The following is a 144,179-nucleotide window of genomic DNA, read 5'->3' on the forward strand; positions in this document are numbered from 1 at the left end:
CCTAACCACCCACACCGGGAACACTACCCATTGATTGGCACAGTGTTAAAGCATGCCCATATAATATTAGCTAGCCGCTAAGGTAATGAAGCTGCTTTAATGCAATTTTCACTAATAGTGTGTGGGAGCAGGGGGTCTCCTGAGCTGAACCACTTTGATTTATGCTTCAGGGACCCCCTGCTTCCCAAGTTACAAGCCCTGGAATGGGGCATCGGGTGCCGGTATCGCCGCCATTTTTAAATCGGCCGCATCACGTGACCGGGGGATTTAAATAATGGAGGAGATGCTGGCACCCCATACCAGGGCCTGTAACTCGGGAAGCAGGGGGTCCCAGAGGCCAAAATCAATGCGGTTCATCTCAGGAGACCCCCTGCTCCCGCACACATCTAATACAAATGACACTAAAGCAGCTTCATTACCATAGCGGATAGCCGCTACGGTAACATTTATTTTTTATGGGGTTTTGATACAAGTGTACATGAGCCAGGGGGTATTCTGAGGTGAACCGTGTTGATTTCAGCCTCGGGGCCCCCCTACTTCCCGAGATACAGGTCCCGTTATGGGGTGCCGGTATCTCAGTGCAGGATTTCAATCCCACGGTCGCGTGACACAGGAGATTTAAAAGTACAGGGGATACCGGTACCCCATAACGGGATCTGTACCTCGGGAAGTAGAGGGTCCCCGAGGCTGTAATCAATGCAGTTCAGCTAAGAAGACCCCCTACTCCCACACACTATTATCAAAATCAAATTTTTTTTTTGGCATGATCGCCTGTAAGAGCCGTGCATAGAGACGCAGCGTCTCAATGCAGCTCTCCCAGGCTGCAAGTTTTTCTATCATTTATCTCGCTATAGGATTTATAACGCGATAGCCCTTATACAAAAAACAGGTTGGACGATTGTAACAGGGGCTTCCCCCTGTTAAGAAACTTGCCTCTAATCCAGCAGTGTGCTGGTTAATTGCTGGTGTGCAATTAACAAACTCCACCTGGCTGATTAGAGTTCTCTCAGAAATAGCCTGTTCTGAGACAGGAAGGAGGATTCCTGAGCTCACAATTGGAGCTGACCTAGGAAAGACAGACCAGAGGATTTCCTTAGTGGACACTGGACTGACCAGAGGACAGAGGTCTTGAGCTACAAAGAGACTGCAGGCTGCCAGCAAGACAAGGGGGAGCAGACTATACCTGGACAGACATTGCCTTAGCACACAAAGGTGCTCACCCAGGAGAGCAGATAGGCTTCCCCTACAGCTACAAGAAACAGATGAGACTTTCTTATGGAACTGTTATATATCTGTACTGTATATATGTTTATGTATTTGGGGCTGGTAAATAGCTTAGCTTACCACCCAGTTAGAGAGGGCTGGACTATATGTGTAGATATTCTCCAAAACGGAGCAGATTTTTATTTGGCTTATTTTGAATGTTCTGCTGTGTTAAAGGGAGAGGCGCAATAAAGCCTAATTTTAGTTTCACTTTAAACGGTCTCCATTGCATACCTCTGAAAACGTCTCTTACAACGATAGTGCATTTTTTTTATCGGCCTTAAGAAAAATGGCTTTCATTCTTAGTGAATACCATTTTTGGCCTCATGTCTTAGTGCACGATAAATAAATGCATAGTCGGGAGCAAATGCACTGATTTTATCACTGCTTTGTGAATCGCCCCTATTGTGAAAATTGGAAAAAATGTATGTGATGTAATTTAACGGGGGAAGTGCAACAATGATCAGATGAATCCCCTCTTCATGTTATAACATAATCTAGGAAGGGTCAAAGTAAATGAAGGTATTTTGGGCTTGTCACAGGCGACCAGGTTATTTACACCTTTTTACCAGGATCATTCATTGAGCAAAACAAGGTAATGAAATAAATTGTAATTTATTCTTCATTCACTTACACACAATGGAACACAAAATACAGACAAAAAGACACACTTATTTTGGGGCTGGGGTTGAAAACGAGACTTTCCTAGGTGCAGGGAACTGTATGAGAGAGTTTTACCCTGACCGGGACTTAGCGCGGAATCTCCTGGATCCCAAATCGGCATAAAATTCCATACGCCACCACTACGTTCTCTTCTGAGAACTTGGTCCCTCCTGACCGCGAGTTAGTCCAAATCTCCTGGAACACAAATCGGCATAAAATCCCAGCCGTGACTGCTATGTTTGATTCTGAGAACTTGGGCACAACATGCTGGACTTAGCCTGAAAAGCCTGCCTGCCAGAGACTACTACAAAGAAAGCATATTTGAAAAGCCTGCCCAGGCTCTTTCGGCTCTGACTCAAGGGGAAACACCATCTGACTGGCTCATGGCCTCTTATAGTATTTGTGGCTTCATTAACAAAATAGAAGCAGACTGAACAACCAATCAGCGCGTGGGAACTTTTCCAAGCAGCCAATCGGAGCCGAGCCGGGTCAGCGGGAAATTCGAAACAGCTAAGGGGCAAGCCTGCAACATACCCCATCAGCCATCCCAATGCCACCCACTGGGCAGGCTCCACTAGGTCTGGCAGAACAAGTGGCATCCTGGGGGACTGCCATTGATACCCGGAGCTAGTTCTCCACCTTTCCCCGCGGATCAAATGCTGTTCACACCTCTGGGCATCATCTTGCTGCTTTCAACTCCGATGTCCAGCAGACATACCGGCGCCTATGGGTTTGCACGGGCTGCATGTTTTGACACCGGTTCCGAATATTTAAACACATTGCAATACATTAAAGTATATTTCAATACACTGAGTCTTGGGGTACAGGGAACAGAAAAGGAAGAATGTTATCTCTTTATTTCTGCCTGCCTTATTCCCCACGCACTTCCCTTGTGACTCAGTTTGGACTCTCAGAGCCCCCCCAACCTTTATATACGGTTGGGCACCCACAAACCCTACACTCATTGTTGGACACCTTGGCCCTAGATGGGATACCCCCCTTAACCTAGGGATTCCCTCAGCTACAGGAATACATGTTTATTACCTATGCCTCATTCACCTTTCTGGGCTGTGCTGAAGCAGGGTACCCTAGTGGTGAGCCGCGCTTACGTTTTCAAGGGGAAATATTGCTGGGACAATGTGCCTACAAGTATCCGAGAATCAGCCATGTTTCCCGGGTACATTTATTGGGGACTCTGTAACTCCGAACCCCAACTTCCTTGGCACATTCTGCCAATGATTCCTCTGCAAACCCCCCTTGAAACTTATACACTATCAATCCCTGCTTGGAAAGGGAAAAACACAAAAAATGGGTTTTTTTCATCAACAGTATAATGCAGGAATGCAATGTTACTGGGCCCAAGAGCTAACTCTCTTATACACGGAGCAGGGGTAACCAAAATGGGCTTGACCTTTATTATAGAGCCTGGTTACCCCCTCCTGTCACAGGGCTATTTTGGTGGGGGAGTTTACAAGAAGTAAAAAAATCCTCATAATCGTGGTTAGGAAATAGAAATAGTGCTTAAATAATTACTTGTATGCTAACTCTCTTCTCTTGCCACCATTTTGTGTTTGAAGAGGGATTATTTCCTTTAATTTAAATGTAAATTCGTTTTTATTTGCTTCAGTTTCCTGCACCGTGTTTTCCCTATAAAAACATCACAGCTGGCGACCTGCCGCAAATCTCCGTCTGATACATGGATTTTAAGATACTAAGACTCGGATACATCAAACTGCATTCAAGTGGAGTTATTGTCAAATCTGGTAAAAAATTAAAAAAAATGTAAAAAATGGCTGGGGCGTTATTACTGCAATTTTAAGGTGTTATTCTTAAAAATTGTGGTTATAATTTACCGGGTGCAATATTCAGGCCAAAATCGCGGTTCAGGAATTAACGCGACCATTAATAATAATAATAATAATAATAATAATAATACCGGTACTATAACGGTACTATAATAATACTAATCGGGATCATATTTCTGTATCAGACTTCTGTAATATCTATTAGTAAAGAAGCCTATAATAGAAATAACATTTAACCTGTTTGATGCATGTAGTTACCAAGGTATACCATAGCACCAAAGGGGTTAATATATTAAAAAAAACAGTACCTTACCCTGTTGACTACCTTAGTGCCATGCAAGTTTTTACTAACCACCAAGGTAATGAAGGGGTTAACCCTTCCTATCACCCCCCCCCCCCCTACCCTGGGGAGTCCTACCCCCTTTCCCCCGGGGCAACTACTCCCATCACCTCTACCTCAACAAGTGTACTCTCCCCCCCCCACACACACAGTAATGGGCCTATTAAATGTGCTGTTTAATTAAACAAATCCCTGCCGTTAGGTCACTTTGGCATAGCGCCTTGAAAGTGACTGTTGCTTTAAATCCTTAAGCGTTTCAATAGCTCTTTGTCCCAGCTCTTTCGGGTGTCCAGCATGCTCCTGTGCATTACTAACCTTTAAACTACTGAGAAATCACGCTTGTAGTACAAAGTGTGCTATTATTGCTCTTGTGTTTAAATAGCCTTAGCTTGCATGGGCACTAACCGAAAGGATTACTCATCAGGGAAATGGGGTCTTTTTACCACTTCCCCCATGGAGAGAGAGAGAGATGGAGAATGGCTTTGCTGCTGCTAAATAGGCAGGACGACCAGAATTAATGATGAGCGTTCTACAGGGCAGCGTAAAGTATTTCTAAGCCATAGAATTACCAGAGGACCTGAGGGTATCAGTGCAGAATAGGCCACACAAGGAGTAGACAATTAGAATGCAGGAAATAAGAGGAGTTCTTTTCTTTTACATCTACAGTATATACGGGATGCAGTATGTTGTTGGTTGAGATATATACAGAAAACATTTGAACTTGTAACAATATGCATTTTGACACTAAAACAAGAGGACTCAGTGCTGAAATATGGTTTCTTACACTATCAGAATTTTTTGTAATGTTTCTCCCTAAAAAGCTCCTTAAAGTAGAAGTCTAAGCTGCTGTTTTATTTACACTTTATTTCCCCCACTTTAATAGGTGCATCAATGCATTCCACACACTGATGGGTAATTAGCTAAGTTGCTAATCGATCCGTTTTCCTGTGATCGATCTGCAAAGATTCGGCTTGGGGTTCACTAAATGGCTGTCAGTGCAGCAGAATAAGACCAAAGATGCAAAGGTCTGTGGGGAAGGTCATGTGACCAGGCAGTCACTAGATACAATTGGTGCACTGCTAGAGAGAGGGCAGGGCTCAGAAAGGGGTGTGCCAGAGCCTGTTTCTGAAGAGGAAGGGGAAGTGACTTTGTAAATGGTTGCTACAGAAACAAAAAATACTTGTTACATTATATAATACATTAAACATTTAATTCAGAGTTGATGCCAGGATTAAAGATATCGCCAGGAAGATTGAGACCAGAAAAAATGTTCCTATGTGACATATACGATTACCAGATTCTATCGATGGTGTTAGAGAGGTGACAGATCGGAGAATGTCGACTCGCCTAGTAGTCGATATTTCAGATGTTGAGATATCCACGGAATAAAGGGATGTCCTTAATATGGATTTTTCGTTTATTCCAACCTATGACTTGGATACTTGCATTTGACCAAAAATGGACCATATTTTTTGGTCTCTTGGACTTGAGGCCTTTTTTCCAGAGGATATACCCTGTAGGCTCGCTGCTTCTACCACAGGAGAGATTAATTCTGATTCACCATTTCAGCTCTTGATTACAGATTTTTAACCTAAGAGCACATTTAGGTACCTATGCTATAAGCCTCGATAAGCCATTTATTTCAATCGCTTTGGATTGACAGATAAAGAAAGAAGATTAAAGAACAGAAGAAAATAATGACAGATGAAGAAAGAAGACCGTGATAGAAGATAAAAGATTTTTTATTTTTCCTGACGCTGGTCTTCAAGGTGGATGGCGTTAGATTGCGGGTGATGGCGTCGCGGTACGAGAGCTTGCAGATACAACGGGATTCGGAGGATGAAGACTTCTAAAGGTAAGAGAAATATTGAATGTATGTAAATGTCTTTTTTTCTTTTGCAGAGCGATGCTGCCCTTAGCAACTCTTAGAATTATAACATTCCCTTACTGAGAATTTGGCGCGGATGCAAGTTATTGAGCAAATCGAGGGTTCCAGGTCATTGCGGGTATGTGCAAACCATGCGGAGGTGGAGACTGGCCCACCGGATTGTAACGATTGAATACCATGGTGCCACATGGCATGAATAAAGACCTGGACTTGGGTTCCTTCCTATGAGGGTGTATTTGCATCTGCAGAAGGGCAGGTGCACATTATCCCCATGGGAACCTCTTATTGCCATTGACCCCAAATCAACCTGGGCCTTTTTGACTTTGGGAACACTTTGGTATTTCATGTACTTACATCTGTTGCCTTTCTTTCCCGCAGATCTGTACCTTGTGTTGTTGATTTGGAGCCGTTGCACTCTGTTGGTGGGATATCACCCTTCCCTGTATACCTGTCCCCCGTGTCTGCATCCTGTCTGTTTCCTTGTTCATATTGTCTTACCTGTGAGGAAATGTGTCACACATTTTCTACTCTAATTCCTATCCACTGTTGGGTCTGTTATGCATTCCCATGTGTCACTCTTTATACTGGAGTAGACTATTGTCTATTTTCATATGTCTTTTGTGTTTACATTATGCCTACATTTGTTCACTAAGTTTGACATTAGGGGTGGGGGTGGGAGGGGGGTGTATGATTACACTGCCTTATGATATACTGTAGCTTTAAACATTGGAAGGATAGAGAAAGTATCTATACTCTCTCTCATTACCTTATACAAACATAGGCTATACTTCTCCTATTTTTTTTTTCAAGCTTTGGCTAACTCCAGGGCCACGAACAGATATCTTGGGGCCCAGGACAAATTAAAGTAGCAGGCCGCAGCCTTAATTCCTCCCGGCACCCTTGGGGGTCCCTGGGGGGGGGGGGGTAGAATGAGATATGGGCCCAGCTGTTCCCCCCCTGTCGACAGCACTGGCTGACACTATAGATTTAGATGGTTACCAAGTGGACCTCATTGTACCACCACATTGAACCACCTCATTGTACCACTATTATGCTATATGTCCCAGATACTTCTTCAACCATGTTAGGAATCTTTAGGATGGAACTTTAACCCCTTTTAATTGAATTAGATCAGTCTCTTAATATAGTCCCCGTGTAATTTTGCCAGATTGTATACATTCCAACTTGTGACCCCTAACTGGTGATGCCCTCATCCCACACACTTATGGGGTATCCTTTTATTATGCCCGGGTAATGACAGTGTTTCCCCCCCCCCCCACTCCCCCCAGTTTATATCATGATTTATTGCTCTTGGTATATACCTCTATTAAAAATAGCTTTTAATGTATAAGCATTTATACCTTATACATACTGTAGGTCTCACTAGTACAGTCACCATTAAGTATCTAAGATGATGCAACTATTTTGTATTTCTGCTTTCTCCTTATTGTGACTGCTACTGATGTGCTGATATACACTAGCTTGATGCAGTGATCTCTTTAATATTGTCGCTCAGTAAGAGAGTAGAGGGCTGTGTAACTATGACATTAGAGCGTGTGTCTGTGCATCATTGATGGATGAAGTTTGGAGGAAGTAGGTCATGCGCATCAAAAGTACAATACAAATTAACAAGGTTACCGGGTGCTGAAAACAAGGTTACCGGGTGCTGAAAGGTGACGACAAACAGCCACCTGTCCATATTAGAACAACGAATAAAGTATCGGCCACTCGGGGCACTCCAAAACAGTTGAAAAGCTTCTAGAATGTTTTTTGGCTTTGGTCTAAAAGATTATATTTTTAAAGAATCTTTTCAACTATTTTGGAGCCCGTTCACTGGAGCGCCCGTTCACTGGAGCGCCCGTTCACTGGAGCGCCCGTTCACTGGAGCGCCCGTTCACTGGAGCGCCCGTTCACTGGAGCGCCCGTTCACTGGAGCGCCCGTTCACTGGAGCGCCCGTTCACTGGAGCGCCCGTTCACTGGAGCGCCCGTTCACTGGAGCGCCCGTTCACTGGAGCGCCCGTTCACTGGAGCGCCCGTTCACTGGAGCGCCCGTTCACTGGAGCGCCCGTTCACTGGAGCGCCCGATCACTGGAGCGCCCGATCACTGGAGCGCCCGATCACTGGAGCGCCCGATCACTGGAGCGCCCGATCACTGGAGCGCCCGATCACTGGAGCGCCCGATCGTTGTTGATGCCCACATATGGTGTAGACTTCAATGTTGGATATGTGATGATATTGCATGTTTATGGGGTTTTTTCTTCCCATACCTTTTTTTGTATACATTATGATTTTACTATTCTGATTGCACACTTTCATATGCAGTAATGTTTTGGACACTTCCCCCCCATTATCAGCAAACCATTCTTTCTATGATTGCGCTGGAGTAGACACATCTTTTCTTAGTCACATACGGGCTTGTTGGCGGTCTCACCGCTTTGTGCACATAATCATCCAATCTAGTTGTATTTCTCCATTATTTTGGCTGTCCAGGCATCATTTTTTTCTTGTAATTACAGTTTTATATATATTAGGCTTGAACTTGGCAGTGCCTTTAAAAATACCATACGAGTATTTTTAAATACGTTTTTAGAATCTGAACATTTTCCTTTGGTTTCATTTAAAGGAGCAATCCAATTTTTTTCAAATATAGAATTGAAGCAGGGGGTCTCCGGAGCTGAACCCCGTTGATTTCAGCTCCGTGACCCCTTACCGGAGATACTTACCTCCAAACTAGGTGTCGGTAGCCGCTCCGGCTCAGCAAGCAAGGCTTGAAAATGTATTTGTTTCCTTTGACGCCCCCGTGTCACATGGACCAATAGGAAACCGCACAGATGACATCATGTCTTCCTATTGGCCCGTAGGGCGGGAAATATCTGGAGTGGACATACTGTGAATCCTGGTAGCCGAGGAGAGCTGCTGCCGGCACCTAATTCGCAGGTAAGTATCTCTGGAAGTAGGGGGTCCCCGGAGCTGAAATGAATGGGGTTCAGCTCCAGAGACCCCTTGATTCAACCCTATATAGTAGATGAAATAATAAATCTGCCAAAAAATCTGCCACCTTGGATTGTCTCTTTAAAAATGGATCATGTGAATTGAGTAGATTATTGGTCAATCTGGTTTCTCCTAACCCAGTGATAAATTAATTAGATTAATGTCCTTATTGTTTGTAAACACAAATTAGATAAGGGTTTAGGACAAGACACATACAAAGGCAGTAAATCATATGCTAATCCTTGGTAACAATCTTTACATTAAAAAAAAAACATACTAGTCTGATTGAATTTTATTTTAAGCATCAACTTCCTAATTTAGCCTTTTACATATATTTCTGCTATTAGTTTGGTTTGGTCCTCCGTGACGCGCGCCTTTACGTACAGTCACAAATTCCGTTGTTGTCTGTAGGTTGGAAAATATAACGATATAAGGTTTAAAACTTGGGAGGCTAATCCTGGAATTTTGTCTTCTATGGAACTCCAGCAAAGTGGTGGGGAAGTACATGTGAAGTGGCTGACAGTTCAAGTGTAAAGAGGATTGAGGGGAAAACGAAATTAGCTATCACAAGTCATTGCAAAAACGAATTGTGATGGGCACAGTGCTGGTATCACAGGAAGAACAAGAAGTTAGCTTATGCAAGAAAACACTACCAGGCATCATGGGACAGATTTATGAAGAAGTGCTATTCGATAAGACAGCTTCTGGTGCCAAAAGAGGCCATATGACCATTCAAGTGAATGGGTCATCCGATGTCTTCCGGTGTCTGAAGCTGTCTAATTGAGTAGCATTGCTTGGTGAATATTTCCTGTATGGCTCAATAGAACCTACAAGGTACACTCCCATTTAGGAACAAATTAATTATTAGCGGAGCTAGTTTTATGCTGTTCAGTCTTGGTGACTGACACCATAATAAAATTAGCCGCGCATAGCTATTTTAAAATAATTTCTGAAGTTTTGAAAATGTATTTGTTTTCATTTAGAACAGTGGCAGTGAATGGGATAATTGTGTCAATATTGTCTCCTCCACCCCAGTACCAAGATAATCAGATGTATGCACAACACCTGCCTGTTTCAAGGCCAATTAGGAAAGAGAACAGGTCAAGGGCAAACTTGCTGAAAACGTAATTTTACCAAGTTTGGTTGTTTTTTTTTTAGAATAAATGTTCAAAAATAATTTTGAGAAAAATTAGATTTTTTTTTAATACTTTTTCCTTTTACTTATTTGTAAATGACAGTATTAAACAAATATCACTATCATCAAATCAATTTGGCCTTATGTGGCTAGCTGAGTAAAGACACGGACGAAACAGTGACGCTGAGTTTGAATCAGGGGAACCAGGTTCAATGTTGAAATGTGAAATTCTAAATTATTGAAACGTGAATAAACCAACACACTTAAGAAAAATGATGCATCCACTGGAAATTACACTTCTCCTTCAAACAAAACATTCCAAGTATCTCTGTAAGGGAGTGAAGGAGTTGACTCCCTCTACAAGGATCAGGAAACCACACACTGGTGTCAGGTTTCTTACCTGAGCTGCATGAGGTGTGTGAAATTAACTGAGTTAAACAGGGTTTAAAAGGCGGGAAGTTCCGGTTCCTGGCCTGCAAGAGAGGAGGGTCACAGACCTGTGACCCATCTGGGATTTATATCCAGCAACAATGGAGCTCCAGCCTGCAGGGATCCAGGCTTCTTGTTCACCAGAGGGATTTGCCTGGGAACAGTGGGTTACCCAAAGCCCCACATTGCAGAGAAGCCTGCACAGAAATAGGGCAAGAGACTTCCTAGGAGCAGCAGGACTGCAACACCGGCATCTGAAGCTGGCCTGGAGACGCCGGATCAGCATACTACGATAAGACTTTCATGTATATTGTTCCCTGATAGTATGTTATGTGTTTTTTACTGGGAACTGGACTATCCAGCCAGTCAGATAGTTAGGGCCTGTACTGTTTATTTCGTCTCCAAAATGGAGTAAGCTTTCTTTTTATGCTTTGTGTTTTGCCTTAAAGCGACAGTGTGCCCAATGTTTTGTTGTTGTTGTTTGTGGAGAAATAAACCACTCAACGTTTTGGTTCCCCCTAAAATGCATGTCTGGACTCTTAACTGACATCACCTACATGCCGCTCTGTCACAATCTCATATCACATAAAGAGAACTTCAGAGTGCAATGATTCCCAGGGTATAAAAGACAAGAAGAGAGAAAATATACAGGTATAGTTGCCGACCATCGAGACTGCTGACTGGCCAGACTGTGTAAACTAAGAAAAACCCGCCGCCCCCTCAGGAAATCATGTCAGTATCCCGGAAGTGATGTCACCAATGGCACAGAGAGAGGCAGGTGTTGGCGTTCCCTCGGTGTAGAGCGGCATCGTCCTGATATGATCTTTATGATATGGTCCATGCACACGATATTTCATACTGTTTGTGAGTTTGTATTGACTCTATTTCCCTTCTTTTACCAGTGAAAACATTAATATACCATCTATGTTACCTTTTTCTTCTTTCAATTCTGAAGCTCAAAACGATTTATCTTCATGGAATACCTGGTATCTTTTTGAAGAACTTGAGTACAGCAATTGTTGTGTGTGTGGGAGTCGCGTATCTTGCCACACTTTCCATTCGATATATTTCTCTCTCTGATTCTCTTTTACACCCTGGGAACCATTGCGCTCTTTATACGTTAAAGGACAGACAGTACTTGAATATAAGAGGTAACTCGCAATTAATTTTTTTCCTGGTAAAATATTTCAGAAATAAATAAAAGTTTTCGGACCTTTTTGTTATTAAAAAAAAAAAAGGGGGGGGGAACAGAGTTAGATTTCTAAATTTCTCATGATTTCCAAAACTGTCCTTGAGTTTTGGAATATTACATCCTAAGCATTTTATTAATAATGTATTCCAATGAAGACATACAGTAACAGCAAACTTAAGTTTTTTGGCAATGAACATTTCTGGCTACTAAGCTTGGTTTTCTGTTGTCCGTTTTCCCGTCTTGCATTGGTAACAGTAAGAGCGGGCACTTTAAATCCCGTCACGTTCCAAATGGAAGCGCTTCGAATAAGCGGCACCTGACGCCCAAGAAAAAGGTTTACCGTGTTCCCATTGCCTTTGGTAGTTTGGGATCATGGAGTACTGCAAAGGGGTCAGTGGTCCTTGGTACCAGAAAAGATACATTGAGCAGCTTCCTCAATTCCAGCAGGAAGCCGGGAGTGCATCATGCTGGCGAGTATCATGTTCCTTGCAAAACTTCAGAAAGGCTGGGACATTACTAGGGAAGCAGAGGTGAGAATAAGCAGGGGGGTAATAGAGAGCCAGACACACTGGGAGAGATAACAGAGGAGGATGCCTGCCCCTGGAGGACTATTTGGCCACAAGAAGTGAAAAGTATCAGAGTTCCAAGGCTGTGTGTCGCCAGGCATGGGACCGGTCGAGGAATACATTAGCCAGGTGAGTGGGACATATGATAGCATGAATGGACAAGCAATGTGACCGACCCACCCCCGGAGAATGATTGTACCCCTAGATTGTTTTTGTTTTTTGCTTAGTCTTGTCCTCCAAAAGTATGTTCAGTTGCAGGAGAATCATCACAGCGGTGGAACTGGCAGGCTAGCCAGAGCCAGGGATACAGCAAAGAGCGAAGAACGGGAAGCGCCAACTGTACGGTTGGACTGCAAGAAGATATGTTATGAACAGTCAGGCCGGCTCTGCCCAAAGCAAGAGAATTGCAGACATTGGGCACCAGCTCTACAGTTGGGCCTAGACAACCACATGGGGATGAATGCATCCAAGGTGAAAGGGGGGCTTAGCTAGTTGGAGAGCAGGCCAAATCTCCTCCTCCCCCATATGTGTTTTCCAGTTTGTTTTGCTTTGTTAATAAAGCTGTGACCCATTTAACTCCCACTAATGCAGTATCAGACTCTTATTTAAGAAAGCTGCTTGCCTGGGAATGCCCGATTTAATTGAATTGCTTGGGTTATTCCAATCTGAAGAATACAGTAAATAGTAGCAAAGGTAAAAACAGACCGGCTTTCTAAGTCACTGTCTACTGCAACTACCTTCAATAAAGTAATTAGACCATAAAAATAATACTGTGCGAGTTAATGTTACACTAGGAATATATTTCCCTCCAGCAAACATGCAATTTATTGCTTTGAGTGTTACAGTTCTCGACATGAGGTTTTAACATCTTCATGCCCAAGTTCAACTTGGGTGGAAGAATTTGCACAGAATGAGTGATTTTAGCATTTATAACACTTTGATAGAAATACTTGTTAATAAAAATAAAACGGTATCATTTCTATAGGGCAATGTGTGGGAAGAATTAATAATTGTAAGATAATTGTACTGTAATACAAAGGAGATTATAGGTGGCACACCACTGTTTTAAAGATTTTTTTTTTAAGGAGTTTACATTTGGTGCTCACCTTCCGTTGATCCTGGCGTCCCAAAGCTGGATCCAAAGTAACAGCAAGATAGGAGAAAGGAAGAGGCACACAAATTGTAGTGGAATCAAATGATTTCAAATGTATTGATGCATCAGAGCTAACAATAGTAACGTTTCAGGACAAGCAGTCCCTTCCTCAGACCAAACACCGTAATTGTACTGTAACACAAATTGCCATGTATTTAAAAGCTAGACACACTAAACCCTAATGTATTGATGTACTTTTACTTGTGATAGAAGAAAAGGCTGCATTCATCCATTTATGTTCTTTAATTCTGCACAAATAGCTTGGGAAATGTATATATCTTCGTTCAAGTGGAGGTAAAATAATTGGGGGGGGGGGGCAATTCAAGATATACAGATTTTGATACATCCCTTTATGATATATGAATCACTCCTCCTTAACTCTTATTAACACTCCTCAAATGTTAGGCTGATATATAGCGGGAGCAGTATGTTGATGCATTCATTTTTTTGACACTAGATGAGAATACAGCTCCATGTTGCTTGCTTTGCTTGATACATCTTCTGTATAGGCTTGAGTTGACTGATGCAATCCAATGAACTCTAAGGGCTGGGGAAGTGGCTCAGTGAGTAAAAATACTGGCTCTGTAAACAAAGACACTCTGTGTGAATTAGGGAACCTGATTCAATTCTCAGTGTCAGCTCCTTGTGACCTTGGCAAGTCACCTTATCTCCCTGTGCCTCAGCCACCAGAAACATAGATCGTAAGCTCATCTGGCAGGGGCTGTGTCGGTAACACTCCTATGTGCTGCGTACTGCGCGCTATACAGTATTTGTGGAGCGCTATGAGTGTCTTTGTGAACTAGCGCTATATGAAAGTTACTATTAGAAAGGGAGGCTATTTACGTCTCACACTGAACCATGGCATCTCAGTAGATTGGCTATCATTGAAGCTAAAACCAGAATACAGATTTAGACTAAGCTAACTATTAGCATATTTTTTTCTTGAGACTATCTGTGTATTATAGTTTTTTCTTTGCAGTTACTGTATTTTAGAACCTGTATCCGTAAACAAAGTTATATATTTTACTTTTACAATTGCTATTACATCCTTTGTCACATTTTAACTTTAAACCTGAATCCAGCCGTACGATGCAAAAATCTACAAATCAGATGTGAAACTGCTCACCTTGGATAGGCCTCAGACTTTGCTCTTTTTAACCGTTACGAGAGCTTGATACAGTACTTAATGCAGCTGGCTAAATCTTCTCTGGTAATGGGTGGAAGACACATTACATGTGCTAACTTTCTTATATTCAAAATATTAATATCCTCAACTTAAATACAGCGTGGCATTTGGATAACGGCAACAGGCTGCTGTCCCACATTTAATAAGACCATTTCTTTGGTGCACTATATAGAAAGAGCTTTATATTTGAACAGATCTAGTGTTTATATTGTGTGCTTATTTTTTATGTTTAAAGAGCCAAACACACTAAGCTTTTGGTCTTCTTTTCCATTTGATTTTTGCAAAGTGCCATTTGACAAGATGAGACTTCCTAACCTCTTGTGATTTTCTCCCTCTGTATCCTTTTAACATCTTGAATCTCCATTTAATTAACTGTGTTCTCAGTTGGGGGACAGCTTTTAAGTTCCTCTAGTAGGAGTGCTGTAAACAGATACAGTAGTTCATTGAGAACATTAAAGTAATTAGTGTACGATCAAAGCAGAGTTGGAGGGAATCTCTCTGAGCCCCCCCACTGAGACACAAATGGTACCACAGGAGGGAGTCTCTATAATACAGCAGAGGAATGGCAAAAAAACTCATTTGCACCTTGCTGGTTAACCTCAAGCACAACTACAGTATGAAGCATTTTTACAATATATCTCCTATTGATTCAGGTTCCTGAACTCTCTCACTTCGTTCTCCCCCTCCAGCTGACTCGTAACTCGCCGTTGGAAGTATTCCTGATCTTCCTGACAGTGCCATCCCAAGCGTTGTTAGCACGAGCCTTAAATGGTACTCTGATTGGGAAATTAGGCCACAATAAGTGAATATGAATTAAGCCTTCTATTCACTTTTGTGGTTATCCATGACAAGAATGCCGAATGTAAAGAGGTCATTAGCTGTCAGATACTGCCGGATGGGTGACGAACCGCTGCAGGTTTGAGATTTACTCGGAGTAACCGGTTTGGTTTCCTTTATAAATCTGCTGTTGTTTCTTCTTCTTGAAAGCAGAAGCAAAACTTTGATAAATTGCTCCCTCTGCGTCTTTATTAGACTATCATGACCATAATTACTCGGTCATCATGATATATATAATTTTTAATAAATATACTCATTCCTTAGAGCAGTAAAATGTCATTAACGGAGTATGAGAAACTTGTATTTTTAAGTAAATTAATTTGCGCAGTGTTTTGACACACAGTATAACACGTAGACAGCCAGGCATAGTTCACAACTTGAGTGGTGCAATTTTCTGTGCTTGCCTGTTCAGGTCACTGTAAGAGCACTGTGTGACGCTTCAATTATTTAAAAGTTTCGTTTCTCTGTGCATGCTAAATTAAGCTTACAGGATAATGTCATTCTAATAAAATCTGTCACAACAAACTCATAAAAACATCTGACGTAAAAGGCATCCAGTGCAAGCTCGGGGTTATAGTAATTTCTTTACTAAGTGAATATTTTTCATAGGTACGGTATTGCACCAATGACAAGACCAGGAAGAATTTCCATTGGGAGAGAGGAGCAAATACAAATATATCTCTTGTGAGCACATTCACATGTCTCAGACAGGTCTGCAACCCTGCCTTTCCCCATTATCTCCCAGCATACAGTGCTTCCACCTCAGCCAGGGATTCTGGGAAATGAGATGCAAATTGGGAGAAAGAAGTGTAAAGCTCTGTACCTTTACTCCCGTCGAGTCTGTTTCCTATAAAGAAACTTTTGCTCAGTGATCAATGTACAATGTATTGATCCACTGGGCTCCACATTAGGATGTACATTCCAAAGCTGATTAAACAAACTCTTGTTAAGAGTTGTTATCATTAATGGGACTCAAAGGGTGAGCCAATATCCCGGATGTGTTCTGTGGCATGATTGCCCCTTCATCACTATGCGAAGCAGCTTCTTCTGTTTCACGTGATGTGTTGTGTGGGGCGTGAAACTGTAGAGGTACTGTGCTTGATTTCACACCACAAAAAATCAATGGTTAATAAATATTGATAAATTTAAAACAAATATGTATCCCATAAAAACAGGAATTGAGAAAAAAAAATGAATAACGTCATCACGTTTCCTTAAAAAACAAAGTAGAATTATCTGTATGTTAATCAAAAAGTAGTGGTACTCTCGGTGTGTAGACAAAAAGTACAGGTACTCTCTACATACCTACGAGCACCATCATACTTCAAGCACATAGTGTAGTGTGTTCATTTACACATACCCTAATCAATCTGACTATAAATACATACATATTTGTCAAAACAAATTGAAGCCGCCATCTTAAAACACAACCACAGAAAAGTATAGTTTTTCTTTGTTCCAGATTCCAGAACAGCACTAAAGAAATTAGATATTTAACATCCTTCCCTTTTTCTTTTCCCTCCTATTTATTCTGTATTTATAAGGAATCTCAAGGTGAAGCCCTCATTCTTTGCATGGATTGGATTCAGCTAATCAGTGGCAATTCTACTGAGAGATTCACTAGATCCGTTTAACAACAAAAAAAACAGCTAGATGTGAGCAGGGAGGCTTATATTTCCTTTCCTAAACCAGCACGCCTTGTAATAATGTTCTAGTCGTTTACCCGGCAGCATGTTCATATCTGCTACTCTTTGAAACTGGGACAATTACAACCTACAGGAAAATTCTGGAGATTTCACCTTCAAAACGGAAGCACTGAAACATTCTTTCAAAATCGTGTTGTCTTACAGCGTGGAGCATATTATAGGTCTCACATTCGCCATCATTTTCAGCATTAACAGTGCTGACCAGAAATTAAGAGCTACCTTCTCATGTGGTTGACAAACATTTTTTTTCCCCGTCTTTTATAAATAGCAGCCGGTCGAAAAAAAAAGACTAGAACGGTTTCAGTGTCTACAATAAACATTTCTGCTTCATGTATTTTACCTGTAGATTGTGATGATGTTGATTGGATCCACATGAATACTCCTGATAAAGGGGTGGAGGGAAATTTCAGCTACGCAGGAGTTTGGAAGCTTTAAAGTTGCACTTTTAGGGGCTTATGTATCAAGGCAATAAACCTCAAAGGTGCAAATCTTGCATCTGTTATCGTAAATTTCTCAAGGTATGTTCTTTCAATTTAGCCCTGTGTGAAGCCCTAGAGACTTAGTTGAGAGGCAACTCGCTGTCCAGTGTTCGCTCCCCTTAATCTACCCTCAAATTGTAGTTATTGTTGTGCTGCGATAGTGGTATAGGGTCTCTGGAATGGGTTAAGAGGTCAGCTGCTGATTGGGACAGCGGTCGTCGGTTGATTCGTCCACCTGTTACTGGATACCTGTGGGCTAGGCACTTATTGGTGGCTGGTGTGGGACACGAGGTTACCTGGGTTTTAGCGAGAGGCTGGGGAGGTATTTAAAGGTGCAACCTCACATAGCCAGCTGAATTGTCTTGGGACCTATGGATAGGGAAGTGTTTATCAATTAAGTGGTTTTTCTTACCCTTATCCCACCCTGTCCTTATCCCAGGACCAATAAATTGAAAGGTAGGTGGGGAGAGGAACTCTTGCTGTACAAGCACAGAAGATGACGCCACGGCGGTCCCAACTGAGCACAAGTAGAGAGGCATGAAGCAGCCCTGTCATTATCGGTGGCACATGGCAAAAAGGGGGACCGCGTCTTCAGCATCTGCTTCCCGACAGCGAACATATCACGAGAGGTCTTAAGTGAGGCCTCATGTCATCACTCCAGATGCATCTTCAGCAGCGAGCACCCAGCCAGTTGACAATCCAGAACTTCAGGCACTGGACCATCCTCAACCTCGCCTGTTACTGGGGCACCTATGGACACCAGCATCAGATGGCAGTGCAGCAGAAGGAGCCGCGACTAGGCATCCTCGCCAGGCTCTTGGTGAGAAGTCTGCTTTTCCTCCTGACACTGCTTTCAATTTGTTTGAGGACGTGTTGGGATAGTTGTTACTGTAAATGGTTGATAGATTATCTGAGGTTTCTAAGGTACACCAGCAAATTCCTGCAGCCACTACCTCAGTCCCCTCTGCGGTCGTCAGGGTTAGTTAAACCAGCAAGGGGGTAATGTGTCAGGAGTTCTTGCGGTAAGTGGTTTTGGTGGCCCAGTCTCTCCTTCTGTTATTTGAAAGGTTTCGTTTGGAGGCCATGGTTTTTGTGGGTTTGCCTTTAGATCTTCACCTGTCAGTGTCAGTCAAGGAGAAGAGATGGGAGGTGATAATTGGGCCCTGTTGTCACAATGTCTGTCTTCAAAGATATTTTTGCAAAAAGTTGAGAAAAGGGTGAGGGCAGGAATGAAGAGGACACAAATTCAATTTGTTCAAAAATTCTATTTTTTCTTTATTTTTGTGGTGCTCACAGATAACTAGTTTTTACTATACTGTATTTCTAAGTGTGAGTCTTCACATTGTGTTGTAATTTCGATGCCCCCATATATGTTATCTCGCTCTGTGTTACTGTACGTACTATGTGCGAATACAAATACTGTTGGCTTTATCAAACAAATGTTGGCTTCTATGTAGTCATTTTCTATATGAGTGCGGGTTACCTATTTTTTGGGGGTTATCTCTGTGACTTTAATGGCTCGAGGGGTCACTTTGGTTGCCCTGCACCAATTCTTCATTACTGTAGTGTTATATTCATAGATAGGAGTGCTGATTCTAATTGTATATATAAAGATGGATACTGGTTTAAGGGCTTATCCCAATAAATAAAATGCAAATCTATTAAGGGAAGATTTCAGTGGAGATTTTGGATTTAATCAATAGAGGTATAAGGGTGGATAATTTGAATGTGTTGAAGGACCACCTTCAGGTAGGAATACATTGAATAAAGAGTTGTCTAGGATAGTGGGACCCTATCCTTCCCCACCTTTTGAGATTTGGGGAGGGGGGGTGGGTGAGTGGGGTGTTGGAGAAGTTTGGATGTCATTTTAGTCATTTCTGAATGTTCCTAATAAAATAAAATACAAAACTGAGCAAGATGGAAGTGGGTCACGGCTTACCTTGTATGAGCTGTGGTTTGTCGTTTTACAAATCGGGCAGTTTTTCGAGGTAAGACCTAGGGTTTGTGCGCATTTTTTTTTGCATGCTTCTGGTTTGCCTTTAACTAATGCTGGGATAAGTTGGCTTTTAACTCTAAGGATTTCTGTTCTCGTTTATTTCACATACAGTAGATGCGGCAACTGAGACAACACGTCTTGATTTAAGCAAAACCGTGAGTAATAGGTGTGGGCATCGGGCTTTACATGTTCACCTTTTATCTGGGGCACTCCTTTGTCCACTGGGCAGCATACCGACTCCTGTAAGGTAGGCAGTTGGACTTGAAGTGATAAGATTAGTATTAATTGGCTTGGCTGCAGGGACTTGCATTGAGAAGAAATTCTTTCTGAGTTGTAATCATATCGATCAAAATTAGGGGTATTGACTATCGATATATATCAAGGGGTGGGCATGATTCAGGGAATGTGCAAGCTTAACTAAAGTTAATTCAAAGAATTAAAAGGAATTTAGGGGTGGGACCGGCGGAGTAGAGGCGACCAGCCGACCGCCTGCAGAAGTCGGACCCGATTTCTGGCGTTGCGTCCCGCTCCTCTGCAGGACTCCAACACCTTCACCTTCCCCGGTCTCTCCCTCTCGCCCCCAAACACCCCTGCTTGACAGATGCAGACCATCCCCTCTTAACTCTTGGGGACCTAGGTCAAGACTAGTGCGAAAACACAGTGACATCATCACACAGTGATATCACACAATGACATCACACAAAAGGGAGCAGACAGAAAAAAAAATCAAAGGTTAATAACTAAAAAAAATAATAAATTAAAAATACTGGGTGTCAGATTTTGGTGCAAATGGTATCAATTACCCAGATGATACCCCTTAAACATGTCAATGGAGTTTGTTAATGCTGGTTCTTAAAGGGATTGCCCCCCTTTAAATGAGGAGTGGTTGAGACCAGCATTTCATAGTCTGGGATCCTTAGCTAGGATGATGCTCGCATTGATGATATATATAGAAAAGTTATCCCTCAAAGGGTCACAGGTGTGAGAGCTTCTAAAACAAATGTTTGTTCTTTTTATCTCTGAGGAGCAGAGTATTTATCATAGAAAGAAGACCTTGTAATGTTGAGATGAATGTGAGACTTGAGCGTGGACCCTTGACACACGGTGTGAGAATAACCAGGTATTTTCTTTCTGATGCCAAAGATAAAGTAGAAACTATTGAAGCTTCTGGAGATGAGTATTGCTTAGGAGATGAAATAAAGAGAATTATGCTACAATGAAAATGTATTTGATTACACTGTTGGCAGTAGGTTTAACTTAATAAAAATGGGTTGGCGTTGAACACTGAAGGTTCATAAAATAATTCGAGTTGGAACACGTTTATCTTTGGGTATCTCTGTAAAGGTTAATGACTTATGCTTTTGTAAGTGTTAAAACCCACTGCAGGTATAAGTTATACGAGAAGAGTTGTATATGTATAGCCAGGTCACCTGATGGCTACTATTCTGCCCTTGGGCTGACAGTAAACCCTGGTACAATCAGGTTGCCAGTAGTTGATGTGGGGTTTTCCCCCTACGAGGAGCTGTGACAGCGGGAGGTGGTGACATCAGGCCTGGGCATGACCAATCATGAGACAGACCTGGTGCCCTCCTCCTGGCTCTACTGAAGGGCAGTGCCACCCACCCCAAATTCGGGAGTGCCCCTACCTGAGAGGGGCAGGTCAAAGAGCCAAGAGCCTGACTATTGGGCCTATTCTGGTCCTCTTCCCTCTGGGGGAGAGGGAGTGTGTACCATACCTCTGCTGGAGGGGCAGGGAAAAGCTGGGACTGCTGTGGGTGCCCTTGGCCTGCAGTGAAAGTCCAGGGACCATCCTTCAGTGATAGCTGAGAGACTGCATCGGGCAGAACTCTGCCTTGTTAATGTGCTGTACAGTGAAGACCATAAACTGTTCCTTTTGTTATACCTCCTGCCTGGTGTGTGACCTTGGGGGGAGAGGTAATCGTTCTACCGTGAGAGATCACTTTCAGTTTCCTGGAGCCAACAGCAGATGGAGGCGCTGCACTGCTAATGAATATGTAGGGTATGAATACCAGAAGCCTAGTCCTGTGTCCCCACTACCATCGGCAGATAACTCAGCCATCCTGCTGCCAGCAGGTATCATGCACCACATACGTAGTAATGACGGAATCTCCCACCGGGTGGGGGAAACACCGTTGCATATGAAAATATGAAGACGATGTAATGTTAACAAAAAATGATGCTGTAATTAAGATTATTTTAGCCCTAGTGAATATATTAAATATAGATGGGTGAATCTTTTTGCGGATTTGGATCAGCCAGGGATCGGGCGGTTCTCTTGGTACACGGATTTCCACAAATCAGTCTCAAAAAGGGCGATTTGTCGTTCCGGATTTTTTTAATTTTCCAATCCGCGGATTCTGTAATCCTTTGGAGGGTTTTTAAAAATTGAATTCTTAAAATCCGGAACGAATGACAGAATCCGCAGATTGGATTCTTAAAAATCTGTGCGGATTGTATCCAACGGCGGTTTTTGATTCACCCGCACAGGTTGAAACTGGAACAATCCGTCGACGGATTTGACACCGCGGAACGGATTTTGAATGGGAAGCTTGGGAAATTCCGGGAAACGGATTTTGACCGTTTCGCCCGGCTTTAGTATTAAACTGCATGACATCAATTATAGCAACTTGCAATGTAGAGATTGGTTAAATGGAAGTGGGCATAGTAATTCATACCACTAGGTCTGAGTTGATGTCAACCTTTTATTATTATTATTATTATTATTATTGGAATATTTAGGCCCATAGTGATGGAATGCCATGACACCGGAAGAACCGTTATGGTTCATTTAGGTGAACGGGCTATAAGGTGTCTTCCCTGGCCAGTAGGTATCTTATGGAAAAGCAGCCCTTTTACATATTGCCCAAGATACTAACTGTATAACAAATGCAAGGGTAAACTGTAAAAAGACCCTTGCGTGTCATGAATATGAGAGTGCACAAACTTAGAACACGCCATATAAAAGGCCATTAACCCAAAGACTATTCTTATTCTGTAAAGTGCGAATGGCGCTGATCCGACTCTAACACATGGAAAACGTATTAAAGTCAATGGGGCTTTCCATGTGATGGCAAACGGATTGGCGCTACCACAGTTTACAGAATAAGGGCCAATGTCTTGTGGGTTTAGCCAACATTATAAGATGTCATTGAGCTCATTCAATTGAATTAGTCATATTGAGCCTAAATCTAGTCACAAAAGTGAAACTTCACACGTTATGCACATGGTTGTTAGCGCATTAAACCGTGAACTCCATAACCAGTGGCTGCTATCAATCTTGGAAGTGATATCCCGTAGAGAGAAGAGCAAACGGTGCATGTTGAACCGGAGAAAAAAACGGAGAAAAAAGACGACGGTGGCTGGATCAGGATTTGATAAAAATTTGCTCTTTTATTAGGTCATCCAAACAAACCACTCACAAAGCACTGCGAGAGGAAACTCTGACGCGTTTCAAGCTGCTGCCCTTTGTCAACTAGCAAGACTTTATTTGGAAGATACCTGTTCTCGTCGTTGACATTTGCTACATCATGGATATATGATATGCTTTATGATGCCTTATGCTCACTTTTGAGCACGGATCCGGAGCAATGCTCTCTTTTTTCTTCTGCTATCAATCTTGACTATGACCGGGTGTAATATATTGTAAGGTTTCATTTATATACACACTTTCAGTTATGATGTCACACCTGTGAAATAATTTTTTTCAACAGGATTCATTTAACATTTTAGGAAACACCCAAACCTGAGCTGGAATTCCACCGATGATTTCCTACTGCACCTTAACCTGATGCTGTCCCTCCCGGGACAAAAGGGAACGAAGGACAATGACATGTTTAATAGGTGAAATGGAAAAAAAAACCAGACCAGTATACATCTATATATTTCTTTAAATACATGTTTACCATTATCACTGTAAACACAAATTTTGGAGGATTTTACAAGCTTCAGCTAATTTGTTTTGATGATAATGCGGCCTGGTAATCCTCAAAGCCACAGGTAAATTGTTCTGTGTTTTGTTCTTTGCTTGGAAATGAGTTATAATTCCATCATTAGTCAGAGCGGTAAACATAAGTAGCTGATATGAAACCGGTATTCCTGGAGAAAAGCAAGACATGTTAATCGCAAGATACAAAGTGATACAGATTCTTTGCGGGTAATTTAATCTTTCTAAGAAATCCAATGACTGATGAGTCATTTAGCTTGTTTCTTTGACTCGGTGTGTTGAATTTGCTAACATAGTGTGTGTACAGCCCATAGAGACTTTCTGATGGATGTCTATCTTTATCTATACAGCACCAACCTGGTACATAGCGCGTCACAGCAGTAATACACATGACCTATAATAACACATAATGGGAATAAGTGCTTGTGACATAAAAGTAACATTAGGAAAAGGAGACCCTGCCTGAAGAGCTTACGATCTAAGTCAAATACATGTTGAATTACACCAAGAAACTTCCACTGTTTATTACCCATTGAAAACTCCAATTATTGTTTCAGAAATCTTACACATTCATTTGAAACTATGCTGTGTGGGGCCATTAGGAAATAAAAACCTTTGGTGTGAGTTGTGTTGCTGCTTCTTGAAAGAAGCACAGTTTTAACAGCACAGGTGTTGGGGGAGATTTGCCAAAACCCTGTGGCAGTATAAAAACAATCAGGAGTCCCAGGTAGCTGGATGGGAAACTGTCGCAGAGCTAATGAATGGAAAGTAACACAGGGATCACTCCTCCAGCGAATCTCCCGTATAGTAAAAATGAAGCACCCCCTACTGCATTTAATTAAGACTGTAATTGCATCTTGTCTTCCGGTGACATTTTACACAGTGCTCAACCTTTCGTCTCGTGATTTATGATGTCACCCGAAGGCTCTAGACAATTATAGCCTTTTTATAGACGGCAGGGTGTACTTAATTCAGTTTATCAATAACACCATTCACGGCCTTGTTCTTTTCCTATCTCCAAAACACCTCATTATCTGGAAAGACTTATTGTTTATCTCTTTTATATTCTCTTTCACTTTGAAAGCTACTGTAGTTTATTCTCAGTAGTTGGATGGGAAATGAATACCCCTTGCTTAAATACTAATCAATATAACTCTATAAATCAGGAAATTGGAAAGGCAAGGCCTATTCAGCATACAGCAGGCTGAACGTGTAGCCACAGCTTACAATAGCGGTGTGGCAAGACTCCCGCAGCTTTAAAATAAGAGCTATGATTGCTCCACAGTGCTAACAGGCGAAGACAATCGCTGATGGACAGTGTCACATTCTAAGTAGGGTGTAATGGGATGGAGAGGGAAATAATCTAAATTACAAATATTTTTGCTCTGCTATTTGTCTGGGACAGAAAAGACTTATGTACGTGTTAGATCAGGGGTGGCCAACTCCAGTCCTCATGGTCCACCAGCAGGCCAGGTTTTAGGGATATCCCCGCTTCAGCACAGGGAGGCTCAATTATTGTCCCACTGCCATGGCAACGCGTCACCAAGTGACATCGGGACGCTGAAAGAGGAGGCGGCAAAAAGGGAAGTGCAACATTCTAGATCTTTGGCCGTGCGCGCTCCAACACCATCTATAAATGTCCGAGTCCTGCGCAGCCTCAACAATGTTCAAGTACATTTAAAGATGGAGCGGCGGCGGAAGGAGCAAGGGACAGTGACAATGGCGCTCAGCCACGTGGGATATTGACAGAGCGGGTGAGAGTGTGGCAGAGCGACATCGTCAATGTCCCTTGCTGCTGCCGCCGCTTCTCCGAGTCCCTCGCCCGCCGCTCCAGCACGCCATCTTTAAATGTCCCTTGACATTGACGAGGCTGCGCAGGGCTGAGAGATTTAAAGATGGTGCCGGAGCGCGCGCGGCAAAAGATCTAGAATGTTGCACTTACCTTTTTGCCGCCTCTTTCAGCGCCCCGATGTCACGTGGTGACGTATTTCCATGCCAAAGGGACATCCTACGACAACACTTTGCCACGTGCTGTCACAGCATCATTGGACGCTGCAGGAGGAGGAGCGGCACATTTTTAGGCTGCCTGGGGTGTGGTACTGTGTCGGTCCGGCCCTTCTGGGGGTTATCTGATTTGTTACAGTATAAAGTCTATATAAATGCACAGAAAATGTAGCTTGGACTCACCGCCCCATTTTCTGCTTGTGTATCACCCTTTCCCGATCCCTAAGGGAAATGGTGGTAATTACGGTCACTGGTGCTACCTGTTAGACTTACAGAAGGCCTGAAATATGTTATTAGTAACACCAATCGAAAGCCCTGAATACAGGGGGTGATAATTTCATGTGCGTGACGCATTGAACAGGCTGCAATGCTGCTTTAATAGCTTTCAGTACCTTATGAGGAAACGGGTTACTTTGGACTACACCAATGATTCCCAAGTCAACTTCTAGTACAAATACCATCAGTGATACAGAAGGTCCTGTTCAGGTGGAGCACCAAACGTGTCTCTGGTGACTATGAGAGTGGCAAAGAGAATATGAGCACAATATCCACTCAGAGTATTTTACAACTGAATCGCCTTATTCAACCTGTACGGTGCCAGAGGTCCGACAGCACCAGAATCCCCCTTCATAATGTGACCAGTCCAGCCGATCTGCCCCTAGAAAACCAGCAAGTGCCCATGCTCTACCAGGTACATCCCAAGGGCACTCTGAAGGTTGACTGATGGAAAAGGTATTGAACATGCAGACAATACAGGTATACATTTTCTGACACCAGAAACCGTTTTTTAAATGCAAATTAAGATCGGGGGATGGTTGCTTCATATAGTTCATAGTTTCTATATTAACATGTACAGTGAATAAAAATCATATAAATTATTTATGTGCAATGGTCAAAGCACCATTAAAAAATAGCGGGGCTATACTTGAATGAAATAGTCCAATAATACTGAACAGTTAAGGTTTATGGAATATTTAATGTGTACAATAAAAAAGCAGTTATCACTGAAAAATTCCCTTTATTAAACAAAACAAAAAAAAATAAGATGAGTAGTTCTGGCTTGCAAATGTAGTGGCACTTTGTAACTCCTTATGCCTGTTTATTTGCAGTGTAAAATTGTAATACTCATAACTCCGAACTTAGGAATAACAACCCCATCCAGTACACGAGCATCACTAGCTCGGCAGGACAGGGGAAGAGTTGGCATAGCGTCAAAGGCGAATTTTCCAAAGTAATGATTGAATTCTACCTCCGGGGGGAGGTGCATTTTTTCATAATTTAGCCCAGTATGATATTTTTTATGCTACGTATATAAGCAACGTGAGGGCTGATGCCATGTCTAATTAGAGAAAACATCAATAGAATTGCGGGTAAGCAAACATACTTGGCGGGAGTAAAATCAATATTAAAAAAGACTGACATTTTTCTTAATTGATTTAAAATATGAATAATTTTAATTACAAATATACAGAGACAACAATTGCCCTTTTTAACTGCGTTGCTAATGGCACCTAAGTGGTTAGGGCATCACTTAAAAACCCCACTGACTGTTCTATACTTAAATATGTTTTACTCTTTGCTTATATTATGAATGGGCATGTATGAAAAAAAATAAAAAATTGAATACATTTTCGGGAATTTGGCAAAAACAAATGTGACTTTGCAAATTGATAAAGGCGAAATGTGTTGGGTTGTTTATAAACACCAGTCCTCAAGAGCTGCCAACAGGTCAGGTATGCAGGCTATCCCTGCTTCAGCACAGGTGGTGCAGTCGTTGACTGAGCCACCTGTGCTGAAGCAGGGATCTCCTGAAATCCTGACCTTGTTGTTGCCCTGGAGGACTGAAGTTCTCCACCCATGTCTTCCTCACTTAAGAATTCAGGGACATTGATTTGGAGGTCTTACTTATTTTAACAAGGTTGCCATGATTTAAGTCATGCTAAGACACGTAGAGGTGTATTCGATATGCTGTGTGTTTCTAATGCTCGTTTTGACCTGCTTTAAAGGTGCAGTATACCTCACACCTAAAAGACACATGTCCAAGTCTCCTTTTTTTATAAAATTAGACGCCTACAGATAAATATTCTAAAAAATAAAAAGCTTTTAAACATTGAAAGCACAGGGGGATATTCTATTAGCTGTGAGCCTGTCCCCTCCTCCCATCAGGGATTAGCCTGATCAAACTTGCTTTGTGATATCGTCCCTATCAGACGTATCATTGTATTAATGCAGGGTGCTCAACTCCAGTCCGCAAGCCCCCTCAACGGGTCAGGTTTTTCAGGATATCCCAGCTTCAGCACAGGTGGCTGAATCAGTCCCTGCTTCAGCACAGGTGGCTCAGTCACCAATTTATCTTTCCCTAGATAAATATAAGTATCAATGTACTATTTTCTTTACTAATCAACTCACGTTTAGAATCAAAGCGGCAAAACGTGAAATCTTGTGTTTAAGAAAAATTAATAAAAAAATCAGGAGTATTAGATACGTAAATTAATGCCGTTCTTTATGAGTTTTAATAAACTGAGCAGCCTTTGATTTCTATAGCAGGCTTTAGCCCCGTTCCCCAGCAGTGCAAGATCTTTGCAACACTTTCCAATTTGTGATAATTTGTTGCCAATACTCCCAGCCGTTTGAGATATAAACTGTAACAATAGATAATGTTACCTTAGTAATATAAGGATACATTGTAGCTGCTTAGTAGCACTGCTTGAAGGATTGATTGAAAATGAAAGGCGGACATTTTGTTAGGCACACAATCCGGATTTTGTCAGATTTATAACAGGAGCAGCAAACGATTGCCAGCCTAGATAAAGAATGTAGAATTCTATATATATATATATATATATATATATATATATATTGTATGCAGACTTGACTGTGTGTAGTTTATTAGGTAGAGGTAACATATATTCTGCAGCCCTGTAGTGTGGGTAGGGCAGACTGAGAAGTACTGTATAGCATGAAAATACAGTAGGAAACTGACAGCCACAATTGATACAAAGATCAGAGAAGCTAATGTAAGATTTATATTGATAATCACTATAATTCTAATTAATATTGATAATCATTCGAATGAAAGTGGGAAGGGGAGTGGAACCCATTTTTTTAATCATTACAATGAATACATATTTTCAAGGATGGTCTCGGTAACCCTACTCATTTAGTCCTTGGCTGTGAAACCTTAGCTACAGTATCATTAGTATTTTACAGTGAGCATCGCTTGGGGCTAACATCAAAAGTCCTTTTTTTTTTTTTTTTTTTTTTTTTAAACTACATACATCTCTCTCCCGGGTCAGACCTCTGTTTTTGTAGCTAAAGAGACCTCATTGTACATTCCACCTCGTTGTACATTCCCAAGCACACAGAGATAAAACAGCACTCCAATGTATTTCAAAGAGAACTCAGGTCTTCCTCTGGTCGTCTTTGAAGTTTTCCGCAAGCAAATCATAAAGAAAACCGTAGCGAAGGTGATACAAACGGAAAATTCCCTTACTGCAAGTTGGCTGTACAAATGTCTCTTTACACGTTCTTACAAATCCCAACAGAAAGTAGCCTCAGATAAGTGTTCCTGTAGATACTAATTGGTATTATACCATACAGCTAAATGTAACTTGCTATGTATGCATGGCGCGTGCCTACATGTACAGCAAACCAACGGGAAGCATCAAAAAACTATATATCACTGAACTCTATCCTCAGGGCAATTTAATCCCAGAGCACTGTAGTCCTGCTGAACACACACACTCAAATTCAAAAAGTAAATGCAATATACAATATAATTGTATCAGTGAATATATAATATATAACAATATATAGTTACAAGTGTGTGTATAAAGTACATGCCACGTTAAAGGCATGTATATAAAAGCATGTATATAAAGGCATGTATAGGGAAGCTGACACCTGCCTGGAGCCATCCAATTATGAAATAAAATGAAGGCTAACACATCCCGTGTCCAGAAATAGCAGCGTTTAGGACTTACTCAATCATCCAAGTCTTCCCCAGCCTTATAATAAGAATGGGGAATAGTGTAATATTCACAAAAAACTCACTCACATATTGTTGAGTCTGTCCATTCATTCAGCAAATCCTCGGGTCTTTTGTGTGAGAGAGGGTTGGGGTTCCTTACAATGCATCTGATCTGTGATGCGCTATTAGAGAGGGTTGGGGTTCCTTACAATGCATCTGATCTCAGACGCGCTATTAGAGGGGGTTGTGATTCCTTACAATGCATCTGATCTCTGACGCGCTATTAGAGAGGGTTGGGGTTCCTTACAATGCAGCTGATCTCAGACGCGCTATTAGAGATGGTTGGGGTTCCTTACAATGCATCTGATCTCAGACGCGCTATTAGAGAGGGTTGGGGTTCTGCATAATTTCCCAATATAATTATTGGGTTCATTAACCAAAAAAAGCTTGAAACCCACTGGGTTAGCTCCTATACCATACAGTTCAACAACTAGTCTACACCCAGGGCTACCACCCCAAACCTAGACTAATGTGCATATTTACTAAGCCATGTTATCACAAGATACCTTCTGGTGTTCCTTTAGGTAAATCAGCTGTATAGTGTCTTGTGAAAGAGCACTGCTTAGTAAATCTGTCCCTAATGCTTTGATCCAATGAATCTACTACTTCTAGGTACCCAGGTATCTATTGTAATAACGTCTAGTAGAGATGAAATATGCATTATGGAGACTGACCAGTAATGGAAATAATAGCATAAGACCAAGCAATAGAGCAGAAGAGACGTGACAAATATATCAGAAAGAACAAAGCGAACAGTGATACACAGATATGTTTATTTGTCTGTACTAATGAAAAGGGGCAATGATAACATCACAACAGGGCAACAGCTTAGCACACTGATATACAGGGCCTGTTCTGCCTTTGTATTTCCTCATAATGTAGATCCTGACACATTTGCAGTTAATATTGGAAACAATACTGCACTTGCACATAAGTTGAAATATCACATTAACACATCAGTATTCATACGGTTTCTGTCTGTGAAAAAAATCGTTCCGTGTAAACAACCTGACTTAGAATAACTTAAGGCTACAGTAATTCTTGGGGGAGATATTTGATATGAAAATTACAATTGCCTAAAAGTACTTAACCATATAACATGTTCACAGCAAGTTCACTAATGAAAGTGAAAATATATTAAGCATAATATAAAATATCACAAGACATACAATGCATACTGACCATTTAGAGCCGTGCAAACATTTGAAGGAAGAATTCTGCAATGATTGCAAATCTCTATTTGTTAAAGTTGAGAGAGTTTCTGGTAAAAGGGTCCACTTTTACTCCTAAAAAAAATCGACCGTGAATATATATACACACCAATAATTAATTAATGTGTAAATGTGACAAATAAACAATAACAAACACGAAATAAGGAAGAATATAAGAACCAGTCCTTATGTATAGTACATCCAATATTAGATATTATATTCCAGTAAGGGGGTATATATTGCAGCTCTCTGGAGGATCAACCAAATCCAATCAGAACCTAGGGGAAAACAAGGAGACAGCGCACGCCCCATAGCATAATAAAGTAAGTTTAATGATGGGGAAGGAACAAGGGGGGGTGGGGGGGGGAAGAATGTCACTCACAAGGGTAATATTAAAATAGGCAATTGTGAATCAAATTTCACCACCAGTTTGATGTCTCCACGAAACCTCCGTAGTTAGAATCTCACTTCGTGGGTTCAACGAGCCACCATGATCCACTGGAGGGCTGGGAGCAGCTGGATGTCCTCAAGACGTCAGTCTGGAGCCTCAGTATAGCTTCCAAGGTAATACAGCCACAGATCTGCTCCGCGGGTGATCCGGCTTGATCGCACGCTGCGGGATGACGCTCCCTGGCATCCAACAGACAATTTTACTTGACTTTGAGAAACAGTAGGCAACACACGTTTTAAGGTAACGGCTCTATGACAAAATCCCCCAGAATATTATAATTGAAAATAAGTAAGTAATCGGATGATCACAATAAGACAGTAAACCAGGCCTGCACAACTCCAGTCCTCGAGGGCTGCAAACAGGCCAGGTTTTCAGGATATCCCTACTTCAGCACAGCTGGCTTAATTAGTGGCTCAGTATGACTGAGCCACTAATTGAGCCAGCTGTGCTGAAGTAGGGATATCCTGAAAACCTGGCCTGTTAGCGGCCCTCGAGGACTGGAGTTGTGCAGGCCTGCGAGTAAACAATGAAACCATAAGGAAAATAGTATTGCAGACGTCCAGCACAAAAGGCAAGGAAAAGCATGAAATAAAGCTTTTGGTTTGCGTTTAAAGTGTGTTTATTATTCGGCAGAAACCAGACTTGTTTCATAGCAACCACAAAGAAGCAAAAGGACATCTATTATCCTGCTAACGGCTTCCTCCAGCGTGATTTTCATGCATGGTATATATCTCAAATCGAAAGCAACTTGACTGCATACAGTAGTGTGCCATGATACAAATTGATATTTTCTTAGGTAATATTTATTTCTGGATATATGGAGGCGAGAGGGAATATGTTTTATTTATTTGTAGTTTGCGGTATGGCATCGCTCTGGGATACAGTCAATATGTAGAATGGAGAGTACGGTAAGTACAAAGAAGCAAAATATGATGACAATGGAAGCAAAGACTTGCTCTCTGCTTGGCACAAATCTAAACGGGAGCAATGTTAAAGCAGCAAAACGTGAAATGTCAAAAGGTGTTTTTTTTTTTTTTTTTTTTTTAAATCAGTTCTCTATTATTAGATAATAGTGATTCGTTTGTTTTTAATTATTCAACTCTAAATGCCATTTGTAATGAGTTTTAAAGCATAATTTGATTTCCACAGCAGGTTTTATCACACCTCCGCAGCAGTGCATGATGTTTGCAACACTTTCCTCTTTGGGATAATTTGTTGCCAATGTTCCCAGCAGTTTGAGCTGCAAACTGTCACAATAGATAATGTTACCTTAGTAATAATATAGCTGCTGAGTTACACTGACTGAAGGATTGATTTAAACTGTAAGGCTGCCATTATGTTAGGCACACAATCTGATTTTTACAGATCTATAATAGAAGCACAAAACGATTGCCAACGTAGGTAGTAATGTAGAATTACACACTGTCACATGCTTTACATATACAAATAACCAAAAAAAGCCGCTATGTGACGCGTCGCCATGGCAACGTGGCATCAAATGATGCCGCAGTGCCACGTGACGTCACACAGGTCAAATGACGTCGCGGGTCACATGACGTTATGTCACGTGACCCCGTAGCGTCATCTGACGCGGACGAAGGTAGGCGGGGGCGCGAGAGACGGGGGCACAGCATTACGACAGACAGACAGAGACAGGGTGGCGCCACGCCCCAGTGAAAGATCTTTGCAACAGTTTCCAATTTGTGATAACGTTTTCTTCCCAATTTTATGTCTTGAACAATTTTTCAAGTGTTGCTGTGAAACCCTTTGGTGACATGACGTCTCCCGGATGCACCCTTTTGCCTATCCTTATCTTGCTGGTATCTTCATACAGCAAATAAAAATACCACTTGTGAGCACATTCACGTCTCAGACAGGTCTGCAACACTGCCTTTCCCCGTTATCTCTTAGCAGCAAGGGATTCTGGGAAATGAGCACACCGTGTATCTTCATGTAATCTAATCGATGATGTGGAATTCTCGCTAATGTTCCTTATATTATCAATGTGAGCTTCTTTAACACTTTGTCTTCTTAATGCATTTCGAACCGCTGCGGTGTAGACAGAATCAAATGCTTTTTCGTAACCAACGAATCCTAAACTGAGTGGGAGATCGTATTCATTACTTCAGGAAACCACTTCTTGTACGACTTGGATGTGGTCAATAGCGTTGTATACACTGCAAAATCCCGCCTGTTCTCCTGGCTGGCCAAAGTCCAGAGTCTGTTGCAGCCGATTAGTGAGTGTCTTCGGTAACATCTTCTAAGCGATTGGAAGTATTCTGATCGATCTGTAGTTTTTGAGGTCTCCTTTGCCTCCTTTCTTGTGGACGAGGATAACGATGGCATTGCTCCATAGTTCTGGAATTCTCCTGTTCTTCAAGCAAAATGTAAAGAGCTTGACAAAGATTTTCTCTACTTCTTCCCCAGCTTCTTTTACAATTTCAGTTGTCATTCCATCTTCCCTGGGCGCCTTCCCCTTCTTCATGGATTTTATTGCTTTTGCCACTTCTTCTGCAAGGACGCATGGTAGGGTCAGTGGCAGATTTCCCATTGGGCTCGATCGGCCTGGCCTAGGGTGGCAAAAATGTAAATCCCCCCCCCCCGCCGCCCATATAAAGGCCCTGCTCTCTTCTCCACTGATTGCCAGGGGAGGGCGTGATACCTCTGTAAAGTTCTTACCCTTTCATTCATGCCGCCCTCCTGGTTTTTCAGCTTTGTGGTGTCAGATTACGCTGAGACGTCACATGGCACTGCGTTGGCGCAGCAACGTGATGTCACATGGTGTCGAGTTGCAATCGCTACACCATGTGATGTTGCAGCATCATTTGATGCCACAAAACTGAAGGACGAAGGAGGCGGTGGCACCAAGGTAAGTGCCTATGGGCGGCGGATATGTAAACCCTTAGTGGTCTCCCCTTGCTCTTTCTCTGACGGATTATGCAGTTATCTGTATTCTCTTACAATTGAATGTAGAAGTACTCAACCATCTTAGTGAATAAAGTACACAGCATTTTATTATTGATCCCAGTTATAAGTCACTGCTCTGTCTTCTTTACATTTTTGTTATCTTCGATAGTCTTCTTCCCCATATCACAGTTACATTTTCTTACATCTTCCGTTCTACAACAAAAGACAAAAATTCTAATATGAAAAAATATATAGATATAATATATAAATTCTAATATTCTAATATATAAAAATATATATATATATATACTTAACTGTAAGTCTTTTCATAAGTAAGGGTAATTTATTTAAATTCTTTGCCCAAATCTTCAGTTATACGCATGCGGATGGTTTTGCACAGCTCTGCATATTCAATTCTTCTTTTTGCATTCTGGGATTGCTTCATTTCTTTTTGTTTCCTCAATAAATGCTTTGATTCATCTAATATATATATATATATATATATATATATATATATATGTGTATGTGTATATATGTGTATATATATATATATACCACAATTATTAAGGTTATGGTGGGTAAAAAAAGTGACAAAAACCCTCCACAGTAAAGCATAAAGCAACTGTAAATATTACTGTATGTTCATTTGCATGTCTTAGACAGGTCTGCAACCCTATCTTTCCCCATTATCGCCCAGCGATATATATATATATATATATATATATATATATATATATATATATACATACTGAGTTAAGTTATGGTGAGTAAAAAAAGTGACAAAAACCCTCCACAGCAAAGCAAATATGCAAATGTTTTTATATATATATATATATATATATATATATATATATATATATATATATATATATATATATATATATAATAAAATGTATAGTTGAACTTTCCTCTCTATGTAATGGGAAAGTGAAAATGTGTGGTTAAGGGAGTTCAATTACAGTTGTTCTAGTGGGATTATGTGAAAGATTGCTTAGGTGAGAAAGCGCTTAGGCGTGAAACGCGTTGGTGGGTGACACCTTTGCTTGCTTATCACCATGACCATTAAATCATAATTATGTTATGGATTACGCTCTCTGCATTTTTCTCTACTTTTTGTTCCCATGAGTAGTGCTCTGTTTTTCCCCCCACTGTTCCAGCTTTATAGAATGACCCCCTAAAATCAATAGCATTGCAAAACGATATAATGACCTCAATAATTTTCTAATGACTCTTTTGAGACATGCAATTCAACTCTCTTACAGTAATAGAGATATATAGTGCAATATATTCTGGCATTCCCGGGAGCCAACGTTTTATATCAGCCAGTATAGTATAACTATAATAGCCTAATTAGAATGGAATATCATTTGTACCTAATTATAACACTGCAATTTAAAAATGTCTTATGCCTCTTTAAAGAAAACTCCCCTCCAGGCCATCTACAAGCTAAATTGTTGAAAGTATTATTATTATTTTTTTTAACACAACCCACTTCAGATTTCTACTTGTAACATTCAGTACCATACTCGAATGTTTCTAGGTGCTGATGAATGAAATTGGCTGAGATACTTTACGGAATATGATTACACCAGGAGTCATTTTGCAGTAAGTAAAAATCCATATGTTTGGAACGAGAGATGCTATCGGAAAAAAAATAAAAATAAATTACGGTGTTCATTGTCGTGACGGCAAAACGCTCAAATCATCTCTGAGCGGCACACTGAGGAGTTTGGGAGGAAATTCGAAATACGAGACGAGTTGCATGGCAGGTTAAACTGCTGGAGATTTTGGGGAGTAAAAGTTTAAATAGCTCAAAACCCGGCAATTTTTTTCATTTGTAAGCATGTGTTGGAACCAGCTGTTTACTCTCTTCAATGATGTATTTCACTTAATATTTGCTCTTCGGTTTAACTTGTTAAAGGACAGGGTGGAGAGGGTGGAGAGGGTGGAGAGGGTGGAGAGGGTGGAGAGGTGCGGGGCGGTGCGGGGCACAACCAATGGGAATAAAAAAATTTAAATCTAGAGGTGACTGCAATAAAATAATTATATACTGAATATATGTATTCTACAAATGAGATTTTAATTGGAGTCACCTCTCGATCTACCTTGTTTTTGTGATGGGTAGTGCCCCGCACCTCTCTTTTTTTCCTGTTCTTAGCATTAGCGGATGCTGCACACCGAGAAACCCAGAAAGATCATTCCAAGGACGGAGTACAGGAGCTTCTGAGCGTGCGAGCGGCCTGTGTTTGTGGCTGTACATTGTATTCCTAAATATAGGCTGGAATGTTAAACATGACTGTTATACTCAAGGAGCTATACAAAAATTAGGCCTAAAATGTTTTCTTCTCAGGAATCTAGAGGCAAACTTTTTTTTTTATAAGACTGATGTCATATATCTGGCCTGCACAACTCCAGTCCTCAAGGGCCGCAAACAGGCCAGGTTTTCAGGATATCCCTACTTCAGCACAGCTGGCTTAATTAGTGGCTCAGTATGATTGAGCCAGCTGTGCCAAAGTAGGGATATCCTGAAAACCTGGCCTGTTTGCGGCCCTCGAGGACTGGAGTTGTGCAGGCCAGATATATGATGTTGGGAGCTTGAAGTGCATTTTTCTAAAATGATTGTGAGTTCTTCTCCGCTTCCAGTAAATATACGCACAAAATTGGAGCAAAATGAGCCTCTGATTGCGCCACCTGTGCTGAAGCTGGGATATCCTGACAACCTGACCTGTTGGGGGGCTTGAGGACTGGAGGTGAGCACCGCTGCCCTAAACAGGTTAATATGATTACAACTATGCCCAGGAAAAACTTTCAAAGAGGATGTACAAATATATATTATTTCCTCCTTTGTAGCATAACTCACCTAGTTGTAAACTATTAAATGCCATACATCCATTGCTTTCATTTGGCCCCAGTGTAAAATTATAAATAAAAACGAAAAAATACTTTAAAAGCGGCAAGACTGGCACAAAAAAATTCTACAAATATCTCCGGAAACTGGAGACCACCGATCTTTTCGGGAGACCCTTTGGTTCAGGTGAGAACCCCCCCCCCCAAAAAAAAAACAAGAGTCCAGGATTGATTGCTGCTTTAAGAGTGAATACGCGGTGTAGGTTGGAACTGTATCGTCACACATCAAATATAGAAAGAGTCCTAACTATCTTTAGGGGAGTTACAGAGTGGGAAGTGTCTCGAGAACCAGGGACCCCCAGAGCTACAAATAATGTCGCTCAGAATATTAAAGAGGCAGTCCAAGCAGCACTATAAAAAAACATCTATCTATCTATCTATCTATCTATCTATCTATCTATCTATCTATCTATCTATCTATCTATCTATCTATCTATCTATCTCTATCTCCTTTCACCAGCAGCATGCTCGTTACACAGAGAAGCACGGTGAATATATATATATGTTTTATACACACACACACACTTATTTTTTGCCTTAATATTATGCAGCCTTTGATGACCTTTATTGAAAACGAATTACCTAAGCTGCCGATCGATTTGTTCTCCCGTGATCGATCAGCAAAGATCCTGCTTCCCAGGGTTTAGTAAATGGCTGCCTTTCAGTTTCACTCAATCCTTCAGTCGGCGTAACTCAGCAGCTACAATGTATTCTTATATTACTAAGGTAACATTATCTATTGTTACAGTTTGCAGCTCAAACTGCTGGGAATATGGCCGACAAATTATCACAAACGGGAAAGTGTTACAAACATCTTGCACTGCTGGGGAGGTGGGCTAAACCCTACGATAGAAATCAAAGGATGCTCAGTATATTAAAACTAATTAAAAATGGCATAAAGTGTTGAATTAAAAAAAAAATGCAGTAAGTATTATCTAATACTACAGAACTGGGTTATTAAAAAAAACACATGTAGGATATTGCTTGGATTGTGAAAGAAGATAGGAGTGAACACTGCAAAAAAATCCGGACTGGAGGCGGGTTAAAAAGCAATGAAAATGTATTCAGGCATGATGCCTAAGAATATACACTAACAGCACGCTTCTCTGACGAGTTTCGTGCACTTTGCTCACTCCTATCTTCTTTCACTGTTGCTATATATCGTGGAAGCGACGCACGCCTTCAGGAACGGATTTATTCAAGATTTACCACCTACATCAGTGAGTACATTGCTGTTTATTAATGCTGTGATGTGGCCAGTGGGGGACATTACTTTGGCAGTTGGAGGATTAAATAGGAGGAGGTTAAGGGGTTGCGGCACATCAGGGGGTGCTTTACATTAGCCAAGTTCCCTGTTCCCCCTTCCTCCATCCCCATTTATTCTGCCACCTGTTTGGACACATTATTATGGAGCCACGGTATGGCCATACATAGTTTACATCATTCGTTCCTTTCCTGTTTATTATTATTGACTTACATACATTGGATCATATCACACGGAGGAGTATTGGTAGCCCCCTGAGGGAGCACATCCCCATCTGCCTATATTGCTTGGATTGCTCCTTTTTTTTTTTTGCTAAAGAAATTATTACGTGGGATTGTTGCTACTGCATAAGACCATCCTCAATATGCATTGTAATGTCATATAAAGTATTGCATATTATTTGGACCCAATATGTAGTCACTGTTGTCTTTATTTAACTTTCACACCGTGTTCAACAGAGATTGAAAGGAAAACAGATGGGACTGCATTGTAACAGATGGCAGGGATACCATTTCATTTTGCCAAACATCGCTAAGGTGCAACAAGCTAAATCCAGTAAGTAGAACCTGCCAGTCAATAATACATAGACACAGTAAGCATAGCTGCAAACAGCCCTTCCAGTGAACAAACACAGCATTGCATTTCTCTAATCCGTGCTGGTCCAGTGACTGAATATTTTAGGAATAAGCCTTTGTGTGTTGAGCATGAGTTTGCTCAGTCTAAGGCTGAGTACACGGAGGGTTCTGCACGGGGCACGATCAGATTGCCTGTGGGCGGAGGCAGGGGGGGGGGGGGGGCGCGCGTTGCGCAAGTAATCAGTTGAAACTGATTTCTTGGTGCGACACGCAGGTCAATGAGGGTGAACCAGCTCCGTGACGCCCCTAGGAACACCCCCCCACGGCCCGCCGACCATGGCCAGGGAAAGCACCCGCTTTCCCACAGCCTCCGCATGCCTCAGCGCGGGCAAAGGCACCATGGCCCCAGCCTAAGCAAGTGAGAAGGTGAGCACAGGCTGGAGGAAACACAGCATGTTGTCTTCTGGGTCTCAGGTGAAAGGAAAACAAACTAACCTGTGAAGTGGGAGACAAATCCTAGAACAATCACCGCTCTCCGTTTATCTGATGTTAGGTTGTAAGATCACATGACATTCATTTTTACTGTAGCTTATTACTAGGAGCATCACCACATAAGGCGTCAAATGTACTCTGATTCATACTAAAGTGATACTAGATGTTTATAACGTAATGTAAAGTGAGCTAATGGTTAGAATCACAGGGATCAGCTGACAAAGTAGTAGATTCCCGTACCAGTGCTTTGTATTGAACGCCTTCTTTGAAGAGTACATTGCACTTACTATGATGAATACAATAATTTATACCAGGGGTGCTCAAATCCAGTCCTCAAGCCACCCCCAACAGCTCAGGTTTTCAGGATATCCCAGGTTCAGCACAGGTGGATCAAACAGTCCCTGCTTCAGCAAAGGTGGCTCAATCTGTGACTGAGCCACCTGTGCTGAAGCTGGGATATCCTGAAAACCTGACCTGTATGGGGGGCTCAAGGACTGGAGTTGAGCACCCCTGATTTATACCATGTAGCTGAGTTATGAGATATGTTGATCTACGTTAGGAGGGGGACACTATAGGACCATATTTGGTCATCTACATCATCAAGGGGGTTGGACAGACAGAGAATGCTTGTTACCTTCTGAGCTGCTCTGGGACAGGGCTCACTCACAGATACTGCAGCGACTACTTCAGAGACTAGCAGAATGTGCGGTATCCCTCTGCGCAGCTCCTCCACTGTCTGGCTTGGAAGAATGAATGCTGCGGAGGTCCCATCCAAAAGCACACCCCCCCCCCCCCACAGTGCTTTCTATTGGTCACCCCGGCAGCCATACGTCTAGTCCGTCGCATATATATATATTTTTAATCACTCAATTTTTATGGAAAATATTGGGGGAAAGGTACAGAAAAAAAAAAAAGGTGAATCGTCGCATATATTTGTAGTTTTATTGTGTCAAAACCGGCACACATAAGATACTGAGATCTGGAAACAGGGATCCGTGGACACCAGGGGAACCACTAATGAGCCCTGGTGGACACCTCGGTTCTGGTAGGATTTGAAATAAATACCAAATAAATTGCTGCCTTCAAGTCAATAATGAACCATATATTAATGACCTGAAGTTGCTTATCCCTTGATACGAAGTTACGATGCACAGATAATGATATGCACCAAACTCTGGATCTCCATTCTTCACGTTAAAAAATAAAAAATCCGTCAGATCCCAGGTGGAGTCAAGTTTTCTGGCAAACAATATGCGTCAAATGTGCGAAACACTCTATTTGTCCTTATTTTTTACGTTGATCCATCTCCCCCTTAGTATTTTAATTTGGACTTAATAACAGTGTGAATATTTGGGTACAACACCTGATGAAGAGGTTCCCCTCGAAAAGCTGTGCTTCGCCTCTGCAATAAGATGGCACAAAACGTCTCCCTGACCTGTTTTTGTGTGCGGCAGACCCCCGTCCTATTTACAGGTTGCATTGGCATCTGTTGGGTTCATGTCAGATCTCCAAAAGCCAGACTACTAAAAAGACAAGTGCCCACCTCCGCCATTTTATTTTTCCATCTTAATACATATGCCCCATAGACTTTTCTCCCAAGTATAATTATTTACCTGCTGGAGACTTTTGTTTATTCGTTCACCTAGTAGAGGGGTGTGTTCTTTCATACAATCACAAAGCACTCAATCTATTTAACGCTCATTACAGTCCACCGGGAGAAAATAATCTTAATTAAACAGCAAAACATATAAATGAAAAGAAATTGAGATTTTTTTTTCTTCCCAAACAATATAACTTTTATTGGTTTCGAATTGTTTTTTTCCCAAACAACTGTGGAATCGGAAAGTATTTTCATACAAAACAGAATACACATGCTAATGCTTTATTCTGCATAATCATTACAGTTGCATTTATATAAAAACAAACAAGTACAATTAACTTAACCTAAAAATGCAGCCCACCTTAGAACAAAAATGAAACAGTGTTAGTGACATGTTTCATTAGTTACACGAGTGATTCATGGCTTTAACAAAAACAGATGTCAATTATACTTTCATGTTTTCTCTACTAATAATTTTGCAAAGCTAGTATGAAACATGGTTTGGGAGAGGTTTGATTTCCCAGAGTTGTTCCTTTCTGCGGGACCTCCTTAGTTATTGTGGAAGACATGCAGTGACTGCCTCTCCGGATACTCACAAGCATTGCAGCCAAGAATACAGGTAACATTAGACTGACAAAATTCTGATTGCTAAGGTTTTTCTCTTCTGAAAGGCAAAACTTTATTCGTGGTCAAAGAATCCTCCCTGTTACAATTTTCCTTTCACATTGAGTGTGTGTGTATATATGTATATGTATATATATATGTATATTTATATATATATATATATATATATATATTTATTTCTTCAGTATTAGGTGATACCTTTTGTATTTGGACTAACAATTTATGTAATAGGACAAGCTTTCGAGAGTTCTCTCAAACTCTTCCTATGATACTTTTTTTATTTGGACTAACAATTGATATCACCTAATACTGAAGAACTCATTTATTCTGCACTATCGCAACTGGACTAACACGGCTATTTCCGTTATATATATATATATATATATATATATATATATATATATATATATATATATATATATATATATATATATATATATTTTTAGAAGCTGATGTTTCCATCCATCATTTTTATCAAGAAAATCTAGATATGTTATGAGTCAAAACATAGGACCCTCGATGAAATAAATGATAGAATGAGCTTAAATATGGCCTTACCTTTTGTCTGTGGCTATGCCATGACCAACTTTTGCTGAATACATAACTCTGCATGTCTGGTTTGGCTTTTCTATACTGTAGCAAAGACACCCTGCAATATTTTTCAGTAGTATTCTAATTCTCTTTTTATTTTTTATTTAAAGTGTGCAATATGATGTTAAGTGAGACTGCACCTTTAATATTATAGCAAATACAAACAATAACATTTATTTAGTGTACTATGAGTGAAAATAAAGTTTCACACTAAATAAATATATGGTTTATTCCAGTGTTTTTCCTGAACTCATTGATAAATACCTTTTGTTTATTAACTGTATGTCTTATATCTTACAAACGCTGTAATAGATCAAACTGGTATTTAATAAAGTCCTTATTTCTATGCCTTTTAGTAGAAACCAACATAACGGCAACCTTGAAACATGAACAAACCTATGTTTCAAGTCTGCAAATGAGAAATGAACGCCTGCATTACATTTCTTTAGGAGTTCTGAGGCGGACTCGTTTCAGGGTGTGGATGAAAACATCAATTAGAATATAGTATTATTCTGTTTAAGTAAACCATTCATAGTGGAATAGTGTTTAGCGTGTGCACGCACATGTTCCATGTAATAATAGAGCGTTTTGGTAAATGTGCTAGAGACTCCTATGGCATTTATTGCTATAACTTTTTTCTGGTGTATTGGATATTAACCCTTTGAGGGCCCAGGGACATAGCTACTATGTCATGTGTTCAGGCACCGTGGGTGCTCCATGATGCTGTAGCTACGCATCCCCCCCCCCAAAACGCTCACTTAGGGGAGATCGCGCCTGCAATGATGGTGGACGGAAGGGGGATGACTCCTCCCTTTCCATCATCAGTGACTCAGAGGTCACATGATCGCGAGTGCCGGAGGGGCCACGGCACTCAAAGGGTTAAAACAACATTGCATAGAAACATTAAAATTATATATTTAAACAGAGATTGGATTACAACCAGAAAATTATAAAATGCTATAAAAACCGATTTCCCCTTGTAGATGCAATTTTGCACATGTAATGCTATATCAGATACCCTCAATTTCTTTACATATCCATTCTAGATCTGGCACATTTACTCCCGACTATGGCTAGTACCTTCCACTCCCAGCCCAAGAAAGTGGGGAATGTTTATGTCCTCTCTGCGCTCTCCAACATTTTACACATTAAACTGCAGAGAAAGTAATTATAAGCATTACTGACAAATTATGTTCTGGGAGCTAAGTTGGTCCATGAGAAGGGTAAGTCCCTTGCAGATTGTATTACCTTTTAATGGGCCAATAGCTCTTGGATCTAACAAGTCTGTAATGCTAACCTGAAGAGACTTGTGAGCTCTCGAAACCTTACTCAAAGGAAGTAAAGTACAAGGCAAATTTCGAGCAAAATTGACACAAACTGCTTAATTTTCATCTTTCGGTGTCTTTGCGTCAATGTGTCGCGGTCTTTGATCCAAGTTTTACACCATGTGCATCACCGCCATGCAATTTTAGGAGTTACACGACGCACAGATTATAATGACATCTATCAAACTCCGCGTCTTGGAACGACACATTTCTATCTTATATCAACGTTAAAATAACAGTCAGATCTGAGGTGGTGTAAACTTCTCTGCTTAACAATTTACGCCAGAAAATGCAGCAATGTGTCAAAACAAACTTATGTGAACACTTATTTTAAAAACTTATTTTTTTTTTTTTAAATCTTACAGTGAAAAATTAACAATGCGGCTTTCATTCTGTGCATGAAGCTTTCATCAAAGGATTTAATGTTATTTCTGTTGAATTAAATCCATAAGATCTTGATCAATCCCGTGGTTGTTTAGCTCACTTAAACTATAATATCTGTGCACAATCTCTTTTTCTGTGACAACCACCACGCGAAGACCGTGTGTGTCTTCTCCAAGCTGGCATCCGATAGCTGATGTAACCACCATATCAAGCCCGTTGTGCATGCCACCGGCATTCCTATGGTAGTGTCCGGAGAACACGGCTTTAATACCTGCAAGACAGAGAGGTGAGACGATAACATTAATTAATCTGTTGAAGCTGCAGACCAAGCAATATCCTACATTTGTGGTTTCTTGAATAAATCAGTTCTGCACTATGAGAAAATACTTGTAGCATTTTTTTTAAAAACAACTCTGAATGACATTTGTAATGTATTATAATGTAACAAGCCATTTTTGTTTCTTTAGCAACCATTTACAAAGTCACATCCCCTTCCTCTTCTGAAACAGACTCTGGCACACCCCTTTTTGAGCCCTGCCCTCTCTCTAGCAGTGCACCAATTGTATCTAGTGTCTGCTTGGTCACATGATCGTCCCCACAGAACTTTGCATCTTTGGTCCCCTTCTGCTGCACTGACAGCCATTTAGTGAACCGCCGATCAGTTACAGGAGAACGGATCGATTGGCAACTTAGCTAATTACTTATCATTGTGTGAAATGTATTGTTGCACATATTCAGAGGGAAAAAAACCCAGTAGCTTGGACTGCTGCTTTAAAGGCAATAATTCCCTTCAAAATACATGTACAGCAGTATCCCTGTTATGAAGCAGTATCCCTGTTATGAAGCAGTCTTGTTTGCCAGGGATATAAACTTTGCTTCTTTTTAAAAAAAATGCATAAAGAGGAGAGTTCCTGATTATTTTTCCCTGTTCGATTTCTATGTTAATAGCTGGCAGCTATTTTCATTGATCCATTGGTTCTGCATTCGGTGGGTGGTATCTCAGGAGAGGGCAGGAAAAAATTGAAACCGGTGTAGAGTGGCTTGAGAATTTCAGGCAACTAAAAAAGCAATTATTGTGTTGAGCAGACCTGCATTGCTTCTTTAGGAAATGACGCTAAGTTGAAGGAGCCTTCCGTCAACTAATCTGTGTAGCTGAAACACCTACATCTTTTTCTTGTATGTACAGTATGTCTTTCTTTATATAGCGCCATTAATGTACATAGCGCTTCACAGCAGTAATACATGTGACAATCATATAAATAACACAAAGGGGAGACATGCTTCAGACATAAAAGTAACATTTAGGAAAAAGAGTCCCTGCTCCGAAGAGCTTACACTCTAAGCAGTCCTGTTTTACTAGTCAAGTCAACTTTATGGGGGGGAGGGGAATATTTTTTTATACGTTGGAAGATAGGTGGGCAAAGGGTAGATACTAGTTTCTTGCGCTAGATTAGGGGGTGGGTGGGGGCGCAACTCCAGTCCTCAAGGGCCACCAGAAGATCGGGTTTACAGGATATCCCTGCTTCAGCACAGGTGGCTCAGTCAAAGAAGCGGGGATATCCTGAACACTGGACCTTGAGGGCGGGTGTTGGCAACTCTTGTGCTAGTTGCTTAGGATGTAAAGTACAGTAATAAAAACGGGGAGATTAATTCTCGGTGGGCCAGAGGAAGCAATATAAAGGTTATGTATGTTCTCAATGGCTACTACTGTGCAAATAGTTACTGCCAGAGAGTTAAACCCCCCCACCCCCCCAATCATAATGAAGTAACAGCATCACTTGCTAGTTTATATCGTCCTTGCTTTTCTCTGCAATGACTTTTCCCTTGGGTTCCATGTAGTTGGCATGAGCTGGCAGCAACCTTTCCTGGCTTAAGCTGCGTGAGGGGCAGTGGCCATTAGAAACCAGAATGCAATTTCAGAATTTAATAAGGTTATTATTGCCTTGAACAGTAACGACAGGACTTAACCACCATAATACAAATGTTCAACAGATTCTACAGCAAATTGATCACCCATTGCTGCTTTCATTTCACTGGATAAATCTGGGCACAATATTCCAACATTGCAACATTCACATCCTGTTTTCTCAGGCAACGGGTTATAAATTGGCCCGATTTTCGTGCTGGAATAGAGACGGCGTCATATTTTCAACAAGGGAGGTCTTGTTTATGGCTAATAAAATGTCTGCTAAAAGTTTGCTTAATGAACCGTTTTGTTTGTCGCATTTTTTTGTGTTGAACATGATTTTCTTGTAAAAAAAAAAGATCAATGTCTATCTCCACCCTATCACCCAGTGGATATATTCTTCCATTAAATGGTTTTATGCTCGGCACAAATTAAGGCACCAATGTTAGCCAGTAATGCTGGTTACAAGCTGTACTGTGCATTGTTTTATGCTCGCTTTTAGAGACATGGAAACATTGGTGCTGGATTGGAACAAATAATTGGGCACCGAGTGAAAATTTACTAAACAGCTTAATATTGTTATGTAGAATAAAATAAAAGATGTTGCAGAATGGTATAAATACCTATTTTGCTTCTAAAATACAATACGCAGTGCTGCTTCTAAATATCTCTTCTAAATATCAAGGAGAAAGTTGTAAACATGGTAATCTCTAACTCATTCAGTCTCATTTTCTAATTGGATTACTTTTTTCCTCTGGGGTGTAGGGAACAAATACAATTTTTCAAACTTTCAAAAATGACCAAAAATTACATGTTTAATAAATAAATAAATAATTAAAAAATAAATATATATATATATTTTTATTATTAGTTCCTAGGACCGAAGTGATGGTTCAATCGATGTAAACGATGTACAAATATATATACACATCGTTTACATCTATTGAGCCATCACTTCGGTCCTAGGAACTTGTATATGTCAGGCTATGAAAAGCCTACATCCCCTAATGACTACACCAGGGGGGTACATAGTTTGTTGTGAAAAACCTGAGGGGGAAAAATAAATAAAAATGTTAGCAACTTTGTTTATTATATAAGCAATAAACTGTATTCAGCCTGAAATATTCCAATACAGGCATACCCCAGTTTAAGGACACTCACTTTAAGTACACTCGCGAGTAAGTACATATCGCTCAATAGGAAAATGGCAGCTCACGCATGCGCCTGTCATCACGTCCTGAACAGCAATACTGGCCCCCTACCTGTACCGAAGCTGCGCGCAAGCGGGGAGACTATAGAGCCTGTTACACATGCGTTATTTACATCAGTTATGCACGTATATGACGATTTCAGTACAGTACATGCATCGATAAGTGGGAAAAAGGGAGTGCTTCACTTTAAGTACATTTTCACTTTACATACATGCTCCGGTCCCATTGCGTACGTTAATGCGGGGTATGCCTGTGTTACATAGTTACATACATGCTCCGGTCCCATTGCGTACGTTAATGCGGGGTATGCCTGTATACTGTACATCAGCATAGAGCAATGAGGAAAAACTCCAATACTATAAAGTCACACTGTTGCCTAGAACTTCCTCTTGCCAATTTCTAAGCAAAGGTAAGTGATATTTTGTTTAACCACTTCAGTGCCCTATTGAAGTACAGCATGTCATAAAAAGTGCCACCCTGGAGGACCGTATGATGTAAGTCACTGGTGGCCCCCAACCGCTGGCCACCCTAGCAGCATGCTCTCCCTCTCCTCAATGCAGAGGGAGAGGAGGTGTTCCTGTTGTGGATCGTGGGACAGTATTCATCGGTGTGCAGACATTAAGACGCTGACTGGAGGGGGCAGGGAGTAGCTCTTACCCATGGCTGCCACATCTCTTCTGCCTGTGCACAGATTTAGTTTTTAGCATGTTCTTGTATAGCGCTGCTAGTTTTACGTAGCGCTTTACAGAGACATTTTGCAGACACAGTCCCTGTCCCGCAGAGCTTACAATCTATGTTTTTGGTGTCCGAGGCACAGGGAGATCAAGTGACTTACCCAAGGTCACAAGGAGCCGACACCGGGAATTGAACCAGGTTGAAACTCAGTGCCAGTCAGTGTCTGTCTGTCTCTCTCTCTATATCTATATATATATATATATATATTGTCCCTTTTGCGGGCTTAGGCTGCACTTATAGTGCCGGTGATGCGACGTCGCGGCAATACAAATGTATTGCAGCCGTCGCGTGCGCTTATAGTAAGGACGACGCGACGGAGGACGGGAGCGACGAGAATTTCTGAAGCCGGTCAAATTTGATTTTTCAGAGGTTGTCGCAACATGTGACAGCCTCTGAACCAAATCAAACACCTGGTCGCCTGCGACGTCGCCGGAAAGCGAATTACAACTTTCGCTGGCGGCGATGTCATCCGTCGCGCACACTATAAGCGCGGTCTTAGGGGCCACACATGGCCCTTGAGGTATATCATGCTGCCTGCCACTTATGTACGTCATGGCCTTTTGCTAATTTATTTTAGGGGCTGTTCGCGATCAGCGCCGATTGTGGACTACACAGAAGGGGTGAATCTTCCCCCTTCACATCCTAACCGGCCAGAAGAGTGGTCATGTGATCGGTCAGTGCCAGGAGGGTCTGGACTGGAGGGGGTAAGACCCACCCTGGCACTCAAGGTGTAAAAGCAGCAATCCTCCCTAGTCGCTTTTTTAATTATCCCTCATTTATTTTTTTTAAATAGGAGCTGAACCACGCTATTTTTAGCTTCAGGAACCACCTGATTTATGAGATACCTACGGTGAAGTAGCCGGGTTTAAATCTCCCCCCCAGGAGTAACAAAATGGCTGTCGAATCTCAGCTGAAGGTTTCTTTGAATGGCCATTTAAATCCCCTTTAAAAACCAGGAAGCTAAACTGGTAAAGATCTCTGGTAAAATCACTGGAACGGGTGGGTTCTGGCTCTGGAGGAACACACTATCCTCTGAAAAAGGGGGGTTTGTTAGGGGCAGGGGACTGCTGCTTTAAACAGTTCCCTGAAGATTTGTTTTGTCAATGTTGGACTAGTTATCTTTAACATGTACGTACCACATACATAGGGAGAGTGCTTAATCCTGTTGTGTATTGCTGCATAGACAATGGACCATGAGCCTTAATACTGATTATGTCTTAGAACGGCACTTTGCATTATATAAATTAATTAGTGCAGTGACTGATCACTGTTTACCTATTTTAATAATGATTTATTTGTCTCATATTCCACATTCCTGTAAATTTAAACACACATCTTTGTGTGCACCAATCCATGAATTACTGTGATAAAATGTGAGTGATCGTTCATTCTAGGTCAGTGTTTTTCAACCAGGGTGCCACATACTCTTTGCCACGGGTAACACTAAGCCGGACACTCAACTGGAGTGTCCGTACTATCTGGAGATTGAGAGGCTGTGATCTGCATCCACTCGCCCAGCCCGACACAGAGGAGAGAGAAAAGGTGGATCGCAGCCTCCCCGCCACGGATGTGGAGTGTGTGATAGAGCAGGGGAGCGCAATCTTTTCCCCCCTGCGCCTGCCACCTCTTACCTCGGCGTCACGTTGCCATGGCAGTGTGACATCACATGACCCGCAGCGTTGCTATGGCGATGCGTCTCCAGAACCCGTCTGAACCAAGGTAAATGCAGTTTACAGAGGCCTTCGCCGCTCCCCCTGCATTTAATTTAAGTGTCATCGTGAAGCGCACGGGGCCTCTGTAAACCCCGCGCACCTTGCAGACAATCTCCCCCCAGTTTGCGCACCGCTGTGATAGAGGAAGGCGATGAGTCAGGGTGATGGGGAGGGGGGAGCGAATATGGAGTGTAATGAGAATAATGGTAAGTAGGACGTGCGTGCTTATAAGAAGGGGGTAAGTGTGGCGCATGAGTAAAAAGGGTTGAGCGTGGTCTGATGCGCGTCGGTGCCCCGAAATGTTAAAATATCCCCAAGGACGCTCATGCTCAAAAAAAAAGGGGGGGGGGGACCACTGTTCTAGGCTGTGTGTGTATAACCGGGCAATTCCGTATAGAAACACAGCTCTGCATTCATTAAATGTGTCCCGCTTATCCGCACTGCGCAAAAGCGGCTTTATAGCTAGTCAGTACAAATCGATGCTGATATGTTACGTTTGTATGCCAATTAAACATATTCACATGTCTCCCAATAATATGTAATATTGTATTTGGCCGGGCAAATCTTATGCTCGCTCGCCTCTCCTAGGCAGATAGAGGATTTCACAGAGAGGGAGAGAACACATGCAACTATCTGGATCTCACCCCAAGTAGAGTAGGTTACGTAGTTGTGGTATATAAGGAGAAAGAAAGGGTTTCTTTTTGTCATCTAAGAGGGTTTGCACCATTGTATTGTATGTCTTTATTTTTATATTGTGCCAAAAGTGTACGCAGCGCTTCACAAAGAATACAGTACAGGGAATTAAAATAATACATTAAGCACAGTAAAATCAGACACTAGGAAAGGAAATCCCTGCCCCGAAGAGCTTACAATCTAAGAGATATGATGGGAGACTTACAGAGACAGCAGGTGAGGGAGTAAGTGCTGTAGATGGCAGTGCTTAGTCACAATGGGTGGTAGGGCTGAGTGTGGGACAGTAGCCATGAGTGCAGGCTGTTGGGATGCTTATCTTGTGGGGTGAGTTTTAAGGTTAGTATTAAATCAGAAGGTTAACACCGTTTACAGGGGAAGAGATGGCAGGGAGGCGTGGGTGAGATCAGGTGTGTATGTCTGGGTTCAGGCTTAGGAGAGATATTTTTTTTCTAAATCACAATTTCAGATCACACAGTATGTTTAAATATGTTCTACCTGTGATGGATTTTAGCATTATGTATTGTGCTGGAAAAGTTCCTTGATATTACTGACTTAAGAAAAATATATCTAGAGATAAAACAATAAGTGAAAATTGATTTGATTGCTTCCACAGCAATTCCTCTGTCAATTGACTGTGATTCATCGCATTTTCTTAGCCGATCAAGTTTTCTTTATTCTGTACGAGCCATGGATATCTACCAAGGGTACAAGTTACATCTATAATTCAGCACATTACGCTTCAAAAGTCTTTTCTCCTGGCAGAGCTGAAGCCTTCCAACAAAGTAATTTCAAAAAAGGAAGAAAAAAAATAATAATCAAAAGTCTTAGCAACAGTTATTCATGTTTCAGAATTAAAGTCGAAATTGGAAAAAAACAAAGGGGGGGGGGAGGGGCACAAAAACTCCTGAAAAAGACCATAGGACACCATTGGCATTCTGCTGACACAAACCTATAGGACATTTCAGAAAATGAGTGTTGGAATGGGTTGCCGTCATGATATGTATTGGCTAATGGGACATGTAGCAAGCCCCCCAAAAATAAGTACATATTAAGTGTAATTGGATTCTTTAGAAAGATTGAATCATCCTTAAAGCTGCAGACCAAGCAATATCCTACATGTGTTTTTTTTTTTTAAATAAATCAGTTCTGTATTATGAGAAAATACTTGTGGCGTTTCTTTTTTTAAACAATGCCGAATTACATTTTTAATGTATTATAATATAATAGGCCTTTTTTTTTTTTGTTTCAACAGCAACCATTTACAAAGTCACAGATACCGGGTCAATACTCCCCTGCAGTAATTTAGTGAACCCCCGAGCCGAATCTCCGTTGATCGATCACAGGAGAATGGATCGATCGGCAATTTAGCTAATTACTTATCATTGTGTGGATTGTATTGATGCACATATTAAAAAGAAAAAACGCCAGCTTGGACGGTGGCGATAAAGTAACAATGTTCCCTATTTATATATGGTAAGAAATTAATGTTTTACTTTTTTTCAGGTCTTCTGAAGACTACTCCACCAGCTTCTTATGTTGATTGACTAGTCAATATAGGTTGATTACTTCTTTTGTATTATTAATGTATTCTAAAAGCATTCTAATTACTTTATACACAAAAACAAACACATCACCTTTACATTTGAAGACAGACAAACTGTATTATCAGCAAAAGTGATCAGATAAAGATTGTATCAATAAAAAAAACAACCTCTAAAGTATTTGTTGATCACAGAAATGTTAAAATGAAGTTACGAGGGGCGTCCTTACAAATGATGCCTTGTAGAACTACCGAGTGAGGAATGATTTTTTTTTTAATCTCACTTAAACCTGGGGGTTCCCCAGAGCTCATTGGGGGAACAACCAATGTCAGGGTGCACCCCAGATCAGGTGTCGGAAGCCCGATGTGGATTAGGGGTCCACCGGGTAATTTGGGGAGGAGATATAATATACCGTCGCCAATGCTACCATAGCTGTTGGTACCGCTCAATGGAGGTGGCTGGAGCCTATGGTAAGTAAATCAAGCAAACATGAGACTATGTATATGCAGTTAAATTCTGGAGATATAGGACAAAATGACTAATAAATACGCTTCTTATAAAAAGTGTCTGAGGTCCCATTCTGTATTAAGACCGTATTAAGGTATCCAATGTAAATATGCAGTAGGCTTCTTTGTGGTAGAGGCAGTTGACTACCTCCACCGCGTAGGGGTAAATCCCACATGCTCAATGGGTATACATTTAAAAATGGTTTACTCTGAATAGCAGAGGTTGTGGGTTCTAATCCTGTAGGGCCTGACACTAGTATCCTTGTCATTTCAAGGGCCCTTAGACTAATTGGACTTAAGGATAAAGTTTAGGATGTGTGACTCATGTCAATATCTTTAAGTATAATTAAATATCTCCCAGAGTACCTCAGGTATGTTCCTTTTTTTTTTTTAAATCTCTCCCTAATTTATTTGGATGGAGGTTTGAGGTAACATACAGTATATATAACTGGAGATACTATTATTAGGAAGTCCTTGTCCTCCTCATCGCTCTGGAAGGAGTTACCACCACCTTCAGGTAATTTTGCTTCTAAATCAAGTACAAAGCGCGCGGTTTCTCACCTTTTATAGAAGCGCTTTAGAAATGGCGATTTGCAATAGAGAATGCTGTTTTCTCGCACGTAATTTCGCTTCTTGTGACAACTTCGGAGCTACTAGAATAAGCCCCTGTGACTCCATTACCCTAACTTTCTCAGCCCTGTCAAGTGTCACTCAATTTGCATGAGACTTACGCGTTAGGACTGTCTCTCATGCAGAATGAGGCACTTCTCGTGCTGCTGGGGAAGTCTAAGACACAGTCCTTGCCCTGCTCTGTTTCACTGTCACCCCGCCCCATTCATTTTCCTGACCATATACGACATCACCACGCCCACAAACGGCATTATCTTGGTGAGGAAGGGTCGCACGCCGATCTCACAAACATGTGAGGTCCAGTCTCGCACTCCGGAGTGGAAACCCTTGACCGCTCTGTGTTGTCAAAGTGAGTATGTTCTAGGTGTTCATTTGTTTCCCTTTCTCTTTGTGCGCTAATTGGAAGTACCGCCCTGCCAAAATCTCCTTTACAAAGGCGCCCCACAAAAGGTTAAAGATTAGTAACCAAGGAGAAGATGGTTTCCTAGTCTATTGAACAGGGGCCATTGGCTTTTTCGGATTAAGGATAGACTCATTAGCACAGGTATCCCAATCATTTTGGCTGAACCACCTGTGCTCTAGCAGGGGTATGCATAAAACCTGCACTGTTAGTGGTCCTTGAGGACTGGAGTTGGGGACCTCTGAGGGCCAACATATCTAAAGGATGGGGATGAAGATAGAAAAGACCAGTTGCTAACCGATGACCTTAGACTTGTAATTATGCACACTGGCCCATATTTACTGAGCATTGCCTTTTCCTGCATCGCAAGACACCTTATGTACAATTCACTTGACTAGGCCATTAGGTGTTATGGCAGAGCACCACTTACTAAATAAGGCCGCTATACTGTTACCCATCGAGCGATCCATGAAGTACGCTGAATGTCAAGAGGGTAATGTCGGCAAGTTAGGGGTACGTCCTGCTATAAAATTTTTTGGGGGGGGGAGGGAAATCAAGAAAGAAACAAAAAAGTTTGAACGTATGTAGTAACTCCTAACTGTAGAAAAGTAAGCTAATTAAAATGACGGTGTATACTGCTGAAACTAATTAGTGCAAATTCCCTGGAGACTTTCCTAGGCTTATTCAATAAATCAGATTTACTTAGACAAGTCGCTTTAATGTATAACAAGAAAGCTTTGCTCACCTACAGTATACAGAGGCTGTTTGTCAAATGCAACTCCTCATCTGTATTTCAACAGTGAAAAATACCTGTATAGTACTGCGGGTACACTGTAATACAATGCTCCCAGAACTTGATGTGCCATTGACTTTACATTAGCCATTTTGGAATCTTGAAAGTAATGCAAACACACAAGTTGAATGTTTCTGAGAAAAGTCATTTATCGAGACTTTCAGCCGAAATCCACCAGAAAGTAATAAAGCACCTAGTTTCTAAAAAATACACACAATTATATTATATATAGGTCAAGGTTCTCACGGTAACATGTTATGCTGTATACTGCCGAAGAGCGCCCGGGAAGCTGGTTCAGGCAACTGGAACATGTATAGATGGTTGGCACTGGCAAGGACTCCTTGTGAAATTATATTTATTAAAGGATAAATGTTTTTGGCTCACATTTAGGACCGAATGATTCCCTAAGCTCCGATAAGGGATATTGAAGCTTGAGCCAGCATTAACTGTAATACAAGAGAGTGGCAGGTAACTCTGGACTGAGCTTCGATGGTCCTTTGAGGACTTTAGTGATTACCACCCCTATCGATCCTTTAATAAATAGAATTTCATAAGAAGTCCATGCGAGTGCACACCGTCTATATATGTCCTAAACACTGGACAATGCGATGTCCAAGTATCAACACAGATGCAGTGCTTTATTTTTCATTTATAAAGAAACCGGTTCTTAGACCTCGTAGAGATTGTTAAAAGCTAGGAGGTTAAGCCACCTTAAACTTGGCAGACGTTTTGATGCCGACCAAAGAAAAAAGTAATAACAACAACTTTATTTCATATATCACTTTTCTCCCAATGGGAATCAAAGCCCTTCACAATTACAGTATAGGGCGCAGTACGCAGCACTTATGATCTTTAAAGACACAGTCCCTGCCCAGGTGAGCTTACAATCTATGATGTTGGAGGCACGGGGAGATAAAGTGACTTGCTCAAGGTCACAAGGAGCTGAGACAGGGAATTGATCGCGGCTCCCCTGCTTCACACTCGGTGTCATTGCTTACAGAGACAGTATTTTTATTCACTGAGCACACATCATATAACTCCTACCTTCAACACACCCCAAACCGTAAGCTGGCGCTCATGGGGAAAAAACCTTGATACATTCAAGGTAAGACGCACAATATGAATATGATGCTCTCTGCATCAATATTGCTCTAATGTTAGCAGTAAAAGTCTTAGATCACAGAACTCCATCAATTACCCTCTTCCGTTTGTCTTTAATTTAGTTAAAAAAACAAACAAAAAAAACCTACTTAATTAAATTAACTGTGTAACTTTTCCCAAAAAAGGACTTGAGATTTGCAATTTAATAATATTTATCATAAAGACATTATTTTCTATTCAATGAGCTTGACTGTTAAATGTACCTCAAATGTGAGAAATGAGTTTCATTACTGAACACCAGATGTAGCTTCGGCAGTTGGCCTTTTATCTCGGCTTAGGATAAATGGTATCACATTAGTAAAACAGTATGCTAAAAAGAAATGGATTTTATTGCGAGGTATAGAGCCAACACATTTTAAGTGTATTTTTATAGCTCGCAAAAATAGATATTTTATCTTTGCATCATTAGGCGGATTAAAGAGAGCATGGTAAATTCTCTCAACATAAGTGGCACTAATCATAACAAACTATTTAAATTGTTTGGTTTTCACGCGGAAAATGAGAAAAAGGTTTAAATTACACCCATAAATCTGATAAAGACTGGTATTTTTAAAGCAGACTGAAAAGATGCCATATTTTCAACAGGACACATTTTTCATAATTAAATGGATAAAATTGAATATATTTACCATGGGCCCTAGTTTATTTATTAAACTGATGGACATCTGGATGAAAAGTAACATTAGCATTGACACGGGCCTCCAAAGTCAAATATGTTCATGTTATGGTCAGTGCCAGTTCTGCATGGACTTTGGAGGTGAATGTATCTTTTTCCTGAATTTATAAGAGAAATTGGCACTGGCGCATATATATATATATATATATATATGATATATATTACCAGATGACCTTCCTCAGGGGCGTGCTGACTGCTGCTTTTTGATTATATATATATATTATATATATACAGTGTTCGACAAACCTATACATTTGCTCGCCCCGGGCGAGTGGATTCAACCCCCGGGCGAGTAAATATTGGCCCAAGCAGCACACGTTTGGTACTAGGTGGCGAGTAGATTTTTTGGTGATTTGTCAACCACTGTATATATATATATATATATATATATATATATATATATATATATATATATAAAAATATAATGAACCGCTACTCTAGCGTGTATAAAACCATCTCACTGGTGATATGTTACAAATATCAGGAGATATATATAGATAGATAGATATATAACACACACACACACACACACACACACACACACACACACACACACACACACACAATGTATCCAACGTTACGGGGCCCCTTCATCAGGGAGGCGCACCTTCCCTTCTCTGCATCAAATCTAAGGAACCGGATTTAGAAGCTTGTACATTTCATGCAGCCAGAAAACACTATAATGCTTCAAAGTTGGATCCTAGTGTTCGAAAACTACAATAAGTGCTACAGATTTACCAAAAGCCATATCTACTAAATGATGCTAAGCCACAAGGTGCCATGACTTGGCACTGTTCAAAGATCTTCTTTAATATCCTTTACCCTGCTGTATTATAATGCTTGCTGAAGCTCCCCAAAATGTCCCTTTCAGTTATTAGAAAGGCTTCACAAATCTAAATCAATGCTCTCTATTCCTATCCTTTGCACAAAGTTTGTCTTTAAAAAGGGGACCTGTTGACGTGAAACTTGGCTGTGATGTTGTTGTCTTTGCCCTTGCCTTGTAAATAAATGCTTGCATCAGCTACGCGGCTCTAAAAATTGCCGTTCCTCCAATAATCGGAATGCAGCTTATACATTTAATCTTTTCCACCTTTTCCTTTTCCATAATTACTACTTGACCTAGTTTGCATTTCTAACACGTTTTCCGAGGAGTATATTGAAATGCAAGAAAGCAACAGATCTTTCAGCAGAAAAAACTTTCATCAAAGAGCCAGAATAATTTTTCTCTGTATTCATCAGGTTCGGGAAAATTGGAATAAATATTAAACGTTTAAAAGGTTAAGCTCCTTAAACTTCAAAAGTCAGAATGGGAAGAAAAAAAAATAAGGACGAACATCGTGAGCTGGATTTCATTATCTACTGTCTGTCTTTTCGTCCTCTAAGTATGCATGAGTTGATTTAGAGAGAGTCGATTTCATAACCAAGGATATGCTTAAAATTGATTACCGCCAGGCAAGGCAATAAGAGAGAAAATATCTGGTGTCGCTACACATCTGTGCGTCTGTCCTGCCACGATAACGGCTTATTTGTACATTATTGACAATATTGTGTAGGCATACAAAGCAGGTTCTTCAAGAGATTCAATTATTAGGAACATTTTCTGAGCGCGTTGCTGTTATCCTACTTATCCCAAGCTAAACAGAAATACATATATTGGTCACATTGTCTTTCCTTTTCAAATCATTCATTTAATAATCAAACTGTATACAAATTTTTAGATACAGTGCCGTGGTCCTGGGTGCAGTAAAATTGTGGCTGCCTGTAGGAGAGGGGGGGGGGGGGGGGGAAGGAGGAGGAGGAAAAAAAGGTGGGACGGGGGGTGGTGGGGCAGGTGTATTCGTTCTTCCAAATGGGGACACCCCCAACAGGAAGATTTTTCGCTTCCGAGGGATACCGCAGTCAGGATTCAGCGGGTCCTCCCGGAAGCAGGAACATTGAAGGGCGGTAATATAGTGGGCGTGCGCGCCGGCGCGAACGCTCGTGCACGTGACGCACACGTTTTGTATGTACGGTCCATGCTGCTGTGAGCGACAGGCTTAGAAGGTACTGTGTGTGTTTGTGTGTCACTGGGGAAGCTGTGTGTGTGTGTGTGTGTGTATATATGTATATGTAGTGTTCGACAAATCCATTAAAATACAGGCCCGTGGCGACTGGATTTGACCCCGTGGCGACCTCATGGCCGACACCAAGCGGGGCGGGATTGGGACTAGGTGGCGAACTGCCGTGCGCACGTGCCCATTATATTACGGGCCTAACACTGGCTACATCGGTATGTTAGCAGCAGGTCAGTTGCTTAAATGCCCCTCTCACCTCAGCCTTCCTTATTCCATGTACAGTATAAAACCACCAGGCCAATGACTAGACAGGGGTACATTTGTGAAGGTACAATACCTCAGGACAAAAATCACCATTATGCAAAAGTGACCAGTCACCTGAATAGCTTTTTTGCCTGCAAGAATGGGTTTGCTCTTTCATGCACCTACCCATTATGTTTCTATGCTAACCTTTCTTCAGCTATATAGATGAAAAAAATCGTTATTTACAATATACAGCTCTTCGTATCGATTTATCAAACTACACTACACGTATTTCGCCTTGCTTTAATCGCCTAAACCAATACGGATACGTTATGTGCAGCATTACAGTATATGTTACAGAGGCAATCAAGCTGTTTTTTCGTCATTTATTTAATACAGAATTGAAGCAGGGGGTCTCCGGTGCTTAACCCCATTAATTTCAGTTTCGGGGACCACCTGCTTCCGGAGATACTTAACTCCATAGGGGGTGCTGGTAGTCACTCTGGGGTTCACTGTACGTCTGCATTTCAAAGCTGCCGGGCCCTGCGGCCAATAGGAAGCTGTGACGTCGTCAGGTGCGGCTTCCTATTGGCCCATGTGACGAGGAAACGGAAAAATGCAGGAGATACCGGCACCCCTTTTAGAGGTAAGCATCTCCGGAAGCAGAGGGTCCCCGGAGCTGAAATGAATGATGTTCAGCTCCAGAGACCCCCTGCTTCAAACCTGTATTAAAAAATGAAGAAAAACAAAAATGGCTTGGATTGCCTCTAGCTTCTGTCTGAAAGCATTTTCTCTTGCAAATCCGATCCATGGAACTCCCCACCAACGTCTACTGTCAGATTCAAAGGTCCTCCCCACCAACATCTACCGTCAGGTTCAAAGGTCCTCCCCACCAACGTCTACTGTCAGATTCAAAGGTCCTCCCCACCAACATCTACCGTCAGGTTCAAAGGTCCTCCCCACCAACATCTACCGTCAGGTTCAAAGGTCCTCCCCACCAACGTCTACCGTCAGGTTCAAAGGTCCTCCCCACCAACGTCTACCGTCAGGTTCAAAGGTCCTCCCCAAGACAGTACTTCCAACACTCGTAGATCACCATCGTCCGTGCACGAATGACGTCACGCGCGCAAAACCTGCACTGAGCTCCGAGGCGACAGGGAGGCGTGGCCGTGGCATCACTTGAGCTGTCCGCTCATTGGCTGAACCGCGCACGTGACCTGGCCGGCGCGCCACAAAACACAATTGTTTCTTCTCGAGAATCGCGGCCGCGCTTCATCGGTCGCTCACTATCGGCGGCCTCATAGAGAAGGGGTCTGCTGTTCGCGCCGCGCTCGCGCGTGCTGCCACTATAATTGCGGCCTTAGACTGTAAGCTCTTCGGGGCAGGGACTCCTTTTCCTAATGTTACTTTGATGTCTGTAGCGCTTACTCCCATTATGTCGCGTGCATTACTGCTGTGAAGCGCGATGCACATAAAGATATACATACATTTACAAGATGCAGGGTTCTTTGTTTTGCTGCCACGGATTGAACATTTAACCACGGTTGGCGTCTCTCCCATTTCATCTGCCTGCAGTAAGGTTGTGAATGTGGGTTGTGTGGAGTTCTGTTTTGTCCCATTGACTTGTGACATGCTAAGGATTTGACTTTCAATCAGTGAATATCCTTTGGGTTTGGATGCTTGCAATATTCTGCCCTGCAGCTATCAGCCTGTTTCTCTGCACTTACACTGTTCTAAACATATGCACTTAAATACAATTTTATTGTACCTGTCCATCTCCAACTCTAATATTAATAGCACCAGGATCCAAGTTGATGTCACTCTTCCTCAACGTTCTCTGTCACAAAATTCTGGCAGGTCTGAGATGGCATAAACCTACCAGCCTACCAAATCAAAGTTAGTGTATCAAAGTGAGGTAACGAGACTATTTTTCCTACGACGCCACTGCTATAATAAGTCAATACCAACATGAAAACTGCGGTGACGTCAGAGTGAATGAGCAGCCCCAAAACGTTAAATAATTACAGTAATTATAAAACAGCGGGGATATGTAGCAAATCGGCTGCGTACTGTAATATTTCTATCCTGTATGCAGAGAAAATCGCACGGTTGTGTGGTTCAGTTGCAAATTCAGGGCCAGATCCACAGAGCTCCGTTAAGTAACTTGACCTTGATTTATTCCTGACTGCAGGGGGTCCCAACTCCCGTCCTCAAGGGGCCCCCACCCGGTCAGGTTTAAGGGATATCCCTGTTTCAGCAGCGGTGGCTCAATCCGTCCCAGCTTCAGCACAGGAAGCTCAATCACTGAGCCACTGTTTGAGTCACCTGTGCTGAAGCAGGGATATTCTGAGAACCTGACCTGTTGGTGGGCCTTGAGGACTGGAGTTGGCCACCCCCTGCAGTAATGCTTTGAAATTCTCCAATGTCCGTAGCAAAGTTGCCAGTGTTGGTTATAGGGGGTGAGAATTAGCTCTATAGTAAACATGCTCTTTTTATAGTAATAAGGGAAACCATTAAAGACTTCTTCACCTGAGCCACTGATTGAGCCACCTGTGCTGAAGCTGGGATATCGCGAAAACCTGACCTATTGGGGGCCCTTGAGGACTGGAGCCAGGGACCCTTGCCTCCATATCGCGACGGTAAGCCTATGCTAATGAGATATACAACGGCAGTTGTATTTTGCATATAATTAGCTTTGTGGATATATGTGTTAACCTCCGGTAACATAACATCCAATACATATTTAGGTAACGAGACGTTATGAGCCTTGCCTTATTGCTCGGTGGTTCTGGCACTTCTCATGATGCATAATAGACCAAAAAGCCATTAGGAACATTTTCAATTATTACAAGAAGCGAGATAATAGCAGCAGTCAACCTTGTGCTGTTTTCCAGTCAAGGAGAATTGCAGTTAGCACTTAAAAGTAGTTTACAATACAAAAAAGGAAGTTCAATACAGTCACGCGCCAATAATATCAATCAATGCTAAAAAAAAATACGAAATAATTTTAAAAAAAGTGTTTCATAATAAATAAAAAATAAGATAGCCATGATCACCTTAACCCACCTTAGCAAACTTGACACCCTCTACAATTCAATTTGTCGTTTTGTTCTCCAATGCAACTACAACACATATCACTGCGAAATGCTCAAAGAACTAGATTGGTCAACACTAGAGTCTAGGCGCAAAGTTCACCTTTCCTGTCTTGCCTTTAAATTCTTCATGGGCAAGCTACCCAGCTACCGGAACAAGCTCCTCACCCCTACCACTTGCAGCACTTATCACCTGAGATCAGACTCCAAAAGACTGTTCATGGTCCCAAGGCTCAACAAAGTATCCGGACGTTCCTCCTTCTCCTACCGTGCACCCCAAAACTGGAACAACCTACCAGAGACTCTCACATCCACCACCAGTCTAAATTCTTTCAAATCGAAGGCTGTCTCACACTTTAACCTGGTCTGTAACTGTTTCATACGCTCATAATATATATTTTCTTTAACTGTGCACGCAATGTCTTGTATATAATGTATACCCTGTTCATATATGTAACTGTACTTGTAACCATGTATTATTTGTTTTACTCTGTGCCCAGGACATACTTGAAAACGAGAGGTAACTCTCAATGTATTACTTCCTGGTAAAATATTTTATAAATAAATAAATCAAATCATGAATAGCCATTAACAATTGATCATGGCTATCTCACTTCACTGTCTAATCCCTGTGTTTATTTTTTTTTCTTCTAGTTCTCACATTTAAATGCTCCTATAAAATGAATTCTCTCTCTTTTTTTTAATGTTATTATTTGTAATACTGTTGCTGGTAAATGAGTCTATCAATCCAATGTGATGCTCTGAAAATATCAGCTACCATAGATGTATTTCTCTTTAAGAGGGCGCTGTCGCATGTTGGAGGTGTATAGTCTACACATCAAACTGATTTATTTATACCAAACGCCATTTTTACGATCAGTGGAAAGGTGCATTCCCCGCAATGATCCTTCTGTAATCCTGATTTGGGATTTATGATTACTAGCAGCATGTAATTTAGTGATCCCATCCATCTCCTATTTAGATTGGCAGTAAGAGGTGGCCAAAAAGTTTGGCTGCTGGACTTAGAAGAAAAGGTACTTTTTTTTTTTTTAGACTGCCAATTATAATCTTTCAATTTTCTTGCTGCTTGGTTTTCAGTCACTGAATCTCATTTAGTTGTATATATATATATATATATATATATATATATATATATATATACATCAAATGGAAATATTACTGTATGCGCATTTGCATGTCTTAGACAGGTCTGCAACCCCGCCTTTCACCATTATCACCCAGCACACAGCGCTTCCACTGCAGCAAGGGATTCTGGGAAATGACATGCAAAAGAGCACACAGTGCCACCTTTTGCTTCAAAACCATTTAACATGTATAATATGTGAGTCTAGACTCTTAGCCGCTGCTAATATCTTTTGAGTAATATACTTCCAAATGCACAATTTTCATGGTGAATCCATAAAAGATAAAAACTTGCAAAGCATCCACGTATTGAACACAGCGACTAGTTACCTGCACTACAGGATAACATATATCTGCGACACGTCTGACATTGCAGAACGCGATAGGTGTATAACCAGCGCTTTACACCCTGTATTACAACAATTACTATTTTTACCTATAAGTCACCAAAAGGCTAAACGTATCAAAATCAAACGGTATATATCATCTTCGAAGAAGTGGAAGTAATATATTACACCTTTTGGCAGATTCAATAAACAGGTATTTAGGCTGCATCAAAACTCTTCAGGCAAGGCATATATACATTATATCAGTAATATATTTCTGTACTTTTCAAACACAAATACTCAGGATCTGAGAATACTGTTGTGTCCTTTTTCAGCGCACTGTAAAATACCGCCCCCCCCCATCAAAATAAATGATCAATATTAAAATACTGTACCTGCTTTACGAAACCTTTCTAATAACTGTTTCCGAAGGGATTTTTCTATGTTGAAGTAGTCGTCGTCTTCATCGGAATCTTGGAGGAATAGGGGAATGTGCTGAAACACGATGGCCTGCTTGCACTTCCGCTGCTCCGCGATAGCAAGCTGAGCCGCAAGCCAACGGTCGTGACTTGCTTTCAAGTCGGGGCATTTGGACGAGTCGTAGAAAAACTGAGAATTGAGTACGAGAAAGAAGACACCGCCCACCCAGTAAGTGAAGTAGTCATCTCCCCAACCGTTGCAGTAGCTCTCTATTGTTTCTGGTGTTGGGGCATTGCCTATGTCATGATTTCCGCTAACGAACACCAGCGGGATGTCTTGGTCGGTCTTCCCGAGGATGTTCTTCAGATCTCTTTCTTGAGCTTCTTTAAATTCAATTCCTATAAAAACAGATGTGAACTGTTGTTAAAGGTAGATATGACATTCTGTATTTGTTCATAAAACTATTTCTATATCTCCTCTGCAATATATAATAAATTAGGAATGGCACTGGATTGCCAGAGAGACTCAACGTTTTCTGGCCTGGCTCTTTCTCCTGTAGTGAAGATTTGGACATATTCATGGTCTATCTACAAACTCCCCAATACCTTTAACTTCTTTCCCTTCCCTCCCCAGTAGGTCTCCATACGCGTCACATAATTCTCCACATGTAATTCTCCTTCTCTCTCTGTTGGGTGCGTTTTGACAATTAAGCTTGAATAAAATTCATACTGCAGCTGGCCCCACTCGAAGAGTAATTTGTGTAAGCATCCCTACTTAAGAGTGTGTTCAGGCTGTGGTGCAATTATATTTAATGCCTTAAAGACAAAATCTACAAAAAGATAAAAGGTGGCACCATTTTTAAACAATGTTGTTACATTGGAAGCAGGTCATACCAAATTCCTATGTGCAGAAATTTCCATAACATCACTGGTGAGAAACAATGGGGTTGTTTCCAGCAAAGTAGGGAGTCGCAACTATCTAGAGATAGACGTGGCGAATCGCTTGCAAACTCTGACTCCACCGTAACATGGGCAAATTTCTCATGGTTGGCGACCTCACGTGAAAGAAAGCTTTGCACATCTCTACAACTGTCCACATAATGTTGTCGTTCCTCCAACGTGACGGACTCTCCGTTGGCCTCAGAACCTAGTTTTGAGACAAAGTACCTCACCTGCTGCAAACGACTACTCTGGATATGTCACCTGTACACTAGGCGAGCAGTGAATTATGGAATACCTAGTGAATGTGAGTGAATAAATGAGAACGTATTAGCGACTAGGTGTGGGCGAGTATAGGCTCCAGTAAGTATGGGGTGGACAAGTAGGCAAATGCTTTAAGCCAGCTGGGGATTACTTTACTGTGCAAATCATGCTTTCACATACTTACTCGTGCGCGTTTCACTGCAGGTAGGGAGGGAGAGTCCTTTTCCTACACCCATTTTGAGGTCCAGGAATTGCAAGGGGTACACAGTTTAACTTTAAGGTCATGGACCTGGCCAATCTTACTTGGGTAGGCTTTCTGCTCACATACTATAGGTAGTGTGACTACTGTAAGTAGGGAAGGAATGTAGTTTTGGTACCTTGTGTCCCCATACTCCAGTAAGAATGCAATGTTTGGTCTCTCTTTTAGCTCACCCAATCAAACACATGTGAAACAGTTAAGTAGATGACTAAGAGGCAGATTCCCGGCGTAATACTGTAAGACGGACATCTCCCGTAATACAGTTTATAAAGTTGGCAAGTTTGGAGTACACTGCCAGTGCTTATACATGAATCCAATAATATGAAAACATTATAAATATATTGAAATAGCAATAAATACAAGATTGTCTCCTGTAGTTGGCCTTTCCATAAAAGTCTAGAGGTAAATTAAAACATTGACTTCATTCAAATTAACACACATGCTATTTTTTAAAGTAACATTTGGCATATACAGTACTGAAAAGCTTTGCTATGTAAAGGTAGATGGCTGTAAAAGAATAAATATTTGAAATCATTATTGAGCACATTCATGTCTCATACAGGTCTGCTACCCTGCTTTCCCCCATTGTTTAGTAGCATATAGTGCGTCCACTGCAGCCAAGGATTCTGGGAAATTACATGCAAATTAGCCCCGTGATAACTGAATTCTATTTGCTGCACACTGTACGGTGGAGGCTTTGGTCACTTTTTGTAAGGGTCTGGGAGTCGCGTCGCCCTGGCGTGCTCCTCACTCACCTGCAGCTCCGCCGGGCCCCCCCGCGGCACGCAGGCAGCCTCTCTCCGGAACGCCGTTCACAGCTCCACGTGGGCGCGCGCGCGCACGCCAATACTCCTCTTCTACTGTTGGGCCGACGGCTACGCCCGGTCACGCGCCCGCAAGCGCAGCTACACGGAGGCGCGGCCACACGGAGCCGCACCAACCCCTTAAAGGCACAGCACCTCAAACCATTGGACACTCTTGTAGAGGGAGAAAGGGGGTGGCCCGGTATTAAAGGGGTTGCACCCCATTTGGCCACCCCTGACCGCACCAGGGAGACAAGGGGTTAACTGGACTGAGGTCCAGAAATGTGATTTAACCCTTGTTATGACCTGTAACTGTATTTTCCCCTGTTCCATTGTAATGTCTGTGTTAGTCAGTGTCTGCATCACATACACACTAGAATCCATCCGGGAGCACAAGGGTTAATAGTCCTTTAATGATTATAGCTCTTTGTGAAGTTTTCCCGCCTTTTCAGGCAACATTTTGCAGGTTCCCATAAGCCGCCATTAGGGCTCAATGCTTTTTAATGGTGAATCTTGCTGTGAAGTCCGGTTCCTGAGAAGACCAGCAGATGGCGTCCGAGAGGGAGAGCGGCGGTTTCCCATTGAAAGTCTATGGGCTCATTGACTTCAATGGAGAAACCCTCGAAAGAGCTTTTCAGGAATGAGTTGGCTGCCTTCCAAACCGCTTAACCGCAAAGCGGATACAATGTCCTTTAAAAGAGTTAAAATCACTTGAGTCAAGTTCAACGTCAATTAGCGTGGGAATAAACAGTTCTGGGGGCCCTAGAAATAAAATTATTTTTGCCCCTAGTTCCTAGGCTTCCCCCCACTCGACCACAACCGGGTCCCCGAATCCTGGACCCCCGATAAGGGTCGAACCAGATAGAGCGGGTCGCGCCATAGGCTTTGCCGGTGGCGGCAGAAACGGCTCAGAAAAATGACTAAGTGTGAAATGCTGAATTTTAGGAATCCATATCTCTGGTTCCGGAGGGACCAGAGGATCAAGGTTTGGGGTATCTGTAGTCACTGCTCCGGCATCACTGCAGAACCATCCTTGACCCTCTTGGACCAACCCGACGGAGTATGGACCCCCTTGAAAGTTCGGGGCTTTTACCATTGATTCTAATGAGGGAAAAGCCGCATGGTGGAAAAATGACTAAGTGTAAAATGTTGAAATGTGTAAGTCCATATCTCCGGTTCTGGAATGCCCAGAGGGATGGGATTTGGGTGACATGTAGCCAAGGTTCCGGCTTTAATGCATGCCCATTTCCAGCCCCCTCAGACCAACCAGACGGAGTATGGACAACTGTAAAGATTTGTGGATTTTCTCATAGACTTCAATGGCGGCGGTTCCCCATTGAAAGTCTATGGTAGGAAACCCCATTGACTACAACGGCGGAGTTGCTCCATTGAAACCCATGGCGGCGGAGCCCGTTGTTTTCAATGGGGATTTAGTGAAAAGCTGAAATTTCTTTTTCAGTGGAGATTTTTGTATTAAAATGATTTAATGTGCATTTGTGTAACTCCGGCTCCATAGGTCGTAGCAAGTCGCTTTTTGGATCATATGGTGTCCCAGTTCTGGCAATGAGAATTGGGAAGTTTGGACCTGCTAGACCCAACGGAACCGGATATTTTAATACGTTTATGTTTTATATTGTATTTTAAGGTATGGATAAGTTCCAGAGGAAATTCTTTTGGCCATAAGGTAGCAGATTGCCCTAGGAGACGCCCAAATGTCTAGGACTTAAGTATTGTTCAAAGGATCTTGTCACCCTCCCTGTTTACCTAAGGGCGGAGGAGGCTCAAGCCAGAGCAGTCTTTAAGTGTCCCACTTCACACCTTTCAACAAAGGTTTTCCTGACAGAACTCCAGATGGATAGACTGGCTAGCATCCCTGATGCAAATGTGGGGCTTCAGAAATGAGACCCCAGAGTTCTACTGCGCATGTGCCAACTAGCAGGGGGCATGGGTCAGAATGCTTTCCCACATTAGTGAGTGGCTGGAGGTAATTGAAAACCAATCCCCTGTACTTAAGGTTATGGATAGGGCCACAAAAGGTATATAATCTGTGGTCAAGCCCTTATCCATTGTTCTTCATCTTGTTCATGTTTTGCAACTTCTTCAAGTGTTCAGTCTGTTCTATACCATCTTGATTGCTGAGAGAAACGCTATGCACTGTCTTCCTGCCAGAGGTCTTTCATGTCTTTGGTGTCTTGATGACTATGAAGAGTGCTGTATGAACTGCCAGTCCAGATATGACTGCTTCATCATTTCCATTTTAAGTAAGTGTCTATATTTTGCCTGTTATTTGTACATATCTGTTGTGTTCACCTTTATCAAGGAATAAAATCACTTTATTATATCTTAAGTCTCGTCCCAGTTCAAACCCAGGTATATACAGGCATACCCCGCATTAACGTACGCAATGGGTACCGGAGCATGTATGTAAAGCGAAAATGTACTTAAAGTGAAGCACTATCTTTTCCCACTTATCGATGCATGTACTGTACTGCAATCGTTATATACGTGCACAACTGATGTAAATAACGCATTTGTAACAAGCTCTATAGTTTCCCCGCTTGCGCACAGCTTCGGTACAGGTAGGGAACCGGTATTGCTGTTCGGGACGTGATGACAGGCGCATGCATGAGCTGCCGTTTGCCTATTGGGCGATATGTACTTACTCGCGAGTGTACTTAAAGTGAGTGTACTTAAAGCGGGGTATGCCTGTATATATTTATATATAGTTTTGGTGTAAATTACAACCTGTCACAAGCTACCGTGACACCTCTCTCCTATATATACCTTACAGTCTCACTGACTCGTTGGCTGAGCATAGAACCAGTTGTTCTCATCACTCTCTGCCTCTCTAGTCCTGTCTTGTCCTGTCTTGTTTTGCAGTCTTCCTCGTGTACCGAACCGGCTTCCGCTACGTCTACCCGCACCTCTGGCATCCCGAACTCGGAATACGGCAACACGACTCTCCGCACCTCTGGCACCCCGATCCCGGCAAACGACAATGTGCCTCTCTCTAACCCCGGACTTGGCAAACAGCACCCTCTACCATCCGTACTTCTCCTGCCCCGATCGGGACTTCCAGACCACTCTACTCTCAAGACGTGCCCTCGTGGCTGTGGGTGGCGTTATATCCTATCCCACCTCAGCATCGCGGTCCCGTCTCGTTTGTGGTGAGCACGCCCTGACACTTTTTAACCCACTATAACTTATTTAATATGTGGTTCAAATAATTTTTGAAAATTAGAGGTCTAGAGGGGAGGTCAAGGGGCAGTGCTGCTCAACTCCATTCCTCAAGACGCCCAAACAGGCCAGGTTTTGTGGATTTTCAGCTTCAGCACAGGTGGCTTAATCAGTGGCTCAGTCGAAGATTGGGCCACCTGTGCTGAAGCAGGGATATCCTCAAAACCTGACCTGCTGGGAAGGGATGGGGGTGTCTTGAGGACTAGCGTTGAGCAGCCCTGGTTTAAGGTGTCTTACCTTCCCAATATCTATAAAGGACTGGGCAATGCATTAATGTAATAATTATTATTATTATCAGGATACAGCCATAATCTTCAACGTTCACAGCCCACAAAGGGAGTCTAAAAAAAAAATTATATCACATTTAAATACACTGCTAACACTTGTCTATTATTGTTTGAGCAATGAAATACTCAGAATTAATGAATGAAATAATGATTGACAGTACACAATGGCGCCATGCAAGACTGCACTGTTAACCCCTTGGAAGCCAGAGGGGCCAGTCAGCCCCTATGGCCCTGAAGGGGTTAATAAACAACCCCCCCCCCCCCCACAGTAAATTTGCTTAGATAAATAACACGCGAGCCAAAACAAAAAAACAGACGCGGCGTTAGCCCAGGAAATGATTTTGCAGGGAAACCCATGAAAGAGGTAAACACATTTTACTGCATAATTCACTGCAGTAGGCAGTAGAGGGAGTTAAGAAGGCATGGAGAAAACGCTACTGCCAACAAGAAATAAATGTGTGCTCAAATCCCACGTCCTATTTCAGCAGCTTAGCTGGGTCTCAAGTCCTGGCGATTATTAAACTAGGTTTTTCTGAAGCCTCTTTCGACGTGTCCAAATACACAGGCGTCCGCTTAGCTTCCCCGTTTCTGCCCATTACTGTTTCACCTGCCACGGTCACAAAAATAACCTCCGCGCTTCATTTCAGCGGATCTGCAGGCACACGCACCTCAACAAAAAAAGGATTGCGTCATTCATCACCCCCACACCATGCAGAGTTTTTATGATATTACAGATGGCATTTTTTTTTTTTTTTTTTTTTTACAAAAATGCGGGGAAACGTCAAAAACGAACAGTAAATAACGTTTGAAGTTCGGCGATTGCAGAACCTGTAATATTAGACAGGGGCGACGTGCAGTCTCGCAGAGCGCCACGGTGTACGGTCAGTAATATCTGAATCAATTAGTTGGGGGTAAGCTCTTTTGGCGATGACGGGGTTCGGTTTGCAGGTGTATCAGACAGTATTGCAATCCTAGGGGGCATGCGAAATGCGTCGGCGGGGGAGAAGCGACGATTGGTTTGAATCGGTCACGTGGGAGAGGGACGGGAGCGCGCCATGGCTTGCAAGATCGTTGGCTACATCTGCATAAACACCCCTCGTCACGCGGCACAAAAGGAAGCCACAAAGGACGGCGATACGCCGTGTGACATACACCACCATTTTGTTACCCCTGGAGGTGCCCGGAATGCGGTTACTTTGCAGGTAACTATCTCAGGAACCAAGTGGTCCCGGAGTTCAAAATAGCGCGTTTCAAGTCCAATAACTCACTACTACCAAGTAGTATAAAAAGAAACAGGGGTAGCGGGCGTCAGAGAGAATCCAGTAGTGGGAACTGTCCCTTTAATGGCGTATACCTAAATAAATGATACAGCAGCAGTTTCAACGATGCAGTCATCAGGGCTGACTCATAAAACAGTATTTTAAGCTGTGTAATAAGGGAGTGGGATTGTACAAAAGAACATTACCATTTTCATAACAAGATCTACAGCAATTGTCCACACTAAGGCCAGGTCTCCGCTGGTTACTGCAGCACCCGTTGTGGCGGACGCTGCAGGGACAAGAGCCGCCCATCAATGGTGCCGGGCCCGCTGCGACGGGGGGGGGGGGCGGGAGGGGGGCGCCGCTCTGCGCCGACAGAAACTCCTGCTCTCAAGTAAATTTAGAGCAGGACACGCGACGGAGTGCTAGGCCACGCCCCAGCGGTTCAGCCAATGAGGGCGAACCTGCCGGGTGACATCACAGCCACGTCGCCGTCACTCCCCCTGCAGCTCACTGCATACCGGGGGGGGGGGGGGAAACTCGGCTGCACGCGCCGCCAGTCTCGCAGGCGCTCGTGCAGCGCAGGCACTGGGGCCGTCGCCTAACAAGGCCATGTCTGTTCCTGCCCCCGTACCGGCTTTTAAAATGTCACAATATCAGCATGTTTATGTACAAATCTTTTCAACTGGCAGCATCGGTCCCTGGTGCATAGGGAGAGTCCAGTCAATGCTGCCCTTCCATTGTATTGGCCAGGAGGCGAGTATACTATTCCCAGTAAAATGATAAAGAACCTGGCACATGCAGCATTAACATGCTTTACTATAGCATCAAACATATGGTACATTTGGTATGTGCTATAATAAAATATCCTTTGTGACAAATTATACGGCAGGTGACTTTTTATTCCAGTACGACTTATTAAAAGGTTAAACTATATAGTAACGTTTCCAAAGAACTCCTAGCACGCTTGTATGTCTACAGCATTTTTTGTAAAGCAGCAAGCTCTCCCTTTCAAAATACATAAATAATATTATTAAGAAATTATAACACAAGACAAAGAACCCACATCATTGGTACGTTACTACAGGACAGATGTCCACCAATTGCCATTCAAGCTTATTGAAGCATAAAAAAAAAATAGGGATATTTTTTTTTTATTGGGATATAGGTTATTTAGCTTCAGTGAAGTCATTTTAAAATCCCTGGTTACATTTCCTTTGGTATTCAGCTAGCTAATAGTAATGGTGTGCTTCCTGAAAGGGTGCAACGATTAAAGTAAAATTGGGGGCGATTGTACTTTACAATAGCATTCATTGATCAGGTTTTACCAACAAGACAGATCTGCTCATACCTGTTTAAAGTTTACTATGAGCATATAATATTGCCTAAGGAATCCCATAGTGTTGACCCATCATCCAACTTATTCAAGCAACAAATTGAAAGGAGGCACGAGCCAAGAAATGGATGTGAGCATTTGGCTTAGTAGATAATTTGAAAACCCCTGTGAGAGCAGACATTCTTTGAACATCGTTCTAATGCTGTGATAAGCCAGGCATAAAAGGGACGTTGCGGCCAATACCATGAAAGCTTTTTTTTCATGGGAATGGACTCCTTCCAGAGCCTCAAGTTTACAGCAAATTATTGCAGTCCGGAAATCCGACATGGACTGTGTTTAAATTGTACTAAACGAGGAGATCCACCCCCCAGATTCGTGGTGAATTTCAATGCAGGTGCAATGATAGGATGCTCATTCATTTTTCCATCTCTTTATTGCTCTCTAGCTGGCTTGAGTGATCCTATTAGTAATAAGACCATCGGACCTGGGTGCGGTGACTCCAAAACTTTACTGAGAACGGGAATTACGATATTCAGATATTTGTTGTATATACAAAAGGTGACACGTGTGCTCCATTTGCATGTCATTTCCCAGAATCCTTTGCTGCAGTGGGAGCACGGTATGCTAGGTGATAATGGTGAAAAGCAGGGTTGCAGACCTGTCTAAGGCTAAGGCCCCGCTCCCAGAGTCAGCGCGCCCGCACTGCAGACAGGCGGGGCGCTGACATACACAGACCGCGATATGCGGTCTGTAGGGAGCGGGAGGTGGGCGGGTGTGGGAGGGGGGGCGTGGCTTAAGCGGAGGGACCTGCTACTCTTCCCCCCCCCTCCCTACACGGCTCGGGTAAGTAAAGCAACACACACACACACACAAACAGAGGCAGGCACTCACGCACACACACAGACAGGCACGCACTCAGACACACACACAGACAGGCACTCACGCTGCTTTCATTCCACACTCCTCCCCGCTCCCCGAAGCCTCCCCTCCCCATTGGCTCACAGCCACACCACGTGACGCGTCAACGCTAGGGATCACCGTTCTCTTGTATCCCATAGCGGCTGACGTGCCACAGCGTGTAGTAAGCTGTGCAGCCAGGGGGGACCGGGACCGGTTCCGCAGGATTCCCCTGCTGGTGGGAAACTCGCGTGTGGCCGCCCGCGCCACCGAGGCCTATGACAGGTGAATGTGCTCACAAGTGATATTCTTTATTGGCCATATGCTAATGGTGGAGTTTTTTTGTTGCCTTTTTCACCCACCATAACTTAAAATGTATATGGTAAACCTACCCAGCCTAGAAATATTGCAAAGCAAGTATAAACCAACCTCACACGGATGATACCCATCAAGGTTGAAACATGTCTGTGAGTGGTTTGACTTGCTTTGGTAGTCCGATGCTGTGATTTCCCAGAATCCCTTGCTGCAGTGGAAGCACTGTGTGCTAGGTGATAATGCAGACCTGTTTAAGACATGCGAATGTGCTCATTCTTATGGAAACAACAGTACTTTGTTATCCGGATGAATGGATTTGTTGATTTGCTCTGTTGAAGTACATCCTTCAGAATCCAAGTTGTCACACAATATCCGATTAAAGTGTAACAGTCCAACCACCCAGGGCTATGCAGAGATTTTAATGAGATGTCATGCTTGATAACAATTTCTTATCACTATGTAGAAGTTAGACAGGTTTGTTTAAATGTGACAACTTCACCTTAATTCCTCTCTCCTGCATACTGGAGAACAAGACAGAATGCATTGTTTTTACTATTCTATTTTTAAGGCTATTTTACATTCGTGACTAGCTACATTACACGTGTTGTGTGTATTTGGTGCTTAATAAATGGCCAAAATGGATCGCAAGGGTATAGGGCATTCTTACAGATCTTAATCTATGTCCCAAAGGTTTATATATCGGGACGAAGTGATCCAGCACAGAGATATAAATGTCCAATTATGAAAACACAATGGAGACCACATGACAACGCAAGAAGCACAATTCCTCTTCCTGACAACCACACTCTCCTAACTCCAATGCTATTTTTGCAACCAATAACTCTTATACAATTGCTAAATGCCCAAATGACCTCATTAAGGTTTTGTTATATTCGCTGTGAATCCTCAAATGTGTGATATACCGGCTATCGAAATGGCTAGAAAAAAGGAGGGGAGAAAGGGGACATGAAATAAGACACAATAAGGGAGGCCAAAACCATCAAAATCAGGCCAGGGCAAAAAGCAACGCCCTGAGAGGGACAAGCTAAGCCGGCCTTGAAAATAAGGTTCCAATTCTTGGTATGTTTGGCATGCACACCGCCCCGCTCCTCAGCTGACGCCAGCCTGTTTCCAAAACATCTCTCTCTCTCTCTCTTTGCGCTCCCCAAGGCTACATGATAGAACAAGCAATCACTACAAGGGTTTGAGCTGAAATTTACGATTATTTTTTCCGACTAAATCACGGAGCCATTTGCGTATAAATTGCACTAATTTAATTATTCACTTCACGGATTATCTTATTTAAGAAATTATCCCTTGGTTTGAATTGCGCCTTTTTTTTTTTTTTTTACTGGTAGCTCGCTCAATGGTTATATAGTTAATATATAGTTAAATATGAAGGAGAGACTCAGTGAGTAAAGGCACTGACTGATGACCCCGAGATTCAAGCAGGGGAAACTGGTTCAATTACTGGAGTGTGAGCTTCTTGTGACCGTGGGCAAATCACTTTATCTTCCTGAGCCTCAGGCACCAAATTGTGAAGCGCTCTAAGTCCCATTAGCAAAAAAAGCGAAACAAAATAAAGTTATTATTATTATTAAATAGAAGACATACTGTATATTCAGAGGTCCCAGTCACCTGGTAACATAATTGGGTACCTGGCTTCTTGCAAGTTTGAGCTAAGCAATGTGGAGAAGTCAACAGTGGAGGAGCAGGATAGGACAGACTGAAGGCGATACAAAATCCAACCCAATACAGTATTACAAAATATTTTAAAACTGGCAATGGATGCAAAAACATAGATTAGGTGATGGAGAAATGGTAGAAACTAAAAAACGCAGAGAGAAGTTTCCTGTGTATTTTCATGAAAGTGTGCTCCTTTCTGTCATGTTGGCTGGCATCATTGGTATCTTTTAATCATTGTGTAAGGGCAATAAGGCTTGCCCAAATAAAAGCTGCCTCTACCAAGCAAGATGGCGACCCATGAAAGAGTTAAATTGCCAGCTCAAGTAATGTTTACAGTAACGGTGTTACTGTATGGTATTTACTGACCTTCAAAATGTGTCTCTCATTGAGCAACAATTGCTAGGAAGCAGGTACACAATGAGACATAGTTTGAAACACTACATCGTAACACAGTTACCATGACTGGGACCTTTTCCAGCCCGTAGATTGCTATTTAGGCCCTTCCATGGGTCACCATCTTGACTGGTAGGGGCAGCAAGCAGGCTTAACCTTTAGTTGGGCATGCCTCACTGCCCCTACCGCCACCATCATTCCTAGCAGAACCCGTGTGGCTGCTTCAACAACGAGAAGCGATAAAGACAGAGACAATAAGAACACTGTTAGTACATTAAGCTGTGCTGAGCCGCGCTGAGCAGATGCACTTACCCCCTGCATCTGTCATCAGCGCGGCTTTAGCAGCTGCTTCCGCACGCATGCGGAGGCTCAGAAAAGTTCAGCAGACAGGCAAATTTAACATTTGCCGCTCAGGGAAGCGGAGGAGCGGTCATGTGACCGCTCACATCCAATGGGAGCGAGGGACTAGCCCCGCCTCCCGCTCCCAACACGCCTCCGCTCCGCCCCCAAAGCGCGCTCACTGCCTCGCCTGCCAGGACACAAAAAAGCTCCAGTTTGAGCAGGCGAGGCAGAGCTGGAGCGCGGATCAGCGCGGCCCGAGGCACCATGCCCGAGGTCTTAGAATCAGGCTGTGGAAGTTGAAGAGAACACATTCAAAGTACAGTAGAGTCTCGGTTATCCGACCTAAACGGGGCCAATACCGTGGCAGATAACCGAAAATGATGGATAATACGGAAAGTATTATTCCCCCCCCCTTCTTGCTTACCGGCAGCAGAAGAGGGGGACTGCAGAGCACTGGAGCGGCACCATTCCATATCAACAATCACTTTGTAAGTTCCTCACTAAAGGTTTAGATTTACAAATCATCACAAAACAGGAATTTGATTTTCTTTATAATTCACATCCACGTATTCCTTTATTTTACATTATTCCTAAGATACATAAGAATTTACAATTTCCCCCCGGCCGACCGATAATATCGGGAATACAATCTTTAACTTCACATTTATCCCAGTATATTGACAATAAACTCCAATCTTACGTTGTGCAGTTGCCCTCCTATGTAAGAGACACTACCCACATATTGCAGACCCTCAAGGACATACAATGGGAGTCACATTATTATTTCGTGACAGCTGATGTCAGTTCTCTATACACTGTTATAAACCACACAAAAGGATGTAAAGCAATTTCAGATACACTAGATAAAGATCCGGGCATGTCCATTGATCAAAAAACATTTATTATTTCTGGTATTCAATTCATATTAAATCACAACTTTTTTAATTTTATGTCCAAGTATTATTTACAGATATGTGGCACCGCCATGGGTACCAAATTCGCTCCTAGTTATGCAAATTTATTTATGGGTAGCTGGGAAGAACATCACATATGGTCCAGTTGCCCATTTGTAGCGGATTTGGTCCTGTGGCGGCGCTACATAGATGATATTATTTTTATATGGTCAGGCACTTTAGAGCACTTAGAGAATTTCAAACAGTATATGAACAATAACACATATAATTTAACATTCACTTTTAATTCTAGTTTAACATCCATAGAATATTTAGACTTACTCATTTCGGCAAATAATAATCAAATAGAAACTCAAACTCACTTTAAACCAGTTCAGGCAAATAATTATCTCCATGCACGCAGTCACCATAACCCATCTTGGGTTAAAAATATACCCAAAGGACAATTTATTAGACTTAAAAGAAATAGTTCATGCGCTGAAACATTCCAAAATCAAGCTATAGATTTAAAGAAAAAATTTCTGGAAAGGGACTATCCATTAAAAGATCTTGACAAAACGATAACTGAAGTGGCAGCAATGGAAAGATCTAATCTTCTACAATATAAGAAGAAAGATAGAAACAAATCAGCTAATCTTAGTTTTATAACACAATACAATCAGATGGCACCAAATATAAGAAAAATATTTAAAAAATATTGGCCCATCCTCAAAAAGGATAAAGAACTTGTAGGCATTTTGCCAGAACATCCTCAGATTGTATTTACTAGAGCACCAAACATCGGACGCAAATTAGCCCCTAGCTGCCCTTCTTTACAAACAAAGTTACGTAATACAGTCACAAATAAAGGATATTTTCCATGTCATAGGTGCACTGCGTGCAAATATAGCAAAAAAACATCCAACTATATATCTAAAAATACATCCAAAAATTATATTATTCAACAACACATCACTTGTAAAAGTTCATTTGTAATATACCTATTGGAATGTCCATGTGGTCTGCAATATGTGGGTATGACTACTAGACCTGTCCAAAGACGCATATATGAACATATATATAACATCAAGAGAGGGTTAGCAACGCACAACGTATCGCATCATTTTCAGCAAGTGCACAACCAAGATCCCACTGGTTTGAAATGTATGGCAATTGAAACCATCACTCCAAATTGGAGAGGAGGAAACGCTGTGAGCCAACTGGGGAGACGTGAGTCCTATTGGATATACGAGTTAAAGACACTATCCCCACTAGGCCTCAACGTTGACTTCAATCTAAAATCCTTTTTGGTAAATTAATATTAAATGTCATTTGTCCATTTTAGTTTTGCTCTTTTCTTTCATATTAATGGTTACTGTAGAGCCAACAAAATTCATCGTATAGACCTTGTGATTCCAGGACACAAAAAAGCTCCAGTTTGAGCAGGCGAGGCAGAGCTGGAGCGCGGATCAGCGCGGCCCGAGGCACCATGCCCGAGGTCTTAGAATCAGGCTGTGGAAGTTGAAGAGAACACATTCAAAGTACAGTAGAGTCTCGGTTATCCGACCTAAACGGGGCCAATACCGTGGCAGATAACCGAAAATGATGGATAATACGGAAAGTATTATTCCCCCCCCCTTCTTGCTTACCGGCAGCAGAAGAGGGGGACTGCAGAGCACTGGAGCGGCACCGGAGGAAGACATCTGGCGGCCGGAGAAGAGGACCACGTCAGCGGAGAAATGGAGTTAAGACAGCGGGCGGCGACAGCAGACAGGAAAAGACTATCAGACCCTGTGTGCGGAGCAGAGCGGCATAGGAGAACGGCCGGGGAGGAGTGCGCTGTAACACCGGCAGACACTGGAAGTCAGACACCGGTCAACATCCAGTGTTCGACCTGGGAGGAGCGTGCTGTAACACCGGATGTTGACCGGTGTCTGACTTCCGGTGTTACAGCCCGTCCCCCGTCTTTCCCCCTGCAGCTCTTTGCAGACCGGGGAATTCGTGCAGCAGCCTTACAATGCATATGATCTCAGGTGCGCTATTAGAGAGGGTTGGGGTTCCTTACAATGCATCTGATCTCAGACGCACTATTAGAGAGGGTTGGGGTTCCTTACAATGCATATGATCTCAGGTGCGCTATTAGAGAGGGTTGGGGTTCCTTACAATGCATCTGATCTCAGACACACTATTAGAGAGGGTTGGGGTTTCTTACAATGCCTCTGATCTCAGACGCGCTATTAGAGAGGGTTGGGGTTCCTTACAATGCATATGATCTCAGGTGCGCTATTAGAGAGGGTTGGGGTTCCTTACAATGCATCTGATCTCAGACGCACTATTAGAGAGGGTTGGGGTTTCTTACAATGCATCTGATCTCAGACGCGCTATTAGAGAGGGTTGGGGTTCCTTACAATGCCTCTGATCTCAGACGCGCTATTAGAGAGGGTTGGGGTTCCTTACAATGCATCTGATCTCAGACGCGCTATTAGAGAGGGTTGGGGTTCCTTACAATGCATCTGATCTCAGACGCGCTATTAGAGAGGGTTGGGGTTCCTTACAATGCATCTGATCTCAGACGCGCTATTAGAGAGGGTTGGGGTTTATTACAATGCATCTGATCTCAGACGCGCTATTAGAGAGGGTTGGGGTTCTGTAGAATTTCAAAATATAATTATAGAGTTCCTTAACCAAACAAAAAGGCTGTAACCACTGGCCTAAGCTATAGTTTTAAAATATAAGAATGCATTGCTACATAAATTCAGTTACATTTAACTTCCTGTATTTAATGCCAGAATGTCTTGATACACTCCCCAGAAGCCCAGCACAATATTTGTTTGCAGATGTGCAGTATTTTGCATGCAAATTTTGTTCAGATTTATAGATCCCGGCCCCCCCCCCCCCCGTGCATAAAACGGACATACTGCTACAGCATGCCAACGCAACAAGTCAGAATTCTGCACTTCCCTAGCACGGACCGGGTTTTTCTATTACTAATGCAGTGGCTTTGATCTAAAATAGTACATACGCAAATTCGGCTTGCTCGCTGATCTACTATCACTAACACATCAACATTAATCAGGTTTTACTTGCTTTCAATTACACACATTATTAGACAAGACTTTTTCCATTTAGCCTTTAACAGCTGCATTATGTTACCGCAGAGGATTAAACAAGTTTGCAGGTGGTCACCAAAGTGCATTTAGTGTCCTCTCTATTCCATCAACCAAGTAAGCAAAGGTGCGATTTATTACGTTGCCCAATTCCATCTTAACAACATTGTGCTTAATAAGCTTAAATGAAGCAAGACAATCATATTATGTATCTTACAGTTCGTTTTGGCGTCTCCTGTTTGCATATGGCACTGCAGCTACTTGGCAGAGATAAGCATCTGTAGAAACATAATTTGGGGAAGCCTTATTTTCTCTCTCTTTTTTTTAACAATTACCATGCTTTGGATTCCGGTGAGATTGCAGAAGACTGCTGTTCAATAAAATCTAGTGTAATTCCTAATTTCCTAAATCAAAACATGTTTTGCATATGAAGACTTCTTGATTGTGTTTCATTCTTGCTTGTGACAATGTGTTAGTCTTAATGCACTCAGAATATTTCAAGGAGAATGCACGCTCTCCCATATTAACCCTTTAATTGCCACGGCCCCTCCGGCAAATTTTAACCACGCCACTGCTCCTCAGAGCGATGAAGGGATTCACGACCGCAGTGCCGGATTACCCACTAGGCCTAGGGGGCCCCAAGTTTAGGCTCGCCATGCAGCAATCTGGCAGTCCGTCTGCCATAATCTCCCTCCTCCTGTCGGCGCTGGGATCCAACTTCCGCCCAACCGGAGGAGGGAGCTGCAGAGTCCCCAGACCTCACCCAAGGAAAGGCGTGTGTGTGAGAGAGGGGTGTCTCTTACCTTCTCCAGAGTGCCCCTCCTCCTGCAGAGTCGCGTTTTCATGGCGACCTGACGTCACATGATGCCGCAAACGCTACAGGAGGAGGGCCGCCTTGAGGAAAAGCCCCCCAAAATCTTGGTGCCCAGGGGCCCCAGAGGGTCTTACTCTGCCAATGGACATGAGGAACATAAGCGGGGTCATCCTCTTCCATTCCTCTGTCTGCAACACCGCATTCACAAATCCCCAGCAAACAAACAGGGGGCCCATGGTGTAGTGGCAAAGGTTAACACCCAAACAAGGAGGGGGCTTAATTGCAAAACACTGGGATGAAATGCTTCATCTCACCACATAGGAATGAAAAGAAAATCCAATTACTCCACAGAACTTGGCTCAAATGATCTGTAACTGGTTTTGCGTAGTATCATCCCTCAAACATATACCATGATTTACTGTGGCTTATTTAATGATCGCTACACAGTGACAGAGCCAATCGCTACAGTGACAGAGGCACTCGCTACAGTGACAGAGCCAATCGCTACACAGTGACAGAGCCAATCAGTTCTTGAATGGAAAATGAAGATGAAAATAGAAACCTCAGACTCTCTCACCCCATGTGCACATTTGGGCAATAGTTGGTCATCCACTGAAGCCGTGCAGCGAAGTGTACCCGACATTGGGAAAGGGCGCCGCTCAGGTTTCTAAGCAGTTCCCAGCCAAGATATCTTTTGATGCCGTTCTAAATAATGCCGACGGCCTTCCATTCCACGGGAAACCGTTTAATGAAAATACATAAATGCAGTCACTATACATTGATAAGCTGAAGCGGTACTATTTGCGGATTTTAAAATATGCCACCCTTACCTGGTGCCATCCTCCTCCTTCAGCATCATTTGCCGCAGTGTGATGTCACATTGCCAGCCGCGCAAGCGCCGATCAGGCATGTGCGGCTGGCAAGCACCGATGTATGCCGCCCCGGGCCTAATGGTAAATCCGCCACTGGATACACTGTATGTGTCACTGCGCTTTGTAAGGTATTTATTACAAAGCAATCTCATGTAGCAGGTCAAAAAACATCCTTTTGTAAACATTTACCAATCGAGCTGGCTTACTCAAACTAATCTAACCATGCTAAAAACAAATATTCAACTTCTTTTGTTTCCCTGGAAATGTTGATTGGAGGTTGGTGGCCCCTCCTCCCTGGGTTTAAGCTCACCCCTCCCCACTTTTTAAGTAGCAGGTTTGTCCATGTTCCTGTCCAGGCCAGATCCATTGTGGCCGGTCTCCCTCCAATGCAGAGGTAAATGAGAATGTTCACAGGTAGTGTTAGGACCTGCATATACTGGTCATGCCGTGACGTGGCTGCATACTGGTCATGCCGTGACGTGGCTGCAGGCTTATAACGCTATGGCCAAAGGGTTTAACTAGATCACCCTTACTCATGAGAATACTAACATTGAAGTTTTTCACTATGCAGTTTGTCACATTGGATGTAGCATTGGGTATTTTTGTCTTGTGGTGTTTCCCTGGAAATGTCACACTAATTGCTTTTTTAGGGGGGCCCTCTGAATGTGGGGGGAAGGGAGCAGTGTTGCTCAATCAATTGTTTTCTTTACCTTATGCCCGCCCTTTTCCTTATCAGGGGGGGGGGAACAAAGAAACATGGTTGGGGGCTCTGGTTGTTGGGGAACACATGGTGATATCGCAAACGCCTCACAAGTCTGTTTGCCAGGACCTAAATCAGGGGCGGCTGAACTCCAGTCTTCAACGGCCACCAACAGGTCAGGTTTTCAGGTTATCCCTGCTTCAGCACAGGTGGCTCAGTCTTTGACCGAGCCTCTGATTGAGCCCCCTGTGCTGAAGCAGGAATATCCTGAAAACCTGACCTGCTGGTGGCCCTTGGACTGGAGTTGTCCACCCCTGCCCTAAATTCACTAAGCTCTATTAAGTCAGGACAAATAGTGGGATGGTACTGTACCTAAAAACAGAAACAGATGTTATTTTCAACACCTGATTTTACATAGAAAATGAACTGCTGGAATGGTCTTAAACAGAATCCCTAATTTCAGTGTCTGGGTGGGAGCAACGCCAAAGCTTAGCGAATACGCAGAGAATATATTTCAGGCTATAATGAACTCATTTGCATGTCATTATGATTAATGTACGTTACTGTCCCGTTAACTAGACCAGGGGGCTCAACTCCAGTCCTCAAGGCCCCCCAACCGCTCAGGTGTTAAGGATGTCCCAGCTTCCGAACACGTGGCTCAATCAGTGGCTCAGTCAAAGACGGAGACTCTGATTGAGCCACCTGTGCTGAAGCAGGGATATCCTGAAAACGTTGACCTGTTGAGGGGGTTTTGAGGACTGGAGCTGAGCCCCCCTGAACTAAGCTAAAGGAGTTTAGTGAAAATGAACTTGACTACATGATTTAAAAATAGTCATAGTTGCCTTTTTGTTTAGATTCAGTGGTTTCCATGGTAACTCCCATTTTCATAATCCATCATTCTGGTCCTTCATTTTTGGGGCTTGAAATCTCAGAACTGGGAAATTGTACCAAAACCAAAAATGTGATTGAACTAAATGTACTCACTCCTGTAGATTAAACAATGAAGTTACCATCATAGATGAACTCTGTATTTCACAGATAAGAGGGGCTTAAAGAAGCATCAGGATATAGAGTCGACCAGTTGAATTTCTTAGGCTACGGCCACGCAGCCTGCGCTGCACGTTCGCCTGGCGGCGTGACGGGGGAGCGGCCATGACGTCACACGGCAGGTTCGCCCTCATTGGCTGAACCACCGGGGGCGTGGTCTAGCGCTCTGTCGCGAGTCCTGTTCTCAATTTTGTTGAGAGTAGGAGTTTGTCGGCGCAGCACGGCGCCCCCCCCCCCCCTCGCAGCGGGCCTGGCCCCATTGAGGGGCAGCTCTAGTTCCTGCAGCGTCCGCCACAGTAGAAAGCGGGGACCTGGCCTTATGGGTGTCTGTATGGGGAACGGTTTGTTAATCAAGTGTTTTCTTTCACCTTCTCACCCTGTCCTTATCAGAGAACCAATAACGATAAGGGGAGGTGGGCTCTAGCTGTACAAGCGCTTACTGATCACACAGTGACATCACACAGAAGGGAGCAGCCAGAGGAAATAAAACCCCAAGTGTCACTTGAAAAGCGAAATTGAAAATACCAATTGGTGTCAGATTTTGGTAAAAAAAAACAAAAAATGTATCAATTACCCAGATGAGACCCCTTAATTATGTCACCGGAATAAGTTCACTTTGGTCCTACGAAGGATTATCCGTTTAAAATATCAGCTAAAATACGTGATAACGACATCCAAACCAATACTTGATATGAGAAAATCTTCTATAAACAAAAATACTTATTCATATATCTCCAAGGATCACACAAAGGGGACACGGAGTGATAGTTACGATTTACATATATCCATGACACTTGCTAGCACGACTTAGTATATATGGACCCTTAGTGAATGGGCCATACGGTGTCACCCAGCCCAGAAGGTAACAATGTGTAGTAAACATAGAGCGTCATGGCCCACTGACGTCAAGGCCTCGGAAGGTGTATTCTATTAAGGAGCGGCACTTCGTAGTAAATATGGCCTCTGTGATCTTTGGAGACCTTAAAATGGCTTGGTATACAAAATCAACAAAAATGTGCTTTATTATTATTGAATTTATTCTTCAGAGAGTGTTTCCCAACTCCAGTCCTCAATGACCCCTAGCAGGTCAGGATTTAAGGATATCCCTGCTTGAGCACAGGTGGCTCACTCAAAATGATTGGGCCACCTGTGATAGTGAGATGATATCCTTAAAACCTGACCTGATAGGCGCTTATAGTCCCGGCTAAGGCACGTCGCAACAAGTTGATTTAATCCGTCGCGTGCGCCTATAATGGGCGCGACCAAAATCACTAGAGTAAATGGAAATGTATTTTTTCGGCGACCGCCGCCGTGTGACGTCAGCGGTTCAGCCAAAGAGGGCGAACCGCTCACGGCCACACCCCACCACGCCCCCACCAGCCGCCATCTCGTCTCCTACACTATAAGCAGAAATCGCTATTACAACGGCGGCGGATGACGTCACGCCGTCGTTGGGACTATAAGCGCGGCCTTAGGGGTTTTTGAGGACTGGAGTCGGAAACATCCGCTTTAGAGCATTAAACCCGGAAGCAACCTTTGATTTGATTTGTGACAAAAAAGTACTACTAAAAAATAAATTTTGAAATGCTTAGGAAGCACAACACTGGAAGGGGTATTTTTAAACAGTATTTATGAGCACATTATATCAATCAAGACTCAATTTCAACAACAGCGTTCAGTGCGCCGAAACTGGTAAATATCTGCTAAATAAGTTTCAACCACTTTTAATCAGCATGAAACTTTGTGAAGTAGAATCACTGATTACTTGGCTTTTTTGCAACATGCTGAATAGCTGAAGTACAGTTCTGAGGATTGTGTCTGATTGCTGCCACTGCAACTCAGCTGATCAGCATTCTGAGAATCTCTCCTCTCCAATTCCTGGAACCACTGAAAGACTTTTTTCCTCTATGAAAACTTTTGACATGTATCCAGTTTGAGAACGGCTAAGGGCAGGACTGTTCAGATGTGGAGAGGCTGCACAAGAGATGAAGGGCTATTAAACAATCACACCATCTCTATTTTTCACATTGACCTCACCGAGTTCAAACTGTGGTTCAATGGCAAGGGGAAGCAATGGCTTACCACTTAAGCAAGCACTTCAAGAATGATTCAGATCATGGTGGATAATGAGCTGTGCAATATTTAGAAGCTTTAAAAACAGGGGTGGCCACCTCCAGTCCTCAAGGGCCACGAACAGGTCAGGTATTAGAGATATCCCTGCTTCAGCACAGGTTGCTCAATCATTCTGCTGAAGATATCCTTAAAACCCGACCTGTTGGTGGCCCTTGAGGACTGGACTTGGCTGCCACTGTTTGAAAGCTGCAGTTCAAGCTGCCGTTGAAAAAATAAAATATGTAAATATATATATATTTTTTTCCCCCCCATTCAATATGTGCATCAATACAATCTGCACACTGACAAGTGATTAGCTAAGCTGCAGATCGATCCGTTCTCCTGCAATCTACTGTAATAGATCGCTTGCTCAGGGTTATTTAATTCAGTTCTTGCACAGCATTTTGGGCAATGTAGTTCCTAGAATATGATTGACTGGACAGTTACTCGATACAATTGGTGCACTGCTAGAGAGGGCGGGGCTCAAGAGCCAGAGCCTATCAGAAGGGGCAGGGGGCTGTCACTTTGTTCCTACATTAGAAACATTAAAAATGTCTTTAAAACTTTTTTTGTATTTATTTTTTAAATGCTACCAGTATTTTCTCAAAGTACAGAACGGATTTATTAAAAAAATCGCACATGTAAGATATTGCTTGAACTGCTGCTTTAAAGGTATCAGCTGGTGTAACAAAGGCAGCGTGTTCTTAAAAAGGATTTCATAACCCGCTACCAGTGATGAGCGACTTTGGATCCGCAGCGGATCGTCCGGTTCCAATGGTCAATGGATTTCAGCAGATCAAATCTCAAAAAGGGTTGTTTGCGTTTTGCAAAAATTATTTAAGGGGATTTATTATCATTACCAACACTCTCCGCAGATTCAGCAGCCCGTGGACGGATATGTAGATTCAGCAGCCCGTGGCCGGATACGTAGATTCCGCAATCCGTGGACGGATACGTAGATTCAGCATCCCGTGGACGGATACGTAGATTCAGCAGCCCGTGGACGGATATGTAGATTCAGCAGCCCGTGGACGGATATGTAGATTCAGCAGCCCGTGGACGGATATGTAGATTCAGCAGCCCGTGGACGGATATGTAGATTCAGCAGCCCGTGGACGGATATGTAGATTCAGCAGCCCGTGGACGGATATGTAGATTCAGCAGCCCGTGGACGGATATGTAGATTCAGCAGCCCGTGGACGGATATGTAGATTCAGCAGCCCGTGGACGGATATGTAGATTCAGCAGCCCGTGGACGGATATGTAGATTCAGCAGCCCGTGGACGGATATGTAGATTCAGCAGCCCGTGGACGGATATGTAGATTCAGCAGCCCGTGGACGGATATGTAGATTCAGCAGCCCGTGGACGGATATGTAGATTCAGCAGCCCGTGGACGGATATGTAGATTCAGCAGCCCGTGGACGGATATGTAGATTCAGCAGCCCGTGGACGGATATGTAGATTCAGCAGCCCGTGGACGGATATGTAGATTCAGCAGCCCGTGGACGGATATGTAGATTCAGCAATCCGTGGACGGATATGAAGAATCAGCAGCCCGTGGACGTATATGTAGATTCAGCAGCCCGTGGACGTATATGTAGATTCAGCAGCCCGTGGACGTATATGTAGATTCAGCAGCCCGTGGACGGATATGTAGATTCAGCAGCCCGTAGACGGATATGTAGATTCAGCAGCCCGTGGACGGATATGTAGATTCAGCAGCCCGTGGACGGATATGTAGATTCAGCAGCCCGTGGACGGATATGTAGATTGAGCAGCCCGTGGACGGATATGTAGATTCAGCAGCCCGTGGACGGATATGTAGATTCAGCAGCCCGTGGACGGATATGTAGATTCAGCAGCCCGTGGACGGATATGTAGATTCAGCAATCCGTGGACGGATATGAAGAATCAGCAGCCCGTGGACGTATATGTAGATTCAGCAATCCGTGGACGGATATGTAGATTCAGCAGCCCGTGGACGGATATGTAGATTCAGCAGCCCGTGGACGGATATGTAGATTCAGCAGCCCGTGGACGGATATGTAGATTCAGCAGCCCGTGGACGGATATGTAGATTCAGCAGCCCGTGGACGGATATGTAGATTCAGCAGCCCGTGGACGGATATGTAGATTCAGCAGCCCGTGGACGGATATGTAGATTCAGCAGCCCGTGGACGGATATGTAGATTCAGCAGCCCGTGGACGGATATGTAGATTCAGCAGCCCGTGGACGGATATGTAGATTCAGCAGCCCGTGGACGGATATGTAGATTCAGCAGCCCGTGGACGGATATGTAGATTCAGCAGCCCGTGGACGGATATGTAGATTCAGCAATCCGTGGACGGATATGAAGAATCAGCAGCCCGTGGACGTATATGTAGATTCAGCAGCCCGTGGACGTATATGTAGATTCAGCAGCCCGTGGACGTATATGTAGATTCAGCAGCCCGTGGACGTATATGTAGATTCAGCAGCCCGTGGACGTATATGTAGATTCAGCAGCCCGTGGACGGATATGTAGATTCAGCAGCCCGTGGACGGATATGTAGATTCAGCAGCCCGTGGACGGATATGTAGATTCAGCAGCCCGTGGACGGATATGTAGATTCAGCAATCCGTGGACGGATATGTAGATTCAGCAGCCCGTGGACGGATATGTAGATTCAGCAGCCCGTGGACGGATATGTAGATTCAGCAGCCCGTGGACGGATATGTAGATTCAGCAGCCCGTGGACGGATATGTAGATTCAGCAGCCCGTGGACGTATATGTAGATTCAGCAGCCCGTGGACGGATATGTAGATTCAGCAGCCCGTGGACGGATATGTAGATTCAGCAGCCCGTAGACGGATATGTAGATTCAGCAGCCCGTGGACGGATATGTAGATTCAGCAGCCCGTGGACGGATATGTAGATTCAGCAGCCCGTGGACGGATATGTAGATTGAGCAGCCCGTGGACGGATATGTAGATTCAGCAGCCCGTGGACGGATATGTAGATTCAGCAGCCCGTGGACGGATATGTAGATTCAGCAATCCGTGGACGGATATGAAGAATCAGCAGCCCGTGGACGGATATGTAGATTCAGCAGCCCGTGGACGGATATGTAGATTCAGCAGCCCGTGGACGGATATGTAGATTCAGCAGCCCGTGGACGGATATGTAGATTCAGCAGCCCGTGGACGGATATGTAGATTCAGCAGCCCGTGGACGGATATGTAGATTCAGCAGCCCGTGGACGGATATGTAGATTCAGCAGCCCGTGGACGGATATGTAGATTCAGCAGCCCGTGGACGGATATGTAGATTCAGCAGCCCGTGGACGGATATGTAGATTCAGCAGCCCGTGGACGGATATGTAGATTCAGCAGCCCGTGGACGGATATGTAGATTCAGCAGCCGTGGACGGATATGTAGATTCAGCAGCCCGTGGACGGATATGTAGATTCAGCAGCCCGTGGACGGATATGTAGATTCAGCAGCCCGTGGACGGATATGTAGATTCAGCAGCCCGTGGACGGATATGTAGATTCAGCAGCCCGTGGACGGATATGTAGATTCAGCAGTCCGTGGACGTATATGTAGATTCAGCAGCCCGTGGACGGATATGTAGATTCAGCAGTCCGTGGACGTATATGTAGATTCAGCAGCCCGTGGATGGATATGTAGATTCAGCAGCCCGTGGACGGATATGTAGATTCAGCAGCCCGTGGACGTATATGTAGATTCAGCAGCCCGTGGACGTATATGTAGATTCAGCAGCCCGTGGACGGATATGTAGATTCAGCAGCCCGTGGACGGATATGTACATTCAGCAGCCCGTGGACGGATATGTAGATTCAGCAGCCCGTGGACGGATATGTAGATTCAGCAGCCCGTGGACGGATATGTAGATTCAGCAGCCCGTGGACGGATATGTAGATTCAGCAGCCCGTGGACGGATATGTAGATTGAGCAGCCCGTGGACGGATATGTAGATTCAGCAGCCCGTGGACGGATATGTAGATTGAGCAGCCCGTGGACGGATATGTAGATTGAGCAGCCCGTGGACGGATATGTAGATTCAGCAGCCCGTGGACGGATATGTAGATTCAGCAGCCCGTGGACGGATATGTAGATTCAGCATCCCGTTACCAGCAGATTCTATAAATGCGTCCACGGGTTGTATCCAATCCCGGTTTTTGATGAATCCGCGCGGATGTTGCACTGTGAAACAGATTTATTTGGGGGGGGGGAGGGGGGGGAAATGCGTGAAAATCTGGGAAACGGATTTGGGTGGATTTGCCCGTCTCTATTCGCTGTACGTTTCTGTAAACTTTTAGACAAAGTATTTTATTTACAGAGAGCGGACACAAACCAAACATTCTTACTATTGCTTTCATTTATTTTTCTGATTCCTTATTACTTTCTGCAATGACTACATTAGTCAAAAAATAATATGGGGAACTGCTATTATGTATATTGAGAATTAATATACAAGTGGACTCTTTAACTTGTTTAAACTGATGCATATTTAAACAATTTAAATGCAATACTAGCCTCTCTTTCTTGGCTATCAACACAATAGTATGGTGCTACAGCTCAACCCCGTTATAACGCGAATCCGCTTATAGCGCGATGCAGGCGTGGCTCCCAATTTTCGTATTGATAAATACTTTACAACGCGATTATTGGTGTCTTATATACTTTATTGTACAATGCATACAATTGCACATTATTTCTAACGCGATCCGCTTATAGCGCCATGTGATTCTTTGGACCCCAAGCACAGCGTTATAAGGGGGTTGAGCTGTATTTCTGACCCCTTCCTGTCTTGAAGGCAAAACACCTAATAAAGCAAAACAATAAAATCAGGCAAACGGTTTGATAATGCTATATAGTTCAATGAGACGGCCGACTCCTTGTGTTGCATTACAATCAATGTGGGGATAACTAAAGCAGTTATAACTTTTACAAACTGTCTTCAGAACCCAAGACATTTATATGAATTTATAGCACCCAGGGCCCACTTCCATTAAAATGTCATTCAGAGGACTCGTATTTCCCCTTTTATAATCTAGACTGACTTTATAAACATACTTGATGTCTTATTCGCACGGATTTCTCTACAATTATGTATGATGCTTCGGCTGGTTATGTCCGTCTGCACAAAGTGCGGGTTTGTCCAAGCCGACATTACATAACCCAGGGGCACATTAAAGCAGCGTTCCACGCGCCACTTTTGTAAGTCTTTTATATTACCTAAACCGGCTCCGTGTTCCTGCAACGCCCAGGCAAAAAAATATACCCGCCGGACACAAAATGGCAGCGGGGTCAGAACGTGGCTCGGCGGCCAATAGAAAAGCCACGTCGTCTTTGGAAGATGACGTCGCAGCTTTCTATTTGCGACCCCATGGCCATTTTTGTAGTTCGGCAGCCATATTTGTAGTTTTGTTTTTGTGCGCGTGTCAAAACCGGCACACAAAAATACAAAATATATCTGGCGGACCCCGGATGAACTCTGTGGGACCTCCTGGTTAGAGTAGGAATTTTTACCCATTTAGGGGAACTGCTGATTTGAGATTTGTAACTGTTTTGTCCCATTTTCTCAGCACACAAGTAAACCCTTCTTTCTTTGGTATTGTAAATATTACAGTATTGATGCAGTAGTACAGAGTTTAATAGCTATAACAAGAGGCAACATGAATATCATGATCAATCTGCACAGATTACATGCCATGCATTACAACTTGAGGTTAGGGTCGAAACCTGTTCATTTTTAAAATGAGAACTCCCTCCTGCAGAGATATACTAACAGTGAGCTTGATTACTCTGATAGTCACCACTCTATAGCATAAGCACTTTGAGGTTCATAAAACGAAGTTCGATAGCCATCATTGGTCATTAATGGCCACTAAAGTGAATGGACGTTCATGATTGATAAAAGCTATTTGCTCTGCAGTGAACAAAGTCACCTGAATATCCATAAATATTGCATTTTGGGTTTCAAAAAGGAGCATGAAATATGTTAACAGAACAGCAACTGGACCAACAATGCTAAAGTCGGTTGAAATAAACGGTAAGAATGAAGCTCCCGTCATTCTTACCGTTTATGTCAACCGAGTTTAGTTCTGTTAACATATGCCTGTTAAAATAGACCAGCAGAAAATATATATTCAACTCTGTTGACTAATAAGTGCTACTGTACATGACACCTTACGTGTTGGAAGACCTTATGGTCCCATTCAGATGAATAGCCCATAAGGGACTATATTTACTGTATTACAAGGTGATGGTCCATAAAACACCAAATATATAGCCCGTTCACTTACACTGGCCGTGAGGTGCTGTACAGCTTAGTACCACTTCAACAATATGGCCCCAAGAACTTTATTTACAAAAGTCTTCCAGCTGCAAAACTGATGCAAACCCAGTGCAAAAACAGCCCTATATTTATCAAACAATAATAATACCACTGAAAGCAGTGCACTGTTGTCCTGGTTTAGTAAAAACCCTTAATACTGTAAAGCAGCATATTTTAGTATCTTTATTATTACCGATTGAGAACCAGCCAGTCTGCTGGAGCTGAACTGCGCAGGGACCAAGTTCCCCGGAAATTTACCAGCATCAAAAGATAGTTGCAACATGATGCCTTGATGATATTGTACTTTTCTATTGTGTCGCTGGAGGGAGGTTGACTCGGCTGCCGTATTAATTTCCCAAAAGGAAAAAGCAAATTAAAAAAGGTAATTTATTGGGAAATTAACCCTTTGAGCTGGAGAGGCCCCTCCGGCACTCGCAAGTCACATGATTGCTCTTCGTCACGGATGACGAAAGGTGATCTTCCACTTACTGAGAGATCACGTTCTACGCGGACGCGATCTCCCTATGAAAAACAAGCAGGAAATTTAGGATGCATCTCCTATGTCATAGGGCCCATGGAGTGCCAGACCCCATTATGTAGTAGCTAAGTCTATATGGCACCCAACCCATCAACTAAATCCTGATGAAGGTGTAACACTACACCGAAACATTGATATGTCCAATAAAACAATTATTTTAATTTTAAGCAAGACTGGGGCGCCATTCTCTTTTGGCATAGTTCCTCGAAATAGGAACAAAAAAAAAAAAACGCTTATTAGCACCCTTTAGCTAGAGTCAGATGCGCTGGCCTCATCTCTAATAAAATTCTAATAACTAATGGCACTAGGAAAGGGTGCCCCCTGTCTCCTCAGCTTTTTGCACTCTCCATCGAGCCCCTGGTGGCCTCCATTAGATTGATCCCCAACATATCAGGGGTGGCTATTTGTAACAATAACAACTTGTTATTTGCAGACAATGTATTTCTTACTCTCTCACGCCCTCTGATTCCTCTCCCAAATCTCTACCAATCCCTCGAGGATTTCAGAAGTAGGTTGGGCTTCAAAATGCATCACACCAACTCTGTGGCATTGGCGGTTAACTTGCCCAACGATACAGTCAAGCTCCTAAAACTTGATTCTGATTTCTCATGGCAAACTTATTATATTCCCTATCTTGGAAGCAATATTACTAAATCATATGAAACTCTTTACAAATTCAACTTCCCCAAACTAATTAAAAAGCTGAAGAAGGACTTAGAAACATGGGGTAACTATAATATTTCATGGATAGGCAAAATTGCATCTATTAAAATGAATTTCCTTCATGTATAATGTACTTTTTCTGACTCTCCCGATTAAGGTTCCGGTTAGAGATCTTGAGGACCTCCAATCCAATATCACAAAATTTATATGGATCAAAAAGCACCCAAGAGTCAAAAGAATCTACAGACCTATGACCATGGGGGGGGGGGGGGCTAGGCCTTCCTAGCCTGTTAAGATACTTTCAGGCCTCCCAGCCGACTCAGATTTTGCTCTGGAACTCTGAGCCGCAAACTAGAGGCTGGGTGGATATAGAGAATATTGTGTCCAAACCAGCCGATATTAAAACTCTCTTATGGCTGCCAAAATCTAGCAGGCCGTCGAACTCTCTCTCTCACCTAGTGATTAGACATTCACCGACACTCTGGGACGGCTTGAAATTCAAACTTACAAAAATCTGCTCCCCCATGATTACGCTTTTTGGTAACCCAGATTTTGACCCAGGCAGACCATTAGGTGCATTCCAATCTTGGAGGGCAGCTGGGATTACCACAGTGGGAGACCTATTCACGAATTCTGCCATTTCCAGAACCACAAAAAAAAAAAAAAAAAAATGGAACCTTGCACCTGCGGAAATAATCAGATATCTACAGGTTAAACATTTTGTCACTCAGGTGCGTGTAGGAGGATCATCCGCCTCATAGAACTATTTTGAATCTTTATTTATGTATAGATCCCAGGAGAGGGGCATGATTTCGGCCTTATATAATTCCCTAATTAACTCAGGGACGGACAACAAATTTTTCCATATGCTAAAATGGGAGGAGTTAGGTGAGGTCCTAGAGGTTGAAGACTGGGCTGACATCTGGGAGGCTGCAGCAAAAAGTTCGATCTGCACTGTGGTCAAAGAGAACTCTTATAAACTATTATTTCGCTGGTATATATTCAACATAGACAACTCCCACTCACCGGCCTGCTTTAGAGGTTGTGGAATTGCCCGAAACTAGTCCCCCTATGGAGACAGGTTTACCTACTTATCAGTAGACTTCTGAAGACGGACCTGAGACCTGACCCTTGGTCTGCCCTACAAGGCAGACCAGTTGAAGATATGTCAAGAGCCTCAACCAAACTAATTTCCCACGTCATGTCAGCTACGAGATGCTTTATTGCGGCGTCCAGGAAAAAACAGGAAGCCCCCTCTCTGGCAATGGTAAAACGTAGACTATGGCTTATTGCTACGATGGAAAAACTCACAGCTTTCCTAAGGGAGAGCTGTAACAAGTTCTCCCAGACGTGGGACCCATGGTTTGCTGGGGAGGGGGGGCAGAGAGATATTAGAAAACTGGCTTGGGTGTAGACGACGATCCTCCCGGGCTGACCTAGTACAGAGGCACGTCTCGAATGAACTAGAGTAATGACTATCCCTTTCGAATAATGGGTATGACTTGGAGTATACAAGTAAAATAAACTTAAGACCATTTGCAAATACTGTTACCACCCCCTCCCTCTTTCTTCCCCCTTGTATTGTTCTGTCCAATATGTGCTGTCCACTATTATTTAGCCGCAGAGCTATTAGGGGATGTTAAAGAGGACCCTAACAAGTTGGTCAATCACTATATTTGGATGTGGGCCCGGAATGTCTAGGTCATGATTCTTGCTATATAACATCCCTACCGTGCCTATTTTATCTTCTGTACCCCAATTGAAAATTGCCAATAAAAATATAAGTTGAAAATAAATAAAAAAATAGGCTAACGGGAATGCTGCTTCAGGCGAGTCTGAATACAGGCTGCTAGTAAACACGTCCTGCAATTGGAAACAAGCACTGGATGCCGAGTGGCCTCACTTTATTATAACTCCAGTAGATGTTGCTAAGTGAGGTTCAGGATTCAAGGATCGTACTGGCAAAGTGGTTCCTTTCACTGCAGACTCTGCGTATCTATTACCATTCTTTTCCCTGGCTCTCGTCATTTCATCATTCTTACCCGGCATTGCGTGAACGAGGTCCCCGCACAGCACAAAGAACTTTGGTTTGGGGCTTAGCTTGTTAATGGCCAGCACAGCTTCTTCTGTTAATCTGATCTCCTGCTCCCATTCATCTCCTCCATAATCGCAGTCACCCTGTTTCCAGGATTTCATGAGGCCAAACTGCGGGTCTGCTCCTTGTATAAAGTAGAAAGGGCCTTTCCATTGTGATTCTTCATCTTGGAGAGGGGAAAAAAAAACAAAAACAAAAAAACAGTTATATTATGAGGTTTTCACATGGCCTGCTGTATACGTGAAAACCATAAGCTTTTTGTTAAATAATTACATGACAAGCTGTTAAAAGTGCTTTACAAATATCAGTGTGATGTTTGTTCTGCTGAGCTTTCAACTATTCTGCGCAGGCCAGATTATTTCAATTATGATAATTCGACATAAAACAAGAATTTCTTAAAATTTCTATTAAAACCAACGTTAAAAAATAAATAAAATAAAAAAAAAACCCCACTTCCGTTTTCACTTCAGTTTGCAAGTGTAAGGATTTCAAATCAGATGCAAAGCAAATGTTTCTTTTCCACCTACCAGTTAAGGTAGTCCACCCCTTTTGGAGCTAGGAAAACATTATAGTGTTATTTCCCGATGTGAGTATATTAGAAAATAATTGCCTAGATATTGCATGTGTGGGTGTAGTAATGCTCTTAGATTGTATATATATATATATATATATATATATATATATATACAGTGTTCAACAAACCTATACATTTGCACGCCCCGGGCGAGTGGATTTAACATCGTGGCGAGCTCCTATTGGCCCAAGCAGCACACGTGTGGTACTAGGTGGCGAGTAGATTTTTTTGGTGATTTGTCGACCACTGTGTATGTATGTATGTATGTATGTATGTATGTATGTATGTATATATATATATATATATATATATATATATATATATATATATAGTGTAAGAGAGCAGATGCACACAAATACAGATATAGATAGGTGCTAGTCCCATAAGTAAGGTTTAATACAAGGCTCCTTACCAGGCAGACCATAGGATCCAGGGAACACACAGCAAGGAAGAGGCAGCACACTTAGTAATGATAAAAAAATGTATTCAACAGCAGGTCTGTCCCTAGGACCGAAACGTCGGTGAATGTGCCTGCTGTTGAATACATATTTTTTATCATTACTAAGTGTGCTGCCTCTTCCTTGCTGTGTGTTCCCTGGATCCTATGGTCTGCCTGGTAAGGAGCCTTGTATTTTAATGTTATATATATATATATATATATATATATATATATATATATATATATATATATATATAACACATACTTTACCACCAAGGCAGATGGTAAAAGAGACGACAGCACTCAGATGTAGAGCAAAGAAACTTGTATTCCAAAGGTAAGACACAAAAATCCAACGTTTCGATCCGCCAGAGGGATCTTTCTCAAAACGTTGGATTTTTGTGTCTTACCTTTGGGATACAAGTTTCTTTGCTCTACATCTGAGTGCTGTCGTCTCTTTTACCATCTGCCTTGGTGGTAAAGTATGTTTAATGTTATTTTATGACCTTAGCTCCAGACCCTATTGTGATTTTACAGGAGTGCTAGTATCTGCTTTTACACACACATATACATATATATATATATATATATATATATATATATATATATATATATATTATATATACAAATACACACACACACACACACACACACACACAGAAATGTTGCGTGCATATATATATATAATATAATTACATGACAAGCTGTTAAAAGTGCTTTACATATATATATATATATATATATATATACATATATACATACACTGAGTTAAGTTATATTGAGTAAAAAAAGTGACAAAAACCCTCCACAGCAAAGCAAATATGCAAATGCAAATACAACTGTATGCTCATCTGCATGTCTTAGGCAGGTCTGCAACCCCGCCTTTCCCCATTATGCCGCAAATAAATAAATATATATATATATATATATATATATACATACACACACACTTCAAAGATGCTTCTACAATCAACCTACTTAGGCTGGTATTATAGTCCATGCTATGGCGCTCATGCAACAGGAACAAATTGATGAATCCCAATGTGGCCTCCCCTAGTGCGCGAACGAAATTACAGTGGTGTAAATTGTCTTCATGGGAACGAAAATTGTAGCGAAAGGAGCCGTGTGCGCATGTGCTGAATTGTCTAACGGAAGTTTCAGCATTGCTACTGTTTGCTAGGGCATGCGCAGAAGTGACTCCATCGCCATGCGCATGCACAGATCATTTTCCAACACGCGATCAGACACCTCCCGCATGTGCATACATGAAGAGGCAGAGGCCCCAGCATGGGGTCGTAGGCTCCTTAAGGGCTGCGACGTCCTGATTGGCGAGAGCTGGTAGGGGGGGGGGGTCGGCTAACCCCCCTCCCCCTTCCCACACGGAGTGGGGAAGGCTGCTTGTCCCTTCCCATGCAGGGGGAGGGGGGAGAGGGTATAAAGAGTGGGGCCCCAGGGGAGAGAGACAGAGCTAACGGAATTTTTCCCCTTACCTTACAGGAACGCTGGCTGCTGCTGAGCTGCCATTTCAAGACCGCGAGGGAAGGCCACAGTGACTGCAGCAGCCCCCCACTGTATGAAGACCCCGAGTCCTGCCAGCCTCGCCCATGAGCTTGAGGAGGCCGCTGATGCTGCGGCACCAGAGGAGCCGGTAAGTGTCCCTGCCCCGCGCAGATCCCAGCGCTGAGGTGCAGGTAGGGATCCCCATTCCCCATCCCACAGCCCTCCCAGCTCCCCCGGCAAGTGCAGGCGCCTGCTTGCAGCCCACCACGCTCCCGCGCCCACCCTGGGGCCCCCTCCGGCCTTATGCCCCCCTATCCGCCCCCCACCCCCCAGCCTGTGCCCCGCCACCTCGGCTTTTTCCCCTGCAAGGTCCCTCCGCCTCACTACTGATTCCCCCGCCGGGCCACGGGGCTTCCCGGCCTCTATTCCCGCACCACTCCTTCCCCTGCTCCAAGGCCTTGTCCCCCCTCCCGGTTCGCGCTTCGGTGAGGCCCCGCCACCCGCGCCCTACTCCCTCTGCCCAAGCGCAGTCCCGGCAGGGAGGGGGGCGGGGTCGCTCCTGTGCTTCCGCCGCCAGCCCCGGCGCCGCCAGCCCGCTCACCACTCTGCAGGTGACGGCCGCGCGCAGAGCAGGGCGCCCGATGCCCAGGTCCCCCCCTACCATCTCTCCCGACCGCGGGGGCTCTCAGGCACCGCGTGCGCCGGCCGGGGAGCGCGCCTGTCGGCTCCCACTGCAACAGGCCGCTTACCCCTCTGCTGGGGGTGGCCACGCGCCGGCTCCCCCCATACCACCTCCTCACACCCCCACCACGGGGACCATCTGGCTCCGTCCCGCGCCCCCATCCCACTCACCCCCATCACCCCTCCGACCTGCGTGCGGTGCTGCTGGCTCCTCGGCACCATGACTCACCTCCCTCCAATGTGCTGCAGCAGGGGAGGGAGGAGCGCTCTTCTCCCGCGCGCGGGCTGCAGGCTGACCTTTCCCCCTGCTCCACCCTCCCTTCCCGGGCTTCTGTGAGCAGGGGAGGGGGGGGGTTTCCCTCCCCATGTTTATTAAAGAGACAGGAGGTCACAGGCAGGTCTGCAGAGGCTGGCTGTTACCTTGGCCCTCCTCTGCAGCAGCGCCACCATGAGGCCCCTAGCGGTACTGCAGGGCGACCTCAAGTTCACCCCTCAGGGCGACCTCAACCTTACCCCTCACAGTACAGGGCAGACTGTGAGCAGGGTACTACCGTGAAGCACCAACATATTATATAACCACACGCCATACCCAACCACCCCACCTACTTACCTCCAGCAGGCAGGGGCGCGGCCGGTCTGGTGTATAACCGCCCCAGCCACCCGGGGCCCCTGCCCCTCCCACCCATGGGCCACGCTGTGTCGGGCAGATTAACTGCAGCGCAGAGACGGGCGTTCTGCTCTGTCACCGGCGGGGGTGGGGGGAGAGGATTTAAGGCGACCCAGCCCCGGGATCCTGCATGGGGTCCTCTCAGTTTTCGCAGGAAGCGACGGCTAATGACTGGTCATTGCACGCATGGAATGTGGACCAGGACCCCTACTCACTTTCACCGACGCATGGCGAGGAGGGGGACAGACGCCAAGGCCAGTCACCGCGCTTCAGGCCAGGTTAGCGCAGGGTACTAACCCGAGCAACGAGATTCCAGGTAAGGAAATAAATCCTAGTATAGTACGGGTAATAGCGACTCAGATAGTGACAGCGACATTTCACAAAACCTGTATGTATAAATTCCTAAAGAGACAGCGGTGATTCTCCGGTCACTTAAGGCCAGGTATCTATTAAGTCACTCAGGGGAACTTGCCTGCTTGCAGTTTGGCTGTGACAACTCTAATACAGAGTGCTTTTCCTGGTAATGTACAGGTCAATAAAAGCTTCAGTCAGACTTAGAACTTTGCTACTAATATTGACAGATTTACTATAAATCATTCTTCCTGTTATTACACAGGTTATTAAGAATTTATATTAGCGTTAGGGACCCCTGATATGTGGTCTGCCGTGCCGTTGGCTCAGGGGCTTACAACAATTTTGGCCAAAGATGTCAAACTAAAAGACCATTTTACTTAATAGATATTTATACATATATATTTAGGCACTGCACCGTGTATGGGTCTCACTGGATGTGCTAAAACTGAGCTTTGTCTGTGTTTTAGGTTCTGTCTCTGGTTTTAAATATATATTGCCATGCTCAGTAGCACTCCTCTGTGACACTCATATGCTTATATATATGTTGTGGTTATTTTGGGGGTTCAATAGGAGCTTGTTAGGTGTCCAGTATATTTTACACTTAAGGCTAGGCCAAGCGGTGCAACGCAGGGGGCAGCGCGGGAGAGCAAGGACCCAAAAATTAAGGATGACGGCGTAAGTACCAGCAATTGTATTGTATGTCGTTATTTATATAGCGCCATTAAGGTACATAGCGCTTCACATTAGTAATACACGTGGTAACCAAATAAATATCAGATCATATAAATAACAGATCATGGGAATAAGTGCTTTAGGCATTAAAGTAACATTAAGCAGAGTCCCTGCCCCGAAGAGCTTACACTTTAATGTAAAGGGAAGGACACTTACGCCAGCGCTAGGACCTCTCCAGTCGGTTTACACGCCTTGAGAAAGACCATTTCAATTGAAACGCGTGGGAGGAGGTTCTCTTTTCTGTTTGTTGGTGTATCCGTTTAGGTAATTTAATAAATTATTTGTTCATTCCTTCACTGGTGAGTTTTGATCTAGATAGGAGCGGCAGTACTGCTGATCAATTCTACCCCGTACCACTATGATCGGACGGACGCCGAGGAGGGAAGCCAGACACCCGCTCTGGGTGCGACGCCAAGCAGGGGGCGCGGGGGGACCAGTATCAATCCTTCACCACCCAGGCTGGTTCAGCCACTATTTACCCGCTTGCTCTGGAAGTAGCTAGACGGATTCTTCTATCTACACCCAAAGTGAGATAATAAAAGGGAAAGTTCACGGACGTACACAACCTTTTGCTGATGGGTTTCAGGCCAGGGAAAAAGCGAAGGCTACAGGTGAGGAGAGAGCTAGTAAGTATAAATCATGGACAACTGGCTAAGAGGTTACCTTGTGTTAGCCAGCTGCCTGCTGGAGAAGCACCCAGTAGAGGGTCTGAACGTCCTTAAATACATAGACCTTAGATGCGACACATATAAAACATTTGGGGAACATCGTGGGAAGAATATGTTTAGAATTTGGTAACCACACTCGCAAGTCGCAATCTTAAATTCGCCTCTATATACCCGCACGTCATACGGGAGAAAATGACCAAAGAGGTAGGCCTGCGACGCATGGCTGGACCGTTTCACTCACTGCCCATACACTGAGGAGCCTTATTCAGTAATGCTAGGGTGCTAGGAAGGTTACACTAATACATGCCCACGTCACCTTGGGCAGATGGGTATAGCGGACTTATGGACCTGATCCACAAGTCACTAGCCCCACGCACTTGGAGAACCTACCTCCCGGCTTGGCACACATGGCTAGTATTCAAGCAAAAGGACAGAGTCGAGGGTAAGCGTGGTAGCAGCGCGCGGATCATTAGCTTCCTACAGGCCCAGAAGGCAGCTGGGGGTTGGGGCCATGATAGCAGGACTGTGTTTTTCCGAAATGGCACATCTGCAGGGACATAACTAAGGATTTCATAGTTAGGAGAACCCTAAGAATAGGCTGGGATAGGGGTGAAGCCAAGTGAACTGACAGTAAGGAGCCGATAACGCCAGACAGGCTTCAGGTATTGATGATAGAAAAATAGGCTAAAGCGCTCTATGCAGGTATAATGAAATAAAGTGAGCCAAACCACTAAGCCAAGGTATATAAAATGATATGATATAGTTCTTAATATGCAATAGTATGGGTACTATCCTCCTGAAGACAGGTGGTAGATGGTACAAGCCCACTCACCCTCAGTCTCATTGGCAGGTTCCCCTGAACATAAGCAATACTCACATCCTAGGAGTGGTAGGCAGGCTGTGCAGCTACAGATATGTAGTATAACACGAAAATGGAGAACAAAAGCGCACTAGCAAAAACTGAGCAGGAAGGACCCAGATTCAAAAATAAATAAAAGGGCACTTTAATGTGACAAAAGACCCATACAACGCGTTTCGAACGTCACAGCGTTCTTTTTCAAGGTATTGATGATGGCAGCAAAAGAGCTATGTTTCAGTACAGCGGAAAAGGGAACTGTTCAGAGTAGTATTTGCCGTGGCTTTCTTGGTGCCTCCAGGGTTGGCGAGCTAGTGGCGGCATCTTAAACAATCCAGGGTTCGGGCTTGTTTTTCGCGAGCATGATTCTCAATGCTACGTCAGTGGTATGCAAGATTCGCAGGTCTAAAACCGACCAAGCGGGAAGGGGAGCGTGGGTCCACCTCACTATAGAGGATAACGGAAGTTTGCCCAGTGGCGTTGAGTAAGGGGTACGTAAGGCACAGGCCCAAGGTTGGGAGCAATTTCATCATCCATCAGGACGCAACACCACTCACAAGGTACCAATTTCAAAGCGTTTTTAGGCGGTGCCTTGCTGCTAAGGGGGATGGATCCCAGTTTATTTGTTACCCATTGCTTTAGAATTGGTGCCGCAACAGCGGTAGCTGAGAACGGCTGTATGCCGGACCAAATGTGGAAACCGGGGAGGTGGAAACCCAGTGCCTATAGGGGGTTACATCAGGGCCTAAGGGCACAGCAACGTGCTGAGGCAAGAAGATTAACATGTTTTTCCCTCTCAGTAGACAGCTGCACAAAAGACCCTGGAAGTGTGGATCATGGGACATTCCTTTCGTTCAGTGGGCGCACGTATGGGCGAAGGATCAGCGGTGCAGCCAGCAGCTGTGGTGTACGGGAGAGGGGGTGAATTGGCGTTGGCTTGGGAAGAGAGGAAGGTGCTTGGTTGATCTGTAACAGGCTCTGCACAAGGAGTGAGCAGAATTTCAGGTGAAACCGGATTTTAGTTTGCTACACCTCGTGGGGAATGATCCAGCCAACACCAAAACACTAAAGTTGATTTATCGGTTACAGCAGGAATGCGCCCGCTTGAAGGCGCTGTGGAGTGAGGTTTTAATCATTTGGTCTGTAATTAGTCCAAAGCAAATTTTAAAAGGGCCACGGAAAGAGAAAGCTAGGAGGAAGGTTAATAAGGCCATGGGCAAAATTCATCCTCTAGCGGCGGTAAAACTCTTAAAGCGCAGAGGGACTGACACCAAGGAGTGCAGCTGGCACAGAAGGGACTGCGTGCATCTATCACCAAAGGGGTTGGAGGTGTTCTTAAGTAACATCAAGGGTTTTTTGCGGGAAGAATTAAGATCAGAGGTCGCAGCTTTGGGTGGGCGTGTCGGCCCCAGGGTAGCCAGTGCCCGGCAGAGGGGCCTCCGGGTGGCGGAGCTGCCGCGCCAGCCAAGCTCACGAGACGGAGAAAGGGCGAGGACTTTAGGGTCTGTCCCTCAGCTAGAGCCCCTAGAACAGCGCGGCAGGCTGGAGGCGCCGGCTGTAGGGCCGGGCCGGCCTATGCCCAATCAACGCTGGTAAAAGGCTGGGCGCCAGCTTTAGGGCTGGGCCTAAACTGACCCTAGGGGCGGGAGGGGGAGGGAAGGGGAGGGAAGCAGCCCAACATCGGCTGAATGAGGATCTCCCCCTCCCATTTTACAGTGCTTTTGGGCGGAGGGAGAGAGCGGGCCAATTGCTGGCTGTCGGCAGGGATCTCCCTCCCATGCACATGATACGGGCGGGGGGAGGGAGCGGGCCAATTGCTGGCTGTCGGCAGGGATCTCCCCCCCCATGCACATGATACGGGCTGGGGGAGGGAGCGGGCCAATTGCTGGCTGTCGGCAGGGATCTCCCCCTACCCCCCATTTTGCATGGAGCATTCTTGGCTGGCGGGCAGGCTGGTAGGATTTTAACAGCGGATGTTAAAATAAAGCTGTGACCTTTTCTTCCAACATTGTGTGGTCTCCATTATTTGGTTTAGCGTCACAAAGGAGGGGCGGCGCATAAAGCCTTTATGGCCATCGCTTCACACATGCACCGATGCGGTCGTCAACACGCGCATGCACACAACAAAACCCAGCTAAGCCACACTGGGGGAAAGGACACACCCCCCCAAACCACCGGCGCCCACACGCACCCGCAAACAAACACATACACACCAACCCAAGCTACCTCCCACCCCACACACACAAAGAAGTTTCACTTTCAACGCACGCGTGATCTCGGCACACATCCCGTTTTCTGTTATTTCTCTGTGCCCAGGACATACTTGAAAACGAGAAGTAACTCTCAATGTATTACTTCCTGGTCATACTTTTATAAATAAGATATGGCAGCTTGAAGATCAGTGAATGATTTGATAAAAGATCAGAGGCTTAAGATGGGCTTTTATCAGTTCTGGCTCATGTATATATTTCTATGTGCAAATATATCCAAAAATATTACTGCATAGTGCCGTTATTGCTTAGGTGTTTTATAAGGTTTTCTATGTGTTTTATTGGTGAGATGGTATTTGTACATAAATTACACGTACTGTGGTGGATTCGGCTCACTTGAGATATACAGTATATCTCACATAGATGTATACATATATATATATATATATATATATATATATATATATATATATATATATAGTGTATATATACACACACACACACACACTTGATAAATTCTCCTTTAGAGTAGCCAGCACAGTGACCAGACCCACGAGGGGCATTAGATTGCTATTAAAGATCTAGATACAGAGTATTAGCTGCAGATCCAACACTAATTAGTGGGGTGATTATTATTATAATAGATCCAGGTGTAGGGTATTAAGAGGCAGATTTACTCCCCTTCCCTCGCACCACGTCACGCCGTTAATCTCATCAATGCCGGCCTCTCTGGCAGTGGAAGGGTTACCCCGCACGCCGGTCTCTCTCACTTACCTGCACGGAATGCCGTGTGTGTCCTGCCCCGAGCTCTCAGGAACACCTCGCCACCCTCCGACATCGCGGGGTTACTGGGGGAACCGTGTGACGAGACAACGACCGGGAACAGGGAAACAGCCGCCGCTTCCCACGTGGAACGCTGAATTGCTCGACTTCCGGGTGGTATCGGGCATTGGCTGGTGCTGCCTGAGCGCATCTCCCCTCCGGGGATGGGGAAAGGGAGTTGGGAACACTGCGATTGATTAGCTAGGCCTCGCACAGCTCGCCTGAGGAGAAGGGTTAATGGCGGCAGTGCTGCCAGTCAGGCTGAGTCTGAGAGCTCATCAGCTCTGCAAGAGAAATGTCATTTCTAAACTGAAAATGTCCTGACTAATAACAAAAGTCATAATAATTAAGTAAATAAAATGAAGATTTAAATGAGTGAGGTTCCTTTGTAGGGTGACCAGATTCTCAATATCCAAAACCAGGACCCGTACATAGATTATTTATACAACAAATTACATCACTAAAAAATAAATGTCACGGTATTTGTCTAATAACATACCCATTTGTGCTGTATTCATTCTCGCTCCCCTCCCCCCATTCTCTCCTTTGTTTGTATGTATGTATGTATGTATTTATATAGCACCATTAATGTACATAGCGATTCACAGCAGTAATACACGTGAGAATCATATAAATAACAAAGAATACAAATAACACATAAAGGGGAGAAGTGCTTCAGACATAAAAGTAACATTTAGGAAAAGTCCTAGCTCCGAAGAGCTTACAATCTAATTGGTAGGTAGGAAGAACACAGAGACAAAGGTGTTCTGGTAAGTGCGTCTACAGAGGGCCAAGCTTTATGTATGAGGTGTAAATTATCCGCCTCGGAGCTACTCATATGCTTCCTTAAGCAGGTGCGTTTTAAGGCGGGTCTTAAAGGTGGATAGAGAGGGTGCTAGTCGGGTACTGAGGGGAAAGGCATTCCAGAGGTGTGGGGCAGTCAGTGAGAAAGGTTTGAGGCGGGAGAGGGCTTTAGATACAATAGGGGTAGAAAGAAGACATCCTTGAGCAGAACGCAAGAGTCGGGGAGGTGCATAGAGAGAAATTAGGGCTGAGATGTAAGGAGGGGCAGAAGAGTGTAAAGCTTTAAAAGTGAGGAGGAGAATTGAGTGTGAGATGCGGGATTTGATCGGAAGCCAGGAGAGGGATTTCAGCAGGGGAAACACAGAGACAGATTTAGGAAAGAGTAGAGTGATTCTGGCAGCAGCGTTTAGGATAGATTGTAGGGGAGACAGGTGAGAGGCAGGAAGGCCGGACAGCAGGAGGTTGCAGTAATCGAGACGGGAGAGAATGAGGGCCTGAGTCAGAGTTTTAGCAGTCGAGCAACAGAGGAAAGGGCGTATCTTGGTAATATTGCGGAGGAAAAAACGAATTTTTTTAGCTACCTTTTGAATGTGAGAAGAGAATCTGAGAGAGGAGTTGAGTGTGACCCCTAGGCAGCGTGCTTGGGCTACTGGGTGAATTATAGTACAGTAATGTGGAAGGAGGTAGTAGGGCCAGGTTTGGGAGGAAGTATGAGAAGCTCTGTTTTTGCCATGTTAAGTTTAAGTCGGCGGATGACCATCCAGGATGATAACGCAGAGACATTCAGAAACTTTAGTCTGTACAGCAGGTGTAAGGTCAGGGGTAGAAAAATACATTTGTACACACAGCAGCATAGAGGTGATATTTGAACCTAAGAGATGTGATTAGGTCACCCCCCGCCATTCTCTCTCTCACCCCCGCCATTCTCTTTCTCCCTTCCCCCACTGCCATTCTCTCTCTCCCTTCCCTCACCGCCATTCTCCCTTCCCCAAACTCCATTCTCCCCCGCCATTCTCTCTCTCCCTTCCCCCACCCCATTCTCTCTCTCCCCCCGCCATTCTCTCTCTCTCTCACTTCTCCCACTGCCATTCTCCCTTCCCCCATCGCCATTCTATACACACACACACACACACACACACACACCCCCCACATTGGGTTGCTAGGTGGTTTCTCCACAAATACTGGACCCAATGATGAAAGTTGCAACACGCTCGAAAAGTTGGTGGTGGGGAGGTATGTTATTTATAAATGATCTGACCGTTATGTCATTTTTTTTCAAAATTTTACTCCAAGTGTGCACCAATTTTCACCATTTCATATTGTATTTCGTAAAAAAAATTCTGGGACTTGTTTGGGGATGGAGTGCCCTCCCAGAATTTTTTTACAAAATAGAATATGAAATGGTTAAATGTTACAATGGACAGCCTTCTGGATCTTGTGACGAGTCTGATGCACTTAGTGGTTGAAACACCGTCATCATGAGTTGCTTGGCATAATGCCTGGTGTAAACACTGCAGGCACTTCTCTGTGTCTTATGGAGTAGCACAAGTTAGTCGATGTGGCCCTGTATCTCCTGCATACACTACAGCTGTTCATCCCATGCAGAGCACAATCTATTAACTTGAACAATTTAAATGAATTAATTCTGCGCATTGTGGAAGAAGAAGCTGGCAGCGTTCAGTGATATCATGTACGTAGCTGGAATAGAATGGCTCAAATTAGTCCCACTTGACCGATGTTGTAGGTATGCACAGTTAAGCGTAATGATATAATGATTACTTGTCATGCTAAATCAAAATGCTACCATATATTAGCAATAATATTTACAGTAGCTATAATAAAACAGTGCACTGCATTTGTAGACAGGGCCGCCGACAGCTTTCACGGGTCCCAGGACTAGAGTTTCCATTGCCCCCCTCACCCCTCCAGTGTGTCAGCTGCCTTGCAAGCCCCCCCACTCTTTTACACCTCCTCGCTATTACCCCCTTCTATTCATCTCCCTCCCCTCCATGTATTTATCTCCCCCCTCGCTCTCTTCCTCACTCTTCCCTCCTCTGCTATGACTGAATCCTGCTCCCTCCATCCTTCCCTTCTCACACTCATTCTGCCCACCCCCCCTGGCGCTGCACACATGCACACACACACCTCCCGCCCCCACCCACTCACACACACACAATTCCACACAAATCCCCCCCCATACAGTAACCCCCCCCACAAATAATTACCACCCACACACACTGCAATAGCACACACAATCCCCCCCCCACACATACACACACAATTCCACTCAAATCCTCCCCTCCCCCACACAAAATACAATAAACCCCCCACCCACACACACTGCAATAACACACACAACACCCCCCCCCCCACATACACAATTCCACAGAAATCCCCCCCACACAAACAAAATACAATAACCCCCACCACAAAATACAATAACAATCCCACCCACACAATACAACAGACACACACAATCCCATCCCCATACATATACACACACACACACACACACAAATCCTCACCACAATACAATAACCTCCTCCTCCCACACACAATAATCACATACACACACACCACAAAATCAGAGGGCCGGCAGCCGGACGCTGAAGTTTGCCCAGGCTCACCCCCCCGCTGTTGTTGCGGCCCTGCTTGTAGATGGATGGATACGTAATTAGTTTTATATGTGGCTATTTAAACTTTATGAACGGTATCTGGATTTCCATCGGCCTCTGGTCTGATTACTATTAATAAGAGGCTTGTGGTGTGAGTGCCACCTAAAGTTTCAGCACTGCTACAGTATCTCCCAGACATTGTGCATATCAAATGCTGTTTATACATTTCTAAGAAAAGTGTTCAACTAGATAACTGTGCAGCCTTAATGGTTTACTACAGACTCCCAGCATGTGCTTATGATTTTAATTTTCAATTAATTGTAAGAGTGATGATTTGTTTACCTTTAAAAAAAAAAAAGTACATTGCATTGCATTTTCATCAATTTTGGTATATTTATACACGTTCAACCTTCGACTATTCTGCTAAAACACTGGTATTATTCATTGTGAAAAATGAAATTCTTATTAAGTGTTAATAGGTCAAACAGTGCTGTATATAGAATTTACAAGCACAATGCCTTAAAGCAGGTGCCCAACTCTAGTCCTTAAGCCTCCCCCCCCACCTCCATCAACAGGACAGGTTTTCAGAATCTCTATGGTTGAGCCACCTGTGCTGAAGCTGGGAAATCCTGAAAATATCACGGCCAATAGGAAGCCTTGATGTCATACCTTGCAGCTTCCTATTGGCCAGCGTGACCGAAACATTTAAACTTGAGAGATACCTGCACCCCCTACAGAGGTAAGTGTCTCGGGAGGTAGGGGGTCCCCGGAGCTGAAATAACGCAGTTCAGCACTGGAGACCCCTTGCTTCAAACTTATTAAAGAAAAAAAAAAAATGATGCTTGCACTGAACTTTAATACCGGTAGCTCTGCCCTGTTGATTTTCTGCATTGTACCCCTCTGTTCTTTTAACTCGGGGGGTTATGAAGCCTCTTCTTAGGGTATTCTGGGGCCAAAGGGTTATATGCAGGATATAAGTGTAACGGACTTTCTGACCTGACTGACCCACCCAATCTCACATTGGCCCCTGTGGTCTAACCAGTCCCCATTACATGGTCGTGTCTGGTGGTGCACCTGTTGGCAACAGGACTCCTGAGTCTCCCGCATGATGTTGTTATGGGGAATGTCAACCCAGACAGGCAGCTGAGGTAGTGTGCTAGAGTCCTACCTACATACAGTGCCTCCACCTCATCAGGATCTCTGCGTCCGCAAGGAGATGGTTCTGATGAGGAACTCCTTCTTGGTGGTGCCTTCTGCTGTGGAGTAACTTCACACTTACACAGTGGGGTTCTTGTGAACAAGGGCATCTTTATTGATGATGGTATGGGCTGACTGCCCCTCGCAACAAACAGCTTAGCCGCTCATCTTCTTCTGTGCTCTCCTTTCAGAAGATCTATCTGCCCTCCCAATGGAGTTGGATCACCTCTCCCCTCAGGGAGATCCCCACCTGTGCCAGGTCCCTGGACACAGTGTAGGCCCTGCCAGCCTTACTGCTGCAGGTCAGACTAATTGCTGCAGAATCACTTTAGATTATCCCCTTGACCTTGAACATAGGTTTGCATACATGCTGACACACTAACTTTGGGCAGTGCTGTGTCTTATATACCAAGGAAATGGCTCCACCTCCTGTGTCACTAACAATGGACACAAGGTCTGTTACCACTCCCCCCATGTACATATGACACCTCACCAGGGTGTGAGGGCAAACCTCCATGACTGATGCTGGCAATCCTGTATACTTACCAGGCTTAATGCCAGCATGAGAGAGAACGGTATACCATTTTTAACACATGGCTACATTCTCCCCCTGGTGAATCCCAATGGCCCGTCTGGGACCTAAATTTGTTAGACTTTCTTCCAGGAAGCACTGCAAAACATAACAACATAATTATCTTACAAATTTCCATGATACAGTTCTCATGATAAATTAACAGTTACAATGCCTGCTGTCCAGCAGAGGGCACTGTTTCTAACACGGACCCCATTACCTCTGTACCTAATAGTAATGCCTAGGGTCTGGCTTCTTTACCTCCCGGCCAGCATTATCCTTAACTGTCACGCTGTACTCCCGGGGTAACCCATTCTCAGGGCGGTACTCTACCTTATGCATGTGAACATTGCGCCCAATGCTCCATACCCTCATTAACTGAGAAATTCGCTCTTCTGTCTTATGAGCAGAGCATCCTCCCCCCTTGGTCATGATATACTCTTCTATGGTCTCTCTCAACCACCTATGCCTCTGGTCCTCTATCTCCTGCATAAGAGGTCCAGGAACGTAAGGGTACTCCAACCTGTGGGATTTCTTGTATCGGGTCACGATGGCCCTTTCAGCCCGACTTGTCCTAATTAACCTGGCGTTGCCTGCTTTTCCTGGCAGCACCCATGATAAGGGCTCAGCGGGTTCTACAGGGTCCCTTAACCTGTCTGGTCCCTTGGGATCCACCACCCCTGAACTGATATCATACCACCTCAATCTCAGTTCCTCCTGATGAGCCTCCTCTGTGAATTCCCCTGGTGCCCACCAGTAATCCCCAATCCCATCTTGTTATAGGATAAACCTGGTACGATCTAGCCAGGCCTCATATCCCTCAAACTTGGGTGCTCACCACCTAGTCTCCTTAACCTCCTCTGGTACTGCTACGGTGCCTTCACCTTCTTCTAACTCCCCTCCAGAGGATACCCCTGAGGTACCGGTCGATCTTGAATGAGACCCCAACCTTTTGGGCCTACTGGTGACCTTGACACTAATGGAGCTAGGACAATCACTCGAACCAGATACCTGTCGCACATATCTTCCCCCTCCCGACCCATCATCAGACGTGAAGCATTCCCCATAGTCCAAGTTCTCCCCAGTCCTTTCATCGGAGGTGGCTCGGGACTCCCCAGACAACCCTTGGCTCGAATGGGACCCGTAGGAGAAAGTGATAAGGGTAGGGGCTTTAACTATGGCCGGGGGTTTGGCGTATGGGAATACGGCAGGCATCCGCGGGGCTACGACACGCATCTCTCCGCTACCTGGCCCGGTGCCATCGGACTGGCCTTCCGGTTCTCCCGTCTCGCTGCTCCCAGGCTTCCGCAGGGCCTGCCAGCTTCTCCCGGATCCAGGTGATCGGGTACAGCTACTCGGTCGTGAGGACGCCGCCATCTTCCATCCGGCTCCGCTGTGCCCACCGGAAGTGATGTCATGGATCTCGCGGGACTCTCCGCCGCCATCATGCGTTGGGTTCCCAACCGGAACCTCTTCCTCCAGAACGACATCCGCCACCGGAAGTGATGGTTCTACTCTCCCCTCGGGCTCGGCGAATGGGGAGGGCAAGGGTGTCGCTTACCGCTCCGTCAGCTCGGGATGGTTCCTTCTCTGCCGTCGGCTCCTCCAGTCACCACGGCCGTGGGACTCCGCCTCTTGGGCGACACAAGGCGACACAAGGCTTTGCTCCGCTGCGACACAGGTAAGTGCCGGTTCTTTCGCGGCACCGCCATAGTGGTCCGCCGGTTGGCGTGTCACCACCGGGGTCGGGGTCACTTGCTCCTCGTCCGAGGAATCTACGGGTTCTCTCCAGGCCGCACCCGGGGCTTCAGCCGTTAGCATGGCTGTGTCCGCCCCGCCTCCGCGGTCTGTCCGGGCACAAATGGTTGCACAGCCCATAAATACTGTATGCCACATTGCGGGCACCTGGACGTGGTACTGATGGAACCACAAGGCAGCCGACACTGCATGCATAGACACTTGACTGTCTCCTTCCCTCCAGCTCGGAGCACCAGGAAGCCTCCTGGGGCCGAGTAGGGATGGGCAGAAATGTCCAGATCTTCCTCGCTTTTGCAGGCCATGTTGCTCACGGGAGACACTTTTTGCAGTGGTCTTCCCAGTAGATCAGTTCCTCGCAACTGAAGGGCAGGGGCTGGTTTGTTAACTCTTCCCGCCGCCAGCTCCATCATCATTTGACAAAGCTGGAAACCACTCACCCTGGTTGAGATTAGGGGAGGGTCCCACAAGTTCACAGGGTGACCCAGCACTGGGGCTGAGCTTGTTACTGTCCATGAGGGCGCGGCCACAGGTTTCGCACCATACCTCCCATCAGGGTGGGGTTTTCCTTTTGGCGCCACTCCCGGCCAACTCTCTGCAACTTTTGCATTTGCAGCATTTTCTGCAATCGGCCCACGCGGTCTCCCAGGAAAGCGGAAACCGCCATCTTGGTATACATTGCCAATCACCTTAGCAACCGAGGTAGCTCGTTGTGTGTTGCTCGCCGTCTGGCAAGCAGATCCTTCACTTTCATCACACACCACTACAATGTCCTCCTCACTGTCCTCTAGGGTATCACCCCACGGTCCCAGGCAGGAACAAAACGGTGCGGCCACCGCTTTCGCGCCACTCCACAGCAGGCTAGCCAAAGTTACTTCAGTAGCTTGCTCTTCCGTGGAACGCAGACCACGTGCGCTCCCTCCATCTGCCTCCATCCGCCATCTTGGAGCTTCCACGCCGCGCGGATCCTCCATTCTTGCGGTCGCCATTTGGTTGCTGTTTTTGCGGTTATTGTACATGGAGCTCCTCTCTGCAGGGCAGCTGCCATACCGATACAATAAAGATTGCCTGATGCACCACCTTGTGTACCTAATGTAGGTCTGACTCGTCTTGCACTACCTCAGGCTAGGCTCACTCTCTCTGTGTATGCTGTGTCTCTCCTTTCTCTCCAGTCTGTGCTCTCAGCGGTAAGTGGTCTGGAATGGGCTAGAGTACTCTGGCTTCTCCATGCAGTACTGGGACGTCTACCTACTGTTGGTCAGTCTAGCGCAGACCCTCTCCAGGATTCCCGACCTCTGTTAACAGGCTATCCCTTTAGGCATCCTATCAACTAGCACTACCTCAAGGTGACTAGGACAGCTATAGCCCCTCTCCAGACCCACTAACTCCTTCCAGGCTCCCAGGTCATCCCTGCGGTCTGACAACTCCATCAGCCTCCCAGACTACCCCTGGTTCCGTCCCAACACAGCACTGACTGGCAGCATACACTCTCCTGTTTCCCAGTGTGCCTAACAAAAGCCTGTCCTGTTGACAGGGATCTCAGCAGCGCCTCCAAATGTAACGGACTTTCTGACCTGACTGACCCACCCAATCTTACATTGGCCCCTGTGGTCTAACCAGTCCCCATTACATGTGGTGTCTGGTGGTGCACCTGTTGACAACAGGACTCCTGAGTCTCCCACATGATGTTGTTATGGGGAATGTCAACCCAGACAGGCAGCTGAGGTAGTGTGCTAGAGTCCTACCTACATACAGTGCAGCGCCTCCACCTCATCAGGATCTCTGCGTCTGCAAGGAGATTGTTCTGATGAGGAACTTCTTTTTGGTGGTGCCTTCCGCTGTGGAGTAACTTCACACTCACACATTGGGGTTCTTGTGAACAAGGGCATCTTTATTGATGATGATATAGGCAGACTGCCCCTCGCAGCAAACAGCTTAGCCGCTCATCTTCTTCTGTGCTCTCCTTTCAGAAGATCTATCTGCCCTCCCAATGGAGTTGGATCACCTCTCCCCTCAGGGAGATCACCACAGTGTAGGCCCTGCCAGCCTTACTGCTGCAGATCAGACTAATTGCTGCAGAATCACTTTAGATTATCCCCTTGACCTTGAACATAGGCTTGCATTCATGCTGACACACTAACTTTGGGCAGTGCTGTGTCTTATATATCAAGGAAATGGCTCCACCTCCTGTGTCACTAACAATGGACACAAGGTCTGTTACCACTCCCCCCATGTACATATGACACCTCACCAGGGTGTGAGGGCAAACCTCCATGATTGATGCTGGCAATCCTGTATACTTACCAGGCTTACTGCCAGCATGAGAGAGAACTGTACACCATTTTTAACACATGGCTACATTAGTATGGCCAGATAGCCGAACTCGTCCCTCTTTGAAAGGACACCAAGTCCTTTAGTATATTCGTAACTTTATTGCGAAAGTCACAGTAAATAAAGGGTGCTTGTAGATGTTACGAGTGGTGAGAGAGTGCTTCTCTGTGAAGGTGCTTTTGTATAAGGGAAGGTCAAAAACGGATTTCTTGCAAAGGGTAGGTAAGATAGGTGTACTCACTCAGCCTGCTTGAATGGAAAGGAAGTATGAGATTCCTGTCACACAGGAAAAGTGACAGGACTGTGCTAACTGTGAACACAGACAGGGGAGTTGAGACAAACCATCTCAGCTAGGAGGACTAAAGAGGTTGTCAGGGCAACCAGCTATTGGCAGTCTGGAGGGAGAAATGTATCAAAAATGTAGCATTTCGAAATGCACTGGGAGTTACAGCTACAGGGAAAGCTTATATCCAAAATGGAGAAGCCTGGCAGTCAAAACTGCAAAGGGGGGAACAGAAATAAATAATCCTGTTCCAGGACATAGGGAGCGCCACCGGTCACACCAGGTTTTAGGAATAACCAATGTATTTGCGCACACGCGACGCATCATCGGCATTAACAGGATATTCATTCGCAATCCAAAAACCTGGTCTCTCGAAGACCTGCGGAGAACTATGAGAACTAACGCAGGTCTAAGCCACCTAAATAACACAATCCATCTTTACACATGTGGCCTGGGTTCCCTGGTTTGGCTTTTACGTCTGCTGCAGCTTGGGTGAAGGGAGGTTGCTGCAGAGTCAGGTGACTAGGCCTGGCCAATGGAGTGTTAGGATTCCCTGTTGAGGCAGTTGTAACAGTTGGTGCTCTGAGGGCTTGCTGTGAGTTGGAGCAGGGATACAGCTAGGGGAGGTTATACAGGTGCAGGGGTCTGGGACCCAATGCACTAGGCCAGAGATCCCCTAGGCCCAAGTTAGGCCCAACTCATCCTAAGCTTGTGGCTGCTGTAGGGAAGGCCCCTCAGTTAGGTGCAGAAAAGCTCTGTGGTAGGGCCCAGTCTTGCAAATGGCCGGGCTGGTGGGGTGCCCGGCTTGGTGAGTCTTGCGGGCCATGGTTTGGGAACCATCGGCCTTTACCCGAGGGTGAGCACGCTGGCAGGGTTGATTATTTGTTTGAATAAAAGCAGCAGCCATTGTACCTCCAGACCTTCATTGTGTGTTTGTTTATATGTGGGTTGCATGGAGCGAAGGGGGGAGCTTCCTCAGGCTCCAAGGTCATGTATTCTTATATCACTAAGGTAACATTATCTATTGTTACAGTTTGCAGCTCAAACTGCTAGGAACATTGGCAACATATGATCACAAACAGGAAAGTATTACAAATATCTTGCACTGCCTGGGAGCTGGGCTAAAACCTGCTATAGAAATCAAAAGATGCTCAGTGTTTTAAAACTCATTAAAATGGTATCAAGAGTTGAATTTATAAAGAAAAAAAAATGCAGTAAGTATTATCTAATACTACAGAAATGATTTATTACAAAAACATATGTAGGATATTGCTTGGATTGCTCCTTGAAGTGTTATACAATCAATGTACCATGTCACAAGACTGCATCATAATTTTGAATGTGCACAGCAATTAGTGTACTGAGTACATGTTTTAGGAAAGCACTATCTGAAGTCTGGCAGGGACTATGTCTGCATATCCTATGAACAGCGCTTCATACCACGCACCATGCTGTAATTGTGAAGCACTTTGCATCCCATTGGGAGAAAATGCTATATGTACTGTATATATGAAATGAAATAATGAAGAAAATCCAGAATATGGAGCAAAAAAAAAAAAAAAAGCAGAACACTGGGCTGTGTCCCAGTTTTTCGAAAAACACTATGTTCTGCTTTTTTTTTGCGCCATATTTTTTTTGCGCCATATTTTTTTTGCTCCATGTTCTGGATTTTCTTCACTATTACTGTCGGCTGGGCGCACGCATCAGAGGACGGACTTCACTTAAATTGTGAGTAACATCCCTGTCATTATTACTTCTGTGGGTGAAGATGTACACATTATGCTCTTGATTGCCTGTAGAACAGGAGGAGAACAAGCCACAACTGTCCTCATAGACAGCAGTTGGCTCCATTACCCCCCATATCCAGGCATATCACACAAGAACTCACAGGTGTTCAAATGCGTTGTCCTCAAACCAACTGAAATAATCAGCCTGACATATATATATATACTGTATATAGCAACTGTAAATATTACTTTATATTCATTTGCATGTCTTAGACAGGTCTGCAACCCTGTCTTTCACCATTATCACCCAGCACACAGCACTTCCACTGCAGCAAGGGATTCTGGGCACACTGTGCCACATTTTATCTCAAGCTCACATTACATGAACAAGCATGCTACTTTAGACACAGCTTTTAAGCAAGGGCTTGGGAGATGCAAAGCCAGTAAACCCACTCACAGACATGTTTCAACCTTGATGGGTATCATCAGTGTGAGGTTGGTTGCTGGCATTTGCTGGTTTGAGATTAAGAGTAGGTAATCACCACACTTATTAAGGTTATGGTGGTTAAAAAAAGTGACAAAAACCCTCCACAGTAAAGCATATAGCAACTGTAAATATTACTGTATATTCATTTGCATGTCTTAGACAGGTCTGCAACCCTGTCTTTCACCATTATCGCCCAGCACACAGTACAGCAAGGGATTCTGGGAAATGACATGAAAATGAGCACACAGTGCCACCTTGGCTTTGAATTTCCCAAGCCCTTGCTTAAAAGCTGTGTCTAAAGCAGCATGCATTGGCTAAGGGTTGTTCATGTAATGTGAGCTTCAGATAAAAGGTGGCACTGTGTGCTCATTTGCATGCCATTTCCCAGAATCCCTTGCTATATATAAATATAGTCTGCTATACAACACAGACGCACTGATAATTGTGACTTGGTTCTCTTTTGTTTTGCTATATATGAAATTAAGTTATTTGTATTTTTGATTTTTTTAATATCTCCCCTTGCTCTTTTTCCTCCCTTCTAATAATGTGGTGGTATATCTGCAGCTTAGCTCTCAACAGCAGACGTACCTAACACTATAACCCCAAGGTTAAACACATGAATGCAATGGCTTTGATGAGCTTGCACTATGGCATTCACGGTAATAAAACACAAATCTGAGAGGTCAGCCTTGAATGTGAAACAGAGGTCAGAGGTCAAACATCTTTTTAAACTGGTATTTCCTTCACTTGGGCAAATGTGACAATGGCTTGAGTGTTAAGATAACGGTGTTAGGATCCACTGAAATAATGAGCAAATCAGTATATGCGCTTGTATTTTTGTGCTTTCTTTTTATTTAGTGCTGCATGACAGAACATCTCAGGTGCAATGATTGATTCGATCCCGTAATTAATCTATGGGGGAAAAAAATGGTTTTTGCGACAGAGCAAAATATGTGATAGTTGTAATTAATCGCTGCAATGGTTCACATGGCTTTTTAAAGTACAGCAATTTAGAGAGACTTCCTTGAAAATGCCGTTATAGATTTTTTTTTTTTAGTAACAGTAGAGAAGAGATCTCTTGGATTCCCAGTCACGTATACAAGAGCCTATTGATTTTGGAAATAAAAAAGAGAAAAGTGTGTTTTTTGATAAAAAAAAAAAAAAAATTGTTGCATTACTTCAGTATGTCAAGTGTGAAACACAGTTTCTTACATCTGATCGAGATTATTGGACCAGGGGAGCATCACCAAAGGAGGAGGAGAGAAATGGACATAGAACAGTATTGCAAAACAAGGTGGATAGGTGTTGCAATAAAACCTCCAATATATATACAGTGGTGTGAAAAAGAAAGTACGCCCTCTTTGAATTCTATGGTTGTACATATCAGGACATAATAACAATCATCTGTTCCTTAGCAGATCTTAAAATGAGGTAAATACAACCTCAGATGAACAACAACACATGACATATTACATAGATATGACATAATTCAATTACATAAGGATTGTTGCTAATCAAAGGCCCATTGATTATTTGCAGATATGTGTAGCCCTTTTTCTGAACACCTTCCTAAGGGACTACTAGTGCTGTACTCAACCTGCGGCTCCAGGAGATATGAGCCTCCGCTAGCTGGGAGCCTGGGGTAAGGATTCTAGCGCAGCGCCTCCACTTACCCAGGATCCCCGTTACGTAAGATCGCCCTGGGTAAGAAACATACCAACAATGCGTGCAACCAAGTTTACTGTGCATAGGTAACCATAGCTTACTCTCTATACAACATCACACATAACTTATATACTTATACTATAACGTTGGAGTCCGTATACTACCGTGGCTCAGCCACATTCCTAGTGAAATTGTCCCGCATACAGTGGCTCTGCCATGCTCTATAGAGTGTTGTCCTTGTAAGAGGTTAGCTAATACACTCAGTCCGCTAGCCACTTGCTAGTGTCACTACACGAGTTATTCCTAAGGCGGGATCAGCGCCTGATGACCGGTGTTGGTGCACTTGCTTTACAATTGTACCTTCCAGTCACGGCGGTGACCGGTGCCTCTTCGCAAAGGGTCTGTTGCCTCCGCTTGGATCCTCCGGATGTCGTGATGTCCAGCCGTCTGATCCCAGATGACTGTGACTGTCCACAACTCCGTGCGCTGCCCTGACTAAGGTGACAATTCCTTCCACTATCGGGCGTCCCTGCAGTACAGCAGCCTACCGTGACTCAGGGTAACTTCCTATGGGCCTGGGGAGTAATAGCTGGCCTATGCAGGCAGGTCACGGACCCCCTGCACTCACACTACCTCCTCTCGCCCGGTCCCGAGCTCCTCTGCCTAGCGTGGTCTCTGCCTCCACGCTTCCTGTTCCTGTTTCCGTAATTCATGCCCTCTCATTGGCTCCTAGCATCAGGTGATTGTTCCGGAGCTCGCGGGAGTTGCCGTCCATTATCAGAGCCTTTCCTTATTGGCCTATGTTCGCGCGCTCCCCTTGCGCAGGCGCGACCTCTTCACCTTGTCAGTGTCCTTCGCAATATTGCGCAACAACATGGCGGCACCCTGTATTACCGTGCCGACGCGGAACCTGCCGTACACACGCACCTGGTTCTAGCACACCCTTACATATGAAATTAGCAGGGACGTGAATTCATTTCTGATTCATTCAGTGAAGGCTGACACTGTTGCAGACACGCAGTATATTCTCTGGATGCATGTAGGTATATGAAAATGATATGCTGATGCTGTGGAAAGCATGCAACACATTTAAATGCCGTTTACCTGACTGCACACGGTTCACAGACACATTATAATTCATTACAAATAAGTATTTATTGAAGCATGTTCTTAAATATAAGTTCTCAGTAGACGTCTCAATAATGTAGAGCACTTGACATATACGTGGGGGTCTTTTCTAGGCATAATGATGCAGAGGTACTTTGCAGTGTTAAAATAAAACAATGTACTGGCTCCATCTGCAGCTTGTTTGCGTCTGATTGCTGCCATTATATTTCTGATCTGAATAGCAGATTGATGCTAATGGTTATTTCCTGCTATGTTACTGCGGGTGCTGTATTCTTGGACATTTGGTTATGATAGCAGAGTCATTTGGCTTCATTGCTTTGTGAAAACAGGGGTAAGCTTTGCTGCGGTGAATTATATGTATTATTCACATGTCCTTAGTGATTTCCCCGGCGATTTCTAAGAGTTGAAACCTTTTTCCATTTCCCACAAGTTTGTTATGCCGAGTACACCTACGCATATTCTGCTTTTCAGAACCAGTGTTTGCAATCTCATCTTTACATGCATATGTACTTACCCGAGAGGTGCGGCGGAGAGAGAAAGGGGGTTGAGATAAATGCATAAGCCTGATTAGCGTGTAAATATTGATTTTATCCTAGACTGTGATCATAAACAAATCTCTTTAGTTTTCCTATGCCTTCTCCTATTCTGCTGTCTATGGAGAATAATATTTTCAGAGTTTACAAAATGAAAATAATTGCCTGAATTCCCCCTACACCGTACGCTGCGGCAGAACAATTCTGTAGTGATTGGTCATTTTAAATTGGGACCATAAATAAGGGTTTTAAAGATGTCGTTGTTCTTACGTTACTATCACAAATAAGACTGGTTCTGCTTTGATACTGTACACCAGGGGTGCTCAGGACCGCCAACAGGACAGGTTTTAAGGCTATCCCAGCTGCAGCACAGGTGGCTCAATCAGTCTCTGCTTCAGCACAGGTGGCTCAATCTTCAACTGCGCCACTTGTGCTGGAGCCAGCATATATCCTGAAAACCTGACCTGTTGGAGAGGGGGTGTTGAGGACCAGAGTTGAGCACACCTGGCGTACACTAGATCTGGGCTTTGTTCCCATGGAGTCTCACATTAAAAAATAACAGTGCTAGTGAAGCCCTTAAAATACGTTCTGGGAATATTTATTGCGGTATTACTGACCACGCCGGCCACAGATGTGTCCAAAAAACCCATTACACGTATCAAAAAGAAATGTCATTGGTTTCGTTTCCATTTCTTTGTTTTGAGTGCTGTTTATTATTACACCAACATTGTACTAGTTTTGCATTAAGGAGACTTTAAAGAATAAACTCCTTTGCTTTTTGCTCCAATCGTAATGTACAGACACCTGTAGGAGGAGGAAAGGGGGCAGGGCGAGTTGCTTAAATACCCTGGGTCCCATCCCAAAAAGTTTTCTTCCACAAAACTGTGTGGTCTCTGAGTAGTGTGGGGTAACAAAGCACAGGGTGGGCACATTAAGCCTTTAGATATACAATAAGGGGGACACTTGCATCTTTAGGCTTAAATGAGGGCATAGACAAGCATTCTTGTTTAACTTCCCCCTATATTGTCCCTGCCTTAGGCCACAATTATACCAGAAGCTGCAGAGCAATCTGGATGACATCATCGCAGCGGCAATACATGTGCACATGCAAAAGCGATTTGTAGCACTACTGCAGGGAGACATGGCCAGATAATATTTATATCACTCTCTACATACACACACACACACACACACATACATACGTGTGATTGGTTTGTTCAGATGCACTGTGATTGGCCCGAGGCAATCACGTGATGCGGCCGTCGCCTGTGAAAAACAAATTCTCAGATCTCTTCATGAGACAGAGAAGCTTTGCAGCACGTCGCAGCGCTACCGTCGCGATTGGTATGTGCGCTTTCATTGAATTATATTGCTTTGTTGCATTTAACCCCCATTGTGATCATACATTCATCTTTTACAATTGTGTAAGGAATACTTCATTTTCCATGTGTAGTTCCAACATTTTAGTATAATCATCCGTATGTGTTGTTTGTTTCATTGATTGGTCATTGTATCGCTAGCAGAAGGGGTTGCCTAGCAACCTAGGGTATTTAAACCACTACTGGCGATCAATCAAACTTGACCTGATGAAGTCACGTTCATGGTGAAACGTATAGGAACGTACAAACATTTCTATAAGCTGATGCAGAAGTAACTCTACTGAGAGAGGTCGGACATCTTTCTAGCCCAGATGTTTGCAGCTATCCGTGGAATCGTACCAGTTGACCACCGCATAGAGAAATCTAATTTCTTGGAGATCCCTACCACGGTCTACTAACCTGTGTCTTTCACCCTCCAGCTCATCCGTTATCCCACTAGCTGAGCATCTGTTCCTGCAGAGTATGCATCTCTGACATGCAATTTTTAATGCTATCTTTGTGAGTGCAAGTCCTGGTGACTTTTGAAATTGTATTAAATAATTTTATATGCAAGTTGCGCTATGGAGCCTGCGCTTCTTGTTCTCTTTTGTGATGTGGATCATTACTTTTTTGAAGCTGCAAAGGGTTTCCATCCATCACCGGCTTTCTGATTGTGGACTTCCTATCAACTACAACCAACTTTCACTTCCTCCACTATTTGGACTTGTATGGACGTCAATTATTCATGATTGCATTGTGTGGTGGATAGGATAGATAAAAGAAATATCAGCCGCACTCTTGTGTGTGTGTGTGTGTGTGTGTGTATATATATATATTGTGACAGAAACCAGGGGTTGGTAATAAACTCCATATACAGGGCTCCCAGGATACTGAACAGTTTCTGTCCTGTCTAAGCTGAACAGGGCAGCCTCGTGGTACAGGCACTCCATTCCACAGTTTGTCTGCTGCCTGTTTTCTGTCACCTGTCATGCTGATTAGAGTTCAGGTATATAAGACCTGTTTCCTGTTTCCTCTGGGCCCCGCCCAAGAGCCTGGAAGGCTGCTGAACTGCAGAGGGGTGAGAAAGCCTCTTTCCCAAATCGCTTCATTCATTCTGTTAGTTTGTCTAAAGACTGCAAAGGTACTTATTTTGTTGGTGGAAGTGGACAAGCCACTTCCAACTCTGAGTCAGGGACATCTAAGTTTAAGTTATCGCTCAGACGAGCAGCTTTTTGCTTGGCTTTGTTTTCTGTTTAAACTGTGGCAGTCTCAGTGCCTGGGACTGAATAAACCAGGCATAGCCTGTTTAAAGGAACAGTACGTGACGTCTCATCATTTAACCTACCCTAAAAGACCGTGTTCTAACAGTCCCGGACAGACGGCGGAGCCCCGGAGTAAGCCGTTTGTCACATATGGTGGAGAATGCGGGCAGAACACTAAAAGGTCTGGGGGTTAAAGAACTTTAAAAAAAAAAAAAAAAAAAAAAAAGGTTTTTTTTCTCTCTCTCCAAACAAGATGGAAGACGTGGTGAGTGCGCTGGTACGCAATGTCGCTGTCCAGAGAGACGCGAATGAAGCCCTGCAACAGGCGAATGCAAACCAGCAAGAGACAAACCGCTTGCTGAAAGAGGAGCAACAGCGGTTCGCTCAGGGCTTACAGCAGGAACTCGAGATCCTGAGGGAGACTATCAGTAACCTTCCACTGGCAGCGGCAGCCCCAGTTCCGAAAATGACCAGGGCAAGCCACTACCTTCAGAAGATGGGACCCTCGGATGATGTGGAAGCCTATCTTCTCACGTTTGAACGCACGGCACAGAGAGAGGGATGGCCAGAAGCTGAGTGGGCTGGTCTAATCGCACCCTTCCTAAGCGGCGAACCCCAGAAGGCTTACTTTGATCTAGAGCCAGCCGAAGCTAACGTCTATGCAAAATTGAAGTTCGAGATCCTCGCCCGCCTCGGCGTAACCACGGCTGTTCGCGCCCAAAGGTTTCACGCATGGTCCTTCACGATGGATAAAGCCACCCGAAGCCAGATGTATGACCTCATCCACCTCGCCCGGAAGTGGCTACAACCCGAGATCAACTCAGCAAGCCACATCGTGGAACGGTTGGTCATGGACCAGTTCTTGAGGAAACTTCCCTCTGCCTTACGCCATTGGGTCAGTCGGAGTGACCCCCACAATGCGGATGAGCTTGTGGCCCTCGTAGAAAGGTACAATGCAGCAGGAGAGCACCCGCAACCCACAGTCGTGGAGCAACCCCACTACCCGAGGTTCCAGGACTCTTCCAGAGACGGTAAAAGGGTACCGGGGTTAAGGGGAGCTGAAGAGCGGCGACCACCTTCACGCAGCACCAGCAACAGTGGTTCGCACACTAAGGGCAATAGCCAACATGGGGAGCCGGGAAAAGGCTCTAAGTGGGACACAGACTATGTACCTAAATGTGTAAATTGTCATGAGAGGGGCCACACAGAAAAAATCTGCCCACTAAATGATGAGCCCATGCAATGCAACAGCGTGGAACCTTATTCGCTGTTGTCCCAATGTATGGGCCCTAGCCCAGAGGACCCCTTGAATAACCATCTGTGGGCATTTGTAAAGGTTAATGGTAAGAGGGTTCGGGCACTTCTTGACTCTGGGAGTATGGTCACACTAGTGTCCGAATACCTATTGCCCATTAAGAAGAAACAGGTAAACAGTTCACAAAGAGTGGCAATTTGTTGTATACATGGGGATAATCATGAATATTCCACTGTTGATGTTTTTTTTGAAACAGAATTTGGTTCTTTAGATTTCAAGGTGGGTGTTGTACCCAAACTGGCACATGATGTGTTAATAGGGACCGACTTTCCCCATTTTCTAAAAATGTGGTCCCCAGCTCAGAATAGCGCCCAGAGTTCAATAGCAGACCATAACGAAGTGTTAGAAGAAACAAATCCTTTCCCTTTTTCAGAAATGGAGGTTGACGAGGGCCCAAATAAGAAAGGGGAAAAGGAGGAGTGCTGTGAAATTCCCTTCCCCATCACTACTTTGGTAGGGAATACCCCAAATCAAGATGTTGATCAGGCACTTACCACCCCAGTACAGGATAAGACCCTCGCTGACCTAGAGGTCAGTCCTGGGAGTTTTAAGAAGGCCCAGTGGGAGGACCCCACATTAGCGGTAGCAAGGGGAAATATACGGGACCAGAATAGTACTCATGGCCAACCAGATAGGTCACTTGCTTACCCCTACTTCGAGGTAGAGAACGACCTAGTATATCGGGTTGATAAAAGAAAATCAGTTACAACTAAACAATTGTTGGTACCACGGACATTCCGTAACGTAGTATTACACCTCGCACATAGTCATCCATTGGGGGGACACCTAGGGGTGGAAAAGACAAAAGAAAAGGTTCTCCGAAGCTTTTATTGGCCTGGGGTTCTGGCAGAAATTACAAACTATTGTTCCTCATGCCCAGAATGTCAGATCACCGCCCCGTTCAAAGCATACCGCAGCCCATTGGTACCCCTTCCCATAATAGAGGTACCATTTGACCGGATTGCTATGGATCTAGTAGGACCCCTAATAAAGTCTGCTAGGGGACATCAGCATATATTGGTAATATTAGATTATGCTACCCGATATCCGGAGGCAGTTCCCCTACGTAGCACCTCTGCTAAAAACATAGCAAAAGAGTTAGTAGTTCTGTTTTCCCGGGTCGGAATTCCTAAAGAGATCTTATCTGACCAGGGAACACCATTTATGTCCCAAGTAACAAAAGAGCTATGTAAACTCCTAAAAATCAAGCATCTCAGAACCTCAGTCTATCATCCACAAACAGATGGTTTAGTGGAAAGGTTCAATAAAACCTTAAAGAGCATGTTACGCCGGGCGGTCGATAAGGATGGGAAAAACTGGGACTGTTTGTTACCATACCTGTTATTTGCCATTAGGGAAGTTCCCCAGTCATCCACAGGCTTCTCCCCGTTTGAACTATTGTATGGCCGACATCCAAGGGGCTTACTGGATATAGCCAAAGAAACTTGGGAACACGAGGTTACCCCTTACAGAAGTGTAATAGAGCATGTTGCCCAAATGCAGGACCGCATTGCTGCAGTCCTACCCATAGTGAGGGAACACATGGAGAAAGCTCAAGAAGCACAAAGGAATACGTATAATAAGGGTGCTAGGGTCAGAATTTTTTTTCCAGGTGATAGGGTACTAGTTCTGGTTCCCACCGTGGAGAGTAAATTCCTTGCTAAATGGCATGGGCCATATGAGGTCTTGGAAAGAGTGGGAGAAGTAAATTATAGGGTAAGGCAGCCAGGTAGGAGGAAACCTGAGCAAATTTACCATATAAACCTACTCAAGCCCTGGAAAGATAGAGAGGTCTTGTTAACCCTAGTACCCCCAGGTCCGTCAGAGAATCAAGAAACTGACCCAGAGGTTAGCATAGCTGAAACACTGTCCGTGCATCAGAAACGAGAGGTCCAGAGTTTAGTGAGAAGGAACAAAGAAATCTTCTCTACACAGCCAGGTAAAACTAACGTAATTAAACATGACATAGTCTCTGAACCGGGGGTCCGAGTTAACCTTAAACCGTACCGAATCCCAGAGGCCAAGAGAGAGGCTATAAGTTTAGAGGTTAAAAAAATGCTAAAACTAGGCGTAATTGAGGAATCCCAAAGTGGGTGGAACAGCCCTATAGTTTTAGTCCCAAAGCCAGACGGTACAACAAGGTTTTGTAATGACTACCGGAAACTAAACGCGGTGTCAAAATTTGATACTTATCCTATGCCCAGGGTGGATGAACTTGTAGAGAGACTGGGCAAAGCCCGATATCTCACAACCCTAGACCTAACAAAAGGGTACTGGCAGGTTCCCCTCACAGAAAGGGCAAAAGAAAAAACAGCCTTCTCAACCCCAGACGGCCTCTTTCAATATAAGGTGCTGCCTTTTGGCTTACATGGAGCTCCCGCCACATTCCAAAGAATGATGGATAAAATTTTAAAACCACATGTTCGGTACGCTGCCGCCTACCTGGATGATGTGGTAATCCATAGTGAAGATTGGCAGTCCCACCTTCCAAAGGTCCAAGCTGTGCTCGACGCAGTTCGGTCTGCTGGACTAACTGCTAACCCCGCTAAATGCACTATTGGTCTGGAGGAGGCCAAGTATCTGGGGTATTCTATTGGTAGAGGGTTACTCAAACCACAAACACTCAAAGTAGAGGCGATACAAAATTGGCCAAGGCCAGTCACAAAAAAACAAGTAAGGACCTTTTTGGGGTTAATTGGCTACTATAGGAGGTTTATTCCCAATTTTGCAACTAAGGCAACCCCACTAACCGACCTCACAAAAGCAAGAGGACCGCTAATGGTAAAGTGGTCCCCCGAAGCCGAACAGGCCTTTAGAAGCCTCAAAGAAGCTCTCTGTGCCCAACCAGTGTTGGTCACACCTGACTTCTCCAAAGAGTTCGTAGTCCAAACCGACGCATCTGAGGTAGGGCTGGGGGCGGTACTCTCCCAGGAGTCTCAAGGGGAGGAGCACCCCATCCTTTATTTAAGTAGGAAACTAAATCCCCAGGAGAAAAATTACTCCATAGTCGAGAAAGAGTGTCTCGCAATAAAGTGGGCTGTAGAGACACTCAAGTATTATCTGTTGGGGAGAAAGTTCCGATTGGTCACAGATCATGCACCCCTTACCTGGATGTGTCAAAATAGGGAGAAGAACGCTAGGGTGACCAGGTGGTTCCTAAGCCTACAGCCCTTTAAATTTTCTGTGGAACACAGGTCGGGGCACAAACATGGCAATGCCGACGGGTTGTCAAGGATGCACTCCCTAATATCCATGGTCGCTCACCCCTCGAGGTCTGAGCTGGGGGGGAGGATATGTGACAGAAACCAGGGGTTGGTAATAAACTCCATATACAGGGCTCCCAGGATACTGAACAGTTTCTGTCCTGTCTAAGCTGAACAGGGCAGCCTCGTGGTACAGGCACTCCATTCCACAGTTTGTCTGCTGCCTGTTTTCTGTCACCTGTCATGCTGATTAGAGTTCAGGTATATAAGACCTGTTTCCTGTTTCCTCTGGGCCCCGCCCAAGAGCCTGGAAGGCTGCTGAACTGCAGAGGGGTGAGAAAGCCTCTTTCCCAAATCGCTTCATTCATTCTGTTAGTTTGTCTAAAGACTGCAAAGGTACTTATTTTGTTGGTGGAAGTGGACAAGCCACTTCCAACTCTGAGTCAGGGACATCTAAGTTTAAGTTATCGCTCAGACGAGCAGCTTTTTGTTTGGCTTTGTTTTCTGTTTAAACTGTGGCAGTCTCAGTGCCTGGGACTGAATAAACCAGGCATAGCCTGTTTAAAGGAACAGTACGTGACGTCTCATCATTTAACCTACCCTAAAAGACCGTGTTCTAACAGTCCCGGACAGACGGCGGAGCCCCGGAGTAAGCCGTTTGTCACAATATATAATATTATATAATATATATTCTAACAAGTACCAAAACTAAAATATGAGTGATGTTTCAGACCTGCCGGTTCTTTCTCGAGCTCTGAGGAGCTTGAGAAAGTATTTTTTTACATTTACTGTGCTCATGAACAAAATTACACTTAGCTGCTTGGGCAACTACAATAAAATGAGAAGAAGCTGACAGTCCAAGGGCAATAGCCTTTTCAGGGCAGCATTTGGCCTGTGATTCTGACAGTTGTTGATCGTAGAACAGAGCTTGATTTGTTTTCTGTCTTTTAATACATCACTTACAGTAATTACCTAGAAGGCATCTTGATAACTGTAGCTAAAGGGAGTTATGAGAATTATCTAAATAAATCAAAATATGCTCATAAAATAGAAGCCACATTCCACTTGTCAGTACATTTGCATGTTATTCTTATTCAATTGTTTTTATTCGTAGAGAAATATACCATCAACATTTGCATTGCTTTTTAAATATGTATGTCATTCTCCTCAATGGAGCAACCGTATTGTACAGTAAAATGCACACGTGGTCCAATAATGGATATAAACACAAGCTTAACTGGCTACATTGATGGAAATGTAAGGAAAACATTGGAATAATAAACACGTAATTGAGTCTCATTCATTTCTCATTTTCTCTGGCATTATGCATTCATCTCTGTGGGTTGGACGATTTATGCTATTTCACACTTAATGATCAGTCATGAGTGGCACCCTCTGAGAAATGTATTCTAAAGCAGGGGGCTCAACTCCAGTCCTCAAGACCCCCCAACAGGTTAGGTTCAGGAAATTGCTGCTTCAGCACAAGCTGTTTACAGAGGAACCTGCAGAGGAGAGTTTCTCTGGGCTCATGTGGCACCGAGTTCCCCTAAGAAGGAAAGGACGACAAAGGCTGTACTGAAGCAGGGACGTCTGCTCCGGAGGACTTACAAACAGATAAGCAAAAACCCTTTGTTATTGCCGCGTGCGAACACTGTGTAGATTGTTGCATATGCCAGGGCATGTTTTGGCTTGGGAACCAGCTTAGCTGGCCATGCCGTTAGTGAGGGCAAAAGCTTTGGTGTAGTTAGCTTTTCCTAAAGGAAATAGAAGCTTATTTTATTATTTGTTTTTTCTTAAAGGGACGGTGGGCCTGTTGCTATATGATTTAATCCCTGTAAATAAACTCCTGCATAGAAAATACAGTGTTTCCGGCCTTAAATTGGGATACAAGAGACAGCAACGTGGTGTGGGCATCAATATATATACAGTGTGTATATATATATATATATATATATATATATATATATATATATATATATATATATATATATATACTGTATATATATTGATGCCCACACCACGTTGCTGTCATATATATATATATATATATATATATATATATATATATATATATATATATAATAAATGAGTACACATACAATATATATGTTGGGGAACCAAAAAGAAGGTAGGTATTGATTTTGAAAATATTGTAGAATTATACCAGATTACAATGTGATACTTAGAACCCAATAGATAATTATCTCTGGGGTATTTTTCGTAAACCAAACAATGTGTTTTTCCAGTGATGTGTTTTGTAATGTACATGGGAGAAATATATCCACACAGTTTGTGATTGTCAAACTTCACAGCACTAAGAACATTATAATCTGCAGCAATACTCAAGGGCTTTAAAAGTTAATTTAATCTTTCTCTAAGTTTGATTACTTCCAGCACAGTTTTGATGGTATTCTCAATTGAATAAGGATTTTGGAATGCTTGCTCCTTGTTATATAAATCTTACATTAATACATTCAGTGAACCCTGGAGAAAAGCTTCAGAAGTTCTGTAAATTTTGAGACTGTGTGGTACTTTTTCAATTGTGTCTTGAGACACTTTTAAGATATGCTTTTGTGGAGTACGTGTGGGATGCCAAATTAAAACTAATATTAAGACATCATAGAGGTTTTCCAATATTACACAGTACATGACGTGCCAGCTCTGAACTTCTTAATATGACGATCTTAGTGTTATGCAAACAGAAGTACAAATGTTTACACGAAAAAGTGATACGTGAATATAAATGAATAACACAACCCCAGTGGACTGCTGCTCCAGTCTAAGACTTTCCGGAAAGGTCTTTAAAGGTAACACGATCAAAAGACAGGGCATGAATCCTCCCGAGGTAATGTGTGGAGATAAACACAGAGAAAATACAACTAGTGCAATAAAGTTTAACAATGGTGTCTTCTTAGGGTAACATACAGTACAGTGAATGCACTTACAAGTGTCGCAGGATTTCCAGCATTAATGAGAATAAGGCAGAGTTCAGGGTAGATGCTACGGACACTTGCGTCGGTGCGCGCCTCCCCGGCGTGCTCCTGCAGCTCAGCGATCTGTGCTTTTGCAGCAGGTGTTGGGTCGCGGCGTTTGGGGGCGTGGCGAACGTGTCACGGAGCTGGTTCGCTGATCAGCTCACGTGATGCGACTGTAGCCCAAAATATAAGTGTCAACGCTGCACTTTGCTGCCGGTGGAGTTGTCAGTTTGAACTCTCCCGCCGAAATTGCGACGAACGTGCGCACGCCGCGTAGCAGCCACCCTGAACTCGGCCTAAGCCTTCTCCATGGGTGTAGGTAGATGCAGAATAAAAGAATACATAGTGCAAATCGATTTTACTAATACAGATGAACTCTCTGGTTCTGGTCGATCCTCCGAACAGCTCCGGCGCGGGAACTAAAAATACTACGCTATACTGTATGTGTTTCTCTTTTTGTCTCTGCGCCTTTGGATGGTTCATTGGATTTATATTGAATGGGAACACTTTGCAGGTAAGCTTCGAAGTCAGGCAAAGTACTATTGAAAAATAGGACTCATCAGACGCTACCCAAATTGTAACAGTCAATGAAATGTTCGAAACATAGAAAGGAATAGTCAGGCAGCCGGGCGTTTGTTTCCATATCTATTGTACATATAATTTACTTTGCCATGTGGTGGTATGCTGTGTGTATAATTAAATCGCCTATCGCCCAAAATTTCCATTGATAATTATTTAACACGATTTATTATTAACTTTTCCAGATTTTGTTGTTTTATCTGGTTTGTTTCTGCATGAAAAACAATATGTCTAAATCACTGTAATGTGCATAAATGCATATAACATATCAATATCTGGTACTACTTCAAGATGCCTGACAGCGGATGAAATGAAGTTTGCTCGAGCGTGACAAGGCTCAAGGAGCGGCTCCTACGCTACCATTTAATATATGCTTTAACTTAAGTGCTGAGCTTCCCCTGCTCCTCTTTTATATTTATGGGGAAGAAACTTCAAACTCTGCCCAGTTTTGGCCTCCCAGATTTGTGGATCACCTGTGGGGATGTGGGTGGAAAAGCGTGGGCCAGGGGTAGCCAAATCCAGTTCTCAAGGGCCACTACCAGGTCAAGTTTTCAGGATATCCCTGCTTCAGCACAGGTGGCTCAGTCATTATGACTGAGTCACCTGTGCTGAAGCAGGGATATCCTGAAAACCTGACCATGTGGTGGCCCTTGAGGACTGGAGTTGACCACCCCTGGCTTAGACCAACCAAACCAAGAGTAGGAAGTCACAGACCTTCCCAGCATGAATCCAGAAGTCCGTTTGACAAGTGAGCCCAATGCATAGTGATGACAGACCGTATACTGTAGTTTACACGGGCTTGTTGATAGTTTTAAAGCAGCAATATGGGTTTCACTTTAAAAAAAATAAAATCAAATATTACAGAATTGAAGCAGGGGGTCTTCAGCGCTGGACTGTGTTAATTTCTGTTCCGGGAACCCCCTGCTTCCAGCGATACTTACCTCCGTAGGGGGTGCCGGTAAGCGAAGGAACCTGTGTGCCTAAAATAATGTCTGCGTTTAAATATTCCGTGGGCCAAAAGGAAGCTGTGGTGTCATTCGATGTAGCTTTCTATTGGCTCGCGCGCCCGGGATATTTTAACTGAAAAGAGATACCGGCACCGCTCACGGAGGTAAGTGTCTCTGGAAGCAGGGGGTTCTTGGAAATGAAACGAACACTGTTGAGCTCCAGAGAGTTCTGCTTCCATCCTGTAATACTAATTTAAAAACAAAACGAAACCTGTATCTCTGCTTTAACTTTAACTGGCAGTTTTACAAATGTTTGAACCATTGACATGAATGCCATCGCAGCGGCTGAAAGAATAAAACATTAATAGTCCCCAGTACAAGGAATTGGTGGGCTTATCAAGTTTTTTTTTTTTTTTACCTAGTACCCCTAGTTTGCTTGTATTAAACATTAATCCCAGAGTCTAGGATACTTCCATTATTTAGGCTGTATCAACACTTTCAGTTGTGTAGTGGAACTTCCAGATACTAAAATCCTTGTTCCTCACTTTAAAGATTTTATTCAGCTGTCAAATGGTATGTGATGGAAACCAAAAGGTTGTACAGCATATCAAGATATATATTATTGCTTCTAAAGAGGCTAATTGTGTCAGGTGTGTGGGAGTCTATGACATGCTGTACTAACTTGAATATATCTGGAAAGGTTTTACTGCATGCCAACAGATTTATACACATCAGTGGAGGATGTCTTTTTCTGTGCCATAAATAATACTTAACAGTTTCTTGCTCAGAATCTGTATTCTGATCACAAACTGTGTTGTGAATTTTTGTTTTAATAGTTTGCTATATTTGTGAAGATTAATGTCACCTAATCTCATCTGACATCCTGAACATATCCATCTTTGTGAATGTTCTCGACCTAATCACTGGAACGTTGGAGCTCATGTCTAGCAGATGCATTATGACGTGGGGATTCTATGATACAGTATATGTGGATGGGCAGCTTATAGTTAAGCATTCAGGCTATTAATCTCTTACATTATACAGTGTAAAGGTCTAGTAGTTGGTTCTGAAGAAGCATATATTTTTCATGGATTGTAGTGTAAGGAGCTTTGTAAACCTCATATGTACACATCTATGAAGATTTATGTCATTGGTCCATTGAAAGAAGCCATTAATCTTTTAAGTGGGAGATATTTTTTTTACATGGATGAATGCTTTATACATTATCAAACACCAAATACAAGATGTAACCCTCCCTGTCTCTTATCTTGGCTTACTCAGGGTGTTGGATTCCTGCAGCTGGGTGGAGATATAGCAACGATGGACGTCAGGAACCTTATTCATTCAAACAGCAGCTTTATTGTTACATCAACATACACAGCGATCTTGGTATGGATATAACTGCATTCTCCCTTGCGCTGTCTGAACCTCAGACCTGATCCCCTTTGTTAACTAATAAAGCCCTCTTCTGGGTGGCTTCGGTAGAGCTCCATCTCGTGGGGGCCCTTGTCAGACCTGGTGCCACCCTCTCTCTGTCGGTGATCAGTGTCTCCCTTTCTGGCGCTGCATATCACCTTGTGGAAGTCTGGTGGCGGCTGTGAGAGTCTCCGGTAGATTGTTCCAGTTGTGGGGTGCACGGTAAGAGATGGAGGAGCGGCCGGATACTTTGTTGAACCTTGGGGCAAGAACAGTCTTTTGGGGTCAGATCTCAGATGATAAGTGCTGCACGTGGTAGGGGTGAGGAGCTTATTCAGATAGATATTAAAGACACAAATCATTTTTAACCCTATTACATTTTTTTGTTTCCTCTACATAGAGTCCAGCATGGTATAGGAATTGAGGCAAATGGATTAGTTCTATTTAAGAAACATATACTTAACCCACCAGTTGAATTTTTGGTAACACTTGGATTAATGATACACAAAAATTACTTTTGCTTTGACATTTTTTTTTTCCCAGAAAATGTGGATTGCTAACGAGCTATGGTCAGTAACTTAGCATAATTTTGTGCAAATGTATTGATGAAAAAGTATGAAAATAATTAAATGTATTCTAGTTCTTTTCCATGGTATATTCAGCATTGGAAGAGGTATGGTACGTTGATGATTGTTGCACGATCTGGAATGGTCCTGAGATCACATTTTACTTTTAACACTAGGGAGAGTACCATCAGATTGACTACAAAGTGGTGTCTTTTGGAAGGGTACAGAAAGAATTTTTTTTTTTTGAGCAATTTGTTTCTACTCTTTGACAAAGCGCCAACAGGCGAGAAACGCGTTAGAGGTTTCTTACTTTTTAAATCTAGGCTTTTTGCCTCAAAGTTTTTGTTATTTTTGCCATTGGCCTTCAGTTCTCTTCGTTGCAGTGTTCCTTTTTTCAGCAATTCTACTTCAACTCTATCTACACTAGGAAGCAGGCTGCGGGATGTCGGAACCCCGGTCATGGGGCTTGTGAGTACCTACAATATATGACTGTCTTTACCGTGGATGATTGCTGCAATCGTTAGGATTGTTCATTACACTAGGGGTCACTTACCTGACATTGTTGTTGGTTTCTATTTGTGACTGTCAGCTTTGCTAGGGTTAAAGGTTGTACCCTATCACTGTGTTCCAGCATATGTTATACTTTCTCTAGCAGCTACATTTTACTCACATTTTTCTTTCACTCCGCTTAAAAAGGTTTACAATAGTGTCTCTCATCTTGATATGTTCAGTGTTTGTAGCACCTTTCAATGAGGTCATTCCTCTATTTGTGACTCTACCACTAAGTTTAATACATGTTCTTCTGTACTCCCAATGTCTCAGGGTGACGCATATTGGTAATGATGAAAAGTGAATGCTCTTTGGAAGATATGAAAACATGTTTTCTTCAGGGGGGGGGGGGGGGGGTATGATGAGACGGCTTTGAATTACGTCATAAACCATTTCTTCAAATCTATCTGCTTCTACAAATTCTGACAGGGCCATTATCACACCACGTTATCCATTTATTAGCAGCACACTGTGTAAATACTCATATATTCTCCAAATGTATCCTATGCTGGGGGAATTGTTTGTATGTATGTATAACTTTATTTATATAGCACCATTTATATACATAGCGCTTCACAGCAGTAATACACGACATAATAATATAACATAATGGGAATAAGTACTTGAGACATAAAAGTAACATTAGGAAAAATGAGTCCCTGCCCCGAAGAGCTTACAATCTAATTGGTAAGTACGAGGAACGTACAGAGACAGTAGGAAGGTGTTCTGGTAAGTGCGTCTGCAAGGGGTCTAGGTCATTGTATGAGGCGTATAGTTTCAGCCACGGTGTTACTCATATGCTTCGTTAAAGAGGTGTGTTTTAAGATGGGCTTTTAAGGTGGATAGCGAAGGTGCTAGACGGATATTGAGGGGAAGGGCATTCCAGAGATGTGGGGCAATCAGTGAGAGAGGTTTTAGGAGGGAGAGGGTTTAGATACAAAAGGGGTAAGCAGAAGACATCCTTGAGCAGAACGCAAGAGTCGGGATGGTGCATACAGAGAAATTAGGGCTGAGATGTAAGGAGGGGCAGAAGAGTGTAAAGCTTTAAAAGTGAGGAGGAGAGTTGAGTGTGAGAAGTGGGATTTGATCGGAAGCCAGGAGAGGGATTTCAGCAGGGGAGACGCTGAGACAGATTTAGGAAAGAGTAGAGTGATTCTAGCAGCAGCATTTAGGATAGATTGTAGGGGAGACAAGTGAACAGCCACCAATTATTGCCTACAAAGGAGGAAACAATTTAGGTGACATCCTTGTCAATGCTGATGATCCCTACAAATATGAAAATATGTATTTTATGTCCTCTCCCAAACATGGGTATTATAAACACATGGCTGTTAGAACTGCAAATAGCTTAATTAATGGGTACTTCTTTTTTTACATCCATGCACTGGACATTTGTAGTTGATAAAATTCCAGGATAACGGGCCAAACCAATTATGTGATTTATCTTCTAAAATGCCCCTGGGGCTTAGTTAATGTTGAGAAAACAGCAAGAAAAATGAAACGTCGGCTATTGAACACAAGAGTAATAACAGAACAGGTGAGGACACATTGGTTTCGCATTGTAAAAAGATGGGACCTTTGCCAAAACATTGAAGTGACAGTTATCTTTCCCCATGATTTTTTCCATTGTAAATTGGACACATTGTCCCCTGAATAATGAGTTGGAAATGCACTGGTTTCTGTAAAACGTTTGGATGTGGTACGTTTTTTCGTTCAAGTATGTGCTCTTATTGATTAATTCTTCTATATTTTTTTTTTTCCTTTTTTTGACTTGCATTTTGTTTACAGTACCCAATTTATTAATGGTAACTTTGACATATATGTATCTCTTTTTGCTAACACTTGTGTAAAAGTATGGGTAATAGGCCCTTTTAAAGCAGCAGTCCAAGCTGCTGTTTTTTTTTCTCTTCTCTTTAATATGTGCATCAATACAATCCACACAAGGATAAGTAATTAGCTAACTTGCTGATCGATCCGTTCTCCTGTGATCAATCGGCGAAGATCTCAGGGGTTCAATAAATGGCAGCAGAAGAGGAACAAAGATGCAAAGTTATGTGGGGAAGATCATGTGACCAGACAGTCACTAGATACAATTGGTGCACTGCTACAGATAGGGTAGGGCTCAAAAAGGGGTGTGCTATAGCCTGTTTCAGAAGAGGAAGGGGATGCGACTTTATAAATGGTTTCTATAGAAACAAATAAATGTATTGTTACATTATAATACATTCAAAATGTCATTCAGCATAGTTTAAAAAAAATGCTACAAGTATTTTCTCATAATACAGAACCGATTTATTAAAATAAACACACATGTACTGTAGGCTATTGCTTGGACTGCAGCTTTAAGGATTATTTGGGAGTCATCCTTACCAATTCACTAATTTAGACGACGGATACTTATTCTTATTCTATATTTGTATTTACTTTATTGCATGTAATTTCACAATGGTAGCGGCATGACATAATTATGACTGACGTGCTGCATGAGCGCTTTGCAATATTCGGTCTACTTTGGCTGTTTGTAACGGTGGACCTATATGTCACAACACATCGTTGATATATAGTACAGTGTCATTACGTCTTATACATCTGACATCATGTTGGAAATGTGAGAGGTAGATGCCGATCCAGGGGGTGCTAATGTAGTTGCGGGGTATATATATGGGATTAATCGTCTATTTTTTTCATTCCCCTGATGAAGGACATTATTGGCCAGAGCATTGGGTTTTGTAGCCTATGCCAATAAAAGCTTAAAGAGTTAAGCTCTAAAGGTTCTACTGTATTCAAAACGGAACCAAATCCATCAAAGAAAGGAATTCCATGGAAGAAATGGGATTTTTTATTTCATATTGTGCCATTAATTTCAATAATTTCCCCTAGTTTTCCCCAGATAGGCAACTCTGATAAACAGAAGCCGAGAACTTTTGCTACATTATAAGAGTTGACTGCACAATGAACTCCTGTAAGAATGTTATTGCATTAGTTATTAATGAAAATATTAAAAAAAAGTGCATGTTCAATAAGATTGCTCTATGTTGCTTTTTATTTTCCAGCATTTATTATCCCATTGGATTGACACGTTTAAGAAATGAATGCAATGTGTGTGTATTTGTCTGCAGCGGCAATCCCCAGCTATCCCCATAGGTGTTGTTAAAACAAGATGTTTCAGAGGATATATGTAATGTGCTGATTAAAGAAAACTGGTCTATAAAACTCACCTTGAGGATTTACCCTCAGCATATTATTTAACCACATTTCTCAAATTTGATTTGTGTTTCACATTAAATTTGGACTCCTGGTTATCGTCCCAAAGCTTTGTAATCATTGCATGTTGCAGACACCTTCATGCAACCTCCAAAAGTGGGAATTATTGCACTAGAAAAAGGTTTGCTTTTGATGTTATTGCCAAAAAAACGGTGACGATGGCAGGAGAGGGAAATAAAATGTGAGAATTTCCTTACAAAGCATAATAAGGTTAAAATGGTATTAACACGCATTAATACTTGCCATTAAAAAATGAATAGATTATTCCAGGCCTTAGAAGTTTTCCTGTCCTTTTTGTTTTAACTTGCAAAGAAATGAAGGCACATACATTTCTCACCTTAAAGACCCCAAAATATTCTCCAACGGAGGATACTGTACGTGCAGTTTAACAGATTGGCTGCCAGCAGGAATGAAACACGAGTTTGATCTGAGCTGTTGGCTTAGAAGCTGTGGTATGTTCAGCTTTTATTCATTTGGAAGCTTCTTGATAAATTAATTCACAATAATATGTTATTTATTTGTTTTTAAAGGCGCAATATAATTTGGATCTGAACTAAGGCGAAATAAAGTAAGCCATCCACGTTACACATCCCATTGCCATTTCAATGAATCACTGCATTGTACTATATGATATATTGATATTTGAGATGCTGTCATGTTTTGTAAAATAAAGAAATATGTTAAAAAAAAGTGTGGTGGGTGTTTGTTTTAGGTCAATAATATAATAGCAAAAATGTGACACAAGTTTTTCTTTGTATAGTAATAAACCAGCTTAGCTGGTGTTGTCGTGACCCTAATTGCTGTGCACTATAGCAACCAGTAAACTATACCAGATCCGTAACTGAACAGACTCAGTGACTAAAAGCAATGCCACTGACAATAACAACTCATTTTGAAGCAGAGGAACCTGGCTCAAATTCTGCCATCCGCTCCTTGTGACCTTGGGCAAGTCACTTTATCTCCCGGTGCCTCGGGCACCAAAAACATCGATTGTAAGCTCTATGGAGCAGGGACAAAATGTGCATGCAAAGTTCTATTTACAGCGCTGCGTACAGTAACAGCGCTATATATAAGGGGGAAAAATGCGTACATTTCATGGTGTCCAGTGATCACCATGAAACCTATTTGTTAAACTTCCTTATCTACACGGAAGAGAGTTCTTCTGAAAATCCCTACTGCCTGGGATAAAACATGGCAGAACTGAATGACTATTTCAGTCTGATAATGTTGCTACCTTTATTGTAATGGATCAGCAAGGATGAGAAAAGGGGAGGAACGTGGGAGTGGAAATAACAACCACAGTCTTCACGCTAAGAGTCTTCGCAGAAATTCTGTATGTCAGAAGAGATATTTTTTCTCTAAATGTAAAGAGAAGGATGAGTAAGGCGCTAATCTTGTATATCCACAAGCTTTTCAGTTCAATTCCAGCCTGAGCGCTTTATTTCCTTTCCAAGTTACCCTGGGCAAATCACACTTTCTCCCAGACATATTTGAAGTGAGATGTATACGTCAATGTATTTTTCCCGGTTAAAAAAAAAATTGAAATGAAAAAGAAATCCACAAGCAGCTCTGGTTACGCACGAAAAAAGCAAACAGACCTTTCCCAGTATTTATTCTCACAGTTATAGCTAGACATATGCATCTCCATTTGTTTTGAGATTGTTAGCAAAAAAGTTGAATGCTGAATATTTATTTTTTCCTGTTGCTTCTGACATGTGAGAAGTTAAGCGATTTGTGTCTGGGGATATATTCATCTCCGATTATGACAGTCACAGGCTGTGGGCTCTTTAATATTTAAAGTACAGTTTCTGACCGACATTGTTCACATGGAAGTAGTGTGTATGCATCACCACACTGGCATTACTCCTTAAACAATGTTCATTTCACTCTGTAGCAGCAGGATATTGGTTCTGCCTGGCTGATGGAAATGTAGTAGAATGCAACACGGTCATCCAGCTATTGTGAGAACCAGGGATACTTTTAGCAAAGCTAAAACAATGAAACAGCCAGTTTAGAAAGGACCCATATCTGCAAACAACATACTGTAGTTAATTTCTGGTGAGCAATTTTTCACTATCATGGACTGGTGCATCAAGGTGATATTTAGTACACTTTTGTAGGTATAAAGGTTTGTTGCTATTTGAACGTAACTGGTCATTAATCAAAGGAACTCATGAACAAGTCCTTCTACGTCCTATTAAAAAAAAAACCCCACTCACTTTAATTCAACTAGAATATTTCTTTCATGGTATATTGATTTCTAAAAACTCAATAACTACATTTCAGGTCCAGTATGTATATTACTCACATAACATCAATATAAGTACAGCTGTAGCCAGCCTTACCATTCGCATGGCCGTGGGTGTAATGCCGGAAAACCGAGGCGCTGGGGGAGGTGGCTGCAAGCACGGTGCTGAGGGGAGTCCGTTCTTATCAAATGGACCTCCCACAGCATTAATCACTCCGGGCCGCATTTGGCACGGGCTCGCGGGCACGCTAACGTTAAGGCCTCGTCCAGGGTGGCGCTGAGCGGGCGAGCTCACTCACGCTGGCCGCGATGAAACACATTGCGGCAATGTGTGTGGCCAGCGTGAGCGAGCGCCCGCGCATGCGCGGCGCTTAGCTGCATGCCGAAGCAAGCAAAATTTTAATCTGCCGCTCGCGCATCACGTTATCTGTTCGCCCAATGAGGGCGAACCAGCTCCGTGACGTCTTGGCCGCGCCATCCGACACTACACCCCCCCCCCGCATGCGCACCTAGCCGGCCATAAATGGCCCAGCCGAGTAGGAGCACGTGATGCCAGCGCGCTCTCTCCCTGCCTGGCCGTGTCCTAAGTCTGGCGACATACCCCAATATTGATCTGAAATGTTGGTTCATTAATGCAAGGCTAGCTCATTCATATAGTATAAGGATGAAATGTATTATTATGGCTTTGCCCCCTGAATTCTGCGATATGCACACAGATCCCTTAGCATATTACCATATCTTTTCATAGATCTTTTATTGATCTGTTTGCCATCCAGAAAGCATAAGAGTGCATGAACCCATTTGGATTTGCAATATCTTTTAAGAAAATATGCATTCTGCCTGTATTGTGTCCTAAAATATCAGTACAACTCTAATGAAATTCTGTGGTGATAACAATCGTGCAAGAGGGAACAACATTTTAGGCAGTACCACCCTTAAGCGTATACTACTCCTTAATCCTACAACAAACACCTAACTTTCCACATCATCCTATAAATTAGAAAGTTTTTATTCTATAAATCCTAAACATTCAATGTGGAATTTGTTTTTGTCAATCTCCATGGCATATTTAATAAACCCTCTTACCAGTTTGGAGTAAAAAATAATTGACCCATCGGTAGTTATATAGTACTGTACCTCTAGGTCAGTGAAACAATTATGTAACATGTAAAATACAATATATGTATTATATTCCTCTCCTTACTTTATATACTAAATAGAAAAAAAGGATGTGTTTCTCTGCAGTTACAGCCAATTCAGGTTGCCATGGTTATGAACAATAAGGGACGGATAAGAAGGAAATGGGCATATTAAGGTCTTTTGCATAATGTAACCAATATCCATGACACTAATTTCTTAGAGTTGTCCTACTTTTTCTACGTCTTTTCATATTTTTGCATATTTCAAGATGGTTAGAAGTGAATTGCATTTGGTATCGACTATGATCCATGTCACTGTATTCTGAATATGGGGGATTAAATTAGAGCATTTGTTAATATCAAAAGTATAGTTGGTCCAAAGCACTCATTGAAAATGCCCCTTTTACCTACTGAATTTAGTGTCCTAAAAAGACAGTGAAATTGAAACGTTACAGATAGAAAGAGCTCCTGCGTAATAACAAAAAAGCATCAGCCAGATGCAAAGGATTGATATGTAGAATTGTAGTTGCTTCTTTTGATGTGTATATTTTCTGTGCCTTGCTAAATCTCATTATATTTTAAAGTCTCAACTTTACCAAAATATTCTTTCCAGCCAGCTTTATTATAATGGAAGGCTGTATTACTTGTATGGGGCTGATAGAAAACCAGGAACCAGAAATATTTTGATTGCAGTAAGGGATACCGTTTAGCAAGAATGCTCATTCTTACTAAACGGTATCCCTTACTGCAACCAAAATTGTCCCCATACTGGTGCAGGACCGCACCACTGCTCACTTCAACGTAGGGACAGCGAAGGGTGGGGGGGGGGGTGTGTGTAGGTGGGGGAGGTGTGTGTGCGTGTGTGTAGCTGCAGGAGCTGTGTGCGCGGACAGGGGAGGGTCTTATCTTATGCGGAGTGGCCTTCCTTCTGCAGGGTCGCGTTGTCATGGTGATGCGATGCGTCGCCATGACAACACGTTATGCCGTGAGGTCATAACGCTGCAGGGGAGGGGCCTCGCTGCAGGGGATGCCGCCTTGGGCCCCGCCAAAGGTAAAGCCGGCAATGCTTTCCCTGGCACAGAGTAGCAGCTTCATAGCATAATGAATAGGGGATTTAATTTGGAGAAGAGCTTGGTTCTATTCAAAGGAATGAGGTTCAAATATTCTCCAGTACCGGACCTCCTAGCTCTAGAAGCAGATGGTAATCTTTACAACATGAAGTCACCAATTCCCTTTATTTTACATATGCTATGGAGCTGCTTCCCATTGCCGAAGAAGACTTCAACTCCATTCAAATGAGTGGGATAAAATCTTCCCTAGCAAAGGGATACAAATGATACACAGCAAATTGAATATGGACATACAACTTTAGAGTGCACATTGAAATCAGACAAAGAAACCATTGGGATTTCAGAAATACAATGGTGATGAATAATAAGCTTCGTACAATGATTTTGTGTCCGTATTGAGCACAGGAAATGGATTCTGTAGCATTACCTTAGAATTAGCTATGGATAATTAGACAACACAAAATCACTCTCAATCATTCTTTGTGGATGGATACTTTTCATACACCGGGAGTGGCAATCAAAGGCATGGACAGAAAAGAAATGAACAGAAAAGAGAACAAAAAAGGTGGGAGAAATGAATATGCGATTTCTAATATCCTCCCAGCAGTGATGACTTAATTACAGGAACAGGGGAACTATATGCTGTATCTTTTATCACACATTGCAAGCAAATATTGCATGTATAAATCCCTTCCATCCCTTTCAGTGGCAGTGACTTGCACAGAATTTCTTTAAAAAAATTAATAATAATAATAATCATAATAAAAATATTCAAACATGCTGGTTTGATGGAGTAAAGTGAATACCCACAGTGGAAATTATCATGGAAAATCACCGGGGCAGTATGTAGTCTAAAAACAGGTTATTCATCTAAAATGTCATTAAAATAAGCCTGGTGGACCTCATTTAAAGTTAGAATGCTAATGAGGATAGCTGGTATTTTTTCCCTTTGGCATAATAATAATACTTCACTTTGACAAAATAACCTGAAAAAAAACAAATCAAATTTCATAATGCAAAAGAAAACACTGGGGTCGCTGCAGGAATTTGGAATGAGTGAGATAATTCACACTTTAGGGTTTTCCAAGGTGGGCTAACGCAACTAAACCAAATGCGTACTATGGGATAATGGAGATCGGCTATGGACAGGCCAGAGACTATGATAGGGGCAGGGAACTCCTTCCTGTTGTCTTAATTTATCTTCACATATATCTATTTGTGTATAACGTTTTTTATATAGCGCCATCCAGGTACATAGCGCGTCACAATACGCGTGACATAGTATTATAACACATAATGGGAATAAGCGTTTCAGACATAAAACAATATGAATAGGAGTCCCTGCCCCGAAGAGCTTACATTCTAAGTGGTAAGTGGGGAGAACTTACAGCGATAGTAGGAGGGTGTTATTGTAAGTGTTTCTGCAAGAGGCCAAGGTCAGTGCATCTGAGGTGTATAGCATGAGCCAGCAGAGCTATCCATATGCTTCATTAAAGAGGTGTGTTTTAAGATAGTCCTTTAGGTTGGTAGGGAGTGTGCTAGTGGGATATTGAGGGGAAGGGCATTCCAGACGTGTGGGGCAGACAGTGAGAAAGGTTTAAGGCAGGCGAGGTCTTTAGATTCAATAGGGGTAGAGAGAAGACATCCTTGAGCAAAATGCAAGAGTCGGGATGGTGTATAGCGAGGAATTAGGGCTGAGATGTAAAAAGGAGCAGAAGAGTGTAAAGCTTTAAAAGAGAGGAGGAGATTTAATTAAAAGCCAGGAGAGGGATATATGCATTCTTTTGTCATACAAAGTTATTGTCCTCCCTCCTACATTGTACTGCGCAGTGGAATATGTTGGAGCCATTCAAATAAAAGATAATAATGATTGGGGCAATGTAATTCCGCCCTCTGCCTATAAGTTTCCCTTCTAGCTTTACCGATCTTGGACAGACAGGACACTCCCCTTCACCTTCTCCAGCACCTAACCGTCAAATTAATCCAATTCCTATTCATACCGTATAGAATAGGCGACCAATGTTCTCCACTCTACACTCTCACTTAAATACAAATGACCTCTTTCTCCGAGATCTAATACTGTACTACACCAGGGGTGGCACACTCCAGTCTTCAAGGGCCACCAACAGGTGTGGCTTTAAGGATATCCCTGCTTCAGCACAGGTGGCTCAAACAGTGGTTCCTTCATTGACTGAGCAACCTGTGCTAAAGTTGTGATATCCTTAAAACCTGAGCTGTTGGTGGCCCTTGAGGACTGGAGTTGGCCGCCCCTGCTGTGTACATACAAACATTATAGTAACGTAAGACTGGTTTCCGTGGATCTATGAGTTTCCAAAGGGGAGTGGGCAACGTTGATGAGGACCTGTTGGGCCTGAAACACCCCTGGACTTTAGCCCAGAGGATTCTGGGTAAGAAGAGAGACTGTTTGTTCATAAGAAGAAAGACTGTTTAAGACTTGGCCAGTGCGATCCAGCAAATAATGAGTTAATGTCTCAAAGAGCCAAGGCAACATGAAAAAGCCAACCTTGGAATTCCAGACACAGGACAGCGAGACTTAAACCATGTATCCCACACAGCTAGGCCCAGCAACAGATAACACAAAACAAAGCAGGCACAGTTATGGAAGAAGGGCGGTATTTGGAGCATGCGCAGAGAGAATGCCAGTAGTAAGAATGATTAGTGTGACCACTTTTCTAAGATATAACTATAAGCCCTGAATAAGATTCCTTTGCTTGATCAGAGAAGAGTACTCTTGATTGCTTTGTCCTGCACACAAGGGACAGACCTGGCTATTTTACTCGTATTGATGCTGCGCTCATAATAAACGATTTCTACTCTTTGAATAGACCTCCGTGTCAGCCTCACCTTTTTACAGGACCCAGTTACGGTAATGACTATCATGCACTGCCACCTTGCTAAAGCGACATATACTGTATGTATGTATGTATGTATGTATGTCTTTATTTGTATAGCACCATAAAATTTACATAGTGCTTCACAGTAGTAATACATGTCATTTAAATAACAAATATAAATAACAGATCATGGGAATAAGTGCTTCAGACATGCTGTAAAAGTAACATTAAGGAAGGAGTCCTTGCTCCGAGGAGCTTACAATCTAATTGGTAGGTAGGGAGAACGTACAGAGACAGTAGGAGGGAATACTAGTAAGTGCGTCTGCAGGGGGCCAAGCTTTGTGTCATGTGTCCATGATTATCCAGTGCTACTCATATGCTTCTTTAAGCAGATGTGTCTTAAGGTGGGTCTTAAAGGTGGATAGCGA

At 43.4% G+C, this 144,179-nt stretch overlaps 1 protein-coding gene and 1 long non-coding RNA gene across 2 annotated transcripts; one reads left to right on the forward strand and one right to left on the reverse strand.

Annotated features, from left to right (window-relative positions):
• Window positions 1–38,187: 38,187 nt before the first annotated feature.
• On the forward strand, window positions 38,188–52,271 carry LOC142463414 (uncharacterized). The gene is made up of 3 exons (XR_012787433.1): window positions 38,188–38,324; window positions 38,827–38,923; window positions 51,469–52,271. It is a non-coding gene; the product is annotated as an uncharacterized LOC142463414 (long non-coding RNA).
• CPPED1 (calcineurin like phosphoesterase domain containing 1) lies at window positions 41,304–104,074 on the reverse strand. Its single transcript, XM_075566137.1, has 4 exons — window positions 103,862–104,074; window positions 94,354–94,572; window positions 63,177–63,599; window positions 41,304–44,230 (listed from the first exon to the last, which is right to left on the reverse strand). Exons 1-4 carry the CDS (start codon window positions 104,058–104,060, stop codon window positions 44,001–44,003), a joined length of 1,071 nt encoding a protein of 356 aa, XP_075422252.1. The 5' UTR covers window positions 104,061–104,074; the 3' UTR covers window positions 41,304–44,000.
• Between the last annotated feature and the right edge of the window lie 40,105 nt (window positions 104,075–144,179).

This window comes from Ascaphus truei, chromosome 11 (assembly GCF_040206685.1).
Source record: "Ascaphus truei isolate aAscTru1 chromosome 11, aAscTru1.hap1, whole genome shotgun sequence".
NCBI lineage: Eukaryota > Metazoa > Chordata > Amphibia > Anura > Ascaphidae > Ascaphus > Ascaphus truei.

Coding starts and splice junctions, on each gene's coding strand:
- CPPED1 (XM_075566137.1), bottom strand. CDS start 104,060: ATGCGCTCAGGCAGCACCAGCCAATGCCCGATACCACCCGGAAGTCGA. Junction 94,573..103,861: donor ACACACGGCATTCCGTGCAG/GTAAGTGAGAGA, acceptor CCCCTCTCCAAG/ATGAAGAATCACAATGGAAA. Junction 44,231..63,176: donor AGAAAGGTTTCGTAAAGCAG/GTACAGTATTTT, acceptor TCTGTCTTGCAG/GTATTAAAGCCGTGTTCTCC.